The 144,179-nt window shown below is 42.8% G+C and overlaps 3 protein-coding genes, 1 long non-coding RNA gene and 1 pseudogene across 5 annotated transcripts; 1 reads left to right on the top strand and 4 right to left on the bottom strand.

Moving 5' to 3' along the window:
- Nucleotides 1-13,300: 13,300 nt before the first annotated feature.
- On the bottom strand, nucleotides 13,301-16,147 carry ACTA1 (actin alpha 1, skeletal muscle). 2 transcript variants are annotated; one of them, XM_045087090.1, is made up of 7 exons: nucleotides 16,047-16,147; nucleotides 15,066-15,206; nucleotides 14,634-14,958; nucleotides 14,356-14,517; nucleotides 14,070-14,261; nucleotides 13,785-13,966; nucleotides 13,301-13,702 (listed from the first exon to the last, which is right to left on the bottom strand). In XM_045087090.1, exons 2-7 carry the CDS (start codon nucleotides 15,192-15,194, stop codon nucleotides 13,559-13,561), a joined length of 1,134 nt encoding a protein of 377 aa, XP_044943025.1. In that variant the 5' UTR covers nucleotides 15,195-15,206; nucleotides 16,047-16,147; the 3' UTR covers nucleotides 13,301-13,558. The 2 variants fall into 2 exon arrangements, with proteins under 2 accessions (XP_044943025.1, XP_044943024.1); XM_045087089.1 differs by having other exon boundaries at nucleotides 16,029-16,117.
- A 1,143-nt stretch (nucleotides 16,148-17,290) lies between these two features.
- Nucleotides 17,291-22,279, top strand: LOC106004284. Its single transcript, XR_001177251.2, has 3 exons — nucleotides 17,291-17,426; nucleotides 19,518-19,603; nucleotides 22,194-22,279. It is a non-coding gene; the product is annotated as an uncharacterized LOC106004284 (long non-coding RNA).
- On the bottom strand, nucleotides 21,257-78,917 carry NUP133 (nucleoporin 133). Its single transcript, XM_004778378.3, has 26 exons — nucleotides 78,615-78,917; nucleotides 76,345-76,463; nucleotides 73,626-73,729; nucleotides 72,143-72,250; nucleotides 70,474-70,608; nucleotides 69,675-69,845; nucleotides 67,851-68,006; nucleotides 67,476-67,546; nucleotides 61,874-62,021; nucleotides 60,663-60,810; nucleotides 59,402-59,559; nucleotides 58,378-58,469; nucleotides 52,482-52,645; nucleotides 51,291-51,385; nucleotides 43,296-43,520; nucleotides 39,046-39,168; nucleotides 38,379-38,478; nucleotides 37,456-37,707; nucleotides 36,654-36,787; nucleotides 34,722-34,880; nucleotides 33,757-33,892; nucleotides 31,243-31,361; nucleotides 30,183-30,263; nucleotides 29,354-29,418; nucleotides 27,218-27,306; nucleotides 21,257-23,547 (listed from the first exon to the last, which is right to left on the bottom strand). The coding sequence occupies exons 1-26, from the start codon at nucleotides 78,794-78,796 to the stop codon at nucleotides 23,411-23,413; spliced, it is 3,471 nt and encodes a 1,156-aa protein (XP_004778435.1). The 5' UTR covers nucleotides 78,797-78,917; the 3' UTR covers nucleotides 21,257-23,410.
- Nucleotides 46,447-48,649, bottom strand: LOC123393843 (annotated as a pseudogene).
- Nucleotides 78,918-83,848: 4,931 nt separating the features above from the next.
- Nucleotides 83,849-119,766, bottom strand: ABCB10 (ATP binding cassette subfamily B member 10). The gene is made up of 13 exons (XM_045087091.1): nucleotides 118,886-119,766; nucleotides 108,338-108,538; nucleotides 107,271-107,473; nucleotides 102,858-102,992; nucleotides 101,736-101,882; nucleotides 100,682-100,817; nucleotides 96,476-96,571; nucleotides 95,175-95,384; nucleotides 93,229-93,308; nucleotides 90,912-91,092; nucleotides 88,592-88,635; nucleotides 86,185-86,219; nucleotides 83,849-85,722 (listed from the first exon to the last, which is right to left on the bottom strand). Exons 1-13 carry the CDS (start codon nucleotides 119,400-119,402, stop codon nucleotides 85,491-85,493), a joined length of 2,217 nt encoding a protein of 738 aa, XP_044943026.1. The 5' UTR covers nucleotides 119,403-119,766; the 3' UTR covers nucleotides 83,849-85,490.
- Nucleotides 119,767-144,179: the final 24,413 nt, after the last annotated feature.

Raw genomic sequence — 144,179 nt, forward strand, 5'->3', positions numbered from 1 at the left:
CCTTCTCCTGCAGCTTCTCAGGACCCCGCCACCCGTGACCTGCTCCCCGGGTATATTCTAACCAAGGCTCTGAGCGGAGGAGATGCAGTTCCAGGTCCTGCAGAGAATTTTCCATGAGGGCTTCCGAGGACCAGGTGAAAGCAATTGCGTCCACTTCTGAAGAAGATAAAACAGGTTTATCCGAGGCGTGATTATTGCTAATTGAAGAAGATAAAACAGAGGAGTTCCTGGGAGCTGCTAGTTTGTACTGTGACTACTGCTCAGACTTTTGCTCAGGGAGCTGTTAAAATCTATTTTTCTAGTATTTTTAAGCCCAAGCTTCTTGGGCACGGCAGTCGTTTTCTGTTTTTATTTATGTACAAGCCATTCTGTGCAGCTCACTATGCTGAAGAAGCCTGGGAATGAAGTTTGAGACAAAGGTTAATGAAGCTCTTTGTCAAGAGAGAAAGGATGGAAGGAAGGAGTAAAATACGGAAGGAAGGAAGGAAGGAAGGAAGGAAGGAAGGGAGGAAATCAAACCGGAGCTGCACACCAGGCCAGCCTGGGCCGTGAGCCCCTGCAGAGGCAGAGGGTGGCTTCTGTCTCTGGCTGATGGCAGCCAGTGAGAGGGGCTCCTGTCCTCTTCTCCCACAGCATAAAGACACCTGTCACTTCCCGTCCTCTGGCAAAGCTGCTCAGCCTCCCTGCTGCCATCAGCCCTTGTCATATCCTTTGGGGGCTGGGGCCAAAAGCGAACATGGTTGCCTTCCTCCCTCCCGGAGCTCGGCTGCTCAGGGCCCTGGGTGGGGGCCTGGGGGTGCTAGCGCCCTGCCAGGGGGCTCCGCCTCCATCTCCAGGGCAGTGTGGTCCTAATTTCCAAAATTAACTCTGCTGTCTTGACATTAACTGCCCTAGTAAACATGCCCATATGTTACTGGGGAGAAAAGGCCAGGAAGCCTCTATCAACCTACAGCTCAGTTAATTCTGGACTGGTTGGGGAGGCATGGCAGGGGTGGGGGGGTGCGCCCTGGGGCCTGTGGGAGCACAGCAAGAAAAGGCACTGATAATGTACACAAGGCACTTCTTCAGCCCCCTGGGGGAGGCAGGAAGTAGGGGTGGCCTGCTCTCCCAGCCACGCTGGAGGACCCCCAACCCAGCTCAGGTTCAAGGATAATTCCCTCTGCCGGCTGGGTGGCGTCCCACCCTCTACAGCTCCCCCACGGCCGCCCAAGTCCCTGCGACCTAATAATACACACAAATCAGAAGGCAGGCCACAGGCTGTGGCCATGCAAGGAGAGGGAGTGAGCTGACACCTGCCCCAGCCTGTCCCCACTGGCCTCACCCTCCCTCCAGCCACAGAGCTGGAGGCCCCGCCCGGTGTCCAGAAGCGCCCTATACTGAGAAGACAAGAGCCCCGGAGAGGGGGCGGATGGCAGGCATGCGGGGTGAGCAGTCAGTGCGCCAGGCCCGGAAAGCCTGTTCTCTCCCCACACCCTCCCCACTGCTCCAGCTCCCAGAGGACACGGGGCGGCCCCCGCAATGGAAAGTCAGGCGGGCAGAGTGAGCGCAGGCCGCTAGGATGGATGAGTTCCAGACTGGCTTAAGGATGTCGACGGGTTTTGTCCTCCATGCTGACTCTGACTGAAAGGATCCAAAAGAGAGATGCCCTCTTTTATCCATCTTCCCCCAAAAAGGCCCGACAGCTCTGCGTTTCCAGGGCTGCCCTTGACTTCTCCACCATGACCACCACCACGCTCCCCAGGGATTCGGGGAATGGGCAGCAGGAGAGTAACAGGTTAGAGACACAGGCTTCCTGATGCCTGGGACTCCGCGATCAACTTGAAGCCTTGGCTTACTAACCTGCAAAGTGGGAACACTTCTCGCTTTCCTCCTGAACAGGCTGCTCCTTGGCCACAAAAGAAGATGCCCTCTCTGCCGTTCATGAAGGGCAGAGACTCTCACTGAGCCAGCCCTGGTGGAAGAAACTGTGTAGGCTTTGAGGCCACTTTGGGGGCGGGGAGGGGGGGAGGAGTGTCCCAGCCATACCTGTCAGGAAAGGTACAGGTCTTGGAGTGGGGGGGAGGGGTTTGAGCACATGGGAAAGCCAGGCACCAGAGTCAATGTCCGGGAGAATGGGGCCCTCAGCTCCTGCCACAGTGTTCAGATGGGTAGGGGATGGGGAGGGTGGGGCGGGGGAAGACAGCACATGCACCAAGCCTGGCTGGCCCCCTGTGCTTTCCCAGCAGGATCTGGATCCTCTTGTCTCTCCCTCGGGGCCTATGAGAGCCCCTCTTGGCTTTAAAGTTTGAGTTTAAAACTAGGCTTACTAGTGCAAGAGGGGAAAAAAAACCCAGACCACTTGTCAGTGTCCCTCTACTTCCTTCTAGGGTCAGACCAAGTGCATGAAAGAGAGGACAGCTGTCTGAACTAGGGGGCCCCAGAGAGGAGAGTTCTGTGCCAGTGGTTGGGAGCACCTGCTCCTGCAGGCATGGCCCCAGGGCACTCGGAGCTGTGCTGGGGTGAGGGGCTGAGCCTGTCTGATCCCCAGCCTCCATGCACAGGCAGGTCCTGGGGCCTTGAGTCACCAGGATCTTGCCCTGAATGTGAGGATTCTTTCCATGGAGAGACCAGAAACGCTCCTGCCTCTTCTCCATGAGGCCTAGGAGCTGGGATCCTGGGGATACAAGGGCACGCGTGCTTGCTGGCTGTCCACCCTGGCAAAGCATGGCAAGAAGAATGAGTGGCCCAGCTCACCGGGCAAGAGTAAATGCTAAGTCTCCTCTCAGCACCTCGGAAGCACCAGGATTAACATAATCAATATCCCCCTCCCCCATGAGTTGATGCAAACAAGTTAACTTCAGGAGGCAGGGCCCAGGTTGCTCAATGGCTCTCCTCCTGGAGATTATCCAAGTGGAAGATAATCCAGGGAGGCTCAAAGACCCGCAGCAGAGCACCTCTTGCCCTTGACTCCTGCCAGCGAGCCCAGAAAGGCCTGGTGTTCCCATGGCAAATCAAAGAAAAGGCAGCACACATTGTCTAGAAGGCGCTGGGGAGTGGAGCTCTTCTCAGGCCTGGGCCTGCCGGCCTCCCCCTCCGCACAGTGGACAGTGACACTGGGTTCTCCGGTCCCTTTGCGGTCATCCCCCAACTCTGCAAGACTTTCCACAGATGAGGAGATGGAGGTGCAGAGAAACGGAATGATGTGCACAAGGTGACCGGGCTCGTAGAATCGCAGCCCCCATCTGCTGGCCAGCCTCCGTCTCCTGCGTTTGTCCCTGACCGGCTGCTGGTGGCTCCAGCCCGGGGAGGGCGGCCGCCTACCGCTCTCCGTTGAGAAGCTCTATTCGGCCGGCCCCACCATCAAGGGCCTTTGAGCACAGCTTCCCAAGCCCCTCCCGCAGCTGCCGCCACCCCCTGGCACCAAAGCCCAGGCTGCAGTTCGGTGGCCTCCGCTGGATCCCGGGATCGTTAGCAGCGTGGCTGCCTGAGGCCCGGCGCAGCCTCCCCTCCCGGCGCAGCCAGGGCTCCGGCGCCTGCTTATTGAAAAGGCGAAGATCTCCTGGTAAGAGGCAGGGATCGCTTTATAATTCCTACTCAGATGCCCAGCGATCCCTCGGCCTCATCCTCAGCCACCAGATCCCCCTCACCAGCTGCGAGGCTTATTTAACGAGTCAGATATGAGCAGGCTCCGATATAAAAATAGAGGCAGGCGCTGGGAGCTGGCGCGGTGACTCACCGTGTGGCAGGCGGGGGGGGGGGGGGGGGGGGGGGGGGCGGACAGCTGCGGGCCTCCCCCCCACATCCCCTCCCCTCTCCACTTCTCTCCCCTCCCCTGCTCCGCCTCTGCCCCATCCCCTCTCCTCTTTCCCAAGCTTCTTCCTCCCTCTCCTCCTCTTCCCCCTACCCCTGTTCCTACCTTGCTCCTCCCCTCCCCCCTCCCTCTTCCCTTCTCTCCGCCCCTTCCCAGCGCCAGGAGCACAGGTCCTCCGGGGACGTGGATAAAGCAGTGCTATTTGAGGCAGGTTCCCCCAAGGCTCATTTAGTCTTTAAGATTCCCCTGCATTCGTGCTTGAGATAGGAGGAAACGCCAAAATAGCACAAACTCTCATTCTCCTGTGGTCTTCCTGGTCTTCCTGGAACCCTCCAGTTCTGATGCTCCTCCCTGCCAGCTCCAAGATGGGAGCAGACTGACAGGATGCGGAAAGGTAGCCCAGGCCATACCCCATCTTAGAGGCCCAGGCCCCACCCCCATCTCAGGGCCCTGGGCTGCACCCCCATCCTAGAGGCCCAGGCACTCCTGGCTCAGGGCCCAGGACACATCTCTGGCACCAAGTCCGTTCCTCCCTCCCCTCCTGCAGCTCCTTATCCAGGTGCCAGTCTGCCCTGTGTCCCACATCCACCACAGCATGTCCCACTCCCGCCACAGCTCACTAACTCCCCGGTTTCAGCGAGCATCCTAATGTGAATCAGAGGCTGAGTCAGAGGCCCGAGAGCTTTCCTCCTGTGTCTGGTGATGCCAGGTTCGCTCTGTCTCTCTTTCTGTCTAAAATGGTTCAATAGGTTTCCATCACTCTTAGATTAAAGAAAAAATATATCCTCTGCAATGGAGGGTCTGCTCAAGCCTGGTGTGCCTCCTTCTGCATCCCCCTCCCCCTGATACTGTGAGCACCCTGAGGGCTGAGACCCTGAGCCTTTGGCTCACCACCTTACCTCCTGGCACAGGGCTGGGCCCATAGTAAGTGCTCGGTAAATGTATGTTGAATAAATCAGCAAGTTAACTGCTGACGGGTGGGTGTGCAAAAAGCAAGCAACAGGGGAGTCCCAAAGTTCTGGATCCTTTTAGAAAATGAGCAGAAGAACAGTCAGGACCAGAATTTGGAAGTCTTGACTTCTCAGACTTAAAGGACAGCCCCCATGCCTGTGTCCTTGGACAACCAGAAAGCCCGGTGGAGGAAAAGGATACTCCCCTGGCTGTGAACCATGACCCTGTATTCTCCCGTGGCCTGGAACAAATCTGTTTGCCTCACAGCATCCAGATTGCCCTTTGGAAAAAGTACAGCTGCTCAGCACAGGGCCGGGCTGAGGGTGCGGCAAGGAGTCGCCCAGGGGGCAGGGAAGGAAGAGGGAGAGCCCTCGGGGAGAACAGCACCCACCCTGAGCCCGGGCCTGGGTGTGTTTTTCCAGGTGAAGCCCCTTCAGTCTCAGAGGGGCCAAGATCCCGGCTTTCAGGTTCCTGGCACTCGAGCAGGCGGGTTCAGCTTCAGTGTCCCTGGGGGTCAGAGCGCAGGTCCTACCTGGGACCTGACCGCGACCCAGCCCTCCACCAGCCTGCTCCGCTCTGGGCCCTGAAAGTCTGAGACAGGAAGCAGAGGAAAATCCAGGTCCAGAGAACCTGCCAGAGATAGATGTGGAGCACACAAGGCCCCCTTTTAAGCATTAACTGAAGAAGTTCCAGTACAGTCAAGTGATTGTCTAGCTTACCTCTCGGTGCCTGGAGTAGGAGAGATCTTCACAATTCTGTGTAGGGGGTGGATTTTGAGCACTCTGGTTTAGGAAGGGCCAATTGTGACAGGGCTCTGAGGAATTTGCAGGGAAGCTGGGCGTTGGAGACACTCTGCCTTCTCCCAGCTCACCAGCTCGTCCCGCTCCCGAGTCATTCAGAACAGCCTCTCCTTTCTAGCCCATGTGTGACTAAGGCAGAATCATAGCCGGCAGCGGAATGAGGGGCCAACGGCCATGGGCGGCTCTTCCCCCTCGGACTAGATATGGGGCCGGGACCAGAACACAGTCTCTGCCAAGTTCACCCAGGACAGCTCTGGAGCTCAGAGCAGAGAAAAGAAAGGAGCGAGTGGAGCTCCTTTCAGCGGTGCCACCTGGGGATCACACATGACACAGCCGTCCTCGGATTCCCTGCCCGGCCCAAACCAGCTCTTCCCTCTGTCTCAGGAGCTGGCTTGCAACCAGCTCTTCCCTCTGTCTCAGGAGCTGGCTTGCAACCAGCTCTTCCCTCTGTCTCAGGAGCTGGCTTGCGAGAGCATCTGTCCAAACTCATCCTTGCTGCTGAAAATACCATCAGGACTGTTGGACCTCTTCTCTTCTGTTTTTTTTTTCTTTTTTCCCCCCATTTTTCACTTGACTATTTTTGATAGTAACATAATACACATTTCTTGAAGAAAAATAAAGTTGGAACAAATATTGAAGTATTAAAAAGGCAGAAAAAAATTACCTATCAACCCACTTGCAGCAGCTGTTGTGTTGACTTTGACCCAGGCCCTTTGTCTCTTTTGCCCTTCATTTTTTTTTCATGCTTCAGCTGATCCCTGTCGACACATGGCATGTTAGCATTGGACCGCGAGGGCTCAGGGCACCCCGGCCTCCCAGCTGGTACCCTGTCAGCCTGGGGAATATTCCAGACCCAGAGCATTTTTAGACCCAGAGAAAAAACAACAGCTTTAAAATAAGGCAGCAGAATTGGGGGCAAAATTCCTGAAGGCTGCCTATGAGATTTGTGCCGTTTTCCATCGGTGGCCAAAGCCAAGCCTGAAAAGGAAGAGCCGTGGAGTTCCATTTTTAGAGAATATGGCAGGCTAAATTCTCAGAATCAACACTCCTGTTGCAAACAACTTTTTTAAAAATCCAGATAAAGAATTTTAAAAATCTTAGCAGGCACTGAAGAGTTGACAAGATACTAGGAAATTAGGCCAAAATTTGAGGGAAGCCAGAAGTGTGGCAATTCTGGGAGCAGCTCTTGCTCTGAGAGCGTTTGCTTATTTAGCTTACCTGGCACTGGAGATTTAACAGCTTTGTAAAGCTTGGGGCCTTCCTCTGTGAAGCTGAAGGGCTACCCCGCAGGAGACGAGGGAAGGTGTGAACCAGAAGTAAACCCCACCGCACACGGCCTCGCCAGCCTCTGAAAGGTAAGTCGCCTTGACACCGAGCACGTGGTGGCGGTGTTGGCGAGGGGGCAGGTTCCCAAGAAACTGAACACAGCTGAGTCCTCATGTGTATCTGTTGTCCCGGTTTGTATCACCTGGGACCACCAGGCAGTGACTTTTATCATCATTTCAGAAGAGCTGTATCCTAGGAGATCCTTGGCGGAAGCAAATGCAGATCCTTTCTGAAGAGAGGCACTTGTATTCTAGGTTTCCAAGTCTACAAGCATTCTTCAAGGACAGTGAACATGACACCGTCAACAAGGAAACACATGAAACAAGGTGGTATGAATAAGATCCCGAACAACAGGTAACAGAAACAGACTCCAAGACTCCAGTTACTGGGATTATTACATCCATGTTGTTTAACACACACACACACACACACACACACACACACACACCTTTGGATGCAGGGGCATCTAAGCATCTGCCTTTTGCTCAGGTCCTGATCCTGGGATCCTGGGAGCAAGGTCAGGCTCCTTTCTCCTCAGGGAGCCTGCTCTCTCTCTCTCTCTCTACCCCTCCCCACTGCTTGTACTTCATCTCTCTCTCATTCTCTCTTAAATAAATAAAACCTTTTAAAAAAAACCACAATACCTTTGGATGCTTTATTAAGGAAGTAAGAGAAAAGCTAACAAATATCCATTGGAAACAGAAAGTATAAAAACATGATCTTTTTGATTTGGAAAAGAACAAAACAGAATATATAAAAATTTCCGTAAGGGAAAAAAATTAATAACAGAAACTTAAAAGTCCATAAAAGAGCTTAATGATAGATTAAGTAAAAGGAAGAATTAGTAGATTGGATGATCAATTAGAGGAACTACCCACTATGCAATTCAGATAAACCCCCTAAAATGAAAAGTGTTGAAAATTTTTTAGTGTAGAACATATATGATATTCTGGGGCACCTGACTGGTTCAGTCAGTAGAGCATGTGACTCCCTCCCTAAGATTCATTCATTTATTTCAGAGAGAGAGAATGCAAATGCACAGAAGGGACGGGCAGAGAGACTGTCAAGCAGACTCCACACTGAGCATGGAGCCTGACATAGGACTCGATCTCATGACCCTGAGATCTCAATCCTGATATCACAGCCCTGAGGTCACAACCTGAACCAAAATCAAGAGTCAGTCACTTACCCGACTGCACACCAAGGTGACCTAGAATGTGACTCTTGATCTCAGGGTCATGAGTTTGAGCCCTGTGTTGGGCATGGATATTACTTTAAAAAAAAACTCCTGATATTCTATTATGGCTTGCCATTTTTTCTTTTGATTAAAGTTGTACATTGAATGAAACACACAGATCTTAATTGTATGCTCACTGAACTTGATCTGTTTGACACAATTTACATTTATCAAAATATAGAACATTTCCATCACCCCAGAAAGTTCTCAAATCTCTACCCCACTCCCCAGAAACAACCATTGGTCTGGTTTTTTCTATATCACAGACTAGGTTTGCTTGCTCTCTAATATCTGTAAACAGAATATTACATATATAGGCTTCTGTGTAAATTTTTTTCACTCAGCATGTTTTTGAAATACATTCATGTTGTGTGTACCTAAAGTTTTTTCCTTTCTATTGCTGAATAGTAGTCCATTATATGACTACACACAGCTTGTCTGTTTTTCTATGATGAATACCTGAACTGTTTCCAGTTGTTTCTGGTTTTATTTTTCTTTTTTAAGTAAGCTCCATGCCCAGCATGAAGCCCAACATGAGGCTTGAACTCACGACCCTGAAATCAAGACTTGGGCTGAGGGGTATTTGGGTGGCTCAGTGGGTTAAAGCCTCTGCCTTCAGCTCAGGCCATGATGCGAGGGTCCTGGGATTGAGCCCCACATCAGGCTCTCTGCTCTGCGGAGAGCCTGCTTCCTCCTCTCTCTCTGCCTGCCTTTCTGCCTACTTGTGATCTCTGTCTGTCAAAAAAAAAATAAATAAAATCTTAATAAAAAAATGTGTAAAAAAAAAAAAAAGACTTGGGTTGACGTCAAGAGTCAGAGGCCAAACCCACTGAGCCACCCAGCTGTCTCTATTTTTTACTATTATGAATAAAGCTGCTATTAGCATACTTGTACAAGTCCTTTGGTGAATATATGTTTTTAATTGTTGTGGCTAAATTCCTAGCAATAGAATTATATCAGGTATTAGAGCAGGTGTATGTTTAGTTTTATAAGAAACTTCCAAATATTTTCCAAAGAGATGGTACCATTTTGCATTTCCACTCAGAATATGAAAATTCTAGTTTCTTCACACGCTTGTCAACATCTGGGATTGTCAATCTTTTTCATTTTAGCTGTTATAGTAAGTGTATAGTAGCATCTGATTTTTTTTTTTATTTCATCTGCCTCTAACGACTAAAAATATTGAGCACTTTTTTGTGTGCTTACCTTTTCTTAAAATTGTAGTAAAATATACCTAACATAAAATTTGTAATTCTAACCATCTGTTCTGTGGCATTAAGTTCATTCATTTTATCATGCAACTGTCACCACCATTCAGCTCCAGAACTCTGTGCCCATTAAATACTAACTCCTCTCTCTTCCTCCTCCCAGCCTCTGGCAACCAGCCTCTTACTTTCTTCCTCTATGAGCTTGAGTACACTGGGTATATCATGTAGGGAGGAAATTTGGACCCAGACATGGAAAGGGAGAATATGAAGTGAAGACACAGGGAGAAGATGGCCGTCTATAAGTCAAGGAGAGAGGCCTCAAAGCATACCAATCCCACCACCACCTTGATCTTGAACTTGTAGCCCCCAGAACTGTGAAAAAGTTAACTCCTGTTGTTTCAAAGCACCTATTTTGCGGCAATATGTTATAGCAACCACAGGATCCTAGTACAAGTGCCATGAAGAAAATAAGTCAAAATGTGGAAAGATAAGGATCCAAGGGTGTTATGGCTGCCCCTTGGCCCATCATGTAGAGAATCTGCCATTCCCAAGGCCAGCTCTGGTGGCCAGCAGCTCTGCACACTGATGAGGTTTAGGAATCACCAATCATTATCATACAAAGGCAATCCTGATATTACCGACACATGAGTACCACCAAGGTTATCTTAGCACCTTCTGCAATCTGCCTTTTACTCACTCACATATAGCCCTCAGAAACTTCATTATTGGGAAAGCCATTAAGAAACTGATAAGAGGGACAGGGCCAATCAGAGGGCTCGGGGCTCCTACATCCAGAGACAGGTCCTCCAGCTTCCTATGTGACAGGACCACCCTTGTGAAGCCCCCGCATGTTCCTCATTCACATCTGACTAGCTTCCAGCTGCCTTTGCCTTCCTAAACCACCTTTGGAAGTTGCAGCCCTTGGCGGCTTGGGAGCTGGCTCTGGTTGTGGGTGACAAGGAAACAGGTGGCCCAGAGTCCTGTGATGCCTACCCCAAACAGTGCCATCAAGGCCAGATGTTCTCTGCGTCTTTCTGAGAGCTGCAGCTGAGGCATGTATCATCAGCTTATGGTAATTACTCAAAAGAACGATGACATATCAAAGGTGCTGAAATTGATGCCTTCCAAAGGACAGTACAGGGCAGTAAGGAGACAAAAGTGACAGAAATGAGACAAAGAAGAGAAGGAGGCAGCCAGGTAGGTAAGCTGATCACATAAATGCCCACATGGCAGTACTGGTCTGTGGGATGAGCCTATTTCTACCTCCTGTCCTTGCAGCTGAGGTACTACCTGGTAAGAGGTAGTCCCCAACACCAGAGGCAGGGCAGACCTTCTTGAGCACAATGAAGTTTGTGTTTCCCCATGAGAGCCAATATTTGGAACCCATCCAGCCTTGTCAGAAAACAATGGGAGGGAAGCCAGCCTCCCAGTGGCAAGTGGCTGAACAGGCTACAATGCTGTATCCACAGCATCTGATGGTTCATGGTGCAGAGAGGGCCCTGCATCCAGGCGCTCCCATAGGCTTTGCAGTAATCAGAGTCAAGGCTTAAGTGTCCAGTGATATTGGGGATCGTGGCACCAAACTCTTAAGGATGGGACCATATCTCAGCCTTCTCTGTACCTCTTGCACATGGTAGGTGGGCAGCAAAATATTTCATTTATCTTTTGTGGGTTCTACCACATCTGGGGTAATGGGTCAGCTGGGAAGGACCCTGATATTCCATGGTCCAATTCAAACTTCCAGAGGTTTAAATGACAGAGCCTAAGGTGTACTGTGGTCTTGGATCCTTTCCTTTCTGCCACTTAACCTTAAAACTTTTTAATCCTGGCACATTCTCTCTTCTCATGTTCTTGTCTATTCCTTCTTTCTTCAACTGAACACTGGTAATATAGATTTAGTGAAAACAAATTGGTGGCAACTACACAAGCTCTTGTGAGAAGGAAATAAGATCCCTGATAAGTCCCACTGCCAAGTCTAAGGAAACACACCATAAGCAGTGGGTGCGGGAAGTTTTTTGTTGTTTTCAATTCTCTCTGCTCCAAAAACTGATTCTCTGAGATGGCTGTTCAGTTGGGGGAGAAGATGTAACATTATCCACTCCACACAGGGACTTCTTGATTCTTATTACTACAAATACTCTTACATCTATTGGACTCAGTATTTCTCCCTTCACCCACCACAAACAATTTGTATATGCGCTAGATATGCATTTTCAAAAGACTCATTATTTACTACACCACAGCCAACATCCTTCTTCAGGACAAATATAGGAAATGCAATTCACCAAATATCTATCATCGTAACCTAATAGGAAAGCAGGAAAACTAACAGAACACTAATAAAATGTATGATGTGTTGTTGTTTTTAGAGAAGTCTCAGTAAGGAAGATAATTTTCAGACATGGCACATTCCCAGTGAAACCACACAATTAATAATATTTGCACATTTTTTTTTCTGTAGAAGAGCAGTATTAAAGGTAATGCAGCAGGAAAGGCTACTAGATTATATTGAAAATTTCTGCGAGTTCTAAATGACCATGAGTCATGCACTGATTATGATCACAGGAGAAATGGGCCATTATCTCCTTACATACCTTACTGAAACCTTTATTAAGTGATTTTGGGTTTTGGTTAAAAAACGCTTAATATGGCAACTAACTCATGTAACTGACATTTTTCCGGGCTGCTGGCTGCATGAATTATTCAGTCTGTGTGTACATGGGTTTGGTTTGCTCAAATATGCGTATGCATACCTGTCATTATCAGTAAAACCTAGATTCCTCCAAGAGACTAGAACTTAGCTAATTTTTAATGTTTATCCACCCTTCGTGGGGCATACATCATAGACTTGTTTTATTAAAATTTTAAATTCTACTGGATTACTGATTTTTTTGATATCTGGGTTTGGCAGAGTCCTCAAAGTCTTCAGAAACGCAGAGTCTTAGAGTCCTCAAAGACTTCAGAAACGTTTAAGTAGGCCATAAAAGGAGAGAATGAATAAACCTATGGCTATGTGGCTTATAACACTGCATATTGTTAATTCTACTTACAAACTTATCTTCCAAAAAGCTTCATTACCTTCTTTGAGTCAGAATCTACTTTATTTAGGTACCACTATCCTTAGTAACTCCCACTAGAAAACATTAAGCTGGTTTATCAACAAGTAGGTACTGTACTCTCCCAAAGAAATTGCACCCGCATTAGTGTATTTTGTGCCTTTAGAACATGGCCAGTGGCAGGAAGGAGGGGGTTGTGTTCCTCCTCCCTTGTTTACCTCTCTTCTTCCACGGCCAGTCTCAGCTCCACTCCCTGCAGACCCCTCCTTGCTGGGCTGCCCTCGGGGTCCGTGTATGCCCAGTGTGTACTGTCCTTGCTGGACCGCTAGTTCGCCCCCCTTCCTCACCCTCCTCCCACCTCCGGGCGTGGCTCCTCCCCACCCCACCCTGATTTTTATACCACCATCACCTTGGCATGAAGCAAAGGACTCCCCGGTCTGGAAGAGAAGTGACTGTCTTCACTTACAAACGAAAACCGGATCATTAAATGCAGAACACAACCCTTTCAGTTAGGTCTCGAGATTCGGGAGGGGGACGCCAGTTTCCTTTAAGGGAACGCCCAGCGCCGTAGGCGGAGCGGCTCGCGCGCGCCAGCACCGTGGACAGCGCCCGATGCCTGGGGCGGGCCGGAGCCACCCGCCCGCGGCCCATCCAGAGCCGGCTGCTCTGGGCAGCGCCCTGCAGAGGGGGAGGGTCCTCAACACACACCAGGGGGCCAGGTCGGGACTTTAATGGGCCTGCCAGTTTGGAAATTGTCCTGATCCGGGGGGGGGGGGAGACTTAACTAATGTTGTGGCAAGGAGCGCACTCACTAGGAATATTGTGAAAAGTGACACCAGTGACACTTGCGACACGGGAAGATGGGGGGGGCCTCTTTCCCTTCCGCGTCCCCCGCCACTTCTCTCCCATGGCAAATAAACACAACAAAAAGCTTTGCGCAACAGACAGAATGGCTGAGTTTAATGCTTCAAGTTTTCCATTTCCCTCCACAGGGCTTCGTTTTAAAAATAACAAAATGAGGTAAATAAGTTAATGTATGTACACGTTATAAACATTGTGTCGCGTTGCGGCGGCAGCAACTGCAGTTGTTAGAGACGAAGTCGCTGCGCGGTGACTCGAGGTCAGCCACCTGCAACCTGAGCAGATTTGTCGTCCTGAGGAGAATTCGAGCGCTGTTGGCGGAATGGGGTCTAGAAGCATTTGCGGTGGACGATGGAGGGCCCGGCCTCGTCGTACTCCTGCTTGGTGATCCACATCTGCTGGAAGGTGGACAGCGAGGCCAGGATGGAGCCGCCGATCCACACCGAGTACTTGCGCTCAGGCGGGGCGATGATCTGTAAGACAGGGAGCGCGTCAGGGGCTGAACCCCGCAGCCCTGAGCCCACGCGCGGGCAGAGGGCGCGGGCCGCCGCCCACCTTGATCTTCATGGTGCTGGGGGCCAGCGCCGTGATCTCCTTCTGCATGCGGTCAGCGATACCGGGGTACATGGTAGTGCCCCCCGACATGACGTTGTTGGCGTACAGGTCCTTCCTGATGTCAATGTCGCACTTCATTATGCTGTTGTAGGTGGTCTCATGGATGCCTGCCGACTCCATGCCTGGGGGCCGCAGGGAGGAGCGTGAGCCGGCGGGGCGCGACCCGGGGGCGGGGGCGCGGGCGGGGCCCCGGGACTCCCGCGGAGGCCAGCGAGCAGGACTCACCGATGAAGGAGGGCTGGAAGAGCGTCTCCGGGCAGCGGAAGCGCTCGTTCCCGATGGTGATGACCTGCCCGTCGGGCAGCTCATAGCTCTTCTCCAGGGAGGAGGAGGAGGCGGCCGTCGCCATCTCGTTCTCGAAGTCCAGGGCCACGTAGCACAGCTTCTCCTTGATGTCGCGCACGATCTCGCGCTCAGCTGTGGGGGGCAGCGGCAGGAGAGGAGTCCTCAGCGCAGGGCTCCGGGGCCGAGCGCCACCCCGCCCGCCCCAGGTGCCCCGAGCGCCGCGCACCTGTGGTCACGAAGGAGTAGCCACGCTCAGTGAGGATCTTCATCAGGTAGTCAGTGAGGTCGCGACCGGCCAGGTCCAGGCGCATGATGGCGTGCGGCAGGGCGTAGCCCTCATAGATGGGCACGTTGTGGGTGACGCCGTCGCCAGAGTCGAGCACGATGCCTGCGCGGGAGGCAGGGCGGGTACAAGGCGGGCAGTGAGCGCGAGCCCCTCGGCCGGCGCGGGCCGGGCGGGCGGGGGTGGGGGTGGGGGTGGGGGCCGGGGCCGCGCGCACTCACCGGTGGTACGGCCGGACGCGTAGAGGGACAGCACGGCCTGGATGGCCACGTACATGGCGGGCACGTTGAAGGTCTCAAACATTATCTGGGTCATCTTCTCGCGGTTGGCTTTGGGGTTGAGGGGGGCCTCGGTGAGCAGGGTGGGGTGCTCCTCAGGGGCCACGCGGAGCTCGTTGTAGAAGGTGTGGTGCCAGATCTTCTCCATGTCGTCCCAATTGGTGATGATGCCGTGCTCGATGGGGTACTTCAGGGTCAGGATACCTCTCTTGCTCTGAGCCTCGTCGCCCACATAGGAATCTTTCTGACCCATACCCACCATGACGCCCTGCGGAGCGGAGACACCACGCCCACGTTACCGCGGCTCAGAGTGGCACAGGGCCCGGCTCCACGGAGGTCCCCGGCCCGGCTCCCTCCGCCGAGCAGCAGCCTGACCTGGTGGCGAGGGCGGCCCACGATGGAAGGGAACACGGCCCTAGGGGCGTCGTCGCCGGCGAAGCCGGCTTTCACCAGGCCGGAGCCATTGTCGCACACGAGGGCGGTGGTCTCGTCTTCGTCACACATGGTGTCTGGTTTCTGCAAAGGATAGGAAAGCCGGGGAGACACGAGGCGCGTCAGCACAGGAGGCCCAGCTGGCCCGAGAGCCCTCCCTTCCCCGGGACGGACGGGCCTCCCCAGCCAGAACAGCCGGCAACCCGCCGGGGGAGCAGTCGAAGGGACCCATCCTGGGCTTCTCTCCCCAGGCTCAGGGCTGCGATGCGACGGGGAGAGGGGCACAGGGTCGTCGCGCCGAGAATTTCTCCACCCCGGGAACCCAAGCACAGGGTCCCCCGAGACTTCCCTGCCTTCGCTGCAGGCTACCCGCGGCAAGAGCCAGGCGCAGCCTCACCTGGAAGGTTAAGGCTGGGGGTACCTGCTAGCTGGGCAGGTGTGCGGGTGCAAGGACTTGCCTGTAGGAGGGGCTTTGGTGCTCCACCCAAAGGCAGACTGCCCTATTCCGGACCCGTCTGACATTCCGGGCTCTGAACAGAGGCACCTTTTCAAAAGCCTGATGGCCAACCCAGAGAATAGGGGCCCCTCCTGCTCTTTGGCTCAGGCCTTCGTTGGGAGATATTGCCCTTCGGGATGACTAAAGCAAAAGCTTTAATCCACCTGGCACACACTAAATGCCAGGTAGCGGAGCCCAAAGGGGCTAGGGATAAATTTGGAGACATTTCCAAAAACTGAATGCGTTGTGTCTCCTCTGTAAAGACCGTAAAGTAGGCCTTGGGTCTGATCAGATGAGTCGGTTGGGTTCTACCTCGGAGTTCTCCAGGCTCCCCTAAGTGGTGCCCTGTCACCTTGTCCCCCTGTCCTATTGTTCTCCTGTCCCCGTCCCCTCCCCCACTCCCGCCCTACCTGGGCGGGTGGCTACACCTGCTGCTCTCTGGCTCGGGCCCCGGTCGCCACGGGAGGGAAGCGAGGCTTCTCTCGGCGTTGTCCGCTGCGGTGGCCGCTGGTCCTCGCGTTCAGGTTTTATATAGCCCGCGGGCGCACCCCCCCGCGCCGCCCCGCAGGAATGTCGCTCCCCTTCTCGAGCCATATTTGGGTGTTGGGCACTAGAGCCCCCTCCCCCAGCCGGCTCGCGGCCTGGGCCCCCGTCCGGGTCCCCTGCGCTGACCAAAAAAGGAGCGGCCTGGCCCAAGCCCAGGTAACGCGGGCCGGGCCGTATATGGAGCGTCTCCCCGGCCGGTCGGCCACCCCCCCCCCCCGCGACCCGGCCCAGTTGCCCGCCCGAGGGGATGGGGTGGGGCGAGGGTCACCGCACGCGCCAGTGGGTACGTGTGTGCGCCTGCGCTCCCGGAGCTGCACCTGTCCGAAAGGCCTCCCCACCCCGTCCGCTCAGCTCGCACGGGCGCTGCGGAGGGTACCTCCCACATTTCAACCCTTCTTTGGGTTTACTCAGATCTGCAAAACCCCACACGCGGCTAGAAGGAGGAGGGAGCCGTGTCTCAGTGATGCGACAGAGAGGATGGGGGCAGGAGTCACACCCAGTGTCCTAGGTACGGAAGGAAGGAGACCCCCGAGCCCCTCCCCGCCAGTGAACTTTATATTCTCCCCCTCTACCCCTGAGGCCCCAATTCAAGGGCTGACCCAGGTCGGCCCCTGCCCCCACCGCGGAGAGGGCCACCGACAGCGGGAGGGCGAGCAGCTGTCGCGGCCCAAACAACTGGCGGCGGGAGGAGAGGACGGAGAGGCGGGGAAGAGGAGGCGGCGGCACAGGGCTCCCGGGGACAGGCCGGGTCAGCGGCTCTGGCAGGGCCGGGCACAAAGCCAGGGCACCGGGAGCTGTTCTCCTCAGTGACGTGCAGCACACCTGGGGGGTGAAGGAATTGGGGGGGGGGTCCTCTTTCCCCACCTGCCCCAGGTTGGGTGGGCCGAGCTAAGCCCCTAAGTCCCCACCTCCTTGGTGGGGCTAAGAGTGTCCCTGTCCTGGAACTGAAAGGCCAGGGTCACAAGACAGGACCTGGTGGTGGAATGGGTGAAGCGCCCTAAGTGAAACCTTGCTCGACCTCCCTCCCAGTAAGAAGGACAAGGACATTGCACTCTAGGATGGGTAGCGATTTTTCCTTCTGCAAAGGCTGAACAAACTCATCTTTATATTTAGAAGATGATGCCTTGCCAAGGCCCCGCGGCCTCCTGGTCCACCTTGGAGAGTCACCATCTACCAGAGGCCGCTGAAGAGGTTCTATTTATACCACTGATATATGGGGATATGCCTTTCAAATTTTCTAGAAGGATTTGGATCTACTTATGGTAAGGGAGAGTAAGGGTCAGAGGAGGTCATCCAGTTGGTGCCGGTCTCACATTTTCTCTTTTTTTGGTGGGGGGTGGGGTGGAGTGGGGTGGGAACGCAGTCCTAAGCCTGCTGTGAAAGCCACAGGGAGACACAGTTTTTGGTGATGAACTCAGTGATGTGCTTTGAGGGCGTACATCAGTGACATGGGACAAGTTAGAATGGAATGGTTCATTTTTCTGATGTGCTTTAGTGCTCCCGAAATAGTTGCAGTTCACATTTGGTAGTGGAACTCGGCAACTGGGACAGGTGTGGCTTCTCTGGAGGAGGGACAGAAAAGCACATGGAACCCTCCCCTGGAGGGCACATTATGGCAGCTCTTCCTAAAACCGTCAGTCAATTAAACAATAGTTTGGTTAGGACGGGGCTTACGCAGTGGATGCCAAGGGTCAGCTAAAAGCTACTGCGGTTTCCTATTTAGCTTTTTCCATTATCTTAGAGAATGAGTGAGTGACAGAACTACGTGTCATTTTGAAAACCTCAGGTCCCGCTGTCAGTGGGTAGTGAGGACGCTAGAAAAAAATAAACTGGCAAATGCACTATAGGTACAATATAAACGGAAAAGCTTAAATTTTGGCCTGAAATAGGAATATCTAAGAACTTGGTATTTTAAAGGGGAGCGGAGTTGTATTTTCCAAAATTCGTGCTCAGTGCAGTTCTTCTCTCTTCTCTAGCAAGCTTGCTCATCCCAGAGTTCATGAGCTTCAAGCACACAAAGCTACGAAGAAAATGCTCAGGAGGGAAGAGACTGAGTCCAGCAAACCTTTCGGGGGGACGAGGGGGGTGGGGTGCTGCTGCTGGTGGTGCTGGTGCTGAGGACACCTGGCCAGACATTTGCTTTCTGCCCCTGGGGTGGAGCTGTTTAAATAATCTCTGACAGGTCACTGTGGGGCCACCCAGTCCCATTCTGGTCTTGTTGAATTCTCATTGGCCTAGGACTAGACGTCACGGGCGAGTCACAGGAGAGTGGAAAACTGTCTCCATACATGTACACTTTTGGGGAACACACCAGTGCTTCGCTCTCACCCGATATGCGGGTAACCGCCTGCATACCCCTCTGAGAACTAAGTCAAGCTCAGCCATGTAGGGTATGCCTGAGGGAGAGCCTCCTTCTAAGGTCTCAGGTGCAGCCCTGCTCATTGGCACCTGACGGGCTGTGCTGCTACTGAGCTGTGGGTTCACAGCTCCCTTCTCCGCAGCCCTACGCCCCGAGCACCTCACAAATCTGTATGTCCCACTCTCGCTGAGTCTAAGCCTTCTGTCATTTCCTCTTGTTTCAAATATGAATTCGGGGTGCCTGGCTGGCTCCGTCTGTTGACTGTTTGCCCTCAACTCAGGTCACAGTCTGGGGGTCCTGGGATCGAGCCCCGCAACAGGCTTCCTGCTGGGTGGGGAGTCTGCTTCTCCTTCTCCCTCTGCTCCCAGTCCCCCCATTCTCTCTCTCTCTCAAAAAAATCTCAAATATGAATTCATAAAACACTTTATATGCTTTCATATTGTTAAAAGCATATAAGCTTCTAACTATTCGGAGGTAAATAAGATAGGTAATAGTCATTCAGTTTTCAGAATCAGGAAAGTAAGGCTCAATGAGCTAGACCACTCCCAGGTCCCAGAGCCGGGGCTTGGGCGACTCTCACTAGTAGTCAGAGCAGGGCGGAAACAGCTTTCTCTTTCCTTTAATCCTCCCCAGCACTTGGCTTGGTTCTGGAAACATAACAGTTCTTCAAGGGTTCTTTTCCGAGAGGCCAAAGACGTCCTGCAATGAAGTCATGGCTTCTGCCTTGGCCATCTGTACTGACCTAATGATTCCACTGGAGCCCTCAGCTCTGCCCCTCACCCCACCACCTCCTAATATCCAGAATAATCAGTGGGTCAAAAGCTTGCACCAACTCTGCAGTGAAGTATTTCCGGGGGTATCCTCCCCCCCACCCCGACTGTCATATGTCTGCTTCTCCCTTACCCTCTGCTCCCCGCCCCCCATTCTCTCTCTCTCAAAAAAATCTCAAATATGAATTCATAAAACACTTCATATGCTCTCATGTTGTTAAAAGCACAAAGGCTCACTTCAAGAAAGACTCCATATTCTCAACTGATGATACTACGCACTCCTTAACACTGACTTGGAGATTAAAACTAGGTAAGTGCCTCGGGGATAAACACTCAATAGCTCAGTATCTTTCCCGAGTGTTTGAAGGGGGTGAGGGGTAGGTGGTAGACAAGGGGGCAAAGGACATCCGACATTATTAGAACTGTTTGCTAAATGTGTCAACATCATCACCAACTGAGCAGGAAGAGTCATGTAATTTTACAGGAATTTGGGGTGCGCACAGATTTTGGCACAAAGATTTATTCTAGTATTATCTAAAAAGCAAAAGTAAAGTAAAAAAAACCCCAACCCAACCCAAAACCATTAACCCAAGTGTTCAGATGGCTAGAAGGCAGAGAAACGTTAAATAAAGCACGGCACAGCCATGTAGTAAACTGTCCTGCAGTCACTGAGTTGTGTCTCGAAGAATTGTGAAGACATGCATTTTTGAAGAGGGGGGATTCTTTTTTTGTGAGGTGTGAAAAATATCTTAGATATTACAATGATCTGTGGCCTCCAAAGGCACAGCACATAAAACAATAGACAGTATAACTGTAGTATTAAACTTTCCCGGTGCGGGGTATGGGGGGATGGAGTGATTAGGACAAAGCTATCTAAGAAGAGTCCTCAGGAATGACCGTGAGGAAAAGCCTGGGAAACACTGGATTTAGGAGATGGTCACAGTATACACTAAGTTATGGAATACACAGAATGCCCAGTGCCAAACTGTCCAAGATACATTTTACTTTTTAAAAGTTCATTTAAGTAATCTCTACACCCAACGTGGGGCTTGAACTCACGACTCTGAGATCAAGAGTTGCCTGCTCTTTCAACTGAACCAGCCAGTTCAAACTGGTAAGTGAAACTATTTCTGGCTGGTGCGATTCCATATACTTTTTTTTTTTTTTTAATTTTATTCATTTATGTGACAGAGAGATCACAAGTAGGCAGAGAAGCAGGCAGAGAGAGGAGGAAGCAGGGTCCCTGCTGAGCAGAGAGCCCGATGTGGGGCTCGATCCCACGACCCTGAGATGATGACCTGAGCCGAAGGCAGAGGCTTTAACCCACTGAGCCACCAGGTGCCCCCCCGCCGTGTACTTTTTTAAAAAATAGATTTCACATTTTCCTGTTTTGCTTGTTTGTTTTTTAAGAATTAATGAGGGCCCCTGGGTGGCTCAGTTGGTAAAGCATCTGCCTTCAGCTCAGATCATGATTTCAGGGGCCTGGGACTGAGCCTTGGGTGTGTGTCCGGCTCCCTGCTCAGTGGGGAGTCTGCTTGTCCCTCTGCTCTTCCCCCTCCTCACACTCTGTCTCAAATAAAAATCTTTTTAAAAATTGTTAGGATTATACAAAACTATTTTTTAAATTGTATTTTGGTATTTAATGAGGGGATTTTTACATAGAAATACTATTTTCTCTTCAGCCATTCTCCAAATTAAAGGTCCAGGAATACACAGGTGGGACCACGTTAATATTTCTGTAGTTATCAGCCTCAACATGTGCAAGTATGTGGATTACAACAGATTAAGAAGTGAGTCCGATGACATTATGGTGTGGCTTTCCTTCCATTCCTGCTTCTAGAGAAAGCAGTCCGGCCTCAGAGAAATGTGGCCTTGTGTGCCTAGTGGGTGATACACTTCAAGATTCTGATTCAAACCCCAAAGTAAAAGTTTTGAAGTTTTCTTCAAAAATGAAATCCTTACATTGGAGGGTATTAGTAGTCTTTTACTTCACTGGGGTTTCAGCAAGTCTCTTACACGTATCTCCAGTTCTGCCTTCATCCTTGACACATTCATGATTTTTTTTTTTTTAATTCATTTGAGAGAGAGACAGAGCACAGCAGGGGGAGAGGGAGAAGCAGACTCCCCACTGAGCAGAGAGCCCAATGCGGAACTCGATCCCATGACCTGAGATCATGACCTGAGCCAAAGGCAGACACTTAACAGACTAAGCTACCCAGGCACTTCATATTCACAAAATCTTAAAACATACCAGCACACAAAGCTGGCTGCTCACTTTCAAAAACATGTTATCGTTTCATTTAATCAAGGCTGCAAGCTGTGACTTTGAGAAAAGCAAAGACAGAAGTGGAAAAAAAAACTTTCCCAAGTCAGTAGAATTTCTCTTTCCTTAGAAAACATGCTCACTTTTAAAATGTGTCTTTATCCATTACTCAATTTATATAAAAATCAATTCTTTGGGAAAGACTATGTTGTAAAATTTTAATTTAGAAAAATTATTCAAAATCTTAGGCCTTAATTTTACTTACTAATTTTGAAAAATCCAGCCATTTTAGTGCTAGGCTACTGACGACAAGACAGAGCTAGAAGAGCGAGCCTTCCCCTCCCTCGAAATAAGACGACTATGCATTACACCGTGACAGCAGTAATGCAAAATCATACCATCGACGGGGCCAGGGTGACTCTCAGACTGGCCTTCCTGTCACACTAGGAATTATTAGATTTGTGGCAGCACGTTGAAGGGGGCACAATGCTGTGTCCCTATAGCACATTATTACATTCAAGGATCATACAGCTAAGAACTGTTAATGCCAATAGAAAACCAAAGCCTTGTCCTGTAAGAAGAGAATTTTGGCAATTTCTTACCTGCCATCTGACAAGTTCTTCCTAACTTCCCTTAGCACCCTTCAATAGGTTCCTAACTTGGACCCTGATGCTGTCCCCGCACACAAGCTACAAAAAGAAGAAGACAAGGCTGCTAGTGTCTTTCCTCTGTTATTAATGTAATGAGCTCCATTAACCTCTTCTTGACAATGTGTTCAAAGGCTGGAGGTGAAGCTAGAAGGAAGAGGACACAGACAGCTGTACTCCATGAAACCAGGAACTGGCCTCTCTTCACCATATTTAACTTCTGACCTTTTCAGCTGTCGGAGCAAGTTGTTTAGTGAGCATTCAACTGGGCCAGAATCTGAATATGCCAGCACCTCCCTGTCCAATCTCTAGTCTTTATTTAAAGCTGATTAAAAACTGAGTGATGACACTGGTCAGAACAATGAAGCTTTGGGAATCACTACTTTTCAGGAAATCAGATGCCATATTAAGAAAACCTTAATGGCTTCTAGCATAACACATGCTTTACACTCGTTAGACTGTGGTAAAGCTGGAATTCAGTGTAAATCACCTTGAAAATACACAAAGCTAATGGAATCTCCATACTGGAAGACTGTAACCAACACTAATACTATAAACTAATTACATGGTAACTTATAGATGGGCTAGAAAACACTTAAGGGTCTTATTCCTCTCATTAATACTCAATTATTTGTGTAGAAATATTTAATATTTTCCCAATGAACTAATCTGTTCTTAAGCTCACATGACTTACTCCTTGTTTAGTCTTTTAGTCCTACACCAAGTCAGCAAATCTGACATCTACCTTACTACATATTGCCCACTAGCCCCAACCAAAACAGACATCAATACTCCAGATCTCTTCAGTGCAGAGTCACAACCATTTCAGAGACAATCCGTGCACTCTGGTCACGTTCAGAGTTACAGAAATTGAGGCCGAGAAGTGCTTTGTGCATACAAGTAGCCAGAACCAAGTAAGAATTCCAGAACCCCCAACAGATAAGAAGAGAAAGGAAGGGTAGCAAGCACAGAAATAACAAGTGCTACATTTTAGATGGAAAAAGGAGGAGAGAAAATATCTTGTAACAAAAAAACCAAAACTACAGTCAGTCTTACAGCTGTTTTGTAGCAGCTTTCAAATAAAGTATACAAAATTTAGCAATACGTGTTATAAAACTGTACAAATTTTTAGATGTTTAAGGCCTAAGATTTTTATAAGGATATGCTTCCACACATTTTCAGAAACAGTGACCATTTTTAGAAAAAGTTACATTTGCCCCATAACATAATATTCATAGTTTGCTTTCAAAACAAACTCAAAGTAAGGATTAGACTTCAGGCTTCCGAGCTGGTCTGCTTGCAGGAGGTCTCTCACCTCTGGCAGGTACTCACTGAGCTGAATGCCTATAAACACAAACACAGAAAGTCCTTTTTAATTTTCATAAAACTCCCAAATGAATGAAGATGATTAATGATAACACCTGCGCTTCTATTTAAAATATAATGTCACTCCACTATTGGGAAATACTCTGCTCTAAATTCCTTCCACTGTTAAACATGCTTGTAGGTCTATAGCATGACATTCTTACTTTGAAGAGGCTGCTGGAGTATTTTTCCCCCTAGTGGTCAAAACACCAATCTGATCAAAGTTTTTAGTAAGACTTGAAATACTTTCATTTTCTACACAGCTTAAGTCATTTCTTCAATGTGGAAGTTTTTAACTAATAATCACCTGAAAACAAGTATTTCAAACAACTACATATTCCAACTTACATTAATTTCAAACAAATACATAATATCTAATTATATATTCAAGTACTTCAACAATTATATATATTAAATATATACCCAATTACATACAGGGAAATAATTTAGTAGTATAGTATTATGAAAGCTAGCTCCAGTGTCTCAAATATATTATAGTCTGAAATGAGATAGGTGAAGAATTATTTCTTCATTAGACCTCTGTAAAGCTAGAAAGCCAATGAGCACTGATGAAATGGAACTGTTGGAATTAGGATCTGTGTAGTTACAAAAAGGTATATACAATTTTCTCATTTGATAAAGAATATGGGAAAAAATTTTTCAATTAATAATACAATATTTTATAATTTGTCATATTAGCATAAGGTTCTCAAAATCATATACTGAGGCTTTTTTCCCAATACTCTCAAAGTGCCTAGTACTATTTTTTGTACTTAATTATTATTATTATTTTTTAAAGATTTATTTATTTATTTGACAGACAGAAATCACAAGAAATCACAAGAAAATCACAAGGAGGCAGAGAGGCAGGCAGAGAGAGAGAGTAGGAAGTAGGCTCCCCGCTGAGCAGAGAGCCCAATGCAGGGCTCGATCCCAAGACCCTGGGATCATGACCCGAGCCGAAGGCTTTAACAGAGGCTTTAACCCACTGAGCCACCCAGGCACCCCTGTACTTAATTATTATATAATTAAAAATCTGGGTTAATAAATGTTTTGAGGCTAAATTTGAAATATTTATAGATCATTTACTACAATTAAAATACTTTCAATAAGGAGTTTTTATCTGTCAAACAGCATTACACTTCTGAAAATATATTGATTTTAAAAGATCAATTCTCTAAAAAAATTTAACATCTTATTTGGCTTCTATTTTTACCATGCATGCCCTCTGTTTAGAACTAATATTTGATGGATTTCTTTTTCTCACTACCATCAGGCTCTGTCCTCCTTTAAAAACATCCACTATTGTACATAGTAGCTGTATTATTAAAAAGGTTCCAAAAATAAATGTCTTTAACTTCTTGTTATAAGTATATATACCTTTTCCTTGTATACATATGTTCATTTTTCTAATAGTTTCTACTTGTTTTTGTTCTTTGGTCATAATTCAATAATTCTTCCTGTAAAATCACAACTTTCCATTCCTGTTGTTCATCTATGATTTATAATCTAAGAATAATAAAAACAGCAAAGTCACCTCTAAATAGCACTAAACATTAAATAGCCACAATTTAATTCTGTGGCACTTTTATGAGAACAATCTTCAAGAAAAGCACTGGATTTGGGTCCAAATGCTTTCTAATAATCTATTAGGCTCATGGAAAATCTCTCCAGTAGTACAGAGAAATCAACCATACCCAGTTATTTCATTTCCAAATACAGAAAAGAGAAAGTCTTAGAGGGGCATTTTAGCTCTTTCTGAATTTGAGGTATTTCAAATACTTTCAAACAAATCAGGTTCTTCTGTTATACCCCTTCATTATTTCATTTAAAATTTTTAAATTTATTTTGTGACAATGAATAGGCTTAATTAACCTTTGTGTTATTTGCTCATCTTTGAAAAAGAATGCACTATTAAATCGGTCACAAGAGGATGACCAAGTATTACTTTTTCAAAATACAAGTCCAGATCAATTTTGAGCAAGTTCCAAGTAATCTAGTCATGGAATTATATTTTCACTGAATCACTTACAAAAGGAGACTAAAAATCTAAAAAGTAACACTAAGAGACCATCGCAGGGGGCTGGAAAACAAAAGCTTCCGACATGTAAACACTGAGAGTTTGCCTCTGTTTCACCCCAGAATACTGGTCTGTGTGGTTAGTTTCACACTGTTTTTCTAAGCTCTGCCCCCCACATCCCCTGGTTAAGCCAGCAATTTTAAAATAGAAGACTGCAGAATACAACCCATTACAGAGGAGCTGGGGCTATGAATCTGCAAAATACTTGAAGGCATTCAAAGGACAAATGTCTATTGAGTGACTACTATGTACCAGGGACTGGGTTTGTCATATTTGATATAGATTAAATAATGTATCTTACATACATACATATAGAAAACTTTCAAATGTGTGTAAATGTCAGTATGATGGATAAAAGTCCTATTTAGAGGGACTGAATTTACAATAACTTACCACTGTGTATTTTTTCCATTTGGTATAAAACAGAGTACCCTTATATTTGCAAGGACTGATAAATACTAAGTCTATTTTGCACGTTGCTTGAATTTAGTATGAACATTTTGATAGAATTTTCTATTTTCTATAATAAATATGAGCCACACATGTATAAAATGTGTAAAATGCTCATCTCTAGTCTAACACTCTCCATACATTAAGTTCCCAGTAATATGCAAAAAAGTGAAAGTAAATACAAGTTGATCCTTAAACAACCCAGGTTTGGACGGCATGGGTCCACTTACCTGCGAATTTTTTTGATACAGTAGAGTACTGTAAATGTATTTTCTCAATAACAATTTATTTTCTCTAATTTATCTTATTATAAGAATATAGTATATAATACACATGCAAAGTATGTGTAAACCAGAAGTTTATGTTATTGGTAAAGGTTTCTGGTCAACAGCAGGCTAACGGTAGTAAAGTTTTTAGGGAGTCAAAAGATATATGTGGATTTTCAACCGTACTGGGAATCACTGCCTCTCATCCACATTGTTCAAGGATCAACTGAATCCCCTACTTCATATTCTCCCTGAGAACAGCATTTTACCTACAAAAGCTTCTTTACCTAATTTATTGTGTCTCAATCAGCAAATGGAATTTTGCTCAGTATATTAGGTACAAAATATATCCCCTTCTTTTTCTTTTTATTTTGTTTCTAACATGAATTTTAGAGTGTTCATGTCCAAAATGGACGTGTAAAAGCATTTTGTAAATTGTACTTTAGTACGGTCCATTATATAACAAAAAGTTATTTCTCATTTATATATCAAGTTTTCAATCTTCACAAGAGTTAACCAAAAAATTAAAGGAAAATGGTTACTTATATCATACAGAGTTTTGGTGTCATAACATCTGAATCCATTCCTTGTCCATCCTGTATCAGCATGGAGACTTTGCCCACTGGGGTCCACCAGGACCCATGTGGATGGAGATTTCACCTTGACATGTGCTCCCCCAATTGGGAGAGGAAAGAAACATTTTAAACAAATCAACAAATCTCTCTAATTCTGAGTATGATACTATTTAATCTTAAACTGCCCTGTCACTGACACCTTGGAAAATCCCCGTTATTTTCAGATTTCTGAAACTGAGAAGTGATGCTATAATTTCCAATATTAACAAATGACTTACCATCTTTTAAAAGTTTCTGTAAGATTTTCACAAATATACTGTCTTTAGATACTTCAATTGGATCATCCTTACCATCTGAACTGGACCAGCTAGAAAACAAAATTGCAGTAAGAAAAAGAAATCATGGACATATCTGAAATAAATGACTTCTGTTTGCTACTGTAGTTTTATTTTGCTGGTTGTACCAGGGGTGGAGAATCTTGAGTTTTGTAATACTGTTTCAAAGTATTTACATAAGGGAGGTTTGAATGTTGAATATACTTAGAGTCCCAATATCAGATACAAAATGCTACACTCAGATAGCTATTCACACAACACAACCATATGTATTTGATGTTAAAACAAAGTAGCAAGCCATCTCTCCCCCCAAAATTCTACAAATAAATAACAAACCTAGTAAGGACTCCCAAGTACAATCTTCAGACCATAGGTAACAGTTACAATATATTGTAACATACTCTGCTTTTCATAAAAATAAAATGGTAAGGAGGTTCTAGTTTAATGTTTTCTTTATCTAGTTGAGATTACTGCTTACACCCACACATACACACACACACACACAAAATCACTGCTTTGTAGTAATCAATGAATATATTCCACAATACCTTAAAGTTTTTAAAAAAATTTTATTTAAAAGAAAGACAGGAAGCAAGCGTGGCGGGGAGGGGCAGTGGGAGAAGCAGACTCCCCGCCAAGTGGGGAGCCTGACATAAGGACCAAGGACCCAGAAATCATGACATGAGCCAAAGGCAGATGCTTAACTGAATGAGCCACCCAGGTGCCCCAACACCTTGAAGTTTTTTGTTTTTTTTTAAAGATTTTATTTACTTATTTGACAGAGAGAGAGATCACAAGTAGGCAGAGAGTCAAGCAGAGAGAGAAGGGGAAGCAGGCTCCCTGCTGAGCAGAGAGCCCGATGCGGGGCTCGATCCCACGACACTGAGATCAAGACCTGAGCCGAAGGCAGTGGCTTAATCCACTGAGCCACCCAGGCGCCCCAACACCTTAAAGTTTATAAACATGAATCATGACAAGGAATTCCAATCAAATGACAGCATATTTTTTTTAAGATTAGAAAGGAGAACGAAGCGGGCAGATGGAGATGCTTCAGAAAGTGACCTCCAAGACCAAATAGAACAACAATTTTAACTATTTGGGAGTGATCAGAAGAAGAAATGCTTTAGTAAAAATAGTCCTACTGCAATTTCTCAGCACCATATAAAAAGGAAAATTTTAAGTAGGGAAGGGTGTTAGCACTCAAGTCAAGTTCTCTCAAATTCTTTTCCTAGAAACAATTCAATCCCCCAACTGATCATTCTTTCACTGCCACCGCCTTTCTTTGCCACCATGTCCCATGGAAATCTCTCTTCTCAGGAAGGAGATGATCACAAAAAAGAGGTCTCGGTAATTTATAAGAGGGTACTGATACTCTAATATACTTTTTGTTTAAAACAAAATGCAGCTTCTTTGGCAGAACTGGCCCAACTTCTGTGAAAATCAGGAACATATATATTTCTGTGCAAACTGACAGTCTAAATTTTAAAATCAAAAGTAGAGGGGCATTTAGGTGTCTCAGTTAAGTGTTTGACTCAGGTCATGATCTCGGGGTCATGGGACTGAGCTCCACACTGGGTTCTGCACCGGGCATCCAGCCTTCTTAAGATTTTCTTTCTCCCCCTCTCCCTCTGCACCCCACCCCCACTCTCCCACTCAAATAAATAAACTCAAAATAGAGATTTATTATACCAGTGGTCCTAAGTCCTTAAATTCTTCCCTAACTACTGAATGAGAAACTTAGATTACTAATGCACACAATAAAATTTTTATAATTATGTTAGAATGTAATTAGGTCACAAAACCATTTGATACATGATATCATAATCCTCCTCAAGAGTCCTTTTCTAGGGGCGTCTGGGTGGCTCAGTGGGTTAAAGCCTTTGCCTTCAGCTCAGGTCATAATCTCAGGGTTGTGGGATGGAGCCCTGCATCAGGATCCCTGCTCAGGGAGCCTGCTTCCTCCTCTCTCTCTGACTGCTTCTCTGCCTACTTGTGATCTCTGTCTGTCAAGTAAATTAAAAAAAAAAAAAAGAGTCCTTTTCTAAAACCATAGCTTAGATTCATGTTATGAGAACTTACTTATCTCTCTGAAGAGCTTTGCAAAGGATTTCCAGTTTTAGATCATTTATATTTACATCTTCCTCCTTTACGGTAAAACAAACAACAAAAAAATCCTCATTAAGTCCTGATTTAAAAAAAAATACAGGTTTAAATTTGAGTTAATTAATTCTGCATAAACCATTTACTTTAATTCATAGTTTTAAAAAATTTCCTTTAAGACATTAATACTCAGAAAAGTAAGCCAATTAGTAACTGTGTAAGAATTAGTTTCTGATTATTCTGTGATAATCTGATTTTTTTAGGAAGCTTGAAAGGCTAAGATTTGAAACAAGGTAAATAAAAGCCAATATACTACATTTTAAAAATCTACCAAACTACTTTCAATTGCAGGGCCAACTATTTAATCTACAAAATTGTTATTATAAACAATAATTTGTTTATAAATTAACTCTCCCTCAAAGAAACAGCTCCTCTTAGGGAGATTACTATGAAGAATAAATCAATAAAGCAATGTATCAGACTGAGGAACTAATGATGATTTAATAATGAAAAAGAAAAAATGCCTTAGGACTCTGAAAAACTGTGTTTTTATTCATGCACAGAAAAAGACATCTGGGAATGTGTGAGAATTATCAGGAAAGGGAATCTCCTGACAGCTTTTCGAAAGAGCTATACACATTCCAAGAGTTAGGAATAGCTGAACCAGAGAGTCTTTCTAAATTAATACACTGTCATGATTGGCTAAAAGATGTATTTTTTTCTCTTTTTATATGTATTCAGTTCTACAGAAAACCAAATATATAAATTGTGATCCTTGCCTGGGATCATCTCAAGTGATTTTACTTACCTCATCAATATATTCCAGCAGGTCCAAAGCTTTCTTGAAATCATATTCATTAGCTCTTCTGTTTTCTTCACAGATATACAGCTATGGCAAATTCAAATAAGGTTCAGGATTATTTTAAGTAATCATATAACCAAGACTAGAGAAATTTATGGAGAAAAATACATCATTCTGTCTTTCAAGTAAGTCAAAGGTATCTTTATTTTATCATAAAGAAAACTATCATCTTTGGAAATTATACTCCATCTATCCTCATAATAAACTGTCCTTCAAAATGTGCCTATGCTCAACAGTAATTAATTTGCAAATCTTGATATATATACTTCTAAAATATCAGTAAATTTTATTTTTAGGTTCCAGAGAGTATACATATTTCAGTATCCTTTCGAGCATATTCTTTGCAATAAGCTACATAAGGAGAGGCCATTGTGAGCTCAATTATAGGAAATCTATTACTAGTAATGGCTAAAATATGGATGCTTTTGAATTGTCTTCTTTTCAATAAAATTAGAACAAATTCAAAGTGATCTACATTGCTCTTGTATTTGAAACACTTTCTTGAAAGGCAAAGAGAGAAGCAGAGTTAAGGCTACGAGTGTATTTAACAACAAAAGTATCTTACCCAGGCTGCAGCCCACAATCTAGCTATGCCCTTAGGAATGTATTATATTCCAGAGGAAAAGGGTGAGGTCAGTACTTATAGGCTATGAAAATCCAATTCCTTAAACCATTTTTCTTGTGGAAGAACCTGAGCTGTACCTCGTGGTACATATTTGTCCTCTGCTGGAAAAGAAAGTACAAGTACTTTCTTCTGGTCACCTGCATGAGCATCTCTAGGAACAGGTGAAGATCGACAGGGAGGCAGAGGCTAGTCCACTACTTCCTGCTAACGTGCATCCTGATCTCCAGCAGCTTCTAACAACTTATTCTAGAGGAAGGGGAATGTTACCAGAAAAATAGGAAGTGGGAAGATGACTACTCATAGGAACTATACCATCTGACTCTAGAAATAGCGATGTTGTTTTGAGACTAAGGAATGGTGCAAGGATGGAAAAGCACGCACGCTGATGAGCTGAGGGGCAGTCAGCACCGGCATCGCACTGAGACTGAGCTGTTTCTCCGCCAGCAGCTGTTCAGGCAGGGTCTCCTGGTGCAGTAGAAAGCGCTCCTGCTCAGCCATTTCTAGAATTCAGAATGAGAGGCAGGGAGGGCAGTAAACTCTTCTGCTCTATCATAAAACAAAGCTAAATTAAAAAAAAAAAAAAAAAAATGGGAGAAGGGGGTGGGATTATGGACATTGGGGAGGGTATGTGATTTGGTGAGTGCTGTGAAGTGTGTAAACCTGGTGATTCACAGACCTGTACCCCTGGGGATAAAAATATATGTTTATAAAAAATAAAAAAAAAAAAAAATGAAGGAAAAAAAAAAAAAAAAAAAAAAAAAGGCAGAGCATCTCTAAAGGTAATCTCATCACTACTTGGTGACCTTAAAATATTATTAATTCTGCTACCTCTTGATTTCCGATGTTAAAACATATTCATGGCTTGATTCAAATCATAGAAACAATCAGCCACCAGAAACAGGAGGGGAGAGAAGAGCTATGAAAATACATGCTACTGCTTGAAGAAATTATAGAACAGATGGCTATTTCATGAGGCACAAGTCCCTCAAATCGGGGGTCACCCAGTCCCATGTTATTTAGCTCAGAAACTCCCACCAGAGTTTCTAATATATGCTTTCACTAAGGGAAATGATCTATTTAAAAGCTACCACGAGTATATTCCAGGGAAAACAAAACCTGGAAGTTTATGCACCAAACCTAACAAGCAACAGTAACCTTAAGAGGACGAGGTGACCTGGTGAGGCTTACTTGGGATAAACTATCAAGGCTGCAGCCAGCCCAATTGGAGGTTTTGCCCAGGAAAGTGTGCTGGGCTGCAAGGGAAAAGGACTGAGAACTGCCATGCAGTCTCATAAACACAGTGGTCACAGCAAAGTACAGTGACTAAAGCACATATATGCTCATAATGACATCACTCCACATGATGCTAATTTTATAACAATCATACAAATCATTTTTGTGCAATTTCCATACCTAGAAAAACAGACTGGGAGGATACACAAAATAATAACAGTAGTAATCTATGAGGCAATGAGATTATATAGACAATTTATTTTTTTGATGTGTTTTTCCTGGTGATTTACAAATTTCCATAAGGAATTATCATATAACCAGAATTATTTTTTTAAAAATCTACTCCCTATGACCAGATATACTGATGACAGTCTGTAGGTAATTACTGACACTTGAAAATACTCCCACTGTTTTAAGAAAGTGAAAGTTAAGAAGTGATCAAATCAAGACGGTGACCAGAGTTCCAACAATTTCTGGTGCACAGGAGAGCAAAACATAAAACCCTGATTTGATTAACATGGTCTAAGTCTGGTGACCAGGCTAAAATCTGGCTTCCCATGTTAGACTATCAGCCAACCTTACAGACCCAGGGGGAGCAGCAGAGGCAGGCTCTCCACTGAACAGGAAGCCTGACGTGGGGCTCAATCTTAGGACCCTGAGATCGTGACCTGATGGTGAAATAAGGGGCGCCTGGGTGGCTCAGTGGGTTAAAGCCTCTGCCTTCAACTCAGGTCATGATCCCAGGGTCCTGAGATCGAGCCCCGCATCGGGCTCTCTGCTTGTCAGGGAGCCTGCTTCCCCTCCTCTCTCTCTGCCTGCCTCTCTGCCTACTTGTGATCTCTGTCTGTCAAATAAATAAAAATAAAATTAAAAAAAAAAGAGAGAGAAAAAAAAATGGTGAAATAAAACGTTTTACTATCACTCTTTTTGGAGTTCAAATTATCCCCAGACTTGGCCAGTGGAGGCTATTCTGTTGACATCTCTACATTAAACTTGTTTTCTGGCTAAACAAGACTTCCCAAGACCTTTTCTTCAATACTCTCATTTCTTTTTACTAAGAAATAGTAATGAGATGCCGAAGTACCGGGCTAGGTATACTTATGCTCCTGGGGTACAGAAAAACTTTAATTTTGAACAATCCTGATTCCATCTGAATATCTCCAATTCAAACGCAGAATAGGGTTCTTCCTCATCCTCCTTCCAGATTTCATCTCCCTTCCCTTTGGTTCTCAAAAATAACAATATATCAAATCAATTTCTCAACCAACAATATAACAAAATAGTTGTATACAATTATGATGCCAAAAAGTTTTGAATTCTGAAACTAGTAGCTTCAAAATTACAACTATCTATAATAAACCCCACTGAGAAAAGGCCAAGATTTCTTTGCAGCTCTTCTTGTTCTTCGGATACGAGTCACTAAGGGTACCAGAGCACTCTTCAAATCATATAACAACCTTCCTAGGAATTCTTAACTAACATACAAATTTTCTCTAAAAAAAAAAATCCCAAAAAATACATACTTGAGTGTCTAACAACACTGAACAGAAACGACTCTTCATAAAGGAGAGGTAGATTCTGTGTTTAATGAACCCTATTAAATGATAAAGTAATGCACTAAGTTCACTGATAGCATGACTGATGTTCAAATCTTTATTTTACCTTCAATTTTTTCCTGCAGTATATCCTCTGAAAAGTCTGAAGCCAATGCAGCCAATTTACTCAAACCCAGAAGGGTTTTCTTCTTTGCAAAGTATTGAGTTTCCATGTTTGCCAAACCCAGAAGTGTTGCATGAGCCTAGAATAAACAAAAAATGAAAAATGGTAAGATTCTGTGTACTAATTTAAGTTGAAACAAAGGTTAAGTACAACCCAAAACTGTTTTCCCCCGATACGAATGAAAGATCAGATCCAATACCAGCAAACCTAAAACTGATTGGTACTATATACCAGGAGTAACTACTCAATAAAATATTAACCAGCCACACTAATTACTGGGAAAAGAAACAGGTATAAAACATCTGTTCCATAATAACTATATATTCACTTTGTTCTATAATAACTATACATTCACTTGAACAATTTAAGGACAAACTTTAAAATTAATTCTTGTACTATTTTTACTCATAATTTGAACATTTTCATACAAAAAAAGGCAATAGACTGTTCTTTACACATTAATAAAATTTTTGTACTTTACTATAATAGTAATCAAATCACAAAAGATACTTTTTTTTACTGAGACATTAAAAGTAATGGCAACACTACCATAAGTAAAAAAAGAACAGTTTATTCAAATTATGTCAGAGAATAGGAGATACATATTTCGAATAATCTCTAGGGTCACCTGGGTGGCTCAGTCGTTAAAAGTCTGCCTTTCGCTTACGTCATGATTCCAGCGTCCTGGGATCAAGTCCCGCATCAGGCTCCCTGCTCAGTGGGAAGCCTGCTTCCCCCTCTCCCACTCCCCCTGCTTGTGTTACCTCTCTTGTTGGGTCCCTCTCAGTCAAATAAATAAATAAAATCTTAAAAAAAAAAAAATCTCTAAATAGTATTCTAATCACTAAACTACACTAATCAAGTAAAAAACTGCCTAACTCTGCTCAATGTAACTGAATTATTCTTACCTTTTCTAATTCCTGGCTGTTAATTTCATGTAACCAGCTGAGATGTTCATGAGCCTGCAAAAAATTCGCCAACTCTCCATGCTGAGAAATGGGCTGAGATAATAATTTGCCTCGCTTTCCTTTCTCCAGATACCAACGGAAGAGAAAGTCTGAAAAATTCTACAAATAGTAGGGCAAAAAATCCAATAATATTCAGTAATATAATTTTTAAAAGTACATTTCTATATTAAAATATTAATTTTTTTCAAAGGTCTTAGATTGCAGAACAGAAATCTTTAAACACTTAGATTTTCTATGTGGTAAGGTCCTAAAAAAACTTAAGTCACCTCATTTAATAAATGGGGAATTCAGATTCAAAAAGAGGATCTTGCGCAAGATCATGTAAACTTTAGATGTGCATGGTGTGGTATGGTAGCCATTAGCTATATACAGCTGTTTAAACTTAATTAAAATTTTAAAATTCAGGTCCTCAGTCACACTAGCCACATCTCAAGTGCTCAATGGCCCTATGCCCTTAGACTACATGAGTAAGATCTCCAGTGTCAAAGAAAGTTCTATGTGACAGTGCAGATTGAAAGATTCTTCAGGGTTGAATTTTGTGTCAGAAGGCCATGCAGGTTTGCATGATAAACAGGAATCTAGAGGGGCCCTCAATGCCTAGCTGGTTTTTCCCACCAGACATTTGCTGAATGCTGGGTAGTACGGAAGGCTAGGGTGGAAAGGAAGACCAAAATGTCCTACACGGTATGTAAGAGATGTTTCCACTAAAGAGGGGGAACTCTGCAACAAATACACCATTCCCATAAGACTTCAAAACTGGACATAAAATGAATGTAACAAAAACCACAACCAAGCCTTGGCCCACCTCTATTCTCGATGAATCGAGTGACCTGCCTCTCATCCTATCTGCCTCCCCAAGGAAAAACTGCATTCATTTCCATCTTTAAGGTTCTTTTATACACAATATCCAAAATAAAACAAAAAAATTACAAGACATAAAAAGCAGAAAAATATGACTAATAACGAGACAACAGAACAGACCAGAGAATGATCAGATTTTGGAGGTAGCACGAAAGGATTTTTAAATAACTACTAAACATATTAAAGAAAGTAAATTAATGCAAAAATGAATGGAAAATGTCAACACGGGATTAGAGTCCACAAAAAGAAAAAAAATCATGATGGGCGCAAAAGTATTTACTAGGCCCTAGTCAAATACGGTAAGTTATGCCCAGTTTATTATATACCATTAACACCATCAAAAACATGGTTCTGAAACAGTTAATGAAAAGCACAAATATCAATAATGTATTAAGGGAAACAAGCAATTGGCGAAACATGTTTGTCTGCAATATTACAGAGTATGGAGACTAGAACAATACAAACCAAATGTTAAAAAGGGTTCTGTCTGGGTGGTGAAATTGTGAGTGATTTAAAAATTTTCTATTTTATAAACGTTTTCTGAATGTTATACAATGTCACTTTTATAGTAGGAAAAAAATCGGTTTTACATGAATATCAACTGACTGAATAAAGTGGCTTTAAGGAGCAACTAAAATTCACCTAAAGATTGTTATAATGAGAACTTTAAAAAAAATAAGCATTATGTCAATCAAAATAAGCTGAGCTCTCCAAAAGTTGTAGGATCCTGTGCTCCCATGAAATTTTTTCAAAGTTTTAAAACTCTCCCAATATCTGTCTACCCAAGTACTTTTGATTGTAACTAGAAATACCAGAATAGAACTGAGAGTTTTAACACTTTGTTCAAAGGTCAAAGAATCTTTCAGTAATATTTGGAATTGTCTGCCAACTTACAAAGAAACATAATGTACAAATCAGTATCTAAGTTAACAGCATCTTCCTAAAAACGGAACATTTGAAATGGTAAAACCAACTACACGATCTACTGCCTATGTCCTCGGTGTTCATTACCTGATCAGCAAACTGGGTCATGTAGCGCTGGAGTCTGGTCTGGTTGTCGGTCTGCTCACACATCTGTACTAAGATATCAAAGTCACAGTACTTTTCTGCTAATGAAGCAGCCCACGGGTACTGGCCTAGTGTGACTGTAAAAATGAGAACAGATGGAAAAAAAAAATCCTGTTAGTGAAAACTTAATATGTGATGAAAAAAATATTACTTGAAATTTTACCTTTAACTCACACCATACTCTAAAAACAATTAATGGAATAGAAACCTTTCCAGTTTAAGAGAAACCTATTAAAGGAATAGAAACCTTTCCAGGCATTCAGTTTCATAATCCACATAAATTCATTAAAGACACAAATTTAATCCACTGCTTGTTCCTACCTACCTAGGAGGCTATGCCCTTCCTCTGTGTACAAGCCCCTCTTCCTCATCTTAGCTATGGAAAGAACGTGTCCTTTGCTGAACAGCCACACTCTCCTAGCTGCGCCCTTTAACAGCCCTCATCGTGCTCTACTGGGCAGACTAGTTATTTGTGTAAAGGTCTCGGATGACAAGCTTGGAGGACAGTCTCCATTTGTTGCTAATTTACCTTTTCAAATCCTCTTCAGCATGGCACTTGTACCTAGGAAGTTTTGAAAACAAGGCTGAACAAATGAACACAGGAAGATGTACATACATGCAGTAAGTCCTTGGTTATGGCTGGCTGAATGATAGTACACTGAACACGTTGCATTAATGATTTGACTCCTTCATCCGTTCCGCAAATTCGAAGACCCATGGCCCTCGCTAAATACCATGTACTTACGAAGTGGAGATAAGAGATCTGATCTCTTCTGGAGGTACTCCATCTCCAGACTGCTGTATCTTTCTTGATCACCAGATCGGTCCAGAGACTTCAGCTGGGAAACATAGCCATCCAGGAAGCAATCAATCAGTGCCACCAGCTGCTCTGTCAGAATGTTTCGGAGGTTGCTGTCTGCCTGAGGATAAACCACTTTCAGGACAATCCCATGCTGGCGTTCTATTACTGTTCGGATGCCTGAAGGACCACTTGTTGCTGTGAAATCACACAAATTAATACGGTAAGTAAGGGCTCTACACTGGCTGAGAAAGGCCAACTGCCTAAAACCTATCACCTCACTGCTACTGGAAAGAGAAATCAAACAGGGTTTCAGTTGATAGATACCTCTCTGTCCTGCTTAAATCCCATCTTCTCTATGGGAGACTTCCTCAACAAAGCCAGGTAAACATGATCCTTCTTCCTTCTAAACCCCTTTGATGCTGCTCCACATACTTTTTTGTATTAATTCAACAATAAATAGAGTCAACACCTCCATAACCAGGACGTGCTTCTTTGAATAACTATATGCCCTAAAATCTAATAGACATGGGTTGCCCGGCTGCCTCAGTCACTAGAGCATGCGACTGTCGATCCTGGGGTCATACATTCAAGTCCCTCGTTGGGGGTAGTGATTACATAAAAAATAAAATCTAGTGGACACATAGAAAGTACTATGAAATACATCATGGAGAGATCTATAAATTATTCAAGGGAATAAAGCAATTTTCACAAGAACTGCTCATTCTGGAGACAGCACTTATTTGTCATTTCACTTATAAACCTACACTAATGGAGTAATAGAGCTTCCAAAAAGGTCATTAGAAATATATTTTGAATCACTGTTAATAATAAATCAGTGTATTTGGGCTCAGTGCTTGACATCTCACCCGTCCAAGGAACATATTCAGGTTCTTGTTCTGGTGGTTCTTCTCTTCTATATAAGGAGTTTCTATTTTGTCGATAATGACTAGCTGCTTGTAGCATGTCCTGGGGAAAAAAAAAAAAAACGTGTTAGCATATGCAGAGAGTGATGAATCCCAGTATTTTTAAAGGTAGTTTGAAACATCAAAGTCTATTAATACCAAAAAATACTAGCACAGGTCTGCCGAATTACTTTTTGGTTCTTTCTACATTTGAAATTTAACTTCAATTTTGGAAAACTATAGTAACCAAAGTAGGAAAACCATTGCTATAAAGACCATTAGCTAAGACTAAATAGCACATTTTAATCCGTAATATAAACAATAAGGTTTTGAATGATTTATTTAAATAGTTAGTTTAATATTTATACATTTGTAATGATATATCCATCCTTCTCCAAATAAAAGGTTTGTTTTACCAAACACGAACAGGAACATAGAAATTAATACACAAGGCAAACATTCAAAATGTCTGGCTGATTAATAAAATGACTGGTATTTTTCTAAATTTTTGGAATTAAATGCTAAACACTTATAAATTACTGGCAATACAGAGTAGGAATACGGAAGCCGCTTTTTTTTCTATCCACACTCTGATCTTTGATTTGCTGAAATCTTCACAGGAGTTTTATACCTTAAGAATACTGTTCACATTGATGACCACCTCAGCCCATTCAACGGATTCCAATGATGTATCCTTTAAGACCTGCTCCTCATGCTCTAGCAAGCACTCACAGACAGTGTCTACCTGGGACACCTGGGGAAGTACAGAGAAGGCAATACTTAAAACAAAAATTATGGCAATGCGTAGTAATTACAACTACCCAGAATCTACTCAAGGGGCTTTTCTCATCAAGGAATATCCTTAGCTAATTAGCCAGAATAAAACAGCGGATGGTGAAAATAAATTTAAAGAAAGTAGAAAGAGAAAATAATGTTCAAGGGATCATTGAGCAAAAGGTTTGAACTGCATGAGTCCACTTAGAATGGATGTTTTTCAATACAGTACAGTAAATTTCTCCTTTATGATTTTTAAAAACACTTTGTGTGGGGGGTTAGCACCCTTAAGCCTCCACATTGTTCAAGAGTCAAATGTATGTAACTTCTTTTCTAATTTTTTTTGTCATTATTAACACATGAAGATAATGAAGCCAAAATGTTCTTTAGGCACTGAAACACCTGTTTTCCGGTTTTGGCCCACAGTGAAACTCCCTGCATTTATTTTATTTACTTATAAAAGATTTTATTTATTATTTGACAGAGAGATCACAAGTAGGTAGAGAGGCAGGCAGAGAGAGAGGTGGGGAAGCAGCTTCCCTGCTGAGCAGAGAGCCTACTACGGGGCTCAATCCCAGTACCCTAAGATCATGACCTGGGCCGAAGGCAGACACATAACCCACTGAGCCACCCAGGCACCCCAAACTTCCCCCCTTTATTAAGTGAATATTTACTTAATACATTAAGAGTCTGTATAGCATTGAGCACGCACAGAAATAACAAGTGAGGTTTGCTGCCCTTAAGCTTACAAACTAGCTGAGGGAACGAAACATGCAAAATGTGACCCCCCAAAATCATCTTTTAAACCCTGTTCTTCCTTTTCTATTTCAGGTGTTAGTCAAAGGCATCCTAACAGACCCAGCAAGAGACTTTTGGCTCATTAAATTTGTAAGATTAAATGCCAGAAGTTCTTAATACTGTTAATGTGAAAATAGTAAGAAAGCATGTATGACATAAAAAAGCAGAAGATAAAAAAGCAGGGATGCCTGATGGCTCAGCCGGTTAGTGTCTGCCCTTGGCTCAGGTCATGATTCCAAGGTCCTGGGATCAAGCCCCAATTCGGGCTGCTTGCTCAGTGGGAAGTCTGCTTCTCCTTCTGCCTCTGCTGCTCCTCCTGATTGTGCTCTCTCTCTCTGACAAATAAATAAATAAAATCTTTAAAAGTATACATAAAAGCAAATAAAATGTCAAAATACTTGCTAAACACCTTCACCACGAGTGAATACTCAGTGCACACTCAGTGATTTCAAACACTATTCCTACGGGGACCCGACAGGCTGTCCCTTAAGCAATTAACTCTATGGAACCCTAGGATTCAAAACTACACCCCAAAGGAAACAAGACCAGTAAACATCATGAAGAATTAAGATAAATGGTGACATCGGGGTGCCTGGGTGCCTCTGCCTTCGGCTCGGGTCATCCAGAGTCCTGGGATGGAGCCCCGCATTGGGCTCTCTGCTTAGCAGGGAGCCTGCTTATTCCTCTCTCTCTGCCTGCCTCTCTGCCTACTTGTGATCTCTGTCAAATAAATAAATAAAAATCTTTAAATAAAAAAAATTTTTTTTTTTAAATGGTGACACAGAGTCTTAAACATTACCATTTTCCATATGGAGCGTTCTTTTGAAGAACCAATCACATATTCCTAAGGTATTACTCATGAATTATAGATCCAACTGGTAATTTCCAGATTCTTCCTCCCTCCTTCACCCCCGTTAACTGGAAAATGCAGGTATAATGAATTAACTAGTATGCTTTCCACTTGGATCCAAAAACAGAAAATGGAACCAGGCTCTTACTCAATTCCTTCAAAGAATTTGTTAATAACTTCTTAAAAATTTTGCTTTGCCATGTAAAATTATGTATGAACAAAGACCAAAAAAGAACCCGAAAGTTACATCAGTTTGTGAAAGGAATCTATATACCTTAAGGATCCTCCTACCTTCTTCCCTTCAAACCCCAATAGCCTCTCAAACGTGAGGCCTTGAGAGACTTACAACCCCTCGTTTCCAAATACCTTTCCTTAAATATACGAAAACCTACTAACTCTTCTCACAGTGCTCCAGTCCTTCCAGCCAACAGGATAGACGGCTCTTCTAGACTTGTTCAGGGTTTCAGAATGATCAGTGACGCAGTTACCACTATCCGCCCCACTGTCCTCAGTCCATACACCCTCTTCCCCACCATTCCACCCTCCACCATGTACTTCACTGTCTTAGACCCTAGGATGCATTCTTCACTGTTCCCAACTCCCCAGAATCCCAAGACATTTTCACCTTTACCTGGACTGACCCTGACACCTGACACACCCAACAATTAACTTGGACAACGGTCCTCCTGCAGGGTTTTCGGGATAGTCCCCACCTCTTCCAACAGCTCTGACATCAGATAACCTCTTCCTCCCAAATAGTATTCTTATCCAACTTGTAGGTGACCTTCTCTGTAGCCCTTCTTTGCCCACTTCTATTTCTGACACCATCACTCTCCTCCCCTACCTCCACAACAAAGAGTTAGGGCCGAATGCAGACACCTGTAAGTTTAGTCTGTAAGCTTGACTGGGGGTAGGGGAGTGCGGGCTCTGCATACATTCCTTTCAGACTGTTTAGATCATGAAATTTGAGGTGAACTGTTTTTCTTTCACTCAGATTTTGGGGATATTTCCTACATTTGAAAAATAAAAAAATTTAACAAAAAAGTGCTTTGCCTTTTCCTTAGGAAAAAACTAACCCAAATATACAAGAACAAGGCATTCTTAGAACTAAATGCATTTATGGAATCAACAGAAAACCTGAACCTATTTCAGCATCTTAAATTATCTTTAAGTTACAGTACATGAAACATAGCTGAACCTTAAATAAGATTTAAACTGCATAGGTCCACTGATGCACAATTTTTTTTTCCATACCTACAGTATATGAATTCAATACTGTGAATTTATTTTCTCTTCCTTATGTAAATTTTAACATTTCCTTTATTTTAAGAATGAGTATATAATACTGTATATAACATATAAAAAATGTGTGTTAATTTGACTATTGATAAAGCTTCTGGTCAACAGTAAGCTATTAGTAGTTAAGTTTTTGAAGTTACACACAGATTTTCCACTGTGCAAGGGGGTTCGCATATTGTTCAAGGGTCAACTGTATCAAGAAGAAAAAAAGACTTCTGGCATAGCCTGCTAGATTATAGCTAGAATGTAACAGGGAGGAAATAAAAATGAGACTCACCAAATAGAATTTAAATAGAATTAAAGTTCCTCACAGCTAAAAAAAACAATTTCAAATTGCAGAGCTGCGAGAAGAGCTCAAACCATTAGTGTCACCATCTTTATAGGGAGAGCGTAAAGTCTCCCCTGCCCCTTCATGAGGTTGTAAAGTCGCACAAGAATAAAAGCTGTATACTATTATCACAATGGTCAGCGGCACCAGCTGACCAACGTCTTAATCTGTTCTCCCTCAGAAGTTCACAGCAGGGTTTTCTTTTCCTTTGAAAATAAATCTGAGTTTAAAAGCAAGGTAGATAGTAGGATCCAAGGTAGCTGAGCTGAGTTTAGTGAAGGGACAGCTGATGGTGGTGCTAGCAAGGGTCAGAGGATCTAAAGGAAGGTGCTGCGTCCAGGGCTAGCAACAGGCAGCCCCTATTAAGCCCAGGGATGAAGAGGCCCTGGGCGGAAGGAGTTACAGGACACGTGGAGAGCAGCCAGTAAGAAGCCGCAGCCTCTGACAGAAGGCACAGCCAACTGCAGTGGAAGCAGGGAAGGAATGAAGCTGGGGGAATAAAAGAACAAATATTAATAGATAAGCACTCCCAACCTGATGGTGCCTCACTGTTATCAAAGACAACAGGAAGGCACAGAAACCCACTGACAAGTTGCCCTCTGGGGCATCAAGAGTGGATTTGGAGAGGCAAAAGGAAAACATCCAGCAGACAGTAGAAAACAGTCAATTTTGCGAGCTCTAATTTATAGGGAATGTAATAAATAAATATGGAGTCCTATTTAAAATTTCAAAAAGATATTTTTGTCCTCAATCTTCTCCCTTATGTTTGAGGCATGATCAGCGAATGGCAGAGCTCTAAGAAGCCACATTAAAAGCAAAAAACTCCTCTTACTTCTCTAAAAAAGACATCTGCGGGAGTCAGGTTGGATGGGATTTCACAGTCCCTCTTGTTTAAAGCAATCATTATTGCTGTGTTCACCAGATCAGAGAGCCTCGAGTGGTAGTTCTTGAGAACAATGGCGGCTGATAACTTTTCAGCGTGCTCGCAGAGCAATAGTCGAGTTGCCATGGGCATCCCTCTGACTGCAAAAGTATGAAGACGTCCAAATAAGCCAACCTGGTGAAAAACAAACACATGTTCTTAGAAAGCATTTATAGTAACACACAATATAATGCAGGCTTATCTCCACCAGCAGCACAATGGGTACAGAGCCACTGACCTAAGCTGTCCCCAACAAAGTACCTCAGCTATCTTCTCCTTTCCACTGTTTTAAACACACACACACACACACACACACACACTCTCTCTCTCTCTCTCTCTCTCTCTCTTCAGCCAGAGGCATGAGCAACCATAATAAAGTACAGATGTTCCTTTTCTGAGATTAAGGTTATTCCACTACTCTATCTTATTTCTCATTTATTCTGGTTATCAAAAGCATAAAATTGCTCTTTTCTACCTAACTCCTCAAGGTTCTAGATCTCTGTGAACTAGAAACTCAGCAGTCTCCATCTTTAGTGACTAATTTCCATAGAAACTAAAAGCCATGGGAAAGGTGGGGGCATCTCTAATCCTTTGCCCTACTACCTCTGATTGACCTGATGCCCACTTCTGTTGTGTTACTACTAGGTTCTGGGAGTTCTTCTAAGCTTTCTCATCTGATAAAGCATTAACATCCCAACCAGGAAGAAGCCAAGAGACATATCTAAACACTGAATACTCTTCCAAATTTTATTACTGAGTGACTTGATTTTTGTATGCTGAGGTTTATTTTAAATAAAATATAAAAAAAAAAAAAAAATAAACAGTGCTCCAAATCCCCAGAAGTCCTACTTAAATGGGCAAAAAACACAAATGGTTAGAAAACGTTTTCTTTCCCTGAAATTAGATTTCTTTTATTACAACGAGCTCAAAGAAACAATGGGAAATCTACCTTTTGCTAAAAGGGCTAAAAACGGTTTTCTGCAAATCCCCCATGAGGTTAGTGACAGTCCTCTCCCTCTTCTTTTTTTTAAGTATAAAGAGAGCCCTACAGTGTGTAATGGCAAGCCACAGGAGCCACTCTTTCTGTATAAGAGACATCTGAATCCCTGAGGAACATCAGCAGTCAAGACAGAAGGAACAAGTGGTAATTGTAGTGAAAAGGCAAAACAACTTGTGTCTTGGAAGTCTGGTTTACGTATGCATGTCAAGAACAAACACTGCAACATCAGGCAGCTGAACACAAAAGACAAAAGTTGACACTGTAGGTCTTTTTCCTTTTTCTCTGTGCAAAAAAGCTCATTTTTTCTAAATGAGAGAAGACTGTTCTTTCCGAGATTTTATTTATCTGACAGAGTGAGAGAGAGCACAAGCAGGGGAATGCAAGCAGAGGGAGAGGGAGAAGCAGGCTTCCCTGCCGAGCAGAGAACCCAACGTGGGGCTTTATTCCAGGAACCTGGGACCATGACCCGAAAGCAGGGGGACACTTAACCAACTAAGCCACCCTGGCATCCTAAGAAGACTGTTTCTACACTGTGACCTGACATGAAAATGCTGTGTGCCCAGGGTGCCGTGCCCAGCAGCACCTCTCACTGACACTATTGTGAGCAGAGAATCTGGACAGTAAGAGGATGAACATGACCTCTCGGCTGGAAAGCCATTTCTTGTCACTTTGCTGAAGTCACTACTTAAACTGCTCAAAGAAAAGCTGCACCCTGACTTTGGAGCATCTACAGCCATTACAGATAAAGACTATCAACTAAGAGGACAGCACACGTGAGCCCTTCGTTCACGGAATACAACCAAACAGAGAGTGGGTCTGATAAACTGGGGCCAGAATGAAGGATAATACGGTAGGTCAGACCTCAACGCTCTCGGGAACATCCTCTGCCACCCCTAGTGAACAACAAAGCCAGGAAAGAGGCTGTGAAGCTCTGACCCATGAAAGAGAACAGTACAGAACGTTTCACAAAGGCATCTCTTCCCAACACACTCCCTTTGGGGCTCAACCAACAGTGCAGGGCTTGTGAGGCATAATGTGGACACCAGAGCCCTCAGTTGAACTTGGTCTGCCACCTTGGATTCCCCATGGTGCAAAGAGAACTGGAACCCTGTCAGACTCCCGGCACTATTTCACTCACACTGGTCCCTTTAAAGTCTTCTTTCCTCAAGCCAGACCCCTAAAGGACCATGGATGCAGTGAGGGTCTAGACTCATGACCCATAAGTCAATCTGTAGTCAGAGCAGGAGGACTTAAACCTGATGAATTCTACTCTGTAAAACAACAACCATCCGTGAGTTGGGGGTATCAACAAGGTTTCTATGAACGGGAAGACTGAACCAGGATGTGCAAGGCCGGATTTGAACGCCTAGGCCTAGCAGCCAGGAGTGACTCAGGCACTGAGTCCGAGCCTGCCCTGACTAATGCTGGCATAGGGGTGCTGAGGGGGCACCTGCTCAGTGTTCAAACAGAGTCCTCACACAGAGGGGGCTAGACCTCTGTGACACTCCTAAAGCTCAATGTACCTACTACCTTTGCAAAAGACAGGCATGATTCTTGTCTGCACAAGTGCAAGATCTGCTTTCTTAATTCCTTCAATAGTAAAGCAACACCCTAGAAAAGAAGAAACATGGGAAAAACCACATAGCCTTTCCCAGTGCTAGCTGTCTGTGCTGGGGTATGAGTTGCAAACTTTCACAACTCTGAAAGCTACAACACAGGTTACCTAGCTAGGGCAGTCTGCAAAGAGTCATCTTTTTCCCTCATAGAACACAAGAAAAAGGGAGAACTGACCCACGCTGCAGTAGGTCACCATTCTGGAAATCTTTCCACCACACTGTCCATGGCAAAAGCGGAGAGCCAGGCTTGCACATGGTTAGAAAACTTAATAGTATGGAGAGGTAAGAGTCCCCAGCCCATTCCCTACTGGAGTTACAATTAAGTTTCCCTATCTTTATCTGCTTTTGTGGCATTCATATGCTAGGAGGCATTTTTTTTTTTTTATGGTGCCAATTTTAAATACAGTTTTATTTAAGACATTGCATTTTCCACTTAACAATACAGTGCTTATAAAGTGCAATGTTTATTTCCTTTCCCTGTGCACATATTCCATATTCAAGTATCAAGAATGCCCAGTTTTTTTGCTATAGCAGCTCAACATTATAACTGCCATGGAATTTGCTACAAATTTGGGTCCTTTGAATATTGTATGTGGAACAATGCTCAACCTATTTATTCTCAGATTGGTTTAGTCAACCTCTTCAATGGTGGGCCCAGAGGAGGCACCACCAGAGGGAGGAGCTCCACCACCAGGGAAGCCTCCAGGCATTCCTCCTGGCATGCCCCCTGCACTCTGGTATAGCTTGGTGATGATGGGGTTGCAGACTTTCTCCAACTCTTTCTGCTGGTGTTCAAATTCTTCCTTCTCTGCAGTCTGGTTCTTATCAAGCCAGTTATGATTTCATTGCACTTGTCAAGAATCTTCTGTTTGTCTTTATCATTTATCTTGCCCTGAAGTTTTTCATCTTCAACAGTTGCTTTCATGTTGAATGCATAAGACTCCAGTGAATTCTTGGAAGACACCTTGTCCCGCTGTTTCTCATCTTCAGCTTTGTACTTCTCAGCTTCCTGGACCATGCGCTCAATATCTTCCTTGCTCAAGCGGCCCTTATCATTAGTGATAGTAATCTTGTTCTCTTTTCCTGTGCTCTTATCCACGGCAGAGACATTGAGGATACCATTAGCATCAATATCGAAAGTGACCTCAATCTGAGGGACACCACGAGGAGCAGGAGGTATGCCTGTGAGTTCAAACTTTCCAAGTAGATTGTTGTCCTTGGTCATGGCACGCTCACCTTCATACACCTGAATAAGCACACCAGGCTGGTTGTCGGAGTAGGTAGTGAAGGTCTGTGTCTGTTTGGTAGGAATGGTAGTATTACGCTTGATAAGAACAGTCATGACTCCTCCAGCAGTTTCAATACCAAGAGAAAGTGGAGTGACATCCAACAGCAGCAAATCTTGAACATTTTCAGATTTGTTTCCAGAAAGGATGGCTGCACCATAAGCAACAGCTTCATCAGGGTTGATGCTCTTATTCAGTTCTTTTCCATTGAAGAAATCTTGGAGAAGTTTCTGAATCTTGGGGATACGGGTAGAACCACCCACCAGAACAATATCATGGATCTGAGACTTGTCTAACTTGGCATCCCGAAGAGCTTTCTCTACAGGGTCCAGGGTGCCACGGAACAGGTCAGCATTTAATTCTTCAAACCGGGCACGAGTGATAGAGGTATAGAAGTCGATTCCTTCATACAGAGAATCAATCTCAATACTGGTCTGGGTGCTGGAAGAAAGTGTACGCTTAGCACGTTCACAAGCAGTACGGAGACGACGAACTGCCCTCTTGTTTTCACTGATATCTTTCTTATGTTTGCGCTTGAACTCTGCAATAAAATGGTTGACCATTCGGTTGTCAAAGTCTTCTCCACCTAAGTGGGTGTCTCCAGCTGTGGACTTAACCTCAAAGATCCCATCTTTAATAGTAAGGATTGACACATCAAAAGTGCCACCTCCTAAGTCAAAGATCAGCACATTCCTTTCAGCTCCAACTTTTTTGTCTAAGCCATAAGCAATAGCAGCAGCAGTTGGTTCATTGATGATTCTAAGTACATTGAGACCAGCAATAGTTCCAGCATCTTTGGTAGCCTGACGCTGAGAATCATTGAAGTACGCAGGTACTGTGACAACTGCATTGGTAACAGTCTTCCCAAGATAAGCCTCTGCTATTTCCTTCATTTTTGTCAAAACCATAGAAGACACCTCCTCTCGATAAAAGCTTTTTGTCTCTCCCTTGTATTCTACTTGGACCTTGGGCCTGCCAGCATCATTCACCACCATGAAAGGCCAATGCTTCATATCAGACTGGACAACAGCATCATCAAATCTCCGTCCAATCAGGCGTTTGGCATCAAAAACTGTGTTGGTGGGGTTCATCGCAACTTGGTTCTTGGCAGAATCACCGATCAATCGTTTGGTGTCCGTGAAGGCGACATAACTTGGGGTGGTCCGGTTTCCCTGATCATTGGCAATTATTTCCACTTTCCCGTGCTGGAAGACACCCACGCAGGAGTAGGTGGTGCCAAGATCAATGCCAACTGCAGGTCCCTTAGACATGGTTGCTTGCGTGTAGGCCTGGCTCGGGTTGAGAAGAAGACAGCAATCCAAAGATCTGGCCCCGCGTTCAATCCATTTTTTTTTTTTTTAACACAAAGGAGTCACACTATATTGTCTGTACCTTATTTTTTTCCACATTAACTCTTTTTTTTTTTTTTACATTATTTTTAATGACCATGGAATAGGTCACTGAATCAACCTGTCTTAATTTATTCAACCTATTTACCTGGTTATTTTAAAGTAAGAGTTGCATAGTCCAAAAAAAAAAAAAAAAAGAGTTGCATAGTCATTTCAGATTTGAATTATCTTCCTGGTTCCCCCACAAATACTGTAAATGCAGTTTTTACCCGAGGGAATTTTGCCTGCCTCCTTTTACTTACCTCAGCACGTCACGGCAGCACTGCCAGTGAAGTGATGTCTACATATTAGCATCACTCAAGCCACATAACAAACAGGAGCACAGTAACTTCCTGATTCTAAGCTTCTCCAAACTATGTGTGAAGACATAAGCTTCCCTCAGTGCCTGAAAACTGGAGGCAGATGTACTGTCCTGAGGCCTTGATATTAATTCTCATTCTCTTTAGCATGAGATATGGCCTTGTTGGCACAGAGTCTGGCTTGAGGAGGAGAACCTCATATTCAGAAGTATTTCCTCAGGAACACCTGAGTGGCTCAGTCAGTTAAGTGTCTGCCTTCAGCTCAGGTCATGATCCCAAGGTCCTGGGATCGAGTCCCACATCGGGCTCCTTGCTCAGCGAGAAGCCTGCCTCTCCTTTAGCCTGCTGCACCCCCTCCTCATGCTCTTTCTCTCTCCAACAAATAAATAAATAAAATCCTTAAAAAAAAAAAAGTATTTCCTTAGATACAAGTATCTGGTTATACAATTGTTTATGCTAATAATAATTAACAATTCATAATATGCTCTGAAATATTAAAAATAATTCAAACATAAAGGCATAGCCACAATGGGGATTTTGATCCAGCTAGGTATTACCTGGCAGTGGACACGGTTTCCAAGAGCTGAATGACTCCAGCAGGGTTTCTAAAGCCCAGGAAGGCTGTGCCAAGAGATACAGCAACTGCTCCTACCCATGGCTCTCTCCCCCTCTGATAAATTAGTGTCTCCTCGGTGTCCCATAGTAAGGCATGAACTCCTTCCATCCCAGTATATACGACACAACCCTCCTGCCACATGACTTTGGGCCTCCTCCCATCAAGAGGTAGAATCCATTTCCCAATCCTTTTCATCTGGACTGGCCGGTGACTTGCTTTGACCAATGTCACTTTGGTGGAAGTAACATTTTGTGACAAGTAGGGTAAGACCTGAGGAAGACTACAGCTTCTAAGTTCATCCCCATGGAGGGCTGTCCTGAAACCACAGAAAGCCAGTTCAACTAAAGGAGAATTACAGACTAAGTAGGAGAGAAGAACCATGTGGCCCAGCTGACAGACTGACATCCAATGTCAGGCGAGAGATGCTTGGGGACCTTCCAGCTCAGCCCACCCTAAATGCAGTTCAAAGAGTAGTCCAGCTGAAATCCATAGAAAAACTGCCCAGGTACCCGAAAGAATTGTTTTAATCCACATTTTGGGATGGTTTGTTAGGTATTAATAGTTAACTGATATACCTGACTAAATAAACAATTACATCAGAACAAATCTGTCACCTCCCCCCTCTATTAGTCTGTAGTCTATCTAAACGACTTTAAAAAGAAAGGAGAGAGACTTGAATGATTGGAGTGCCCTTGCCAAGACAATAAAAGTAGACAGGAGCCAAACAATACATTACAAACATTCTGGAATCATCTAGAATTGATCTGTTCAATAAGGTGGCCACAATCCACCAAAGTGATGATTTAAATTTAATTAAAATAAATTAAAAACAAATACAGTTCCTCAGTTGTACCACCCACATTTTAAGTGCCCAGCAGCTGCCTGTAACTAGTGGCTACTGAGTAACACAGATATAGAACATTCTCATCACCACAGAAAGTTCTATTAGACAGCATCATAATCTCTTTAACATGAAGGCATTACCAATTTTGGAAAAAATAAGCAAAAGTGGGATTAAATGTGTTCATTTGGTTATATAATATGCTTGGGAGCCACTACTGATCAACAAGGGCTAATTAATCGGCTTCACATAGAACAAGCAGGATTTGTTCCAACAGTCCTTCAGTATCATTTGCTAAGTGATACTGTGTAACAATTCTGTCTAGCTGCAAAAACATATTCTAATTTTAGGCCCAATATAAATGGGGGTACTCCATTAAAAGAAAAACAAACAAACAAACATAAACTTTGATTCCATTAGAATCAAAATTATAACCCAAAAATCAAAATCATCAAAATCATTGTCATTGCCTTACTATTCTTCACGATCTTTTCAATAATACAAAGCAATTCATGAAAACCTAAGTTTACATAAAACCACACAGGTATTATAGAATCTTAAAAGAAAGTTGAAGCATTTCTGTGGAAATACACTGTTTTTCTTCTTTTCAGCCTGTTTTCCATGCAGCCTTTATACTTGAATAGCTCCCCATCCCCCAACATCCCTGGACTTATTTACTTTCAAGACAGCAAAGAAACTGGAAAACACTAGTGCTGTCCAACCCCACAAAACACCTCAGAATAAGAAAGGATCTCCCACTGTCCTGGAGAGAGTGACAAAAGACACAGTAAAGTCGGGTGTCGTGGCCATTCTTGTTCACAGCAAGTAGGATGCTTACTTGGTGAATAAAGTCCATAAGGAAAGAATGGGCCTTCATCTTGTCTTCCAGCTGGTGAAGAATAATCAGTGATGTATTGCTAAACCCAGGTGCTTCTGTTGAAACACAAGAACAAAATTTAAACACATAATGTACTGGCTTTACAATAATTACTGCTATTAAATTAAAAACTTAAAAAATATCTATACACCAAAGGAAACTACCAACCTTTTCATGGAACTATTTGCGACTATTTGTAGTATTACCCAAGATTTTAAAAAATTTAGATGAAAATTTTGGTAGTTTGACACAATTCATACCATATTTATTCAAAACACAAAACCTGTTATTATTAATCATTTATATCATTCTAGGCTTGCCAGCTCAAAATGAAGTCAAAGAAAAAAGGTAAGCACTGATGTTTCCTTCTTAACCCTCTAATGAGGCTTAGCAAACTTGCTAAGTAGCAAATCAGAGGGAGAAATGGACACTGCAGACAGTTTGCTGGTACCTGGGAAAGCTGAGTGCCTATGATGCTGCGGTGGAAGTGTAAGGACAGTCACCCAGGGCAGAAAGGAAAGCACAGAGCAGAGACATGATATGCTCACTTCTATATGCTGAGATTAGCTCATTGCTGCTCATTGGGAAATTTATAAATTTTATTAGGCAAATACAATGATTATGCCAAAATTATCATTTAATTTGGGAGCTAATAAGTAGGTGCCAAATGCTTATCCATGCCACCAATTTCCCTTTAGAAATTAAATGGTAAGAAAGCTAAGTAGGGCTAATTAATCTGCTTCACATATAACAAGCAGGATTTGCTCCAACAGTCCTTCAGTTTTTATCACGTAGATATGTTCTGAGCCTTTTTCAAAATCTACTATAAGGTAAGTTATAACCTTTTAAAAAAAGAAAACTAATAATTGCTTCAAAAACTAAAAAAAAATGCTTCAAGAAATGCTTTAATGGGGCGCCTCTGCCTTCGGCTCAGGTCATGATTCCAGGGTCCTGGGATCGAGCCCTATATCGGGCTCTCTGCTCAGCGGGGAACTTGCTTCCCTTCCTCTCTCTCTGCCTGCCTCTCTACCTACTTGTGATCTGTCAAATAAATAAATAAATAAAATCTTTTAAAAAAAGAAATGCTTTAATAAAGAACCATAATATGCTCAAATCATATAACTGCATAGTATGAAAAGTAGAAGTTCTTACCCTCAGGCACAGACTCCGCCCACCGTGGGTCAGACGCTGGGTAGTCATCCACCAGATCCACACTGATTTGTGTAACAGCTCTGTCTAGTTCACAATCAGAATCCAAATCAGAACGGGAGGAAAAGAGCTCATCAACCATCATTTGAGCATGACCTAGATCTTTTCTGAAATAAAATTAGAAAATAGAAGTATTAAAGGAGGCAAACCATTTTAAAAATTCACCATGAAAGAGTTAACCACGGGGGCATCTGGATGGCTCAGTTAGTGAAGCGTCTGCCTTCAGTTCATGATCTTGGGGTCCTGGGACTGAGCCCCAAGTCCGGCTCTCTGCTTGACGGGTAATCTGCTTCTCTTTTCCCCTCTGCCCCTCCTCCTGCTGGTGTTCACTCACATGTTCTCTCTCACACTCACTCTCCCCCCGCCTCTAACAAAGAAATAAAATCTTTCAAAAAAGAGGAAGGTAATAGTTTTTAGTCCAAAGTTACCTTTTCTAAAAAAGATTTATTTATTTGAGAGAGAGAGAGAAAGAGCATGCCAGGGGAAGGGAAGAGGGAGAGAAGCTCAAGCAGACTCCCCACTGAGCTCAGAGCCCCACACAGAGCTCAATCTCACCACCAGTGAGATCTTGACCTGAGCGAGTCAGGCACTCAACTGACCAAGCCACCCAGGTGCCCCAAAGTTAACTACTTTCAGTAACATTTATTTAAAAGGAGACAATCATTACGCATTTATTAATGCAATAATTATATGTTGAGTATTTACAACATGCTAGGCACTGGAGCCAGAATGACAAGACGTTAAAATACACTCTAAGACTTCACCAAGGACACAGTGAAGTGTCACACAAGAAGCCAGAGAGTTAAATAAGTAGTTACATGTATACTGTGACATGAAAAGAACAGAGCAGTTGCTACAGACCACACAGAAGGGAAACCAAAACCATCCAAGGGGCAGGGAAAACTCCCTGGAAGAAAAGGTGGATAAGCAGAGGCCTACAGCTACAGAAGGGGAGCAGCGAGGCTGAGGGGACTCTGGAGAGGGGTACACGGTGGCAGAAAGAGCACACATCACACCTGTGAGTAAGTACGTCCATATCTTAGCAAAGAATTAAGAGCATAGGGAAAAGGAGGTCACCCAGGGAAGAACCCTTCCAGGGCAAACTCTCAGAAACACCACCAATCAAAAGGCAGAATACATAAAACCTCACACACCATGTCATGGAGTTCTGGCACTAGAAGGCACTTCTTAGGCACTAAGAAGAAAGTGTCACAATCTGTTCTATTTTCCCAAAGGATCATCTTAGGATATGGACAGGGAGCAGAAATACTCAGATAGGAAGTTCCTGTAGGGGTGCCTGGGTGGCTCAGTCATTGGGTATCTGCCTTCAGATCAAGTCATGATCCCAGGGTCCTGGGATCGAGCCCCGCATCCGGTTCCCTGCTCGGTGGGAAGCCTGTTTCTCCCTCTCCCACTCCCTCTGCTTGTGTTCCCTCTCTCGCTGTGTCTCTCTCTGTCAAATAAATAAATAAAATGTGGACAAAAAAAAAAGTTATTGCAGAAACCCAGACAAGAAAGGGGGGTCTCCACTAGCAGTAGCTGCAGAGAAGAATGGAGACAAGTAGTCGGGTTTGAGAAAAAAAGAGATTTGAGGTAAATATTGGCAACTGTTTGGATCTGATATATTTTTGCTCTGAAGCTGAATGTATTATGGTAGGACATTTTTACCAGTGGCAGAAACAGGGGGTAAAAGAGAAAGAATAAGCTTTGGAGAAGACAAGCAAGGCTGTGGGCACGTTGAACTGAGATGCTTGTAGAATAACAGCTACTCTGGAACATTCTTCGTTTGTATATAATGGCCTAGAGTACGGTAAATCTGTGTTTCCTTGGCAAATGAAGTAAGTAGGAAATAAAAAGGGAGTAGAGAGAGAAAAATTATGATAGACAACGGCAAAGGCAGACAACTTTTCAGGTAGTTTAGTTATAAACAGGAACAAACAAAAGGGGTAGTAGATCAGAGGGGGACACAAAGCCAAAGACTGGTCTTTTTCTTTTCTTTTTTTTAAGATTTATTTATTTGAAAGAGAGAGAGAGATTGCAGTGGGGGGGAGGGTCAGAAGGAGAGGGAGAAACCCAAGCAGATTTGGCACAGAACATGGAGCTCAACAGGGGATTCCATATCAGAACCCTGAGGTCATGACCTGACCCAAAACTCAGTCAGATGCTTAACCAAATGTGCCACCCTGGAGCCCAACCTTGGTTTTTTTTAAATGGTATATTAAATATGATTAATGGCTGGTGAGAAGAAGCCAGCACAAGAGAGGTCAAAGATATACAAGAGGAATAACAAAACATAGTCTCAAGAGAAGCAAGAGACTGTGGCATTCAAAACAAGGACAAAGAGGGGTGCCTAGATGTCTCAGTCCATTAAGCACCCACCTTAACTTCTGCTCAGGTCGTGATCTTGGGGTTGTGGGGTTGAGCCCCATGTCAGGCTCTGCACTCAGCGGGGAATCTGTTTGAGATTTTCTCTCTTTCTCCCCTCCCCCGCCCCTCCTTTCTGCTTGCATGTGCACACGCTCTAAATGTATAAATGAAATCTTTAAAACAAACAAACAAAAAAGACAGCGATTCTTTTTAGAAAGAGCAATCCTTTCCACTTTATAGGGAGCGAAAGAGGAAAAGCAGCTGCAGTGCAGTAAGTGTGTAGGTATTAAGTCCAGGGAGCTGCTATCTAATGGCTTCTATTATCTGTGAAGTAGGAGGCTGAGCCCTCTGCTAAGTATGGGAGAAGAGTCAGAGAAATGGAAAAGGCTGAGGAGAGTTAGAAAAGCATTGAAATGGACTCTCGGTAGAACAAGAGATGGGCCTGAATAGAGAAACACAGAAAACCTGCCTAAAAGTGTTTAAGGCCAAGCTGAAGCTGGAAACCTGGTTATGCTACAGGTTATGGGAATACAAAGTTCATTAAGGCAAGATAATCAACAATTAACTATTTTAATTAATAGAGTAAGTTTCTTAAAACTGTCATGAGCAAAAGATATTTATATTGAGTCAAGTGCAAATAAAAATAATGTAAAAATTAATTTCAAAGAAACCATGCCATAGAAACAGCAATATTAACCTCAGCAAAAAACGAAACACAGAACATTTTTGAGTACAATCTACTCATTTCAGCCGCTAGGGAGCATGTGGCAATGTCTGAAGAGAATTGTGGTTGTCATAAGTTGGGGGAGGGTGCTACTGGCACCATGTAGGAAGAGGCCAGCTGTGGCTGCTACACATTCTACAATTCACAGGATAGCTCACAGCAGAACACTGTATGGCTTCCAATGTCAACAGTGATGAGATAGCAAAACCCTGCTTTAAAAGTATGATTCCATTTGTGAAGAATCTAATTCCTTAAGACTATTAATAGGTTCATACCAACCCCAAAATGATTTTGTTAGCCTCACGGGGTAAGTTGAAGGCACAGCTGTGCTAGAGATCCATGACCCTATTCCTAAGGTTACTATACCCTTAGAACTTCAAGTCAGGGGATTCCTTTTCGAGCTTAATAATCTTCCCCTACAGAACATTTAGAAATGACTACATGGGGTTGGATAGCATCTCTCCATATCCTCATTCACCCAGAACCTCAGAATGCGACCATATTTGGAAATAAGGTTTTTGCATATATAATTAGTTAAGTTATGGTGATATACTGAATTGGGGTGGGCTCTAAATCCAGTGACATCCAGCGATTAGGAGGACATGTAAAGGCAGACACGCAGGGAAGAAGGCCATGTGGTAATGGAAACAAATGGAGTGATCCACGTGCAAGCTAAGGAATGCTGATGATTGCCAGCAACCATCAGAAGCTAGGAAAGAGGCAAGCAAAGATTCTTCCCTAGAGCTTTCAGAAGGAGCATGGCCCTGCTGATACCTTGATTTTGGATTTCTGGCCTCCAGAACCACGACAGAATAAATTTTTATGAAATAACCCAGTTTGTAGTGATTTGTTACAGTAGCCCCAAGAAACTAATACAAGGACTATGGTGACTTGTTCCATTATCTTAAATTTTGAGATGCCACAAGTCTGTCAAAATTGTTAAAGGACAAGCTTGTGTAAGACACAATCATAGTATTTTAATCTAAATCCTGGCAGTAAGACTGAACACCATGCAACATAGCAAAATTAAAAGAACACGTTTTAAAAACAGAACCAAAAAACTTGTCTAATGGTGCCCTCTTCTGGATGAGAAACTAAGATCAGTAGATTATTTTGATGGCACAGAATTATGTGTGTTTTTTAAGATTTTATTTATTTGAAAGAGCACACAGCGTGTGTACAAGCAGGGAGAGGAGCAGAGGGAGAGGGAGAAAAAGACTCCCCCCTGAGTAGGGAGCCCAATATGGGGCTTGATTGCAGGACCCTGGGATCATTACCTGAGCCAAAGGCAGACCCTTAACCAACTGAGCCATCCAGTGGCCCCAGTGGCACAGAACTGTAAAACTTTATGTGCTATTCCCCCTGTGGGAGTGAACTCCTATGCATCAAATACCACTACTGGTGAGACCATGGCATCACAAACTGAGAACTGGGGGATACAGAGGTAGTAAACTCTGACTATAACTTCAAAACAAAGACCTGCCAGATAAACTAATGAACCTTCAGACAGCCCAATGGCGACCCCACTCAACACTTTACAGAGAAAGAAACAAAATTCCAGAAATGTTAGCAATCTGTCCAAAGTTTCACGCAGCTATTTAAGGGCAGAACAAAGGCTAGATCTCAATTTTCCTTAGTGTTCATTCAAACGTGAATTTACTATACCTTTTAAGGAAGGTACATGATATGCAAAATATATCTTTAGGACAAACAAATGACTGAATTTGCCTTGAATCTGGAAGTATTAGGTCATCAAGTGTGGCAAACTGAGTATCATTCCCCTCCCATGTGCACACTCCCTATCGGCACCCTCCCATGCAGGGGGAGGGGGGCTCGCCCCTGTAATTTGCTATGGCCAATAGGATACTGGCAAATATGACCCAAGCCAAGATTTGAAAAGCATTTGTACGCTGAGGCTTAATCTCTTGCCACACCTTGCCACACACGAGATATGTAAACAAGGCTAATCTGCTAGATGATTAGAGGGCACAGGATCAGAGAGATGACCAGAGCCCTCGAAATGGGAGCGCCTGGGTGGCTCAGTGGGTTAAGCCTCTGCCTTGGGCTCAGGTCATGATCTCAGAGTCCCGGGATGCAGCCCCGCCTCAGGCTCTCTGCTTCCCCCTCTCTCTGCCTGCCTCTCTGCCTCCTTGTGACCTCTCTCTCTGTGTCAAATAAATAAATAAATAAAAATATTTTTTAAAAATGTGAACAAGTCTAACCAGGCTGGCACTGATCATGGACAGTGAATTCAGATGGGAACCATAAAATGGCCACCTATGCCCAACCCCAAATGGCCAGATTGCAGAATCATGAGCTGTATTAAAAAAACAACTATGTTCTCTGGTGATTTTATATGCAACAAAACCCAATGAATAGGCGAAATCTAATTTCTCTATAACATCTAAACCACTATATGCAACTTATTTGCCTTCATAGTATACATAAAACACGCTTGCTAAATGTCTTTCATGACCACCATTTTTAATAGCACACTGTTATCCATTAAGTGGAGAGAATATGTTACACCATGCTTTTTCCTACACTAATTGGAAGCCTCTTATGCCTATCAAGTTCAAAGTAAGTTTTTAACAAAGCTTTAATAGCACTGAAGCTCAGAAAAATCTTCTCCGTGGTGGCATCTCTCCTCCACCTTACTCCCACCAGTCAACAAATAAGTAGCATATATTAGTCAAATGTGTCCCTAGGCTTAAATTAAACAGGCCTAATTTAAAAAACTTTTCATACCGGCAATATTGCAGAAAAGCAGCTTTTAACAGTTTGGTTTTATCCTCCTGGGCTATGGTTTCATTCTTTGTAGAAGGCTCAAAAACCATACTCTGTCAAATAAAAACACTCTAATTTAGAGGTGAAGGTATCAAAATATTCTGAATTCTTGGACAAAAAAAACCAGACAGCAACAACACAGACACACAGCTGTTTACCATGTTCTTTATACCAGCAGTTTACTTAAGACATTTACTAAAACAAGATAAAATGGACTAAATGATTGACTAAAGTCTTATCAAAAAGGCATATATATAACCAAAGAAATCCTGAAAAATAAAAAACTGTAGGAGGTATAAAGTTATACCACAAAGGTATCCCAGGTACCAAGTTACACCACAAAGCTGTAGTAATCCAAACAGTACAGTACTGGCATGAAAACACACAGATCAGCATAACAGATTAGCGAGCCCAGAAATCAATGCACAATTATATGATCAACTAATCTTTAACAAAGGAGGCAAGAATATGCAGTGGAAAAGAGACCATTTCTTTAACAGTGTTGGGAAAACTGGACGGCTACATGCAAAATGCATCTGGACCATTTCTTACACTACCATTTCTTACCTTTCTTACACTACACACACAAAAAAAACCTCAAAATGTGATTAAGGACCTAAATGTGAGACCTGAAGAGAGCAAAGGCAGTAGTTTCTCTGACATTGGCTGCAGCAACATTTTTCTAGATAGGTCTCCTAAAGCCAAGGAAACCAAAGTAAGTTATCCTAAATCCTTATCTTCTATAATAGGAAATCAACAGATGTCTAATATTGGTGAACTAAGAGATGGCAACATATGGTATTACTTAGAAATATGGAGAAAATACCAGCAGAAACAGGTAAAAAGGCTGCTTCTGGAAAGGACAGAGGAGATGAAGGAGGTAAAAGAATTATGTTTTCATCACAACTCTTTTAAAACTGTTATTCTAAAATATTTGTGGGAAATACCCTGACAAAAATCTTAAAATCTTATGGAACCACATTACCTCATTGCTGGGTCCAGCAACTGAAGATGCTAGGGAATCTTCAAGGTCTTCTGCTAATATAGACACACCTTCCCTTGAAGTAATAGACACCAGCCCACTGTTTCTAGAAAAAAGGATAGGAAAACCACCGCAGGAACCAGCTCCTAAAATACTATCTCCTAAAAGAAAGAAAAATACACAGACATACGTAACAAAAAAATGCTTTCTAAAATCTACCTCCCTAAGCAGAAAATCATCTTGATACACCAAGAAATTTTTTTTTCCTTTACAATAATCCTCCTACTTTGAACTCAGCTTTTTAAATCCAGATCAAATGTCAGGAACCTGTTGTTATTTGAAATACAGGCTCTGTGTCATTCGGTTTGGGGACAACAAAAACAAACCTTGCAAGATAGCAGTGGGTATGATAAGCCAAAAAAGAAAATTATTCATTCTACAAAACTCAGAATGAGTTTTATTGAGTAGGTCAATGGAGATGGGGAAAAAGTCTGTTTGCTCAATTCCTTATTAACATTCTCCCTACCCAAAGTCAAGGCTCTTGTGTTAAAACTAAAAAATCTAGGTTCCAATTTGTTGCCTCACTTGGATTATGCCCTCTGCTCAGTCTCTTTATCCTGACTAGACTGCTTGCTTTGCTTTTATTCACTCCTGGCTGGCTCCCCCATCCTCGGCCGCCATTCCAGCCCCCCTGTGTGAGTCCAGTACCCAGGATTCTTCTTAGCCAGGAGTCTGGACAAGCTTACTTAAAGAACATCAACTCAGGGGACTCCTGAGTGGCTCAGTTGGTTAAGTGGCTGCCTTCAGCTCAGGTCATGATCCCAGCGTCCTAGGATCGAGTCCCACATCAGGCTCCTTGCTCGGCAGGGAGCCTGCTTCTCCCTCTACCTCTGTCTGCCTGTTCTCGCTCTGTCTCTCTCTGACAAATAAATAAAATATTTAAAAAAAAAAAAAAAGAACATCAACTCAGGATAAATTAGTCTGTCTAGGAATAAGCAGTTACTTCTCTTAGTGTCAATTCTTGGTTTCCTGGCCTCTTATAGGGGAAAACATTACTATCTTTTGCCCAAAAATATAACAGTTTGGGAATTTTACTACCCTTTTGGTTTTTCAGTAGGGTTGTGACGTCAGCTACTACTGCTGTGGTAGTGAATGTCTCAGTAACACCTGGGGGTAGCATACTTAACACTTATGGAAAGAGAATGAAAACTGCTAAGAACGACTAACAAGTCATTAATCACCTTTTCTAAAACTGATACTGTACCTTGTGTATTAAAGACAATTTTCTCCCTAGGAAGAGAAAACTTCCCAGTTCCTGTGGCACACACGTAGACAGCACTTTCAGTATACAGATAGGCAGTCTGATTTGAAAAGTTTGGGACCATCAACCGACACATAATCAAGTCTTCAGACTGAAAATTAAATGTCAGATTATGTTTAATGATAATTAAAACAAAAATACTTGCCTGCATAATTTTGTAACTTGTATTTTTATACACTATCTCATAAAAGTGATACAATAATTCAGACTGTCCTTGTCAAAACCTAAATACTACTCTTGGGATGATTTACAAAATATGATAAAAGTTTATAAACATCAATTAGAGAGAAATCATTTGTTGAGTTGTAAATAATCAGCAAATTTTGAAAATTACATGATGGTAAGATTCTAACTAAAAGCCTATAACAAACATGAGAAAAGAAATAAGACTGATTTATTTTATTACTAATTTAAAATTGGCAAATACTTTGTAAGTGATCCCTGGTGAACATTTTGGTTCTTACTTCACTGTGAAGATATCAAGCACATGAAAATTGAATTAATTTGTTATATAACATATAAAATCAGAAGCAGAAACATGAATATGACCTAATTAAATGAAATCAGCAAATGTTAAATATACTGTTTATTATTAAAGAAGTAATTTTATAAACAAAACATTAAAAAGTGGTATTCCATAATGTTTGTACTCTGAAACTGTTTTCTTTATGCCTCTTTTCCATTGCCTGAAAAATCTTATCACTGAGCATGTTTTTCTTGCATAATCAGAACTGTAGGTTTGTATGAAATAAAAGGACAAATTAAATGACTTCCTTACAGTATTTAGTTACACTCATATTAAGAATAAGGATTTAACAAAATTAGATACTATACAGTATAAGGCTAAATGAAATGAATTTACATTTAAGGCTTTGTCTTTGTCTTATGAACATCACCATTATTCAACAATACTTACAACATTAAACAACTGCATGCCATCAGCTGCTTCCACTCTCATTTCTCTTTAGCTAAGGTTGTCCAAAGTAATGAGTCTAAGATGGCAAACAAAATGCAATGCCTAAAAACTGGCTATTTAAAAGTATCTCAACCCTTCCAAGTAAATCTCTCAAAAGAATCTGAGCCTACAACAGTTAGGACAAACAACTCAGTACGTTCTTGTCATCTGTAATTCACTTTATAGATAGAACCCTTACCTGAAAAGGTGGATTACACTGAGTGACCTCCACAGTTACTGCGTCAGACATTTGGTGGCCATTATCTTCTACTGTTATCAGAGAGTAATAGATGAGGCACGGATTGTCTGCTGGGTGCCATGCGGCTGCCAAAATCAGGAGCCCATCACTAGTCAGTGAAAAAGAAAGATCTACAGCCTCTTGGAAGTCAGTCTGTCAGTTTCTTATATAGTTAAACACATACTAACCATATGCCCTAGCGATCCCACTCCTGGATATTTACCCAAGAAAAACAAAAACTTATGTTCACATAAAAACCTGTGTGCAAATAGTTATAGTGGCTTTATTCACAATTACCTAAAACTGGAAGCCCAATATCCTTCAACTGCTGAATAGATAAATCCCGGTAAATTTTTTTTTTTTTTTTTTAAGATTTTACTTGTTTATTTGGCAGAGGAAGAGAGAGAGAGAACACAAGCAGCGGGAGCAGCAGAGGGAGAGGGAGAATCCGGCTCTGCACTGAGCAGGGAGCCTGATGGAGGACCCTGGGATTATGACCTGAGGTGAAGGTAGATGCTTAACCAACTGAACCACCCAGGCGCCCCAGGTAGTTTTTTTTTTCAAGACTTTGAGAGAAGAGAGTGCAAGTGGGGAGAGGGGCAGAGGAGGAGAGAGAATCCCAAACAGACTCTGAGCTGAGCATGAAGCCCAAAGCAGGGCTCAGTGCCATGACCCTGAGTTCATGACCTGAGCTGAAATGAAAAGTTGGGACATTTAACCAACTGAACCACCCAGGCACCTCAAGCCCTGGTAATTCTACACAGTGTGCCAGTACTCAGTAAAAAGGAAGAAACTGCTGAATGAACATCAAATGCATTGTGCTAAGTGAAAGAAGGCAGTCTCAACAGGCTTTATATTATATGATCCCATTTACAGGGCATTCAGAAAAAGGCAAAACAACAGGGACTGAAAATACATCAATAGTTGCCAGGGTTGAGACTGAAGGAGGCTTTGATTACAAAGGGATGCAAGGAAGTTTGGGGGGTGATGGAACTATTTCATATCACGATGGTGTCTCACGGTCAAATGAGTCTGCATCTGTCAACTCATTATACACTAAAACAGGTGAGTTTTACTGTATATAAATATAGCTCAATAAATGACTTTTAAAAAAATCAACAAATCATCAAATGCAGGACCGACAAAGCATAGCCCTCAGGCCAAACTGTGCCCCAGCGAGTTTTTATAAATGAAGCTTTACTGGAATGCCGCCCTGACCACTCATTTCTGTACTGTCTGTTGATGCTTTCATGCTATCACTGACAGAGTAGAGGAGCTGCAGTGGAGACCACATTGTGGGCCCTTCAAAGAAAGGCTGCCAAACCCTGACCTAATTTGTTCTTTAAAGCTTACTTTGGTCCAGAGGAACATTTTGTTTTTAACAATCAGTTACAGAAATTTCAATGTGAAAACAAACCTTTTTCTATCTTAAAGCTTATGTTTCTCGTAAGTCTATCAAAATTGTTGCCCTCAACAAAGAATTACATGGTCTCTAATCTCAAGCCCTCCAAAATATTCAGTAGTATTTATTAGCAACTTTCATTCAAGTCTCAGAAATATTAATGGGGGGTTGGGGGGGGCAGGGAGCAAGCGCCCCCTACTGACAACTAAAAACAAGAAACCAGAAAAAAAATGAAACCCAGCGTCTGACTAAATGACATCACTTCAAATGGAGAAACCGAACATGGCTCTCGTTTTTTTCACTGTGATCTTCACCAGCTCCTCAACCCTTATCACTCCTACTCAGACTCCTGAAAGAAATCCAACAATACTAGCCCAAACTTATAATATACTGGCAGTGACCTAAAGAGCTAATACAGGATATAAAAGAATGTTATGCATAAAAATAACTAATGGACTAAAGACCTAAATGTGAGATCTGAAACCATCAAACTCCTAAAAGAAAACAGGCAGTGATCTCTAGGACATCAGCCTTAACAACATATTTATGGATATATCTCCTCAGGCAAGAGAAACCAAAGCAAAATCAAACTCCTGGGGTTACACCAAAATAAAAAGCTTTTGCACAGCAAAGGAAATGATCAACAAAACAAAAAGGCAACCTAACGAATGGAATTTCAAAAATGACGTATCTGATAAGCGGTTAATATCTAAAATAACATGAAGAACTTACACAACACCACCACCACCCCCAAATAACCCAATTTAAAAATGGGCAGAGGCCCTAAATAGATGTTTTTCTAAAGAAGACATACAGGTGGCTAGGAGACACATGAAAAGATGCTCAACATCAGTAGTCATCAGGGAAATGCACAAAATCACAATGAAATATCACATCACACCTATCAGAATGGCTAAAATAAAAAGGACAAGAATTAACAAATGCTAGTGAGGATGTAGAGGAAAAAGGACCCCTCACATTCTGTTGGTGGGAATGCAAACTGGTGAAGCCACTATGGAAAACAGTATGGAGGTTTCTCGAAAAATTAAAAATTGAAATACTGTATGATCCAATAATTCCTCTAACTGGGTATTTATCCAAAGAAAACAAAAACACTAATTTGAAAATATATATGTACCCCTATGTTTGCTGCAGCATTATTTATAACAGCTGAGACATGTAAGCAACCCGAGCACTCATCAACAAATGAATGGATAAAGACATGGTGTGTGTGTGCGCACACACACACACACACACACACACAGGAATACTACTCAGTGAAAAAGAATTAAGATCTTGCCATCTGTGACAAAATGGATGGAACTAGAGTATTATGCTAAATGAAGTAAGTCAGACACAAAAAGACAAATACCATATGACATCCATTATACGTGGAATCTTAAAAACAAAACAATCAGAAAAACAAAAGAAGACTCCTTAGTTGCCAGAAGGGAGATGGCTGAGGGGATGGGCAAAATGAAGTGGATTAACAGGTATAAACTTCCAGTTATAAAATAAACAGGTCACAGAGATGAAAAGTACAGCCAAAAAAAGAAACCAACTGAGGTCCCAGAGAATGTGGTCTTGAATGTACCAAGGAGGGAGGCAGAGTTGGTCATACCTATGACAAGGCTTCATATTGAAGTTACTCTGGAGACTGTACACTGGGTGATAAGGGGCTCCACCATTCATGGAGACAGTCTAACAGAACTTCTTAGAGTAGTGCTAGAACAGTTTTAGTTGACATCTATATAAAAACATCTTCACATTTGAAAAAAACATGAAGTAGTTTTAGGTAGCAGAGATGATAGGTAGATACTCTAAATTTTGAAAACCAATAAAAACTTAACAATAAATTTTTTATTTATTGTTAAAAATTTTTTAAAAAACAGGGTGCCTGGGTGGCTCGGCTGGATAGGCCACTGCCTTCAGCTCAGGTCATGATCCCGGAGTCCCTGAATCAAGTTCCACATCGGGCTCCCAGCTCCATAGGGAGTCTGATTCTCCCTCTGACCTTCTGCCCTCTCATGCTCTCCCTCACTCTCTCTCAAATAAATAAATAAAATCTTTAAAAAAAAAATTTAAAAACAAAAAATTTATTGTTAAAATTTTACATAAGTATATGCAAAACAATACACTTAAGACTTAAAAAATCCAATTTCACATCTAAAATGAGGCTCTCTGAGCTCGGTGTAATAATCTAGTAAAAGAACTTACAAGCCTGTTCCATGAAAATATATGCCTAGGTTACAAACCTGGCCAACACAAGCAAAAGATCAAAGCACATCAGTGAGCATCACTGATGCTCAGTGATGCGGACAGTATTCTTAAATAGACGGACGGTATTCTTAAATAAAAGAATGTATGCAGATACAGACACCGTATGATCACTAGACGGTCCAGAAGGAGAAAAAGAGCGGTGTCTTAAAAGTCCCACAAGCACCTTGCTTGCATGACAACAATGAAGGAGACAAGCCCGGGCTCTGACCCTGTCCAGAAACTCTTTTTTATTTTATTTATTTTTTTTAAAGATTTGATTTGTTTGTTTGACAGACAGAGATCACAAATAGGCAGAGAGGCAGGCAGCGAGGAGGAAGCAGGCCTCCAGCTGAGCAGAGAGGACCTGGGATCATGACCTGAGCCGAAGGCAGAGGCTTTAACCCACTGAGCCACTCAGGCGCCCCCCAGTCCAGAAATTCTTAAGCCATGTTTCTCTTCTGTTTTCAGTCTACATCTCTGTTCTGAAAACTATGTGGAAAAAATGTCTGCATCGTATGACCACATGGGCTGTGTCTCAGCAGCAGTAATTTTTTTTTTTTTTAAGATTTTATTTATTTGACAGAGACAGTGGGAGAGGGAATAAAAGCAGGAGGAGTGGGAAAGGGAGAAGCAGGCTTCCCACAGAGCAGGGAGCCTGATGCGGGACTCGATCCTACTACTACGACCCTGGAATCATGACCTGAGACAAAGGCAGATGTTTAACGACTGAGCCACCCAGGTGCACCCTAGCAGTAGTCCTAAATTCCTGAAAGTCTGGTAAAGATATATGAAAACACATAAACTATATTTAATTAAACCACTTGTGGAAATTAAACACGTGCTATTTCTACCTCTTTGATAGTTTATGTAAGGTTTTCAGAAACTATAAAGAAGGATCTTAGTGACATTCTCAAGAGCCTAAGAAAAATTATACAGTAGAACTGCAATATCCTTCCAAAAAAGCAAGTAGAATTTGTTCTACTAAATAAATTACTCTAGGGGTGCCTGGGTGGCTCAGTGGGTTAAAGCATCTGCCTTCGGCTCAGGTCATGATCTCAGGGTGCTGGGATTGAGCCCCACATCAGGCTCTCTGCTCAGCAGGGTGCCTGCTCTTTCCCCCACCCCCCGCCACCTCTCTGCCTAACTTGTGATCTCTCTCTCTCTGTCAAATAAATATCTTTAAAAAATAAATAAATAAATAAATAAATAACTCTAAAACACATAAAAATTGCTCTTAACTTCTGGTATGTTTTGTTTTGAAGAATTACAAGTCATATATAACATGGAAGCCATGTTATAAATGGTTTTTAAGTTCCACATAACCTTTGGTATTAAAATTAAATAACACAGGATAACTAACCTAGGATTTATCAGACTAACCTAAGATCTTAAGTGCCACTTAGAACACCATCTCTAAGAGGAAATTCACTGTGAATTTAAACCCCGAGTGAGCTCTCACTTGTACTGCCAAGACAAAACCTCACCCCACTCTCCCTTCTTCAGTATCACCACAAACATAAGCTTACTAAAGCAAAAGGGCTGCAGAAGAATGGCTGCTATCGCCACTGAGAAGAGAAGGATGACAGCAGGGGGGACCTGCAGCAGCAGCAGGGAGGGCATCTCTTAGTGTGAAGAGAATCTCCAGCCATAAGAGCAGGAAAGATGAGTCTCGAACTAGGGTAGACAACTAACATAAGAATATGCAGGTGAGGACTGAGAACTGCCTATATTTCTCAAATCAACCGGCATCTCTAGAAAAGGACACAAAGCCTTTCAATAAGGTATGAAAGTATGATGTGAACAGAATTAGAAGAACAGACAGCAAGACTGATCATCATTTTACAATAAACATTAGTTTCCCAAATAGCTACCTGTATTCTTGAGGACAAGCTAATTGCTTACCAGTTTTGCTTCAAATCCAAATACCGAATGTTGACCCCTTCTTTAATAGCTTCATAGTTACTTTCAGATCCCTATATGAAAACACCAATAACATAAACTCCATGAGCATAAGGATCATTGCTTTTCACCTTTGTATTCCCAGCACCTACTAAACAGTTCAAAGTTGCTGAATAAATAATATATGCATTTTTAAAGCTACTAAGTAAATCAGTGAACTCCAGTATTTCTAAGGCTTGAACTCCCTACTTCTGCTTATCTGATGACTAAAAGCTACACTGCATTGAAATGTGTTCTAATAAATAAAATAATTAAAGAAACTAGCATTCTCATCTAATCAAAATGTGAATTACAAAGATGAATATTATTTTTCCTTACCCAAATAGCATCAGTAATGTTTTCCTTCAGGACTCTATTTAGATCCCAACTAAGTGCTTGTTTTTCTGAAGAATCATCCAATTCCCATTTACTGATGTTCGAACTTGTCAGGCTATAAAAGCTTGCTCTCTCTCTATCCCAAAGTACACTTGAAAGCTGTATGGAGAGGAGAGAAGAAAAAAGTTACATGTACAGATTTTTAAGTTCTAATGTAAAGGAACTACTTTTCTGAAATTCAAATTTATATGTTTTATAAGTATTCCATTAGTAATCCTGGCGGAATTCTTTATTTAGTATTCCAGAAAGGAGTGATCCTAATATGAACCTTGAAAGCAAGGTAAGATTTCTAGAAATATAAAAGCAGACAGCCCACAAAGAGTACAGTTGTGGGAAAGTTATGAGGCCTTCCAGAGAACAAGTAGTCCTGTTACACTGGAATCTAGACTATAGCTAGAAAAGGAGGAAAAATAATGCTCAAATGAAAAATTAGGGACACACAGCAGAGTCCTGAATGTGAATTTGTAAACCTAGTAAACAAGGTATTATCAATGGCTTTTGAACTCAAGAGGTGGGTTGTAGGAAAAGGAATGTGGCAAGTTATATGCAGATAGATTATTCTGCCCTTTCAAGTATATATTGGTTATGAAGTACAGTTATGTTTTTAGTTGGGCGCACGATTGTTTTGAATTAAAGCCCTGATTTTCTCCATTTCTCCTAGCACCATGATTCTGGCCACTAATGGGTTAGAGAGCCAACAGAGAGTAAACTGAACTGCCATCCAGGGCTTAGGGGAAATTCACCTAGAGTGCAGATTAGGGCATAACAATGGAAGCAAAAGGTAGGGATGAAAATGAGACATGTTAGAAGTCAAATCTATAGTATCTGTTAAGTACAGAATCTGCTATAGAAGGGAGGCGTGCATACACATACCCACAAACACACACACACTGGAGAGTTCATACACAGGTCACTGAAAACAGTGACAGGGTCATGAACAGAAATTAACAGGCCAAAAGAGAAACGAGTTTTATATACACTTTTGGTGTAGACAATGTGAGGGAAGAGGGAATATGAGCGATTTGTTTTCAGGCATATTAGGTTTTAGGTCTTTAGACCATCAAGAAAGCAGATGATGAGAGCAACCTGTAGTTAGAAGGAAACAGTACAGTGAGAAGAAAATGTGCTTTCAATTCAAAGAGGCCTGGGTACATATCTGCCACAGAGCAGTTGTGCAACGTCAGGCAGTTTACATAAATGTCACTGAGGCTGTTTGCTCATCTGCAAACTGGGGAGAAAGCGCTCTACGTTACAGGTTATCACAGTTATTGCTCAAAATAACAAATACAGAGCCTCCAGCAGAGAGGAGACGCTCCAGGTTTGCTGCCATCTGCCTCCCTTCACTATGCTAGAGCCTGAGGCAGAAGCCCGGCCCAAAGATCCAGATTCAAGTCATCCACACAAACAGCTGGAGTCATGGGAGTCGAGAACACTTTTGGTTAAGTCAAAAAGCAAAACTGGTCCTTAAACACAATTTTATATAATAGTTTTTATATTTTTATATATAATTTTATATAACAATTTTATATAACAGTTTTAATCCAAAGAATGTACATGTAAGAGAATCTGTATGATTTAAGAATATTAAAGTTACAGGGTTTGTGAGAGTTCATATCACAATAAAAATGCTTCACTGAAAAAATCAAAGGTTTTACTTCCTATACACTAGTATTTATACAGAAATAATACCAACTTCATAGGAAACCTCCAACTTACTGATTTCACGAAGAAACAAGCTTGTAAAACAAAATCATTTTATCAACTTACGATGAGATCACTACTGGGAGATAAAATTCCCAAAAGAGAAGAAACCTTCCGACCAATTCCTGAAAGCATCCCTTGTCCTTGAGGCAGAATGTGTTGATGAATCTTTCCTAAACTATCAGGTATCAGCCGAACCAGCTGGCTTCCCGATGAGGACAAAATAAAACTTCCTCCCTATGAACAAATATTGTGAAATTAGTTACGATCTATAAGTAAGACAAAGAGCATTAACATAAAATGCTTTGATATAGAAACAAGTCATCTATCATCTGTACCTTAAAACAAATCTAAAAGAATTTTTTAAAAAAGTACCATTTTACTAAAATGATTTACTTACAAATAATATAACATGTTACTAATATATGATACTATTAATTTTACATAAATTTCAGGGTTATTTTAATTGGGTGTTTCCTTAATTCTGATTTTTAAAATACAGGTTCACCACACTACAGGTTCAACAAATCAAGTATCACATTTTATTCTTTGGTAAACTTGCAGAGCGAACATTATAATGCAAGTCATTCTTCCTAATGTCTACGGGTTTCTAAGTCACCTTCAGGAAATACTTCTGAAAGAAATGAATACTATGGGCTATGATCCAATACTGGTATTTCAGAGTACTAGGAAAAAGGCTTTCTTTTGTCCAACCGCTCAACTTCTAGACCCGTACATTCTTCTCTTGCCTCTTTCTGATCCCTCTGGCTGTATGGTCTATCCAAAACAACTTTTACTCATTCACATCTCACTCCAAGGCAAATCACAGCTTTCCAATAAATATGAAAGAAAATCCATCATATACCTGCACCGCTGTTAGGAAACTATAAGTCTTATCGCCTCCCAAATCTACAAAGGTCTCCATGTAGGTATCTTCACCAGCAAGGCTTGGCCAGTAGCGGACGGATCCTTCTCTGGTGGCAACCATGACAGCAATAGCCTTCAAACAAGATCATAACACTCGGCAATTACAGTAAAAAAGTGTGTCTGGTGTGTCTAGTGACACTGATAAAAAGAAACTAAGGCAATTTATTATTTGATTTATAGAAATTAGGGGGGACATAACCCTTCCTGTTTATATTTTAAACATCATCAGACTATAAAATTTACTTTCTTTTCCTTTTTGTGCAATTCTAGTAATTTTAACACCTGTATAGACCTAGGTAACTACTACCAATATAGGGACACAGTACAGTTCCATAAACATCCCAAACTCCCTCGTGCTATCACTTTATAATCATACCTTGTCCCCATCTTAACCCTGGCAACCAGCTTCCATCATTATAGTTTCATCTTTCTGAGAATGCTAAGTAAATGAAATCATACAGAATGTAACCTTTAAGCACTGGCTTATCTCATTTCAGCATGTCTCTGATCTGGGTTGTTGCTGTATGAAGAATTCATTCCTTTTTACTGTTGCATAGTAGTCCATTCTATGGATGAAACCCATTTGTTTATTCATTCACTTGTTAAAAGGACATTTGAGTTGTTTCCACCTTTGGCTATCACAAATAAAGCTGTCACGACAATCATACACTATTTTATGTGGTAACTTTTGTTAAGTTTTAATTTCTATGAGGTAAATAGCTAGGAATGGAATTGCTAGGAAAGTAAAAATCAAGTAGCTGTGCCATTTTGCATTCTCCTCAGGAATGTGTGAGTTCCAGTTGCTCCACAACCTTGCCGGCACTTGGCAGGGTCAGTATTTTGTATTTTGGCTATTTTAATCGGTGTACTGTGATAGCTCACTGTCGTTTCAGTATGCATTTCCCTAATGGCCAATGATGTGAACACCTCTGACACTCTTATATCTTCTTTGGTAAAGTATCTGTTCAAATCTTCTGCTCTGTTTTGAAATTGGGTTGCTTTCTTATTAAGCTTTGAGGGTTCATTTTACATTCTAGATACAAGTTCTTTCTTGGATATAGAACTTAGGGACATTCTCTCCCAGTCTGTAGCTTGTCTCTTTTCTGGTCACTGGCTTTGACAGAACCAAGTTTTTAATTTTGATGAAGTCCAATTTACCTATTTTTTACTTTTGTGAATCACGCTTTTAGTGATTTCCAAGAACTCTTTGTCTAATCCCAGGTCATGATGATTTTCTCCTGCTTTCTTCCAAAATTTACAGTTTTATGTTTTAGATCTAAATCTATGATCCCTTTTGAGTTAATCTTTGTATAAGATAGGAAGTTTAGGGGAAAGCCTTTTTTTTTTTTCCATAAGGATGATCAATGGTCTCAATACCATTTACTGAAAAGACTATCCTTACTCCATTGAACTGCTGTTGCAGCTGTCACAGATCAAAGGGCCACCTCTGTATCTGCATTCTCTATGTGTCTATCTGCCAATACTAGTGTCTTGACTCCTGTGGCTTTACGGTTATGTGTCTGAATCAGGTTGGATGATTCCTCTAATACTAGAACTCCCTTATTTTAAAAAAAATCTATATTTCAATAAGCACTTAAGTCACCTACCTGAGTAGAATGTGCTTCACCTGCAGTATCAGGATAAGAGAGAGCCACCAAGTCTGCACTCCAAGGGAAGTCACTAGGCGGCAGCTGAAGTTCTTTGCAAACAGATAACTAAAGAAGAAACCCAAACCAAAAATCTTTCACATCAAATCCAAGTTTTTTGAATGCGCACCTGACTTCACTATTTTCTTTCCCTGCATATTTCATATTCTCATCATTGCTGGAAATACCATTCTACAAATATTCTTTTTTCTCTTATCTTTTTCATTAGGGTTTCATCAGGGCTTTCAGTAATTTCAAAACAAAGTATCTTAAGAGATACAGAATCAGGAAAACTTAAGAGGTAGACCAGACCCTGAATATTAACAAGCCCACTATCTTTCCGGACTAAAAAGATGTGTACTGGTTAAGAAATATATGTATGGAATTTTCCCAGGCTAGTCTTGATTTGTTTATTTGACATCTAAAATCTTCATGACCACAGGATAATTATACCAAGCTGTCCAGAAAATACTTCCTGGCCTATGCCAGGTATCAGGCTCCTTCTGCTAACTCATCAGGGCCCCCAGGATGTCTCCTTCACCTATGCTCTCAACTACAAATTCTATTTTCAGGGCAGCACCAGTATGGAGACCACAGATGTTAAGAGTTTAGGTAAGCACAAGTCCCCAGTTCCAACAGAACAATGGCCCAGTAACAACAGTACCCAGTGACTGGTGTAAAATAGGATGCCTGATCTGGAACACAAAAGAAAATAAGTTGCTGAGGATAAGTTCTTAGAAACACAAATGATAGTCCTATGTGACCCAGAAATCACGACTTGAGCCAAAATCAAGAGTTAGCTGCTTAACTGACTAAGTCACACAGCCACCCCACAGTTTTCCCTATTAAGCATCATTTGGTAGATTTAATGAAACAGAGTTCTATCTTAGAAATAAATAAACTCAGTTCATTAGGTTAGGTGGACAGCATTTAGTCTTAAACTTCATTAGGCAGACTGAAATGACATTTATAATGTTAATTAAAAATTATAAAGTCTAGGGCACCTGGGTGGCTCAGTGGGTTAAGCCGCTGCCTTCAGCTCAGGTCATAATCTCAGGGTCCTGGGATCGAGTCCCACATCAGGCTCTGTGTTCAGCAGGGGGCCTGCTTCCCTCTCTCTCTCTCTCTGCCTGCCTCTCCGTCTACTTGTGATCTCTCTCTGTCAAATAAATAAATAAAAATCTTAAAAAAAAAATTATAAAGTCTAATGTTATTAAATGTAAATAACATGGATCTAGTTTAAAATTATTAAATGGGAGAAACTTTCCCAACATGAAAATGTATTTGCATACTCAGTACTCCATATCATAACAAAAATGCAGAACCAGGTCTGAGTAGATTGAGATTACTGTACTTTAACAACTCTAAAGCTTTAGGGTAAAAATTAAGAGCCAATTGGTAATCCTCTCCACTACCTCCTTTTAGCTCCCTAAACAGCAATTACCTTAGTAATAGGTGACAGAGCAATCTTCCAAATAATGAGTTTCTCTTTGCAGACCAGACAAGCCCATCCTCCTTCATCTATGTGAACAGTCAAGTGATCATCAACTAAAAAAAAAAGAAAAAAAAAGTACGTAATTAAACTTAAAGCATGAATAAGAAAAACTGTTTAAAAAAAAAAAAAAAGAAGGAGCGCTTGGGTGGACTCAGTGGGTTAAGCCTCTGCCTTCGGTTCGTGTCATGATCTCAGGGTCCTGGGATCGAGTCCCACATTAGGCTCTGTGCTCAGTGGGGAGCCTGCTTTCCCCCCTCTCTCTCTGCCTGCCTCTCTGCCTACTTGTGATCTCTGTCAAATAAATAAATAAAATCTTTAAAAAAAAACAAAAAGAAGAAAAAACTCTTAAAATTCCTTATACCAAGATCTTCTTTATGGTTACATTCTTTACATACATACATATGTGTGTGTGTGTGTGTGTGTGTAAAAAGTGATCGCCACATAAAAAAATTCATTCACACCAAAAAGTGCTCTTGAGTAATTCAAGAGTTATTAATACCCAAAATAAGAAATCCATTTAACTTTTATAATCACTTTCAGAAATGTATCTGAAGGCAAAAAGTGTATTTTGGACTTAGGTTTAATACCTTTTAATACTGGTTAGAAACCAACATCTTACTTTCTATATTTAGTAACATTTGTAATTTTACTTTGATATGGCAACACAAATAATAATCTTTCCCATTAAATATATTAAAAAATTTCAAGGAAAAATTGTTCCTTCAAAAGAATGTGATTTTCAAATACTTTCCTTAAAGTATGATAAGTACTTTTCAAATACTTTCTTTAAAAGTATGATAAAGCACTTCATTATATGCAGACATCAAGGGTTACATTCCATATTTTCTTAAAAGTTATTTATTTTAGAAAGAGAGAGTGCATGCACAAGGGGGGGGAGAGGGAGGAGAGGAAGAGAACCTCAAGTAGACTCCTCACTAAGTGCAGAGCATGACACAGGGCCTGAGCCCATGACCTGAGCTAAAACCAGGAGTCAGCCGCTTAACCAACTGAGCCAGTCACCCAGACACCCGATGGGTTACATTCCACATTAAATAACAAGACTGAATTATTATATTGCTGTCATAAGCACTGGTGGTAAACCTCAGTAAGTGTGTTAACCCTAGAAATTTAATTAATTTGAGCTTTGCTCTTTGCCTGAAGCCGGGTAGAGGGGAGAGATAAAAGGCATCAATAACGTACAAGCTAAAATACTAACTCACGCAGGCTAAGTGTGGTTTCTGCTGAATCAGCATACCAGCTTAATATTTTCTTTTCCTGAAAGCAATAAAGCAGGTCCACATACTCTACTGGTAAGTCCTTGAGGTCTCTGACTTCACACACAGCCCTGGGTAGGTTTCCATACAGGGAAAAGTTCTTCCGGTTTACACACCCCTCAGTTTCAACATCCTAATTTCTAGGGACTCCCTCCTCTGAGGCTGAGAATTATTTGTTACTAAAAGTCTGGTGGCATGAACCTGGAATATGTTAAAAGGTTTAAATATAATTTAAGCTCAAATTTTTAAGAGTAAAGAAAAATGGAATGTATATTATATATATTTAAAACAAAAATAGTGCAGGACACCTGGGCGGCTCAGTCACCTTCAGCATCTGTCTTCAGCTCAGATGATGATCCCAGGGTCCTACCCTGCTCAGCAGAAAAGTACCCCTGCCACTCCCCCTGCTCATGTGTGTGCTCTCTCTGGTGCATGCTCACTCTCTCACAAAAATAAATTTAAAAACTTTAAAAAAATAAAAACAGTGCATGACAGAGGTTAGTAGAAGTTTAGTTGTCTGAAACTCACTATACCTGAGTTCTCAAGGACTCACAGGCAAGATATGCAAGTTCAGGTTGATGAGAAATATTCCTTGATAGAACAGAGTACACTTTAACCTTTTTTGATTGTCATTCACAGTATGAAATACATTTTATATCATGATGCATTCACATACAATTTAAATAAAACAAACAAGCATCTAACATTATTATATGAAAGGCACTCTGATATTCTGCATTCTATTTTTTTTAAATGTTGGCCATGAGCCACTAAACTGATTTCAGTTACTACCTGCAGTCTGAAAAACACTGTTGCAGAAAATCACAAAAATCTAGAATTGAATCACAAATAAAGACAACTTGGGAACATCCATGAGGATGCTCTGAACTTTGCTCTCCCAGTCACCCAATCCTTCATGCTTACTGTTGCCTTTCTGACCCTTCTGTGACTAGTTCTTCCAAATCGCCACTCTGATTCTCTGCCAAGAGAATATTCTAAAGGTACACCACACTGATAACACAAACGTGTACATATAACCTCTAGGATACTAACCTCAAGGATCCAGAAATAGAGGTAGTAAGCCTTGACCTTACTGCATTATCACACCCAATAATGTGAGGCAGTGTTTTGAGTTTTTTTAAGCTAAACTTCATACACATGATCAACTTTTGAAATGAGACTGAGTTTTGCATATGCAGTGAAATGTGTGCTAAAATTAAACTCACTCTGCTTTTCAAATTTATTACATTTCTCAATTACAGTGAAAACCAAATGTTACCTGTTTCTACCCCATTTAAGTGAAGGGATATCAGACAAAGCACAAATACCAATCTGAGCCAGAGCTGGGCTGCATTTTGAACTGCTAAGAGAGGCAAATGGAAAATGACACCTACCTTCAGCCAATGTCAAGGCTTCCATTACTTTAACAGGAAGAGAAGATCCAAAGGTTTTTACATCATAGTTCATAGACTCGGTTACACAGTGGTGTGGCAATATTCGTGTAGGTGTTCCTCTAAAGAAAAAAGACAGCATTCCTTGAACCGTTTCTTAAAATTTTCTGTTGTCCTGGGGCATCGGGGTGGCTCAGTCAGTTAAGTGTCTGCCTTGGGCTCAGGTCATGATCCCAGGGTCTCAGGATCTAACCCAAATTGGGTTCTCCGCTCAGTGGGGAGCCTGCTTCTCCCTCTCCCTCTGCCTGTTACTCCCCCTGCTCTCTGTCAAATAAACAAAATCCTTGAAAAACTTTTTTTCCACTACCCTAATTTTTAGGTACATATTTTCACATAAAGAGAAGATCTTTGATAAACAAGAAGAAAGATGAGGTGTAACAGTAAAACAAAACAAAACAAAACAAAAAAACCAAACCAAAACAAAACAAAAAACAAAACCACACACACAACTCTGGCTCATATGTACTGCATAATACATTTTTTGTTTAAAAAAAAAAAAAAAGACTGACAGGATCTAGAAAACGGCTTCTGACTCATGCTCTAGTAATCAGATGTATGCTCTATTCACTTAAACTCCTTATAACTGCTTCCTTAGCTGTGATATACGAAGGTTGGACTACATCAGTGTTTTCCAAATTGTGGATCATTTTGAGGGTCTCAATCAACATTTTTGAAAAACAGAATATAATCTAGAATTTATTCTACACTGTGGTCAAATAAGCTTTACAAACATTGAATTAGATTATCTTTAAGCTCACATCAGCCTTGGAACTTTTTTAAATTGAAGTATAGTTCACACACAATGTTATATTAGTTTCAAGTGTACTAAACCGTGATTAGAAACTCTTGTGCTATGCTCACAAGTATAGCTACTCTGTCACCATGCAACCCTATTTTAACACCACTGATTATATTCCCTATGCTGTGCTTTTCATCCCATGATTTACACATTCTGTAACTGAAAGTCTGTACCTCCCACTCCCTTTCACCCATTTTCCTCTCATCAGCTACAGAATTTTATGAAATCTACCAGATTTTTTAAAAAGGATTTTATTTATTTATTCATGAGAGAGGATGGGGAGGGAGGCAGAGGAAGAAGCAGGCTTCTTGTGCGGGATTCCGTCCCAGGACCCCTAGATCATGACCTGAGCCAAAGGCAGACGTTTAACGGACTCAGCCACACAGGTGACCCCAGATTTGTACAAGAAGTTAGAATCCTGAGTATCTGCTGTTACCTGTTCTTCAACAGATAGAGCAGTTGAAATCTTATCTCCTCACCCTGTTAACATTCAAAAAATAATGTAGTTACCAGTATAAAACGTATTCCCTCTCTTATCATGAGGATTAAGTGAGCTTTGTTTCTTGACAAACCATTATAACCAAGATTTTTCTTTAAATAAACACTAGGAAGTAAGTAAATGTTTTAAAAACACATTAAGTAAAGTACAGCTTTAATTCCCTGACTTTTCTCGAAAGGAGTAGAAAACACTGACAAGATCACCACTCTGAAGAGCGCTTTCAAAATGTTAAGTTTCTTTGCAAAACAAAGTTCTTTTAGGGTAGGCAAAGTCGGAAGAAACTACTCAGAAACAAGTTACCGCCTAAAGTTCTAGATTAATCATGAAAGGGTGGGTGCGGAGCATGACTGAACAGGCGATGTGCACTGATTTGCCACGTTTCCCATATGTTTACAAAATTACGATTCTTAACTCACTGCTGTGGAGAGACTTTCGCCTATTAATCTCGCTACAAAGTTGACGTGTACGGCCGAAACCTCCTCAGTTACCAACCAGAAGATATGAACCACAATAGCTCTACGAGGCATTTTCCGGGGTTGGAGCTGCTCTTTCCCACCACCATCGGCGATTTCACATGGGTTCTTTGGCCATAAGTGAAGCAGGCTACGGCCTTGACACAAAAAAAAGACCCATGACTGATGACGCCGCAACACCGGGGTAGTAAGGAGGCGGCTAACCACCGACTGAATGCGAATTTGTCCACCTCTGCACAGAGCTCATTCCAGGAAAGGTGCAACGTGAATGCCTGATAAATTAAAACGAGGCTGAAGCAACTACCCGCAAAGATGGCGAAGATCTATCTCCCCAAAACTCTGGCATTCCTCCCCGCCGCCCCCGGTTCCGGAGGCTTCTGGAGACACCAGCCCCTCAGGCCCGCCGATCGGTCAAGACACCGAAGCGGGAACAGTCACTTACCGCGAGCTCAGCGAGCTACGCCGGCCTACCGGCGAAAAGAGCACCGGGGAGCTGACGGCCGACCCTAGTGGCAGACCTTTTCGGCTAGTCGCCCGGGGCGTGGAGCCGGGTCCAACTCCGCCCAGCGGGCCCCTTCGGGTCCCGGGCCCAGGTGTCCGCGGAGAGGAGACGCCCGGGAACATGACGGAACGGAGAGGCGACACGGAGCGCGCAGGTTCCTTCAGTGGGGCTGTAGCTCTGCCCGCGCGCCAGGGATCTTGAACGCCCAGAAGCGGGAGGGCGCGCGGTGATGACGCAAAAGCACAGCGCCGAGCCGCGGGCTTTGTCTGGGAGGCGGGGCAGGCCGGGGTGGGAGTGCGGTGAGACGTAACAGCGCGGCGCCGAGCCGCGGGGTGTGGTCGGAGCATTGTAGGAAGCGGGCCGGGGAGGGCGCGTGGTAATGACGTCAGAGGCTGCCTGGAGCCGTGGGACTTGGTCCTGTAGGTGACCAGTGGAGGGTTTAGGGGGTTGGCGGGTGTCCGGAGTGTCAGGGAAGTGAAACTGCAGAGCCAGGTGCCCTTCTCGACTGTCTGGCCCTTTAGCAGCCTGAGCGCAAAGCCTCTCTGCGCTCTGGTCTTTCCTGCGCCTCGGGAACTGGAAAGGGTCGGTTCACTGGTCCACGCTGAGGAGGGGAAATCGGGAAAGTTGCCGCGGTTTCACACTGTTATATTTGTTCCTCTCTACGTGTGTCACTCTCCGCTCCCTGCTATCTCATCCACGCTCGTGACGCAACACGTCCTCATCTTTGAGATCTTGCTCAAAACCTGCAGGCTCCGGACAGCTCCCCAATGGACATTCTGACCTGCGTGTCCTGCAGGACTCCTGGCAGCCACCTGTTAAAAGCCGAATTCTTGTTTTCCTTTAGGGCCCCTGTCCTAACAGCTCTGCCCCCCTTGGTAAAACTGGCCGGTTACCCGAGTCAAACAGAAGAGCTCTGTGCAGGAGTCGTTCTTCGCCCTTCCCCGCCACGGCGACTTCTGGTACTGTAGCCCCTGAACGCGGTCCGTGCGCGTCAGCCTCCTGCACTGGACCGTGGTGACCGCGGCGAGTGGCACAGTATCCGGACTGTGCCTTGGGGGCAGAACAAGTCCTTCTTGATCACTACCCAGGGTTCTGCCCTTTCCTAGTGGCTGCCATTTGCTTAAAAAACAAACAAACAATAAATCGTTTCCTTGTTTATACTTCCACCTCTTTTTGAATAGGATAGTCCCTTAGGAAATCTAGAATTCTCACACTCAAGCGGTATCATCACCAGGAAGGCTTGTAAACCGCATTGCTGCCCAATCACAGTGTCTTTGCATCTGTAACGAGTTTCTAGGTGTCGGGTGAGGCGGCCATCCGGGGACCGGAGATAACCACTGCCGTAGTAACTGAGTGTGTAGACTCTGGAATTAAATGGGGACTCGCTGCAGATCTCCGTTCTGCTATTTACTGTCTCCGTTTTAAGCCTCTATTAAATTACTAATAGTACTCACTTGTGAGAATTAGATAATACAGATGTGACTGTATTTGTGGATGTCAAAAAACAATAACATAGAATGAAGGCAAACAAGCGAAGAGAAACAGTATTTTCAATAAAATCGTACTCTTTAAAGAAAATCAGTTAGAGAAAGCAAGCTACCCCAATAGAAAAAATGGAAATGTATGAAGGGCATGAACTAGCTAGCATTAAGTCAAAGACTAGAAACGACCAAAAAACATGAAAAGTTCTTCAACATGACTAATAATTAAAGAAATGCAAATGAAACTACCAAACAGTATTGTTTGCCTGTTCAATTAGCCGGAAGGCTTTATGAAATGAAAATCATTCATGCTGAAAGGTTGTGGGGCAATAGGCACTGATGTATACACTTTTGATGTATTTTTTGGTGAGATTTTTATAAATTAGTATGGTCTTTTAAGAGAATAATCTATCAAAAAGCCTTATAGCTTGTATATGCTATCTTTTTTTAAAATTTTTTTTATTTATGTATTTAACAGAGAGACAGCGAGAGAGGAAAAACAAGCAGGGGGAGTGGAAGAGGAAGAAGCAGACTTCCCACCAAGCAGGGATCCCAATTCAGGGCTGGATCCCAGGACCCTGAGATCATGACCTGAGCCAATAGCAGTCATTTATTGACTGAGCCACCCAGGCGCCCCTTGTATATGCTCTTTAAACCTAGCAATTCACTTTTAGAATTTAGCTGAAAAAAACATAATAAATATGTTTATAATAGCAAAGAATATAGAAAGGTGTCCAATGATAGATTTATAGTATATTCACATTATAAAGTTCTATATGGTTAAAAAGAATACATGTAGATGTGTGTAATGAATACTTAAGGATGTAGGAAAATAATACTCTGTTGTAAAATTTTTAAAAGCAAGTTGGTCAAAAAACAGTATGTCCACTATGAGCCCATTTTTTATTGCAAAAAAAAAAATGCCTCATAGACACATGTACACGAATGAGAAGCTCAACTTGAACACGTGCTTCCTTTTTATACACCCTTCCTAAAGACTGCCCTTCCAAACTTTGATTTCTGTGGCACTAATCACTGCAATCAACAATGGGATAGTAGCCAGAATTGTTTTCTGCAGCTGTAGTATAATTGTTAGAATTCCACTATCACCAACACAGTAATGGTGATATTATTAAAATGGAAAAGCAGGGAAACAATGAAGAACTCATCATGGAAATTATCCATGCCTAATCATTTTCAAGGCATTCATTTAATTGCCATCTAATGGCAATGGAACTTTTTGAGACTCTAAATTTGAGACTCTAAATTGAGACTCTAAACTCTAAATTTCACTGTAGTTTAGAAGTCCTCCAAGCAGGGAAGAATGCATATTGTTTTCACTAGTTCTGCAGTAGGCAAACTGTCAAGGGTCAGAAAGTATCTCCAGTTTTCAGGTCATACAATCTGTTGCAACTGCTCACCAATGAGTGTGAACTGTGTTCCAATAAAACTCTATTTATGGACACTGGAATTTGAATTTCATATAACTTTGATATGTTATGAAACATTTTTCTTTTGGTTTTTAAAAATCATTTAAAACTGTAAAAACTAGGGCACCTGGGTGGCTCAGTCAGTTAGGCATTCGACTCTTGGTTTTGGCTCTGGTCAGGATCTCAAGGTCGTGGGATCAAACCCAAAGTCAGGCTTCACGCTCTGTGCAGTCTGCTTGGGATTCTCTCTCTCCCTCTCCCTCTGCCCTTCCCCCAGCTTGCACACTCTCCTTCTCACTAAATGAATAAAAAATCTTTAAAAACAAACAAAACTGTGAAAACCATCCTTAGCTTGCAGGCCATACAAATCAGGCAGCTGGTTAGTTTGCAGATCCACCGGGCAGTTTATTGAGGGAGGCACAGGTCCTTTGTTGGTAGATGACCTAACAAAATAGATGTTTTTTTGAATGAATAGAAATCACCATGATGCCTCAGATGTAAAAATCATGTAGAACACCCCCAAAGGAACATTTACAATGTAGTTCTCACATACTCCTTTCATAAATATACTTAATGTTTTGTAACGTTTATATTTTCATTTATTTTCTAACAGCTTTGGCATTTTTATGAAACAAAATGAATTTCCCAAAATAGAGCTTTAATTTATAAAAATGTACTGACAAGGGTTTAGCCTATAACAGTTTATTTAGCTTATGATTATTTCCTGAGAACCAGTCAAGTCCAGGGTCAGAGAAGGCCTTGCACATGGGGTGACCCTGAGAGGGTGGACAAAAACCCCTAAGCTCATTAACATGAAATTTTATCCTCACAGGTAGAGTTTCTGGTGATTAAAGTACTTTTGGCTTATTTTCTAAATTGCTTATATGAACATACATATCCCTCAATGGCTCTCCATGCATGTAGGATGAAAGCTAAGATTTTCAGCATGATATTAAAGGTTCCCCATGATCTGGCTCCAGCTTCTCAAGTACCTCCTATATAGCATCAGTGCTGAACTGACTTACATCTCTCCTATTCGTGTTTTGTCTTCCAGGAAAAAGGGATGATAGGTTTTTATGTTAATTATAGCATTATCTGGGGCACCTCAGGTCATGACCCCAGGGTTCTGGGATTGAGCTCCCTGCTCAGCAGAGAGCCTGCCTCTCCCTCTGCCTGCTACTTCCTGTTTATGCATGCCTCCTCTGTACTACTTAGCTATTTTCTTGTAATTAATTTTTTTTTAAGATTTTATTTATTTATTTGACACAGACAGAGATCACAAGTAGGCAGAGAGGCAGGCAGAGAGAGGGGGGAAGCAGGCTCCCTGCTGAGCAGAGAGCACAATGTGGGGCTCTATCCCAGGACCTGAGATCATGACCTGAGCCGAAGGCAGAGGCTTAACCCACTCCTGGCGCCCCTTGTAATTAATTTTATCTGCCTTATTTCTCCTTCTAAATAGACTAGAAGCTCCTAGAGGGCAGATAATCATTCTGCCATCAACTCCACAGCACAACTCCTTGTCCAAGGTGGGGGCAGGGGGTGCTTGGTTGCTGCACTGAAGCAACTAAACAGAGTGTTTATGTAGGAGTATTGACAATACTGACTCCATCTTTAGCCCTCCATCTTGTTCATGTTTGCTCTATGACCTCTCTCTGTTCCAGGCCCCTTGAAGATTAATATACATACCTTAGAAATGTCCACCAAGGCTAGGATGTGTGGAGGCTTGCTTTGGCCTCCCATGCATCTGTTAGAGGTAAGAGTCTTAACCCTTCCCGATGCATGGATGGTGCCACAATTATCTAATTAAAAGTTCGCTGTCAGTTAGGTGCATGCAAACCCTTTGATCTCACTATAGTGTCCTCCTACCCATGCATCTCCTTGCTCCATAAAATCTGTAGACCAAGGTCTGGACTTTATGGAGAGTAGCTGTGCAGGTGCCTGGCCGTCGTCCACCCGATCCCCCATCAGCAAGTTACCCTGAATAAAACTCTGTGTAAATTGGATGGAGTCACCTGCTTTGTTCTCCAGTCTCTAAGTACCTTCTCGGTTTGGGGGTTAATTTACTGTCCCTCCCCCACCTTCTAACAGTTGGTAAATAGCAAAAAACCTAAAAAAATAAAAGTAAATATGAGGACATTAACAATCAGGTAGGGAGGAAATGAAAGAACTTGTAGTTACTACTTACTTTTCTTTACCATGTTTTAGAAGAAATGACAGACACAGGTAAGTTCACTATAGTGTTAGAAGAAGTGACAGACACAGATGAAGTTCACTATAAATTTTAATCCAGGATAAAAAATGTTCCCTAAAGACACAATTGAACATCTTGTATTATAAAATAAAATATAATGATCAAATTCAATTTTGTAAATACTTCTATGGCACAAAGAGATTTCCCTCAGATCCAGCCTTGTAATTGTTTTGTCTGCTTTCTGAAAACCACACCATATTAGCAAATTGTATAAAGAATACAAGTAAAGCTTGTTAAAATGATTGTCACAGATGTATTGTTTCCTAATACAAAGAACATGGAGTTCATTTACTCACTGAGTTCATTTTATTCAATAGTAAATTCCCTTATGTAGAATGAATTATAATATGACACGCTTGTCATGAAATAATCAGTGAACTCATCAATACTTAGGACATGGACAAACTTCTATTTTAATTACATCAACATAGTTATTTCTTAAGTTCTGGCATTATCAATGTAAGAAAAAAGCACTTTTTCTTGAGGCAGAGCAAATTAACAGCACTGATTTGAAGTATGGCAAATCTAATAGTTATCAGCATTGCTTTCAGAATTCTGAGGCATTTGAGTGAAACAACTATAGCCATAAATAAAAAGGGTTATTGTCCTTTTTTCAGAAGAGTACAAGTTCTGAGAGTTTCTTGATATTACAGAGAATAGGAAGAACTAAACTTTCTTCAAATGTTTTAAGGTTGAAATTACAGTTATTTATGTTTTTTGCCTCATTGAATGAAATTTCAAAAGTATTTAACTGACAAAACCTAAAATTTGGCTAGAAATTATGAATTTTTAAAAGATAATCTTCAAAATACAGGCCTTCACATAAAAGGCAAGAAAAAGGCATCAAAAAATTCATTTTTACCTCTTGTTAATACCTAGCAGTTCATGCCTGGCTTTCCAAAGTAACAAATGTGTGAATAATTAAAATAGAAGTTTCTATATTCAAAGGATGAGCCTCTTCCCTTTTTAAAACTGATCAGGCTTTCATGTGCTAAAAATACTGAAAACCACACACATCCAAACACAGTCTCCTTCCAGAGGAACACACATTTCTAAGGTCTCATACCCCTGAAGATACAGGAGATGGGGAATATAGATGTTCCTTTCTCTCCATGTGACACTAACTATTCCTGTATGTCTGTATTTCAGGTTCCCTTCAAGAGATTATCAGAATTTTAAAAAGGGAAGATTTCATCTTATAGTAAAATCAGACACAATGCAGGTAAATACTACCAAGAGAATTACAGACTGATTGGCAAATCACCTAAAACAATGTAGGCTTTTTACTTACAACCCCCTTTTAAAAGCTGTCATTTGACAATAACTTCAATCTGTAAGAGCCGGTAAAAAAAAATAAAATGAGGTGCCATGTTATATTAATTAAGGTATTCCAGGATAAAAGAAAGTAAAAAACCTGAAGATAATTTCAGTGCTATAGACATTTAGAAAGTCACAATTATTAAAACTCTGAATAAAAAGGTATTGAGAACAGGTACATCTCAAAACAATATTTTCCCCACCTTGGAAAAAATAGGCATATTTTAAATAACCTGAAGTATGATTTACAGATCAGATACCATCCCTAAGTTTTTTTTTCCTGCAACGATGTTTTGCTCTAAAGTCTCTCATGTTCACGTTATCGATCATTGCTCCTTTATGCTGGAACAAGCCTCTGTTTGTTCATTAATTTTCGGTATATCCCATCTGGTTTTGCAAGCAGTTCCTCATGCTTCCCGCATTCTGTAATCTTTCCTTGGTCGAGAACAGCCACCGTGTTGGCATTCTTAATGGTGGACAGACGGTGGGCAATGATTAACACTGTTCTTCCCGCCATGAGCCGGTCGAGAGCTTCTTGCACTAGGTGCTCATTTTCAGCATCCAGGGCACTTCCAACCGGAAACGGTGTGAGAAAGCAAAGACGTCAGTCCAAGCACACTACGCGCTCACGAGCCCCAGACATTTTCACTGTGATCAGAATTACAATGGCTCCTGTCCATACACGTCTACGATCTATTTTTTATATTCCAAAACTACTACGGCAAGGAAACCTGGGACCCTTGATTTCCACTGACCTGCTGTCACAGAAGTAGAAAGCGCTGGGTATGGCTGCTGCTGAGCATGATGGGGGCTCATCACAAACATGACTGAACTGAAACTAGAACCTTCCACCCTGACTGGGCCTGTCCACTGCCTCCCAGCTGTCACTGTGCAGCCAGACCTGGTCACTTTCACATGGAAGGGGGGAAAATAGCATTTTCAGCTGTATCACTTAGAAGCACAGAATAGTAAGTTTTTGGTATGGGAAGAATTGGACTGTACGATCACACATAGTACTAAGATATGCTCACCTGGTTGCTTCATCGAGGAGAAGAATTTTGGGATTCTGAAAAAAGAAAAGCATTATTTTTAATTGTTAATATGTTTTTCATGTTGTTTTCTTCTGAAAGGGAACACAATTACATTATAAAAACACACATTCTCGGGGCACCTGGGTGGCTCAGGTCATGATCCCAGGGTCCTGGGATCGAGCCCAGCATGGGTCGGGGTGGGGGTGGGGGACTCTCTGCTCAACAGGGATCCTGCTTCCGCCTCACTCTCTCTGCCTGCCTCTCTGCCTACTTGTGATCTCTGTCTGTCAAATCAATAAAATCTTTAAAAACACACACACACACACACACTCTCTCTCTCTCTCTCTCCTCAAGGTGCTTGGGTGGCTGAGTGGGTTAAGCCTCTGCCTTCGGCTTAGGTCATGATCTCAGGGTCCTGGGATCGAGCCCCGCATCAGGCTCTCTGCTCAGTGGGAAGCCTGCTTCCCCCTCTCTCTCTGCCTGCTGCTCTGCCTCCTTGTGATCTCTCTCTCTTTCTGTCAAATAGATAAATAAATAATAAAATCTTTAAAGAAATACACATATACACTCTCAGTAATAAAAAGAAATGAATTACTCATACACAATACAGCATAGATGAACCTTGAAAACATTCTGCAAGAGAAAGAAGCCAGGCACAAAGGGCCCCACAGTACAGGACTCCATCTGCAGGAAATGTCCAGAACAGGCACGTTACAGAGACAGAGTAGCGAAGTGTTCACCTGGGGCTGAGGTCAACAGAGAAATAAGAGGAGGCCAGGTGTGACTGGCGAAGAATCGAGTGTCTCTTGTTAGATGTTCTCCACATTAGATGTTCTAACATCAATCAGGGTGACAGATGCACAACTCGGAACACACTGAAACCCACTGAACCTGCTTTAAATGGGAGCACTGTACAGGATGTAAGTTACATCACAATAAAGCTGCTCTGGGAAAGGAAAGCATAGACTCCTAGGTGTGTGAAATAAGCCCACGCATGGAAGAGTTAGAGGGGATGCTGAGCTGCCGTCGTGGGCGTCCCTGGGCTGGACGTTGTTTACAGTGCCATTTTACCCCACTGGCCAGTCACCCAGCAGTGTGAGGTGGGATCTAAAGGAGTGAGACAGAGTCTAGACATTCAAGGTCCTGCTTGTAGTTTAGTTAGGAGCATCACATAAGACTGAGAAGACGTAAGAGTCAGGTGATGTCTCGAACACATTAAATTCTAGCTGTGCCTACGCAAGAAATGAAAACAGACGTCCCCACAGACACCTGTCACTACTTACTCACAGAAGCACTGTTCACAACAGTCCCAGCCTGGAAATTTTCACCCATCCAAGTGCTCACCACTGGTGAATGGATAATCGAGTCGTGCTTTGCCCCCACAACGGGAGACATAGGACAGACATGAACAGACCTCAAACACATGATACTCATGGAGCGGTTAAGCCTCCAGCTCTTGATTTCAGCTCAGGTCATGATCTCAAGGTCGTGAGATTGTGCCCTGCAGCAGGCTCCACACTGGGAGTGAAGCCTACTTAAGATTCTCTCTCTCCCACTCCCTCTGCCCCTCCCCCTTGAAAAAACAAACAAACATTATACTAGTAAAATAGGCAAGATGCAAAGGCCACTTCTTGTCAGACTGCATTTATCTGAGATGTCCAGAAAGGCAAATCAGGACAGAGGGAAAGTACATTGGCAGCAGCCTGGGACTAGAGGTGGGAGGGGGAAGGACTGCAGGTGGGTACCAGGGATCTATCTGGGGTGACAGAAATGTTCCAAAACTGGACTCTGTGACAGTTGAGCAACTGTACACTAACTAAAAATCACTGAAGGGTACACTTAAAACTGGTGAATTTTATGGTATGCTTCAGTAACAGTTTCTTTCTTTCTTTTTTTTTTTTAACATCACCTATAAATCTGAGGAGGGTAGTTATGTAACAAAGCAGAAGGCTATCATGTCCTTAAAAACCACAATGGCTGGGGTCTTCAACTAAAATGGCCTTCCTCTCCTCTTGGGAGTCTTGTGGAAGTATTTCCAGTCTATACTAAGTCTAGCAATTGACTATAGATTATACATGAATCATACTTGTATTGTTTTAATATTTCTATAGAATCACTGCTTTGCTTGTTAGACCACATACTTCTTCACAGAGGTCCATGTGTTAAACTTCTCTCCCTCCAACAACCCTACCACAGTACTGGGCCCCTAACACCCAAGAAATATTTGTTAAATTTGAACAACATATACTGAGTGGAACTCCCAACTCATCTTTCACGGGAACTACCAACCGTATACCTACCCTCCCCCTCCAAAACAAAAGGAAGAAGCATAGTAAATTACAAATTATAAGGTCCCTAATTAAAAATGATAATAAAAAAAATTCTGGCCAAGTGGCTTCAAGCTTACCTTAAGCAGAGCACGGGCAATCGCAATTCGTTGTTTCTGCCCACCTGACAATGACAATATATATATTTTTTAAACTTGAAAGACTTAACAAAAAATTCCTGGTGATAGGTTTTTCTGATAAGCTAAGGGCGATTTGAAGGCAGCGTCTTCCGGTTAGTCACAGCTGAGATGGACAGTATTATAAAAGCCTATTTTTAAAAATTTATTATCTCCTCATCAACCTCAAAAGTAATAACAACAATTATCACATTTATTGAGGAATTCCTATGTACCAGGCTGAAAGCACTACAATGTTATCTCACTCAACCATAAAAAAGAGTCCTATGAAGTACATTCCCTTTTCACAGATGAAGAACCAAGGGCACAAAATAACCCGTCCTGGGTGTCACAGTTGGTAAGTGGCAGAGTCAAAGTCTGCGTAAGCCACTCTGATCCACCCTCTTAGAATTCAAATTCTACTAAAAACAAGGGAAGAAACTGGGGGGGGGGCAGGAGTGGGTAAATGCAGATGGGACAGAGGCAGGCAGAACATCTCTGAGAATTCCTTTCCTCATCTTCGCCTCACACCACCCTCTCTCCTTTCCTCCAGGGAACGGGACCCTCAAGTTACAACTATAACTTACAAATAGTACTCGGGACTCCTCCCGACTTACTTCATTTTAGAAAACTCACTACATTTTTGGTGATGGAAACAGTCCTTTCTGGTTGATTTTATTGGATGAAATACTTATTAATAGTAACTGCTGGACATTACATGACTTCATCTAAAAGAAGCTCATAAATGATGAACCGAGATCCAATTACATCTGAAATGTGTGGTGCGCCTAAAAGCTGTCCTCAAATAGGCAGCCCCGTGCTCACAAGGGAACCAGGGAAATCCCTTTATTTTTGTGAACCTCTGAAGTTGGCGAGGGTGTCGGAGTGCTGTGAGGTGGGCTGACTGAGCAGTCAGCGGAGGGTTTGGGGTCAGCTCTGAGAAATCCTCAGTGCCAACTGGTGCACTGGGCATCTGTCACTAGTTGTCCTTTCTTCCACCCAGAAAGTGACTAACCAAAGGTTGAAACCTTTGGTTATTTCACTCTGAAATGGGAGTTTGAGAGTCCTGGTAGAGGGAAGACCATGCGGAACCTGTTCCAAGGGAGGAGGTGACATGCTTGTTGGACAAAGTGAGGTAGCTCTCGGCCCGACCCCCTGAGACTCAATAATGTCACCACAAGCAGCTGAAACTGGTTTTCTACCCAAGGACGTGTTTGAGAGATGCCAGAGCAGTGCATTTGTACAAAGCAGTGTGTGATTCTACTGCTGCAATCTTGCAAATCTATCCAAAACATTTCTTCATCCACTGCCTATTGTTTAAAAAAATCATACACAATAAAAACATGCCTGTATTAAATTTTCTGTGGTCTAACGTGAAACAAAAAGTTTTGTCCAACCTGGCAACCTTCATTCTGACACAGAGGCATCTGTCCTCTGCTCAGACACTCCAGTGACAGAGAGCTCATCGCATGGAAGGGAGCACATGGCAATAATTGTAAGGAAGAAATTATCTGGGCTTACCCCCAGATTTCTTTCCCTTTAAGTCTACTCATTGGTCTTACTTCTGTATTCTAAAGCAAACAGAATACAAGTTTTTTCTTTCCTTCCTAAAAATACGGTACCCAGAATGCACTGCGCTGCGATGTGTTCTAAGGTCCCAGGGAAGAGAGACTGAGCCTTGGCCATGAGTCCTGCCCGCTGTGCCAAGGGCCAGGTCCCGACCACTACCTATTTGTATGTAAACCTAAGAGTGGTTTCCACATTCTTAAAGGGTTGTTTAAAAAAAATCAACAAAGGACATGTAACAGAAACCACCTCATAATATCTCAAATATTTACTCTCTGGCCCTTTACAGGAGAGTCTGGGGACCCCTGGTTTAACATGTAAAGCACAGCATGGGGAACAGAGAGCTCTTTTGTTTCAGTTCTGCTCCGGCTCACAGCCCCTGCCCCCCTGAACACATCAGCCTGCCACCTGTACCTCTCTTAATTTTGGCCATTTTCAAGGATCTCAAGTTGAAAGGACCTTTTTTTCCTCAGATGAGAGAAAATCTCATCTTATACTCAGTGGGACACTCCGTGGGAACTTGGGAACACCTTTGAGGTAGAAAGTGAAGGAAACTGGGGAGCTGTCAGCATATAAAAGAGATTTTTAGAAAGTAGAAAAGCTAATCTCTTAAACTCTGAGGACAAAAGCCTAATTAGAAATTAATAGTGCTGTATGAAATACGGCAGAGTTCGCTGGAGCAGAGAGTTTTGGGGGCCAAACAGTAACAAAAGGGTACCTGAAAGGAGAACACCCTTTTCTCCGACCACAGTGTTGAATCCCTGGGGGAAGTCTCGGATGAAAGCACCTGCGTTAGCTACATCAGCCACTCTCTCTATCTGCTCGGCCGTCACTGAGGAGGGGTCGTCTGCACCGTAAGCAATGTTCTCAGCAATAGAGCAAGAAAACAAAATTGGTTCCTGTAAATTGGAAACAAAGCATATTTGCTGCAAATTTCAAAACAGACTTCAAACATATCTAGGAAATGCAGTGAAGCTTAATGTAGTCCTTACCTTGAAAAACTATTAAATTGCTCTCAAGGAATACACAGCCAGCTGCTGAATAACACAAATGTTAGGGGTGCTGACCCCCATGCTGTCGAAAATCTGAGTATAATTTTGAACTCCCCCAAAACTTAACCACTAATAGCCTACTGTTGACTGGAAGCCTTACTGATAACATAAACAGTGGATTAACACATATCTTGTGTGTTACACACACATTCTATATGGTATTCCTGCAATAAAGTAAGCTAGAGAAAAGAAGACATTATTAAGAAATCCTAAGGAAGGGCGCCTGGGTGGCTCAGTGGGTCAAAGCCTCTGCCTTCGGCTTAGGTCATGATCCCAGGGTCCTGGGATCGAGCCCCCCCCTCTCTCTCTGCCTGCCTCTCTGCCTACTTGTGATCTCTGTCTGTCAAATAAATAAATAAAATCTTCAAAAAAAAAATCCTAAGGAAGAGAAAATACATTCATAGTACTGTACTATAAAAAAAAACATGCATAAGGGGTCCCATGTAGTTCAAATCCATGTTGTTGAAGTGTCAACTTTACACTCTTTGTTTAAAGATTTTTTATTTATTTATTTGAGACAGATAGAGCAAGAGAGTGTGCACATGCACACAAGCGCAGGAGTGGGGCAGGGAGCAAGGAGCAGAGGGACAAGGAGAGGGATAAGCAGACTCCACACTGAGCCCGGAGCCTGACAGGCTCAATCCCAATACTGGAGCTGGAACCAAGAGTCAGACGCCAACCAACGGGGCCAGCCAGGAGTCCAGCTGCATACTATTTTGATTCTACTTCCTCATTCTCCATAAATCCACCCAGCTGACTTCTAAAAAATTCATGTTCTTCCATGAACAGGATTGATTTCATCGAGATACTGCAGGAAATGAGATCCCATGGCAGGTGCCTGGCGGCCAGCAGATACTTCATAAATGTAAGCTCCTGCCCTTGGGAATTGTGAGGTACGGAAGATGCCGGCTCCATCTGTATTTTCCAGCTGCGGGCTTCCCACTAAGGATCGAGGGGGGAATCCCCATCTCTATTCGTTACTTTTTGAAATATACACAAACCAGGTGGGAACAGGACATTTTAACAGAACCCTGTGGAATGGTCCTAAAACAGCAAATAAGCCTCCAGCTTCTTTTCTCCATCCCTAAACAATACACCCTGCTGCTATCCTTATACTGCCGAGCCACCCCATCACTGCCCGTCCTGCTCCGTAGCCGGTGGAGTGGGGTGAGGGGAAGTTCATTAGAGGGAGAGGCTCAGAAATGAGGGAAGCCTCAGGTCTGCCTGTGGTGCACATAGCCTGATAATAAAGTATCAGCAGCGGTGTCAGAACTTCCCTGCACCAAATGGTCTCATGAAAACAGCCTCATTAAAGTGACCATATCACAGACATTCTGCCTTGAAACCAGCAACCTCTCTGCAAGGAGACCCTGGCTCTCGCCATCATCTTTGCTTGCTTATCGCTGAAACCCATCATGTAAAACAGCAGACACTGCCAGTGACGAGAATAGGGATTATGGAAGAGTCCGTAAAAGCTAGAAAGTTCTAGGGACGCCTGGGTGGCTCAGTTCGTTGAGCGGCTGCCTTCGGCTCAGGTCATGATCCTAGCATCCTGGGATCGAGTCCCACATTGGGCTCCTTGTTCTGTAGGGAGCCTGCTTCTCCCTCTGCCACTCTGTCTGCCTGTGCGCTCTCTCTCTCTCTCTCTGACAAAAAAAATAAATAAATAAAATCTTTAAAAAAAAAAAGCAAGCTAGAAAGTTCTATCACTTCCACCCATCCTCTCTGAACCACCTGCATTACAAGGCTATACTAGTCCCCGGCTTTGGATAAAAAGTCGGTTTCAACTGGTTCAAGTCTTTAAGGTGGTCAAGATAAAGCACTATTTACAAACCTAAAAAACATGCCAGGGCAGATTAGTTTAGCATATCTGGAGAAAATCGATTCCTCCTTCTCTTTTGAGAGGTTGAAGTCTAAAGAAAACATAAATAATAAAAGCAAACTTAAAAGACAGTGTAACAAAAATGGAACCTCTCTTCTTACCTGACTCACTGTCCCAATCTTGGATCTCAGCCAGACTGGATTTAGCTGACGGATATCATGGCCATCGAGACTGATAGTTCCTTGGAGAGAGGAGAGGAAAGTCATGGAGTGTCACGGGGCCAACGACTAATGTAAACACTGAAAGGATCTGGTGGAAAAATTCCACATTCAGTTCTTTTAAAGATGAAAAGTATGTTCAAAATCTCCAAACAGAATCTAAAATCAACATATTTCATGGAATTTCCCTGTCTACTGTCTCCCTGCAGTGGTTAGCTGACTAGGCCATTGCTAGTTCATCCATCCAACTCGCCTCACAGCAGTGACTAACTTCCTCTGGACTGATTCAGGGCTCCCCCAGAAGATTCTAACTCTGGAGCTTCCTGACCACGTCGGTATCAGCAACCACTTTGAAGGTCTGGTTCTGTGGTGACATTTTGAAGAGGTGTCCTGGAAACTCAACCCTGGCAGTGATTTTTTTTTTTTTTTAGCTCTTTTATTACTCCTTAAAATAGTCCTTCCTACACAAATATGGTCAGAGGAGAATCATCCATAACCACAAATCTGATATCAGAGCAGAGCTTTTCAATAATCAGATGTGACTCTGTGACCCTAGCTAACAGAATTAATTCTACACCACAGAAGGAACTCAATAATGTTTGGGGACGGCAATGATGGTGACTAAAACACACTCTTTGTCTGTGGTGTGGAATTACACCAGCCAGCTGTAAACTTTCATAAACTAGCAAAAACCTGAGGTCTTCGACTTAAATAGTACAAGTATTCTATAGACTATGCAAGGCTGGAATTTACATGTCGTTTCTCTTCTCCTTGACCTGTTCACCATGATAAAGAAACTAGGGGCTTCATATTTCTGACTTGTTTGCATTCACCTGACTAGGGTTTTTCTAAATTCAGAATTTTATAGCAAGGAGAGTGAATCAAAACAGGGATTCCAGAGGCAACAGTACAGTTAACACCTATTTTAACACAGATGGTGATTCCGTGGGTCGCGATCTGCAAGTCGAATACTTATCTGGCACATGACCATGGTCTTAACCAAATGGCACAGATACAAAGATCATAAGACAGATTAATTTTAAACGAGTGATATAATTTTTACTAAGAGCTGTATTCTTGCTGAGAAACATCACTGTTTTCTCAGTTCCAAATCAAACCCACTAATACGGACTATCTACTCCAGGCTCAGCTACGAAGAAGGATACAAACTTTATGTGCAGTGAGGGATGTTGGACATTTCACAATATACACTCACTGAATCATGCTGCATACCTGGAACTAATAACGTTATACACCAATTATGTTGTAATTAACAAAGGATATAAAGAAATAAAAGAACATGTTCTCTGCTCTAAAGATGATATAATCCAGTTAAAAATAAAAACCAGAATAAGAAAAATCCATTATGAAAATCCGTACTACCTCAAAATAGTTTCCATAATGCAGTCACACAGAAGGGACCCCCGGGTGCCAAGTCACCTGTCAGCACGCTAGCCACAGGGCAGTTTGCGGGTAGATGCAGCCTGAAGGCTTCCAGAGAAGCTCTACAAGCTGAACGGCCAGCACAGAGTGGTACTTAATCCTCGGTGCTGCTCAGCCCCATGGGGGGTACCTTATTGGAGCTGTGGAGCAGCCTTGCCCATCCTCTCCCAGGAGGGAATACCAGCATGGGAGACGAGGAGGTAGAATTCAGGAAGTCACTCAGGACTTGAGGAGGTCAGACACGAACCATACACACTGCCTGCCAGGCCTTTTGCGACTTCTTAAAAGGGACACTTTATGTAAGGGACTTCTTTCCTGGGAACCAGTCCTCTGGGATTTCACAACTCTCGCACTACAGGTCTTTGCACAATTTCGTCCTCCCCCAGAACACGGGAGTACAAGGGCTCTGGAGGATCCTGCCACCTAGCATAGGATGAAGCACTCACCAGAAACGGGGTCATACAACCTCAGCAGAAGGGACACCACTGTTGATTTGCCAGAACCACTTGGGCCAACCAGCGCCGTGACCGATGCTGATGGGATGGAGAGGCTGAAATCCTGGAATATGGGCACCTCCGGGCGAGCTGGATAGCTGAAGTGCACATTCCTAAACTCCAAAGTGCCCTGGAAGCTCTCCTGGTTTAAAACGACCCCTTCTGCAATGGGATGGAATGAGAGTCACTTCACAGGAAGATCAGACCACAGCAGATCTCCGTCCTCCCACTGGTCAGACCACACACAGATGGCGCCAGCGGCAGTAGGAGGCCTTGAGCCTGCTCTGCACCCACTCCGTACAAGGCACGATGTGCATGCGCTCGTCTGATTCTCACAGCCTTGAGCGGCACAGATGACAGGACACTGCCTCTCCGAGACAAGCACCTGCCCAAGCTGACTGGTGGTGGAGCGAGCTTTCACCTGGGGTGCAGTCTGGTTTCAAAGCCCATTGCCTTTCCTCTGTGCCACTGCCTCTGGTGCTCCCCAGGTCCAGAGTTCATCTTATCTACTCTAAATATTCAAGACAAGGATGGTAAATGGGTAGGCCTTGCACAAGAGCTGCAGAGCCTGGTACCACCTTGCTAATGACTTGGGAAAAGCTGTTCAGCCCCTTTCAGCTGCATTTATTTCCTCCAGCCCGTCACACTGGAGAATACCGGGATTTCAACTCATGATCTGGGGCTAAGCAACAATGTCCTGGAAGTCCGTGATGAGGAACAGTTATGGCTCCGGGCCACACAGCCCTCCCAGAATGAGCTTCCAAGAAAGCAGCTGATATAGGAGATTGCTCTAGTCAATTAACACCAGCATCTCCTAGCCCACTACCCAAAGCCAAGAAATTCAGAGGCTTTTATATGTGTGGTCTGTCTTCCTTTCCCCCCATCCTCCCCACTGCCCAAACATCAGAATCACTACAGAAGAACAATCTGTTGGACTGGCCAGGGCCTTTCCTATTTGCAACCCTGGGTGGCACTCGCTTCCTTCCTGCTGTTGGTGGTAATGAATCACCTGCAGGGACGGCACACCACGTGGTCAGCCCCCATGCTTCTAGGGCCATCCTCTGCCCAGCTGCAGTGCCCACCACCTTCCTTCCTCTCTCACTGCCTGCCCCTCTGATCACCCTTCTCTGCTGTGTGGCAGGGATGATATCCTTCCCATGCTTATCCTCTGCAGGCAGAGCACGGCGGTGTTATAACTGTCCAAAGCCACATTCATTTAATCCCAACAAAGAACAAACTGATGAGAGACCCACCATTAAAAGGCAACTCAGGCTCTCTCTCAAGAAGCTCCCAGAGGCGTCCCCCAGCACCCAGCCCTTTCATCAGCTCCGAGTAGAAAGAGCTCAGACCTGAGGACAAGAAGCAAACATATCTATCACCAATGCCAGGAAATGACCATCTGCTACCCCCAGCCCTTTGCAAATAGTAATAATATGTTGCTTTTAATATAAAATCTGTAAGCTTTCAAAAAAGGATTTGAGGCAACTACCATATTCAAATTCCCTGTGTCATACCCTTGTTTGCCCTCAGCTTCTCTAATTTCACATAAAGACTAAATGTTGAATTGGGAATTTACAAATGCAGATAGCCATAGTAATCAACCACTGAATTAAAATCACAATATCACAGAGAAAATCTACCTCATCAAAAAACATACAATGTAAATAAAATATAACACTTACTTAAAAGGAATATAAAACATCTAAATATTCATTTTAAATTCCTATCCACAAAATCAAATCCCCCCTTTCAGTCACTCAACAAATAGAAATTTTACTAGGCTAAAAACTGAAAATTTGGAAATGTTAAATATTCCAACGATCTCTTTAAGGTCACCTTTGAACTATGAATTAATTAATACTTAAAGCAAACAAACTCCAAGTACACTAAGCCATGTAAACTGCAAGAATGTACATTTGTAACACTTTTCCTCAATAAGGATGCTGCAAAAATGGTATTCGAATATTCTTACTAAGGTACTTTTGTGCATATACTTGTGGAAACTTGTGCAAAATACAGTGGATTAAATTCTTCAGGTTAAATTAAAAATGCACTGGGCATAAACAAAACCAAATAAACAGAGTCAACTAATCTTTGACAAGTGAGCAAAGGTAGTTCAATAAAGAAAGGACAATCTTTAACAAATGGTGCTGGAACTACTGGACATTCACATGCAAAAAAAAAAGAATCTAGACACAGACCTCACACCCTTCACAAAAATTACTCAAAGTGGACCATAGACTTAAATGTAAAAAACAAAAACAAACTATAAAACTCTTAGAAGATAAGATAGGAGAAATCCTGAATGACTGTGGATTTGGTGATGACTTTGTAGATACCACACCAACACATGATCAATGAAAGAAAAACTGATAAATTAGACTTCATGAAAAGCAAAACCTTGAGCTCTCCAACAAAAATGAGAAGACAAGCCACAGAGTGGGAGAAATATTTGTCTAAAACGTACCTGCTAAAGGATGGATATCCACAATATAAGAACTCTTAAAACTCAACAATAAAAAAACCACCCAGTTAAAAAATGGGCAGAAGATCTGAACCCAAAGACCTCACTAAAGAAGAAATACAGATAATAAAAAAGCGTATGTAAACATAAAGATGCTCAACATCATATGTCATCAAGGAAATGCAAATAAAACAACAGGGAGATACTCCGCACACCTAATAGCATGATGAAAACCCAAGCTGCCGACGTGGTGAGGACGTGGAGGGAGCATCAGGAACCCTCACTCAGGGTTGGCGGGAACACATCACAGGACAGCCACTCTGGAAGGCGGTTTGGCAGTTTCTTACACTAGACATACTCTTGCCGTATGATCCAGCAACCTCACTCCTCTGTGTTTATCCAGAGAAGGTGAAAACTTATGTCCACATGAAAATCTGCCCATCGATATTTAAAGCATCTGTACTTACAATTGCCAAAACTTGGACGTAACCAAGATGCCCTTCAATATGTGGATGGACAGATATACTGTGGTCCATGTGACAATGAAATATTAGTCAGTGCTAAAAAGAAATGAGCTTTTGAGCCCTGAAATTGGCACGGAGGAACACTCGGTGCGCTGTACTAATGAAAGATGCCAATCTGAGCTATGTGACATTCTGGAAAAGGCAAAACTATGGAGACAGTAAAAAGATCCGTTGTGAAGGGTCAGGGGATGGGAGGAAGAGGCAGAGCACAGAGGATTTTTAGGACAGTGGAAGTATTCTGTGCAAAAAAGAAGGGAAGGAAGGAGTTGAAGGTAGTTCAACACAGTAGAGTTTAGACTCTGGAAACTAAAAACAACAAAACAAAATGGCCCTGGATAAACAGTTTGTGGTCTCTCCACACAATGGAGTGTTAGGGTCATGGAAATTAATGAAGCACCAAGCCATGCTACAATGAGGGTGAACTCTGAAAACATTCTGCTCTGTGACAGGAGCCAAACGTACAAGGCCACATAGTATGGGATTCCATTTGTACGAACTCAAGCAAACACATGAAGACCCAAAGCAAACTGTGGTTGCTAGAGTTTGAGGGAGGGAGAGATGAGGAAACAGGCTGCTTAAGGAATGCGGGGTTTTCTTTTGAGATGACAAATATTTTTGGGAGCTAAGGTGAGGTGGGAGTTGCACAGTGCTGTGAATGTACAAAATACCATGGACCCGTAACTTTAAAATGTGTTGTTAAAATGAGTCAGAAACAAGGTATCAGGGTTCGGTAAGAAGATGTATGAGCATTCGCTGGTGCAAAACAAGCCCGCTTTTCAAACAGCACTTCTAACCCTCTATCGGCAAAGAATGCAATAAGAATTTTCATTTTTCAGTATGTGGTTCTAAGCAGAAAACAACATCTAAAAATTCTTATTTATTTAATAAATAAAATTTAATTTCTTGTTTGCAGATTCATTATGCAATTATTCTGAACAGTGAGTGTCACCAAAACATTTAAAATCAAACTCAACTTCTTGAATGAGGTTCCTGTAGCCTTCCGTACCTGTCTGGGCTGTAACCGCGGGGAGACCTTGAGCTAAGAGACCCCGCCACATCTACCTGTACCTCTTCTCCCCGCTTCACCCCCACATGGCAGGTGTCATGCAAGATGGTGACCAGAGATGTGGGACAGCCTGCGGCTCCAAAAGCAAGTCACCCCTAAACCTCGAGCACAAAGCCTCAGCAGCAGCTTCTACTACAGGGGAGGTAACTGACTCCTGGCAGACGGGAACCATGTGTCCAACCTACTTCTGTGCAAGACACAGCTGTGAACTTGTCAGGACAAAAAGTAAGGCAGTGAACACACCAAAACAGACGCGGTTTCTATCAGGCCACGTAGTTTGGAGAAAAGAGGGTGGGAGGAGCAGAGGGACTGAGAAAGATCAAGTCAGCTCGTGGCAGAAAACACGAAGACGAGAGGAGGCCAGGGGGGAAGCAGACTGTGGTCAGAAAGGCCACAGGGAGGGGATGTGGTGGTGGATCGATCCACTCCGAGGCAGACCAGACCTGAAAGAACATGCCCGCCCAGGTGTGAGACCCTCCAGCCCAGCAGGCTCAACCCAGGGGTAGAGAGAAGGGCAACACCACATCACCAGGTCCTCCTGAGCTGACCCTCTCACCACCCCAAGCCACTCAGCACCCTGAACGGTCCTAATCAGGTTTTTCTTCAAGAGCAGCCAGCAGAACTGAAATGCTGTTCTCCGGGATCTCCGAAAATCTCGGTCCAGAAAACATCGTCACTTGCCAGCAGACAATAAAAGTCTCAGGTTGAGGTGACACTGTGGGATACCAGACTTCCGATGACCAGACCTCGAGCTATTTATCTAACCTTTCCATCTCAGCCTTCAAAGACAGGAAACAAAGAGCAGGAAATCACTTGGCCCTTGTTGGCTGGGCCTGTCAGAGAAGTACAGAAAAGAAAACCTCGCAGACTTCACACAGATTTGCCTCTGTGGACCTTGCTTCCCTTGAGGTGGGAATGGACAACAAAAGCTGAACTCAGAAATTCCTGACAAAAGCAAGCAACTCTGTTTCATGCACTTTCTAATTTACACTTTTTGACTGTTCAGCAATTTTGAACGGGGTGAACTTCATACCAAACTACCACTTCCACAGGACTGCGGGTTTGTGGACACACCTGCTCAGCACTGTCCTTTCTCTCCCCACCTTCTAGGGCCAAAGCAAACATACAGTCTTAATACTCGAGTTGGAATACACGGCTCCAGTGTGACCCTGAGCTCGGTACACTGTAAGAGGCCTCAGTTTCCCTGCCAAGGAACTGCCCACCTACATGGAATCACAGTGATCTTTCTTCTTTCAAAGTCAAGTTGGACTAATGTTCTAGGAAATGTTTTTTCAGTTGGAACTTAACTGATGAGAGGTGATGTAATGGTAAAGTTAAATTTTTATTTCAGAAACAATAACCTGACTTTTAATCTGTAATTCCCAAACCTATTTAGATTATATACCTCCAATGCTCACTCCAACCCAGAAAGCATACAGTAGGAAGGATGAGAGTTCACCCACGGTCATCTGGGCACTTCCCATCAGCAGCCCTCCTTTGTAGAGGACAGAAAGCACGATCAGGTTCCCGGAGAGCCCTGTCTGTCAAATGAAGAAAACAGAGACGTCAAGTGGGAACCAGAGACCTAAATTCCACAAGGATTAAAACGGCCTATAATTTCCTTTTTGCATTTAACTATTGCAACAAGATTTTTCCAAAGAGTAAGTCTTAATCTGAATTTCTGAAATATTGCAGTGTTGAAGGAAACAATCTCATCAACATGAAAACCTAGAACCTAGGACACCGATCTGATTCCTGTTTTACTCACTCTATTCAGTTTGCAAAGGAAAAAACACCATGAAGAACTCCCTCCATAAGGAGGAGACAAGTACACAGCTAATATGTGTGTTTACCTATTCTAATGTGACACCCCAAGCAAAGCTGGATAACAGACAGAGTCCCATCTGTCTTATCTGCCTTGAATGTTGTCAGGTGTGTGGTCTCTGGTCAATGCCGCCTTATCTGGGCCTCTCCTTCCTCCGTGTCCCTAAATCGTGACCATTACTGAATCACCTGAAGTTCTTCCCAATTTGAACACGCTATGGATTTCCCCTCATGGTGACTCTGGTTATTCCGCAGTGGGTCTCAAACTGCCTGCATCAGAAGGACCCAGAGGCCTGTCTCAAGCAGACTGCCGGCCCCCAACCCAGAGCCTCTGGTTCCTAGGTCTGGAGAGAAGCTAAGAATCTGCATGTCCAGTCAGTTCCCAGGTGAAGCAGATGCAGGAGGCCTGGACCACACTGGGAAGCCTGATCCCACACTGTCTGGGCCTCGTCATTCACTGCCTTTTGTTCCATGTAGCGGTTTTCCTCTTCTTCCACAGAAATAGTTTATGAAGGCTCACACCTAGTTTTGAAGTGGAAGAGAATGATTTTCTACCCATGACGAAGTCACAGAATAAAACCGTCTTTCAGTCATAATGTCCACCCTTTGCACTCTTTTCAAAATGATCTACTTACTGCTCCAAAGAAGAAAGCCCGAGCAAATGCTTCTTTCCTTGCTAACTGCATCACGTGGTCCATTTTGCCAGCATATTTCTCTATTTCAGTCATTTCTTTCCCAAAAGCTCGAACAGTTCTTATATTTCCAATACGTTCCTCAGCTAGCTGGGAGAATAATAAACACATTTCAAGGAGAAGAAAGTCACATTTCAAGATTTCTACAGGCAAGTTAAAGTAGGACCCTCATTTTTAAGACACTATCAGTAGAAAGCTGTTTAGGATAAATGACTAAGTCAAAAACAGGTTACAAAGCAGAGTATATGAGCAACCCCATTTTTGCAAACAAATATTTATCTCTACATACCAATACCGTATATATGTAAACAGACAAACAGGAGGACTAACAGACACTGTAATATATTTTTATGCTGAGAAAAAAGATAAAAAGGATAGATTCTAAAATGTTAATAACATTCATTCTGAGAGATAGGGTTGTATGTGTTCTTTTCCCTCTTTATATTTTCAGGTTTTCAGTTACAAGCACACACAGTGTTTGTAACATGAAAATGTAAATTATTTTTAATTTTTAAAAAATACAATATTGGGGGCACCTGGGTGGCTCGGTGGGTTAAGGCCTTTGCCTTCGGCTCGGGTCGTGATCTCAGGGTTCTGGGATCGAACCCCGCATCAGGCTCTCTGTTGGGTAGGGAGCCTGCTTCCCTCTCTCTCTCTCTCTGCCTGCCTCTCTGCCCACTTGTGATCTTTGTCTGTCAAATAAATAAAATCTTTAAAAAAAAATACAATATTGGATACCATTGCAAGGCTTCACTTGTTAATTAGAAGGACAGAGTGTCATGCAGAAACTATTTTCAAAATATAATTAGCTTTTCCATCCTACAAAAACTGGTAAATGGTAAAGACCTAAGGAGCTCACACAGTGTTCAGTCACATGGGATCCACTCCAAAGTATGGGTGGTACTAGAGTTTAGAAGGCAGAGTATTTGACGTTTCTAGGATCTTGAGGGCTAACTGAAGAAAAGTAAGTAGGTTTTTGAAAATCCTAAGTACATCTCCGAGGGCGTGCCCCCTAGTACCCCGCCAGTTCTTCTGGCGGAGATCACACAGGGGAGCAGCCTTTACCTGAGTGGCTTGTGCCAGGGAATCCTGCGTAAGTTTGGTTAGTTTCCGTAGATAACGTCCGTAAATCACAGCAAGGATGGATACTGGAGGCCCCACACTCAAAACAAAAGTGGCCAGACTAGGTGAGACAAAAAACTGTCAAAAACAAAAGCCAAAGTTGTTTATTACACAGAGTAGCAAGACATTCTCATTACCTACATAAGAGAGAGAGAGAGAGAGAGAGTGTGTGTTTAAATTAATAGGCAGGTTTGAAGGCTGAAGGTGCTGTCTCAAAATTGTACATCCTGTTTGGGTGGAACTTTTCGGACATTTTCAATCTTCACAAAACTCCATGAAAATGCAGAATGCCACACAGGGGTAAGAAGGCAAAGCTGCTGAAGAAAGGACGGAAATATGTGACCCCCCAGTGCTGTACCATGGCCAATACGATGCTGTTGCACAGTAGACCACGCTGTTCAACCACAGAGGAGGGGCAGGCAGGCCAGGAGTCAAGGAAGGAGGCCCACACTGCTGGTGCTGACCAGGCCCCACCAGGAATTCTGTATTTGAGCTTGGATCCCCTTGAAGGCACTGAACGACCGAGTGACATGCCTCGCTGAAATGACCAAGACGGCCAAGACACACAAAAACCCACATGGAATGAGAGACGGAAGAGGACTCCCCACAGGGATTACAGCTAACAAGTGCAAGGAGAGCTGGAGCTGTTTCCACGGCTCAGAGGAACAACGTCTCAGCAGGGTGGATGTGGACTCGACAGAAGGAGTTTCTAACAGTTGGAGCTGCTCAGGGAGGAAGTAATCAACTTCCATAGAAGTAACACAGTGGATCCTATCAACCCTGCAATTCGGTGACTAGATTTTAAATGGCACTAGCATCTTTTCAACAAGTTGTTAAAATCTGCCAAATCTCATTTGCATGGAAAATAGAATAATCAGCATAAGTCTTTGTTAAAAAGCTGAGGAAAGGGGATGCCTGGGTAGCTCAGTCTTTAGCCGTCTGCCTTCGGCTCAGGTTATGATCCCAGGGTCCTGGGATGGATCCCTGCATCGGGCTCCCTGCTCAGTGAGGAGCCTACTTCTCTCTCTCCCATTCCCCCTACTTGTGTTCCCTCTCTCACTATGTCTCTGTCAAATTAATAAATAAATTTAAAAATCTTAAAAAAAAAAAGCTGAGGAAAAGTTGCACACTGAAATGCACAGTAACAGATGGACCAACCGATCATTCATTCATTTACTCGTTTGACAGCTCATTAACCCAATGCCTACATGTAGCACACGCCATTCTAGGCACCTGTTAGATAACTGACCCATGCAGAGTTTTGTCCAAGGGGAGAGCCAGAGAGCTAATGGGTAAAAGAGGGACAGAGAGGACTATTTCAGGTGTAATAGGGTCTTGGACAAGCAAGTGCACGAAGGCCCTGAAGCAGGAATTAGCTTGGGACCTTCAGTTTGTGGAATGACCACCCACCCCGGCCCCGAGCAAGCAAGTCATACAGTCCAGCAGGGCCCCAGGATAATGGCTGCCAGCAGGACACATGCAGGGGGAGTGACGTGATCATGGCAGGCCTAATGGTTCTGGGGCCTGACAAGGCAGCTCAAAAAAACCATCCACATGGGGTGTCCTCTGTGGTGGGGCAGGAACTACACAAGAACCCCTGGGGGGACTGTCTCAGAAGCACCCCCCTCTCTGTGCTCTGGTTCCATGCTTGGTAGGAACTTTCTGAAGGTGCCCTGTCACTAAAAAGGGGGTGTTGGAATAGCAGGAACACACATATTAATGCAGGAAGGAAGATCCCATAATGAAAACTATTCAACCTACAGTATGGTATAGACACTATTAGGTTCTTGTGAGCAGGCAGATCCTAAGTCATCTCCAGGGAGCTTGTGAGAAATGAAGAATCCCTTTGTTCTGCCAGGGCTACAGACCAGGTTCCAGGTGACGCCACCTCATGAGGCCCTGTATAGGCTGAATGTCTGTGTCCCCCCAAAATTCATATGTGGAAGCCTTGATCCCAGTGTGGCTGTATTTGGAGATGGTACGCCTAAGAAGGTAATTAAGGTGAAATGAGGTCAAGCGTGGGGCCTTTTCAGGATCAGTGTCCTTAAAAGAAGAGATGCCAAAGAAGCTACCCTTTCCACCCAAACACCAAGGAAAGGCCATGTGAGCACATGTCAAGGTGGCAGCCACCTAACAGGCCAAGAGAAGAGGCCTCACAATGAACCAGCCTTGCCAGTACCTTGACCTTGGACTCCAGCCTCTAGAACTGTAAGAAATAAATCTGTCAGGGGACGCCTGGGTGGCTCACTTTGTTAAGCAGCTGCTTTCGGCTCAGGTCGCGACCCCAGTATCCTGGGATCGAGTCCCACGTCTGGCTCCTGACTCAGCGGAGAGCCTGCTTCTCCCTCCCACTCTGCCTGCTGCTCTCCCTGCTTGTACTCTCCCTCTCTGTTAAATGAATAAATAAAACCTTAAAAAAAAAAAAGAAAGAAAGAAGAAATAAATCTGTCAGTTAAGCCCCAGCTCTGTGGTACTTTGTTAGGGCAGCCTGAGCAGACTAAGGCCGCTTCTGATTAGCCATGAGACTTACACTGAACTGTCTGAAACGGTTACAGAGGTTCCCCACTCTTCCCGAGCCCCAGAATTTTCAATATTTAGGAATGCTGCTTTCTTGCGGGACAGGTCCTCTTCCAGAGCTTGGCTTCTCTCTTGGCTGGGAAAACACAGGATTTCAAAGCAGCTTTCCATTCCATAATCTGACCTTACCCAAAGCTCAGCCTGCAACACTTCCTTCTGGTCTAGATTGATCGCTACGTGGAAGCAAAGAGGACATAAGTCCATGCTATTCCACTTGGGAGATGGGGTGAATTAGTCCTCGTTCTTAGGCTCTGGGACTGCACTGCTTAAAATGACAGCATCACAGGGCTACTGAGCACTTCTGATGGAGCTAGTGTGACTGAGAAACTGAATTCTTAAGTTTGTTTAGTTCTTTTGTTTTTTGTTTTTTTAAATTTGACAGACAGATCACAAGTAGGCAGAGAGGCAGGCAGAGAGAGAGGAGGAGGAGGCAGGCTCCCTGCTGAGCAGAGAGCCCAATGTGGGGCTTGATCCCAGGACCCTGAGATCATGACCTGAGCCGAAGGCAGAGGCTTTAACCACTGAGGCACCCAGGTGCCCCATTAAGTTTGTTTAGTTTTAATTAAAGTTTAAATTTAAGGGGCACCTGGGTGGCTCAGTGGGTTAAAGCCTCTGCCTTCAGCTCAGATTATGATCCCAGAGTCCTGGGATCAAGCTCCACATTGGGCTCTCTGCTCAGCATGGAGCCTGCTTCCTCCTCTCTCTCTGTCTGCCTCTCTGCCTAGTTGTGATCTCGGTCAAATAAATAAATAAAAATCTTTTTAAAATAAATAAATAAATAAAAATTTTTAAAAAGGAATATTCTATTTCTGTTCAATTACTGGTAAAGTTTTACGTACATCTGGAAAACCTGGTACATCAATCTGCTTTTTCAATGGCAAATTCTATAAATCTAAATGCAGATGTAGTATCTCCAATGCAAATTTGGTATCTGGCTTGAGATGCTCCATAAGTATAAGAGACACATTGAATATTCAAATCTTAACATGAAAAAAATAATACTAAATATCAGATTAATAATTTTTATAGAAATTACATGTTGAACTGATACTTTGTTTATGTTGGGTTAAGTAAAATATATTATTGAAGTTTATCTCACCTCATCTTTCTTTTTGCTTTTTAAAATGCGGCTATTAGAAAATTTACAATTACCTGTGTAGCTTGCATGACATTTCTACTGGCCAGCAGCACAGGTCTGAAGAGAAACATTGTTTTCAAGGGAGGCAAACAGACAGGACAGTGCTCAAGCCACCCAGTTAAGGCAGGAAAGAGGTTGTGGGGTAGAGAGAGCTCACCTCAGGGCCATACAGATCTACTTCTGTGCACAGAAGGATGGAATTCACCCTCCTCCTTACATGAAGAAGAGAGGAAATGATCCCTTGGTCTTGTCAAGATAACACTGTCTTTTCTGGGGGCAGGGAGAGAATGTCCCTCACAATCTTCCCTCTAACCCACTGCCTGGCACCCAAAGGATTCCTTCCACCTGTTGCTTTTCTCTGCAACATTCTTTCACACATTTTTAGAAAACCCAGGCAATCATGTAATCTCTTCTAAAGGTAACGGTCCACTCCCAGATCAGGGCAGGCCTGGAGAAACGAAGGCTGCAGGAGGCCACACAGGAAGGCCACCTCCACATCCCTGATGCCCTGTGCCAGCCCTCTTGGCTAAGTGGCTCACAGGGTGATGAGAAGAGCTCAATTTGAGCTCCCCTCATGACTGAGAGGCCTGGCACAGGCCAAAGCCCTGACTGGAAGGTACCACACGGGCCGGCCAACATACCATCATGCCAATGCCAACAGAAGCCTGGGCCCCCGCCCTGAGCCCATCTGAGAGGTTTTCGGTCACCGAACGCCCGAGGAGCGCGGTGTCTGAGGAAAGGCGGTTAATCAATTCTCCAGTGCGAGTCTTGTCAAAGAAAGCAACCTCTTGCCGCAGAACAGAGGAGAATAAGGAGGTTCTCAACCTATTCACAATGCGCTGACCTGCAAAAGCAAACAGGAAGGGCATCAGCTGGGGTGCAGCCCCCTCACAGGCAGCAGCCTGGCCCTGAGGCCCTCTTCTGGGCACCGCAGTCTCTGAGGCATGTCTGGGGCCCTGCATCCCCCCAGTGGGAAGGGACTCACCAGAGCCCTGGCATCCAGGCAGGTGTGCACTGGTCACAAGCACTGATTTCTCTCTTAGTAACCCCACACAGACTGTGGATGTGGAGGATAAAATACGGTATCTCCGAGAGATGTTTAAAAAGAGTGTTCACCAATAAGCTGCAGCACATTAACTTCGCCCACACTAATTTTGCTCCTTGTTGGCAATCCTTTCCTCTACTGAACTTTCAAAGAGTGAGCATGGGTTAATTATTTGCAGAGTATTTTATTAGCTAGATGATGAGAAGCAACTTAGAGTCGGGCATCCCGGGCTTTATGATTATGATGGCTGTCGCCCACCTGTTAGCAGCCAACCTCGTCATGGAAGTGCTGTAAAAACTCATCGCCCCCATGCCTGCTGAAGGGCAGCACAAACACGGAGCAGATGAGGTTTGTACAGGCCCCTGAAGGAGGTGCAGAACCCCAGCCTCCTGACCAGGGGCCCACGTTTGCAAACCTCCCAGAACACAGGCTACCTCCCTTATTTTGCTTCATGCACATGGAGAGTCAAGAAGAGAGTGTGTGACCTAAAACAATTCGTAGCTCCAACTGGCTGCACACCGGGCTCCGTCCCCACTGAACGCGCTGGGAGGGAGAGAGGACCACATGGCTCAGGGCCCAGGAAGCTCGAGCCCTGGTAACCCCACGTGACCACACTAGAGTCCTCTGGAAGGCCTCACTCGTGCAGGATGAGGGCTGTTTTACCTGAAGTCTGCATGAGGTAGACACGAACAGCATTGGCAGCAGCACCACACAGGAACACGCCGCTGAGCACCAGGCAGAGGTGGGTCAGGCTATGGCTGGAGTCCACAGTGGGGTCTGTGTAAATGACATCGATGATCTTCCCCAGGAAGAAGGGAGCGGACATGGTGATGACACTGGACACAGCCAGAAACCCAACTGCAGCTGGAAAAACACAAGCAGCTCTCAGGTCCGTGGGCGCTTCAGCAAGGAGCAGGGGGCCGACCTCACTATGCTTCTCTCCCAGAGCCGCTGTTCAGAGCACGTGCTACTCTTGGGAGCTGGGAGTTTCCTTCCCTTTGTTCCTGGACCCTTGACTAAAGGCAAGAATCCAGCAGGTTCTAGGGACGGGACGAGCAGGGCAACTGTAGGGAGGGATGGATCATACCCAGGTTCCCAGACTAAATGACTTTTGCTTTACGCAGGTCTGTCTGATCGTGTCTTCCTTGCCAGGAATAACCAAGAACTAACTATGAAAATCTGAAGATCCGTTCTGACCTCCCTCCCAGCCTCTTGATCTGGGTGTTCAGCTTAGGTGACATTTTTCCTGCATTCCTGCTATACTTTGTCATTCTCTGGCATCTAACTGTGTCTTTGCTTGAAGATCAAACAATGCTGGCAAAGCTCTTGATTACATATACTATTTCTGAAGGCTATACAAAGTTTTGAAATAGTACACTGTAACTGGCATCCATGACACACATGATATGATCCTTAATCTTATTGCTTTGGAGAGTAAACTCCAGAATACCAGCATGATATGAAAACAGATAATAACACAATTGTTCACACATATAAAAAACAGGGAAATAGAGTCTTAACAGAAAGGAAAATATTAAGAAACCCAACCAGGAACAACACATACCCCAGGCAAGTAAGTGCATTCATGACAAGAGGAATGCAAATTTATCCTACAAAGATATACCAGTTTTCATCTATCAGATGGCAAGGATGCGTTGGTGAAGCTGTGGTTGAAGCATTTACACTGTTAGTGGTTGTGCGAAGTGGTCCAACTGCCACGGAGAATGATGATGTCATTCTGGTTAAAATGTGAATGTACACTCCCTTTGACCCAGCAATCCCACCCTTAAGACTGTAACGTATACACATACTCCCATATGTGTGTGCAAAACACGTACATTCGAGGATGTTCATTACAGCATTACTTATACCAGCAAAAGACTCAAAGTACACGAACAACTGCCAGTGGGGAACAAGTTAATTAAGGAGCATTGATTTTAAGCATATTACACGGTCATTCAGAAGAATGAGACAACTCTCCGGGTATCGACATCACCAAGATATACCTGTTAGGGAAAACAGCCTAAAACACAAATGTTAACATTTGCTCACTGGCTCTTAAGTTCATATACACACAGCACATCTCTGAGAGAGTAGTAAGAAACAGGTAACAGTAGTTCCTTCTTAAGACTGGGGTTGGGGCAGGCGCCTGGGTGGCTCAGTCATTAAGCCTCTGGCTTCGGCTAGGGTCATGATCCCAGGGTCCTGGGATCAAGCCCTGCATTGGGCTCCCTGCTCGGCCGGAAGCCTGCTTCTCCCTCTCCCGCTCCCCCTGCTTGTGCTCCCTCTGTGTGTGTGTCTCTCTCTCTGTAAAATAAATAAATAAATCTTTTTTCCCCTAAAGATTTAATTTATTTATTTGATAGAGAGAGAGAGATCACAAGTAGGCAGAGAGGCAGGCGGGTGGCGAGGGCGGGGGCAGGAAGCAGGCTCCCCGCTGAGCAGAGAGCCGGATGCGGGGCTTGATACCAGGACATTGAGATCATGACCTGAGCGGAAGGCAGTGGCTTAACCCACTGAGCCACCCAGGTGCCCCTAAATAAATAAATCTTTTTTAAAAAGATAAAGACTGGGCTTGGGGGCACCTGGGTGGCTCAGTCAGTTAAGCATCTGACTCTCAGGTCACAACCGCAGGTTGGTGAGATCGAGCTCCACATCAGGATTGGCACTCAGAGAGGAGTCTACTTTGTCCTTCTCTCCCTCTGCTTCTCTCCTGCTCCTTAAAATAAATAAATAAAATATTAAAAAAAGAAAAAGATTGGGGTGTTTGGGGCAGGGTACATGCCACTGCATCCCTTTTGAGTTTGGTCCTACCAGGAACTCAGCTAGTGCCACCACCACCAGATTCAATGGTGAGGCTCCTAGATGAATACGACGTGGACTGAGCCCTGGGAGATGGGAGCGCTCACACCCTGCAAACAGCAGTTGCTTCTCTTTGTGTTTTGCCTAATGCTAACACTGAAGTTAAAGATACTGCTTTTATGTGACCTTAATAAAAAAGAGTGTAGACTGTATTATTTACAATACTAAGATATGGAAGCAATACAAGTGTCCACCCACAGATGACTGGATGATCTGGTATACACACACACACACACACACACACACACACTGGACTATTAGCTATAAGAAAGAAGGCAAGCTTGCCATTTGCTCTAAGATAGATGGACCTCTAGAGGGTATTTTGCTAAATGAGATAAGTCAAAGAAAGACAAATACCATGTGATTTCACTTATATGTAGAATATAAAAAACAAAACAAATGAATAAACAAAACATTTTAGACTCTTAAATACAAGAACTGAGAGTTGCCAGAAGGAAAGTGGGAGGGAGAAATTGAGAAAGTGAGAAATTGAGAAAGGATTAAGACGTCAGATCTTCTAAGTCACAGAGACCAAAGTTCAGCACAGGGAGCATAGCGAATACTACATTACTAATGTTGTTTGGTGACAGATGGTGACTACCCTTATCACGGCGAGCACGGAGTAACAGAATTAGTCAGTCAATATATTATACACCTGAAATTAATATAACATTGTACACCAACTATACTTCAAGTAAAAAATAGTTTTTATACTTAAAAAGAGTACAGAGCAAACTCAGTGTCAACAGTTTTAATTGGCAGAGCTCTAGGAGAAAACAAGTCTTTTAAGTAAGGAACATTTCACACAATCACTCTCTTCCTTCCTCGAGGCCTTCTGACATCTTCTAGAGAAGACCTACTCTGACAACCTTATTTAAAATAAAGTTACCCAGGGTGCCTGGGTGGCTTAGTCGTTAAGTGGCTGCCTTCCGCTCAGGTCATGATCCCAGGATCCTGGGATCAAGCCCTGCAGGGGGCATCGGGGAACCTGCTTCTCCCTCTCCCTCTGCTGCTCCCCCTGCTTGTGTTCTCTCACCCTCTCTGTCAAATAAATAAATAAAATCTTTAAAAATAAAATAAAATACAGATACCCAAAACTGGCTGTCCCCACTCCCTCTTCATTTTTCTCCTAGGCCACCCCCCACCACAACTCTGGCATTCTAAATGTTTCACGTATTTATTATCTATCTGTCCATTTGGACATAAACAATTTTTAAGAATTTACTTTTAAGTAAACTCTACACCCATTGCAGGGCTGAAACTCACAATCCCAAGATCAAGAGTCACACGTTCTTCTGACTGAGCCAGCCAGGTGCCCCAGGACATAAAAGATTTTTGTCTGCTTTGTTCACTGCTATATCCCCACCCGACATAGAGCAGAAGTTCAATAAATATTAAATGAATGAATGAACAAATAAATTGAACTTTGGCAAAGAAGGCACAAAAGTGTATCAGACCAAAGTTCCTCAGTTGCCTAAATAGAAACATTAAGATCTGGTGCCTCAGAAAAACCGGATGAAAATGACTCTGCAGAGAGCCAGAAAGTCCCTGTGCCTGTCTTAAAATTCCATAACCACAATTTAACTTAATAATATGAACCTGGCCGGGGGCCATTTCACTTTGCTTTAAGACCTGGGGTCTTGTTTCAAAATGCCATGCTCCTAAGGACAGAGCCCAGAGGGACTGAAAGCCACAGGTACGCACAACGTCTAACCTGGGATTTTGCTTGACACAACTGTGGTGAACAGGCAGGCTCCAGGAGGAGGTGTCCTGGGGAATAAGGGATCGAGCTGAGAAGGCTTTCTGCTTCATCTTTCATCAGTCGCTACTCTGTCCAGTCTGTTCTTCCACTCTGGCAAATGCTTCCAAGAGTATAATGTATGTGAAGTCCACTTCTCCCTCCCTCCCCCAGGGCTCTAATTCAGGCTTTGATTCCAAATCAGAATCTGTAGCCTGTAAATGAAATGCCCTATGATTTTGATTCTGAACACTAATTCTTACACAGTAATAATAATGATTACAGAGGAAGGAATTTAGTTGAATCCAAACTCATTCCAGGATATCCCCTTTTGCCTTTTAATTTTTAAAAAATTATCCATTTATTTTATTGCCATATGTGTCCTTTTCCTACACACTGAATGTAGACAAAAGTAAAAGACTTTTCTCAGCTTTTGTTTAGATGGATTCTTGTTAATGGAGGTTTTACTACATACCACTGTCTTAGACTTTAATGAATGTCTAACTATCAATTCAGATCCCTCCCTAAACTGGACATACTGACTATACTACAACCCTTCTGAAATCCCTCTCCAACTTTTCTCTGTGGTTAAGCCTCTTCCTTGTTCCTACCCTTGTCTGATGGGACCCCAGCAACTGTCATGTACCTCTTGACAGATCTCTTCAGGTATCTTTCTGCTATCCTCATTTTCCTGAACCATGGCCTTCAAAAAGTAAAAGGAAAAACTCTTCAAAAGAAGGGGGAAAGAAACCTTAAAATGCAGAGTTAGCTCATGAAAAAACAGAGGCCTGGGATGCGTGGAAAAAGCTGTACAGCATGGCCAGCTCCTGCAAGACATGGTACCCATCTTTTAACGAGTCATCTGACCACTAGGCAGGGTCCAGGACTGTAGATGAAACACAGAAATGAGTCCCTGCCACTGTCTGAAGCATGTGGTAGGCAATATCTCCTTGAATCCTCCCCAAACCCCTTTTATCCACAGTATTTCAAAGGAAACTCAAGCACAGAGAGGTAAGGGAGCTTTCCCAAGGTCACCCAGTTCATGTAATGCAGAACCACACACTGAGATAAAGCCTTCAACTCACCACATTCGAAGCAGAGAAAGGGGAACAAGCATGGGGGTTGGGGCAGGCCAGGAAGCAGAATGGCTATGGGACAGAGTTGGGACAGGGACCTCATAGTACAAAGGAAGAAATACTGAGAAATGAAGTGGAAAGGTAGTGGGTTCTAAATCACAGCATGGAATAGGTAATTTGCAGAATGGCAGGCTAAGAGGGCACTACACTGGGTAGTGCTACAGTCAGCTCTGCATTTCATTCATTTATTTACTTAAAGATTTTATTTGTCAGAGAAAGAGCGCACAAGCAGGGGGAGCAGCAGGCGGAAGGGGAAGCAGACTTGCTGCTGAACAAGGAGCGTGGGACAGGACTCAATCCCAGGACTCCTGGATCACGACCTGAGCTGAAGGCAGACACAACCGGCTGAGCCATCTAGGTGACCCCAGCTTTGCGTCTTAAATGATCCACTCTGGCTGTAGGCTGGAGGCCAGCTTGGCTGCCTGACAGAGAATCCTCAGAACCTACTATTCCACTGCCCCAAGCAAGAGGGACTGGTGGGAACTGGGATAGGGGTCGAGAGGACAGGGAGGGTGACAAGGACTAGAGATATTTTTAAGAACTAGGTGCTACAGGACCTGGGGATTGCCTTGATTTGGGGAGCATGATAGGAGAACAGGTTCTAAATTGGACCTCGCTCTGCCATCTAGCTGTTTGAACTCCAGTGAGTCATTTAACCTCTCTGTGCCTCAGTTCCTTCATCTATAAAATGGCAATAAAGTTATACCTCCTTCACAGAAACATTACGAGGAATAAATTAGCACATATATTTGAGGCATCTGATACAGAGCCCAACATCTAGCAAACAATAATTAGCTACTATCTTCATTACTGTTAGCTTCCCAAGGCACCAAGAATGTCTCCAGCTTTGGCAAAGGGGTTCACACAGCAGCCCACTCTCGGGGAGAAGTGACAGAGCAGAAAAGGCAGCTTTGGGGAGAAAGGCAACTTTGGTTTTTGGACATGTTGAGTGCTCAAGCATCTATGACACTCTCCGTGGATGCAAGGTGGGTATTATGGGGCACAAAGGAGGAGAGGATATTGCAGGTTAGAGGGTGAAGGGAAGAAACCTGGCATGTCAGCTGGATGGGAAAGGAAGTGAAGGCGTCAGGAGCCGGCAGGCTAGCAGGAAACAGAGTTTAGGAAACTGCTCAGGCTCATGGAGCAATCTGCAGAACAAAGATCTTCCAGACGGCCAGCATGTGTAAAGACTGAGCATCTGGGCCGTATCTGCAACTGTGGGAGGAATGCCTTGGACTCCAACACTCGGTGTTCGGTGGACAGAAGACAGTGGTCACCTACGTACTTTCAAATCTGCTGCCACATTAAAAGAGTAAGAGTGGGTAAGATTAATTTCAACAGTGTATTGGATCCAATATACCCAAAATATCGATCAACCTGTAATCAACATAAAAATAATGAACCCTACTTCTCTTTATACCGAGTTCTTTTAAAATATGATAGGCATGGATCTGCTTCAATCAGTTCTAACACATTTTATAGCACAGTAACAGAATGTTCACGTTTTCTCTGAAATGTGGTATTTCCAGGGCAAACAAACGTCCTCAGCTTTCTAGAGCAGTCTGTTTTGGAGGCTCGGCCCCCTGTGCTGGCAGCACAGTCCTTGGTACAGCGTCTGTCCTGACTTGAGCCTGAGGAAATAGCCACTCTAAGCACTGCTCACCCTCTCTTTGCTTTCTGCATTCAGTGGTTTCGTCACTCTGTTCTTTCTGGTCCCTTCATAAAAGAAATACAACAAAAAAATTCAGCAAAATCCTGGTGGCCATCGGGTTCTAAGAACAGTCCTAATCTCAAACCACACAAGCCCTTATCAGTATTTTAAATGAGAGGCACCCTCCCCCGTTCTCCACAGAGGCTCAACTGAACAGCGCGGGTGGAGGGGTGGAGGTGTACCTTGTTTGCACCGTGTAACCGGGAATCTGCCTGGGAAGTGTAGGGAATGCAATCTGCCTCTATGTACCTGCAGGTTGGCATTGTCATTATAACCTCACAGTACTCCAACGACCCACAGCTCACTCCTGGTATCAATTTATGCAGTGTTCCCTGCCCCTAATTCAGTGGGATGGCTCAAGCCCTCCACAGCCTCCCTCTATCTGCCAGATGCAGTAAGGGGCTCAGACAAATTACTTCTTATCCCAGCAGTCCACCCACAGGGGCTCCCCTGTGAGCTCCTGTATCTTTTAAGACTCCTCTGGCCACGGTGATAAGAGACAAGGGAGAGCAACTATGTGGGCAGCTATACGAAGAGGCTGCGAATTCCTATACCAAGTGAGCCTTGGGGAAAGGGAGCACGGGGCCGGTGAGAGGACTGCAGTGCCTTTGGGAGGAGGGTGGGAATAATGCTAAAACTCTTCTCCACACACATCTGGAAACATTTCAAATGGTAGACCCTGATTTTAAAATTTCTGATATAAATTACTTCAGATCAAAGTTTTCTGGTCCCGGACTTCAGGCAGCATACTCAGCAAATTGCTAAAGACAGATGAAAATACTGTTTATCAAATGTATAGCTGAATCGTTGAGAAAGGATTTTTTCATTTGTTTTCCTAAAAATTGGCAAATTAACACTTGAATTGCTTGACTTCAGCTCGGCTTTTTTTGGTTTCTTGGCGCGCACGCACGCGCACACACACACGCAGCTCTTTATCCAAATTTCAAAGAGATGTGCCAACATCTGATGCTGCTCTTAATGATGGTAAGTTACAAATTAAAGATGGCGCCCCACTTCCTTTTAACCCCACAAACACCAACACCCAGATTGGCTTCAATATATCACATATAATGGCTTTTAAGGACTTCATACGTCCTAGTAAGGGTTTTTCATCAGATTTCCAGGTAAGATACAGTATGTATGTATTATCTGTTTAAAAAAATTAGTGTATCAACCTCGGCCTTTCTCAAATGACATGTTCACAATTACTTAATGAGGCAGGATCAAAATCGCTCTTCTCAAAATAAAAGGAGGTACAACACTTGCTTTATTTAAAACTGTCTTCTCAACATACTAGCATGGTAGGACATGTTGGAATGGAAAGAAGGTACAGGGATGATGGTTACGAGAGAGGTAGGGCTGGGCTACCCATAGTGCTGAGCACGTGTGGGCAGCAGCAAAGCCTGATACCTAAAATACCTTCTCAGCACCTGATAGCTCAGGAATAAAACAAAAATGGCTTTCCTGGGGGCGCCAGGGTGGCTCAGTGGCTTAAGTGCCTACCTCCAGCTCAGGTCACGATCTCAGGGTCCTGGGATCAAGCCCTGCTTCGCTTTGAGGTCTCTGCTCAGCAGGGAACCTGCTTCCTCCCCCCCTCACCCCCCCCCCCCCCCCTCCCCCCCCCCCCCCCCCCCCCCCCCCCCCCCCCCCCCCCGCCCGTCTGCCTCTCTGCCTACATGTGATCGCTCTCTCAAATAAATAAAATCTTTAAAAACAAAACAAAACTGGCTTTCCTTGCGCTCACTTTGAGTTGCATATAGGAATGGCAGACATACTCTGTAGCACTCAGGGTCTCCAAATTTCGGCCTCAATCTGGGCCTGGTGGGACCATTATTTACTCCCTCAACTCAGGTACTCTGAGCCCCTGCTCTGTGCTGCACACATGCTAAGAACTAGACAGAATTAGACACAGCGCCTGTCTTAAGCAGCTCACAGTCCAGTGAGATCACCTAGTCTCAAAATTTTCTTTTAATAAAGTAAAAGATCTTTATTTCCATCAAAATCTACATATGGCCAACCGAGCAATGAAATAAATTCTCTTTAGACCTCTGTGATACCAAGAATCACCCTAAGCTTCAAAGGTCAGTCAGAGGTAAAAGATTCCTACTCTATCTACCCTACAACACAAATGACTCTAGTGAACTCTTTCAAAAGCAATGGATTTGCAGCAAAGCATGTGGGATTCTCACCTGTTTCAAGGACTGCATCTGACAACCTCATAGGCCCTCTTCCCAAGCCCTCATCATGGTTGCACTTTTATCTCTAGTCATAGGATTATTTCACTTATGTTTCTTCCCCCACTAAGCTGGAAGCCCTAATGGGAACAGGAACCATGTTTCTTTCTGCTTGCCATGTAATCCCATGGCCTACCATACATTGAGTGCGCTCAATAAATATTAATTAAAGAAATGAAGATTTAGGGGACTCTCAAAAACTTTTAGATCTTAAAAGGCCCTTACATGTAAACATTTCCCCTATTATGGTTAAATGAGGAACTACTGAAACCCGTTCTAAAAACATTTGTTTTGATTTCTTAAGATTTTGTTTTATTTATTTATTTATTTATTTATTTGACAGAGAGAGAGAGAATGAGATCCCAAGTAGGCAGAGGGGCCCTCAGAGAGAGGGCGGGGAGCAGGCTCCCTGCTGAGCAGACAGCAGGATGCAGGCTGGATCCCAGGACCCTGAGATCATGACCTGAGCCAAAGGCAGCAGCTTAACCCTCTGAGCCACCCAGGCGCCCCTCATTTTGATTTCTTTTAAAAATTACTCAATTATGATTTAGTTGGGTTATGATCTACAGTTTCTCATATTTTCTGGAGTACACAGACTGCTCATCATGCCAGTGTTTGGTTTTCTTTGAAGAGGTAGTAACTTCCTGCTTACCACTCAGGGAGGCAAAAAGCACTTGAAACAAATTGAAAAGTTTCCATTGTTTCACTTCACATAGCAAAAAATTTTTGACTGTTTAACAAACTTGTCTAAAGCAAATAATGTTATTTATTTTTAAATTCAATTTAGTTAACATACAGTGTATTATGAGCTTCAGCGGTAGAATAAAGTGATTCATCAGTTGCACACAGTTCCCAGGGCTCATTACATCCAGTGCCCTCCTCCCTAATGCCCATCACACAGTTGCCCAATCCCCCGTCCACCTCCTCTCCCACAACCTGTTTGTTCCCTGTAGTTAAGAGTCTCTAACAGTTTGCCTCCCTTTCTCTTTTTCTTATTTTGTTTTCCTTCCCTTCCCCTACGTTCATTTGTTCTGTTCCTTAAAATCCACATGAGTGAAATCATACGGTATTTGTCTTTAGCTCATTTCGCTTAGCCTAATACATACTGTTTATAAGAAGTGGTGTAACTGCATAATACAAAACAGGTATATTTTTGGCTAGAATAAATTTTCAAATGTAAGGGGGGGGGGCAGCTCACTCTGAGAACTCTGGCAATGCCCAAGCAGACCGGCCCCCAAGACTCCAGTAATGAGATCCTGTTGCCTTTCTGTGTGTGTCAAGCCAAGAAAACAAACATAAAGGACAACTGAGAACAGATTCTCAGCCAACCTGAAAGGTTCGACAACGCTACCGAGAGGTGAGCGCTCCGTCCAGCACTTCTTGGTAAAGATCCCCACAGAAGGGCCAGCCCGTCCCTCCCCACTGTGTCGCAAGGGGCCCGGGGTCTCCCTGCCGCCCCCACTGTGTCCCGGGACACGCGCTCTGTAAGGTGCGCGGACGGCCGAGGGGAGCGGACGGAGAAAGCCCTACCTGCCAGCCTGCCGCGCTCCGAATACGCCAGCCCCAAGAGCTTCTGGGCCTCCGAGCGCCTGGCCGCGGCCGGGCGCAGCCGCGAGTCGTCTCCGGGAGGCGCCGCGGCCGCAGGCAACGCCGACCCGGGCTGCCGGGCCTCGCCCCCGCCCCGGGCTGCGACTGCCGGTCCGCCCCGGAGCCCCGCGCGCCGGAGCCGGGGAGCGTCGGGCCCCGCAAGGGCCCCGCACCTGCTGACGCCGGGGGGCCGCGCCCACTGCCCCAGGAGCCGCGCAAGGCCTGCTCCACCGCCGGGGCCGCGGGGACCCCCGCCCGGGCAGCCGCTAGTCCAGCGACGCGGGCCTCGCGCGGCGCCGGCATCCCGGAGGAGCCCCGGCCCCGCGCCCCAAGGCCGCGCCGGCCACAGGCCCGTCAGCGGAGGTCGGGGCCCCGGGCCGCCGGCGCCCAGCGTCCACGTGTGGGCGGCCGGGCTTCGCCACCTGAGCAGCCGCAGCGGCCAAGCGAGTGGGCCCTGCATGGCCGCGTCCGAGCCGCGCGCCTCAGCCCGCCCGGCCCGGCGCGTCCCGAGTCCGAGGGCCCTCCCGGCCCGGCCGAGCGGAGGGCGTGAACGCGGCGCCGCCCGCCGACCCGCCCGCTGTCACCCGCCGTCACCCGTCTCATCCGGCCCGCGGCCGCCGTGCATGCCCGGGGACGCGTCCGCCCCAGACCCATCCCCTCCGCCGCCCTCCGCCCGCACAGGTCCCCGCCCCCTCAGGCCGGCGACGCGGGCCCGGCACCACCCCCTCCAAGGAGCCCCCGCCCGCCTCGGACGCTTTCTCCTCAGCGCCCCCACCGGACTGGTGAGCGCCGGGCGCGCAGCCGGTTCCACCAAGGCCCGGGCTGAAGAAAGCCCCGGGGGCCGATGCGCCTGCGCACTATCGCGCGGGGAGCTTTTTCGCGCTTTTCAGCGGCCTCCTGTAAAAACCGGGAAGCGCGCGAGCCGTTTCTTACGCCGGAGCCCTCGGGGGAGCGCACAGACGAGATCACACGATGACCGGCAAAAGGATGGGGCTGCCGGGCCGCTGGCCGGCCGGCTTGGGGCGGGTCCGCGGTCTCGGCGACCCAGACGACGGCTGGTCTTGTCACCCTGTGTCCCACTCCAGAGCACCGGACTGAGACGCGGAACACTGAGAGGACATCGCTGCGGGTCGGCGCGGTTGCGGGAGGCGTTTGGGGGACGCCGTAGGCGAGCAGTGACCCGGCTAACTTTGAGCGGAGGAAGAGGTCATTGCCTAACGCGAGTCGAAGTGCAAAAGCAGACGCAGTCGAGGCACTCTGCTGTTCAGAGCAAGACCGATCCAAACGCCTTGTAGCCTTTCAGTACACGTGCAAGGAAAGCCAGAGGAGAGGATCCTAGCCCACGGGACGCGGGGAGGCTCCATGCTGCGGCCTCCCCACGCTGAGGACCGGGAGGGGAGCAGCCCGGTTCTCTCACGTGGAAGAGTCGTGGTTGAACAAGGTGGATAGGTTTTTGTTGACTCGTCATTTTACAGGGCCGATACTAGGGTAAGGCTAGTGAGGGACACTTGGCTCAATTGCAAAATTTGTGGATTGGTGGGGGGGGGGATCACATTTCAATAGTCAAATATTTTAATGCAATATTTTTAGTCAAAATTAATTTTTTAAAAAATCAAAATTAATGCAAAAAAAATCCATGATAAGCAATACATCAAAGCTTCAAATTTATCAAAACTTCACATTTCAAATGCATTTGTGCACTTGCACCATTCAGCCTCTCTCTTCCCTTCTTAATCCCACCCCTGAAAGCCTTATTTACAGAAATAGGCGGTTAGCAGCTGGCCTACTTTACCATTTTTTAAAAATTTTGCGTTAAAACGTTATATAACTTGGTTACTGAGACTTCTTGGTCTTCTATTAAGCTTCACTCCCAGGAGAGTGACTCACTCACTTCACCCTACTTGGGGCTGTGTAGGCAAGGAGTGTAGGACTTTTGACGCGAAGTACTGATAGTAGTGTCGAATTAAATAACTTGTGCTTCAAATGCGCTGATGAGCAGGAAGTAAGCAGGAAGCATGCCATCCTCTAAACTCCACCTCTTAGACCAAGGGGAGCATGGAGGTGTTGCCCCCACCACCACCAATCCAAGTTAACCACGACTTAGGTTAGCCTCTCATTGGTGTCTAAATTGTAGAATGCAGGGTATAGATTGAAATTGACTCCACTGATTTATGACTGGGCATGTTCCTTCTTGGAAAGATTTTATTAGGCGACTTCTAAAAAGGGAGGAGATAGTGCTTCATACCCACTTAAGCCCCAGCTGAAGCAATGTCAAAAAATGACATTCTCTCAGTTGGAAGGTGACAATTCTTTTTTTAATTTGACAGAGAGATCACAAGTAGGCAGAGAGGCAGGCAGAATCAGGCTCCCTGCTGAACAGAGAGCCCAACATGGGGCTTGATCCTAGGACCCTGAAAATATGACCTGAGCTGAAGGCAGAGGCTTAACCCACTGAGCCACCCAGACAGATCAGAAAGTGACAATTTTAAGTCAAATCTAACCTTCCTCCTACTTTATTTTTCCCATTTCCCAGAACACAGTTGCTGCTCCAAAGGGCTGGGAAAGGCAGGACCATTGTTTGCTTTCTGCCTCCCCCAGAGTGATGTCCACTAGACTTATTCGGCAAGCACTCTCTGGGGCCTGGAGTCTACAGAAAAATAACTCCAAGTGTAGTTGATTAAAAAAACAAAACAATTATTGGTCTTTTGCTTTTCTAAAGATCAGGCAGGTAATAGGAAATCAATCAACCTTGACAAAATGTCATGCTAAAAATAAAAATCCTTCCCAGCCATTATATCATATACAAGGCAAGAATTATTTCTGTAGACTCTAAAGAAAAGGTCAATGGCTCCTAAATATATATATATAACGGGAGAATGGAGTAGGGAATCAATATTGGCAGAATAATCACTAGGGCGATTTACATAGTTACCACACCAAAAAGAAAGCTATTCTAAATATATGTGCGTGCGTATGTATAAATTCAATATACATTCATATGAGAAGGTTGTCGTAATGCAAAGCAATAAGCATCTATGTTTTGCACATGTATATGTGTTAAATACATGTTATCACTTTGTATTACTATGACCTATTCCCATTTAAAAATAAAAATAACTTCTCTTTGCCTTTTTAGAAGTTCTTTGGCCACTGAAAAAGGGAAGAAATACTCTGATAAAAACACTTAGATAAGTGATAAAAACACTTAGATGCAAATGGATTAATAATATGAAATACTACAGAAAAGCAAGAAAAGGGGGTGTATGAATTCTGAGACAACAAACAGAAGTCCGTATCCTGCCCACTGACAGCCAGAAAGGGCTCTCGGTGGAGGTGTGATTGAACCAAGCAGTCAAATCTGGCCTTTAGTGAACAGACTCTTAACAGGCTTAGTGGTCAACAGGTGTTGAATTCAAAAAGGATGTCTTTGAACAGAAACTTGAGAGCAGTTGGGATTACTCCAAGAACATTTCCATCTGTGGGCTCTTGTATGTCTCAGAGTGTGCTTCCTGGTGTGAAGCCTGTGATCTGATGAGGGTGGGGGGTGAGGGTGGGGTTGTCATTTGACTGTTCTTAGTACATTCCCTTTTTCTCGGTAACTCAGGGGTAGCAGGGCAACGGCTGAAAGTACAGCATGCGGATCAGTAAAGCAGGAACCAGGAAGGCGGCGGGGTGGGGGGGGGGGCTCTACATGGGGCCAAATTTGTAAATTCCTCTGGAGCCCAGATTGAAGTTTTTGCTAACTCATCTTCACTGTGCTCTTAGGGTGAAGGCTGAGGCTATAACTTAATCTCACCAATAGGACCCAGGCAGGCCCAATGCAGTGTTTGTAGGTTCCCGCATCTTTGGCTTTTACATTCTCTCTCACCTTCTCCCCAAAGGTGGTTATGGGTTGAATTGTGTCCCTCCAAAAAAGATAATGTTGAAATCCTAACCCCTAGTATCTCAGATTGGGACCTTACTTGGAAACAGAGTGGTCGCAGTTATGGTTAATTAAGGTAAGAGGAAGCTCTATGGTGGTAGGAGTATGGTATCTTGATGAGAAGGTGGCCATATGAAGACAGGCACAAAGGGAAAAGTGCCATATGATGACCAAGGCAAAATTGGGAGTTATACAGCTGCAAGCCAAGGAATGTCAAAGATTGCCTGCTAATCCCCAGAAGCTGCCAAGAGGAAGATTTCCCTATGGGTTTCAGAGGGAGTCTGGCTCTGCCAACACCCTGATTTCAGCCTCCAGAACCATGAGACAAACAATTTCTGCTCTTCTAAGCCACACAGTTTGTGGTATTTTACTAAGGCAGCTCGAGGAAAGTACTACAAAAGCCTAACATTAGTGTCTTAAATCGTACTACCATAGATGCCCGGTATTTGCCCATTTAATTCATGTTTAGTCAAGTAAGCAACTGAGTTATTCAAGCTACTCTAAGCAGTCAGTTTGCAGGTCTTATCTCCTACAACGCCTAACTTTGTTTTACCAGGATTATGTTTCACAGCTGTCCAGATTTCAGGCTACAGAGAAGCTTGCATGTTCTCATGAAATGTAGCTCGGGACTATTACACAAAGGTAACATACATGAAACCAGACAGTGAGCCTGATTCTATGATTTTTATAATATTTAGGTACAATGTTTTCTCTCATGTTAACCATCTGAGGTTGGACCCAGACAGAGAGAAACATTTTAGCATATTTTGAGTAGGAGGTGAAAGACCCAGAAGTTAGGAGAGGACACAGATACCAATACCCTAGTCATTCACTTCTGTCTAGAGAAAACTACTGCTCCTTGTGTATCCTCTAAAGATATTCTGGTAATAGAGGGGTGTATGTGTGTGTGAGTATATGTATCTATATTTTTATTTTTAAATATTTTATTTATTTATTTGACAGAGATCACAAGTAGGCAGAGAGGCAGGCAGAGAGAGAGAGAGAGAGGAAGGGAAGCAGGCTCCCCGCTGAGCAGAGAGCCAGATGCGGGGGTCGATCCCAGGACCTTGGGATCATGACCTGAGCCAAAGGCAGAGGCTTTAACCCACTGAGCCACCCAGGCGCCCCTATATTTTTATTTTTTACACAAATATAGCATACTAGACATGCAGCCCTGAACCTTGCTTTTTTCATTGTACATTTTAAGATTTGGTTCCCAACTGGCACATCATCCTTTCTAAAGGCCGAATGGCCTTCCATTGCCTGGATATACCCCAATTTATTTAACTAATGTCCTAATAGTAGGCTTTTGCTATTATAAACAATACTGCAGTGAATATCTTTGTAAGCATTTAGCATTCCACACATGTAAGAGTTTGTCTGTAGTTTAAATTCCCAGAAGTGACACACCTAGTAGAATAACTAAAATTATTGACTAAAAATTAAGAAAACAATAAAAGCCTCCTTTTAAAGGAGGCTTTTATTCTTTCCTCCCTTTAAAAAGGGAGGAAAATTTTAAAATTTTTCAAAAAAATTTTTTATTTGTAATTTTTTCCTAATTTTTACAAACCCTTGTGTTGACAGCCTCTTTCAAGAAAAAAAATTTTTTTTTTGAGAGAGAGAAAGTGAGAAACAGATCACGAGTAGAGGGGGAGGAGCAAAGGAAGAGGGAAATGCAGACTCCCTGCTCAGCAGGGAGCCCGATGCAGGGCTGGATCCCAGGACCCCAGGATTGTGACCTGAGCTGAAGGTAGATGCTCAACCCATTGAGCCACGCAGGCGCCCCTCTCTTTCTAATGTTTAAAGAACAAATAATTCCCGTGGAAAATAAACTACCCCAAAGCATAAATAAAGATAGATTTCTTCATCTATTTTGTGAAATTCATGAGCCCTAATATTTAAACCTAACAAAGATAGCCACTAAAAGCAAAACACAAAAGAAATCAGTATACAAGTCCTTAATAAGACAACAGCAAAGCATATCCAACAGAACACATTATCACTAAACTAACATGATAAGAACAGAACTGTCACATTACACAATTAGTGCCCTAAGAAAGAGCATCCAGATCAAGCCATCAGCCAATGTCATACTCATTATTGAACCACTAGAAAAATAAGACAAAGACGCCAGTCATCACTGCCACTGTTAAACATGGTGCCGGAGGTACTAGCTGATGGAAGAGATAAAAATGAATGAGGTATAGTTATCAACAGGAGAAAGATAAATTTGCATGCAAATTACATTCTTATTTACCTAAAAAGCAGAGTTCAGTGAAAAAATAATGAAGCAATAAGAATTCTATGAGTTTGTTGAATCCAAAATTGACAAAAATAAGTTTTCTTATGAATGAAGGTAGAGAATACACTGCCCCAAAATGGCATTAATAATTATAATAAAAATGTAAAACACCTAGGGGTGCCTGGGTGGCTCAGTTGGTTAAGCAGCTGATTCTTAATCTCAGCCCAGGTTGTGATTTCAGGGTCATGAGTTCAAGCCCTGTGTTCACCTGCACCCTGGGTGTGGAGCCAATTTAAAAAAAAAAAAAGTAAACACCTAGTAATCAACTTGAAAGGAATGTACAAGACAAATGTGAAGAAGATAATAATAAAGCTGTACTGAGGTAGAAATAAGAAGACTCAAATAAAAAGAAGAGATATTTTCCTGGATGTGTAGACCAACTAAAAATACATGATATGTGCTAGGTCCTGTGTTAAGCAACTTATACACATAATCATACAATATTCTGAGGGGTTTTTCTCTTTTCTTTTCTTTTTTTTTTTTAAAGATTTTATTTATTTTATTTGACAGAGATCACAAGTAGGCAGAGAGGCAGGCAGAGAGAGAGAGAGAGGAGGAAGCAGGCTCCCCGCTGAGCAGAGAGCCCAATGTGGGACTTGATCCCAGGACCCTGAGATCATGACCTGAGCTGAAGGCAGCGGCTTAACCCACTGAGCCACCCAGGCGCCCCTTTTCTCTTTTCTTTTTAAACAACTGAAAAAGGGATACCTGGGTGGCTCAGTTGATTAAGCCACTGCCTTCAACTCAGGTAATGATCCCAGGGTCCTGGGATCGAGTCCTGTACCAGGCTCCTTGGTCAGTGGGGAGCCAGCTTCTCTCTCGCCTCTGCCTGCCTCTCTGCCTACTTGTGCTCACTCTCTCTCTCTCTCTCTGACAAATAAATAAAATCTTTAAATTATAATTATTAAAAAAAAAAACAACTGAAGAAGTTGTGTCCCACAGAGGTGAAGCAATTTGCCCCAAGCCACACAAATAGTAGATGGCAGAGCGGGATTTGATTCTGGAAGTTTCCAAAGCAGATGCCTAATGGCCAAGTCGGTTTTCCCACATTAATTTATAGATTCAAAATAATTCCACTTAAGCCCTTGAAAAAATAATTTTAAACTGCTGAAATGAATCTAGGATATAAAAAAATAAAGAAACCAAGGAAAACTGTTGTTGATCATAGCCAACTAAATATGGAGACTCTCATACCTGTGCCCCAAAACTATATGGACTAACAACAACAACAACAACAACAACAAAAACAAATAAAGCCACACAAACCTCATACCTATAATGTAGTTACAAAGCTCATATTGCCAGTGCATAGAAAAATAAACACCAATCTTTACCAGAGTTCTCTGTCCGGCTCTGTCACCAGGCTTTGAACAGAACTGGGACAGGAAGACTTCAGAAAACCTGTGAAAACAGAAGAGGGGAGCAAGGGGGTCTAAAATTGACCTAAAATCATGAGAGGGAAGGAAAACTTAAAGATGAAAATATGGGAGAGAGGGGAAGGGTTCTAGTGGATCAAAACACTCCACAAGGAAAGAACTTTAAAATGAGCAGGACTTAAGGTAACTGTCTCAAAAAAGGAAAAGGGAAAGTGGGAAGATATTTTCAAAAGAAGGAAGGGGGATGCCGCCTGGGTGGTTCAGTTGGTTAGGTATCTGCCTTGGGCTCAGGTCATGATCTCGGGTCCTAGGATCAAACCTGACATGGGGTTCTCTACTCAGTGGGGAGCCTGCTTCTCTCTCCTCCTCACTCTCTCCTGTGCTCACTCTCACTCACTCTCTCTCTCTCTCAAATAAGTAAATAAATAAAAATATTAATAAAAAATAAAGGAAGGAAGGGGTCCTCTTTGGAGACTTGGTGGTACAGAGAAGAAGAAAGAGGGGGAAATTTAGAGTCTGAAAATTGGAAGTAAGAACCCAAATCAGTGATCACAATCCCATCCTCCTCCCTTCACAGAGACAGCCATTAGATAGATTGCCTTTTACTGCCCTGACAAAGGAGAGCATCCTCAAATTAGCCATTTTGTGAAATACCCTCAACTGCCAACTGTGCTGATAGATTGCATAGAATTCATCAACACAAAACTATAGGAAACAGAAAAGGAAGATAAAAGCATTTCAGGTGATAAAAATTCTTCCCCCCAAGTAACAGAAACCAGAAGAAAATTGTGATACCATACACAGAATTAAACTAAATATTTTCAGTCAAGCATTTGGGATATGAAAAGCACATTGAATCAGAATGAATTAGGCAAGATTGAAATAGGCAAAGGATGCCCCAAATTGCCAAGAATGAAATAGGCAAAATAAGGAAGAGAAGAAATGAGTTGATTGAATTCAAGAAAGAAATGGACAAAAATAAAAAATCATCTCCAAATTGAAGACTACATGGCTAAGTGCCCAAGGGAAAATAGTCTCAAATAAAAAATTAAATAAGCAGCATTGAAAAGAGGCAGGAAAACAATAAAAAAAAGGAGAATAAATGGCTAAAATGGAAGTGGGTAAAGAAGTTTCAAAATTCTTATAAAGAAGAAGCAAGTCAAAACAATAGACCAGAACTAATAAATCCATAAACTGGGGCACCTGGTAGCTTAGTCAGTTAAGTGTCTGACTCTTCATATCAGCTCAGGTCTTCATCTCATGGTCATGAGTTCAAGCCTCATATTGGGCTCCACACTGGGATTGGATTCTACTTAAAAAAAAAAAAAAAAGTAACAACCTATAATCTAAGAAAACATCTCCAAAAAAGAAACAATCTGGGGGCACCTGGGTGGCTCAGTGAGTTAAAGCCTCTGCCTTCGGCTCAGGTCATGATCTCAGGGTCCTGGGATCGAGCCCCACATCGGGCTTTCTGCTCAGCAGGGAGCCTGCTTCCTCCTCTCTCTGTGCCTGCCTCTCTGACTACTTGTGATCTCTCTGTCTCTGTCAAGTAAATAAATACAAATCTTTAAAAAAAAAAAAAAAAAGCGGTCTGGTCAGACACTTGTCTGGTGCTTTGTTAAAAAAAAAAAAAAAGAAGAAAAGAAACAATCTGAATCTGCTATTTAAAGAGCCCACACCTGCTTGAGAAAATTGACACACAAAGATGGATTCTGAGACATATGATAGAGAAATGGTTAAACTTTAAAGATAAATTCTCCAAGACTCCAAGTAAAAGGACCAACTGTCTGCAAGGCCTAGAGAATTAGATAGCTTCCAAACTTCAGACTTTTCAAAGTTCACATGCAAAGTGGGGCAACTATGGAGCAGCCCCTTTTTTAAAATTTGTTTTATTTTTTTATTAACATATAATGTATTATTAGCCCCAGGGGTGCAAGTCTGTGAATCGCCAGGTTTACACACTTCACAGCACTCACCATAGTACCTATCCTCCCCAATGCCCATAACCCAACCACCCTCTCCCTATCCCCCTCCAGCCCCCGGCAACCCTCCATTTATTTTATGAGAATAAGAGTCTCTTATGGTTTGTCTCCCTCCCAATCCCACCTTGTTTCATTTATTCCTTTCCTACCCCCAACCCCCCCACATTGCCTCTCAATTTCCTCGTATCAGGGAGATCATATGATAATTGTCTTTCTCTTGACTGACTTATTTTGCTCAGCATAATACCCTCAAGTTCCACCCACGTCATCGCAAATGGCAAGATTTCATTTCTTCTGATGGCTCGGAGCAGTCCTTTTTGAAAAGAAAAGTAGCTTTAGGAAAGAAAGCATGAACGAAAGATTTTATAAGTAGCTAAGCTGTCTGTGTTGGCTTCCTAGGGTTATCATAATGAATTACCAGAAACTTGGTGGCTTAAAACAAATGGACATTTATTCGTTCAGCGTTCTGGAGGCTAGAAATCTAAAATTGAGGTGTTGGCAGCATTGGTTTCTTCTGGTGGCTCTGAGGGATCATCTGTTCTATGCCTGTCTCTTAGCTGCTGGTGGCTGCTAGCAATTCTGGCATTCCTTGCCTAGAGGCTGTGTAACTCCGATCTTTATCTTTTTCTTCATAAGGCATTCCCTTATGTGCCTCTGTATTTGAAATTTCACCTTCTTTCCTCCATAATGGCACCAGTCATTGAATTTATGGCCTATCCGAAATCCAGAATAGTATCATCCCAAGCTCTTTAATTATAACTGCAAAGACTCCCTTTACAACTAAATTGATATTCACAGGTCCCTGAGGTTAGGACTTGAGCATCTCTTTTTGTGGAACACTATTCAACTCACTACGTTGTCCTTTAGGTATTACAAATATAGAAAAAAATTTTTGAACTTGGAAGAGCTTGGGAAATATGGAACTTATGAGCCTCTCTTGAAGAGTCTATGAGAGGATAACCTTCAACTAAAAGATGATTGTGAAATCTTTAGCTAAAGGGCTGATGGTGAGCATGTAATATAATTAATTTAAATCTAAGATCAAGTGGGTGTCTGGCTGGCTCAGCCTCTTGATCTTTGGGTTGTGAGTTCAAGCCCCATGTTGGGCATGGAGCCTACCTTAAAAATAAATGAATAAATAAATAAATAAATCTAAGATAAAAACAAAGTTGGGAAAAAGGATAAAATAGTAATATATATATGTATATATATGATATATTCTAAGTAAAAATTTAAGCAACTAAAATAGAAGAAGGAAAGGAGAAAGCAAAAGCAAAACGAACTCACTGTCTAGACAACAGATGGGAATCAGCAGATATGAATACAAATGGACAAATCAGGAAAGTGAAAGGCAGCTACCATTAGAAAACAGAGAATTCCAAAAGGAAGCTCTAGAATAATAATACAAGGTTTCCTAAATATCAAGAGAATATTTAAAAATAATAGAGCAAAGTAAACACATCATGTAGAGAAGCATATCAACTAATTATACACAAAACAATTTTTTTTAAGATTTTTTTTTTAAATCTATTTGACAGAGATCACAAGTAGGCAGAGAGGCAAGCGGGGGATGGGTGGGAGAGGGGGAAACAGGCTCCCCGCTGAGCAGGGATCCCGATGTGGGGCTCGATCCCAGGACTGTGAGATCATGACCTGAGCCGAAGGAAGAGGCTTAACCCACTGAGCCACCCAGGCGCCCCTAAACAAAGCAATCTTAATGCAAAAGGAATAAGTAACTGTGAATGGATTTAGTTAATCTGTGAAATAGAAAGTTTTCCAATCTGTCTAATAAAACAAGATCAACTGTATTCTGTATATAAAAGAATGTCAGAAAGCAAACAGATGGAAAGATAGAAAGAAAAGCAAGGGGCGCCTGGGTGGCTCAGTGGGTTAAGCCTCTGCCTTCGGCCCAGGTCATGATCTCAGGGTCCTGGGATCGAGCCCCACATCGGGCTCTCTCCTTGGCGGGGAGCCTGCTTCTCCCTCTCTCTCTCTCTCTCTGCCTGCCTCTCTGCCTACTTGTGACCTCTCTGTCTCTCTCTGTCAAATAAACAAATAAAATCTTAAAAAAAAAAAAAAAAAAAAGAAAGAAAAGCAAGTTCTGTGATCTTGAGAGCAGAGAAAGTAGAATGCAAGTCAAAAAAAGCACTATATGAAGAAGCATATATATATGTTTATTTGCATTCATATTATATATATATGTATTTTTATATACATATATAATTTTTTTAGAGTAAGGAGAGAGGAGGCTGAGGGAGAGGGAAAGAGAGAGTCTGAAGCAGGCTCCATGTCCAACAGGGAGCCCAATGTAGGGCTTGATCTCACAACCCTGAGACCATGACCTGAGCTGAAATCAAGAGTCAGACTCAACTGAATGAGCCACCTAGGCGCCCCAGGAAGCACATATTTACTTTTTAAGATTTTATTTATTTATTTGGGAGACAGAGAGAGAGAAAGCAGGGGAGAGTGTGAGAGAATCTGAAGCTGACTCCATGCAGAGCACAGAGCCCAATGCAGGGTTCAGTCCCATGATCATGAGGTCATGACCTGAGCTGAAACCAGGAGTTGGATGCCTAATTGACTGACCCACCCTGGTGCCCCAAGATGCACATATTTTAAATATTTTATTTAAATGAAGATTTATTTATTTATTTATGTGACAGAGAGAGACATGGCAAGAGAGGGAACACAAGCAGGGTGAGTGGGAGAGGGAGAAGCAGGCTTCCCACAGAGCAGGGAGCCCGACGTGGTATCAGGACCTGAACTGAAGGCAGATGCTTAATAACTGAGCCACCCAGGCACCCCAAGAAGCACATATTTTAAAATAAAAGTCAGAGTTAGCAATGATGTTATATCAATAGCCACTCTTAGAAGGCAAAATGAACTGGAAATGCAAGAGAAAAAAAAATACTAACAATAGCACACTTGCATATACCAATATTAGTAGAAGAAAGGTCAAGATGGACAAAAATTAAATAAGGATATGGAAAATCTAACCAACAGAATCAATGAGGTAGATGGTATTGATATATATTGAACTTCACATCCTAACAGCAGTCTTTCTCAAGTACCTGTGCAGTAATCACGAAATATGATTGCATATGATGTCACAAAAAAGCACAAGTTCCATAAAACAGAATCATTACAAACCATACTCTATGATTATCATGTGATAAAATTCAGAATTAATAAAATCAGATGATAAAAGGAAGCTTTCATCAGTAATTTTTTAAAAAGCTCTTTTCATTAAAAAACAGGGAAATTATAAAGAAAAATTACAGAGTCTAATTAATTAACTAATTAAACACTAATTAATTAATTAAACACTGTGTATCTGGGGTGCCTGGGTGGCTCAGTTGATTAAGCATCTGCCTTTGGCTCAGGTCATGATCTCAGGGTCCTGGGCTGGAGCCCCGCATCGGGCTCCCTGCTGAGCTTCTCCCTCTCCCTCTGCTGCTGCCCTTGCTAGTACTCTCTCATGTGCTTTCTCTCTGTCAAATAAATAAGTAAATCTTAAAACAATAAAAAGAAAAAACACTCCATATCGGAATCTATAGAACTTATTTTAAAGCAGCTATCAGAAGAAAATCAATGGCCTTAAACCTGTATTAATATAAGTAAAACAATAAAAAGTAGTGAATAAAATATTCAACTCAGAAGCTAGGAAAAGAATCAAAAGACAAACAAACAAACAAAAAACCCCCCAAACAAAAAAACAACACACACACACACACACACACAAAAGGAAATAGTAAAAAATAAAAGCAGGTATCAATGAGATGGAGGATAGATAAATAAGTAGATATAATTAACTTAAAATACTGTTTTTTTAAAAGCAATAAAGTATTCAAACAACTAATCTAATTGAGAAAAAAAGAAGAAAGCCACCAAATATACAATATAAGAAATGACAAAGGGGAAATAACTATTGAGAAAAATATTTGTAAAATTATGGGACTATTTTGTGGACCACTATGCACATACATTTTTTTATGCACATAAATTTGAAAACACTGATGAAATTGATAATTTTATAGGAAACTGCACTTCACTAGAATTTTCTGGAGATAGACAAACAGTACAATTCCATGGAAGAAATAGGGAAAATTATCAAGGAAATTGTCCACAAAAAAAGCAGCAGGTTTGGACACCTAGGTGGCTCAGTCTGTTAAGTGTCTGACTTTGGTTGAGGTCATGACCCCAGGGTCCTAGGATTGAGTCCTGCATCAGGCTCCCTGCTTAGTGGAGAGTCTGCTTCTCCATCTCTCGGGGTCCCTCCCCAACTCATGCTCTCTCTCTCTCTCTTTAAAAATAAATAAATAAAATCTTTAAAAAAAAAAAAAAAGGCAGAAGGTTCATATGGTTCCACAGAGAAATTCTGCCAAAACTTTAAAGACCAAGTAGTCACAATTTCTCAAATTTTTTCATAGCATAGAAAATGGAGAAAAACTTTTAAGTTTTTTTTTGTAACACCAGTATAAGGTTGATACTTAATGCTGTTACAAATAATACAAAAACAACTACTGGCCAAAGCAATTCAGGATTATCAAGGCTAAGATATTATATTAGTTTGCTAGGACTGCCAAAAGAAATACCACAGAAGGGACGCCTGGGTGGCTCAGTTGGTTAAGCAGCTGCCTTCGGCTCAGGTCATGATCCCGGCGTCCTGGGATCGAGTCCCACATCAGGCTCCTTCCTCAGCAGGGAGCCTCTGCCTGCCATTCTGTCTGCCTGTGCTTGCTCTCTCCCTCTCTCTCTCTGATAAATAAATAAAATCTTAAAAAAAAAAAAAAAGAAATACCACAGACAATGGGGTTTAAACACCAGAAATTGATTTTCTCACAGTTCTGGAGGTTAGACATCCAAGATTAATGTGTTGGCCACTCCCCCTGCTTGTGCACTTTCTCTCTCTGACAAACAAATAAAATCTTTAAAAAGAAAGAAAAAAAGAAAGCTGTATTTTGTAAAATGCTTTTCCTGTGTCTATTTAGAGTATCATATGGTTCTTGTTCTTTTATTAATGTGGTGTATCACATTGATTGATTCACTGATGTTGAACCACACTTGCAACCCAGGAATAAATCCCACTTGGTTATGGTGAATAATTCTTTTAATGTACTGTTGGATCCTATGAGCTAGTGTCTTGGTGAGAATTTTTGCATCCATGTTCATCAGGGATATTAGTCTGTAATTCTTTTTGGTGGGGTCTTTGGTTTTGGGATCAAGGTGATGCTGGCCTCATAGAATGAGTTTGGAAGTTTTCTTCCATTTCTACTTTTGAGAACAGTTACAGAAGAATAGTTATTGATTCTTCTTTAAATGTTTGGTAGAACATTTAAGGTAGAACTTTAAGGTAGGACTTTCCCCTGGGAAGCCATCTGGCCTGGACTCTTGTTCATTGGGAGACTATTTATTTATTTGAGAGAGAGACAGAGCGAGCACAAATGGGGGGAGAAGCAGAGGAAGGGAGAGAAGCAGACATCCTGCTTAGCAGGGAGCTTGACATGGAGCTCAATCCCAGGACCCTGAGATATGATATGAGCTGAAGTCAGAGACCCAGGCACCCCTCATTGGGAGATTTTTGATTACTATTTCAATTTCTTTGCTGGTTATGGGTCTGTTCAGGTTTTCTATTTCTTCCTATATCAGTTTGGTAGTTTATATGTTTCTAGGAATGCATCCATTTCTTCCAGATTGCCTAATTTGTTGGCATATAATTGCTCATAATATTCTCTTATGATTGTATTTCTTCAGTATTAGTTGTGATCTCTCCTCTTTCATTCATGACTTTATTCATTTGGGTCCTTCCTGTTTTCTTTTTGATAAGTCTGGCTAGGGGTTTATTAATCTTATTAATGCTTTCAAAGAAAGAGCTCCTAGTTTCATTGATGTATTCTACTGTTGTTGTTTTTTTTTTTAATTTCTATATCATTGATTTCTTCCCTAATCTTTATTCTTTCTTCTCCTGCCAGATTAGGCTTTATTTGTTGTTCTTTTTCCAGATCCTTTAGGTAGAAGCTTAGGTTGTGTATTTCAGACTTTTCTTGTTTGTAGTATAAGGCCTATATCGCTATGTACTTCCCACTTGGGACTGCCTTTGCTGCAACCCAAAGGTTTTGAACTGTTGTGTTCTCATTTTCACTTGCTACCATGTATTTTAGAGAATTCTTTAATTTCCTGGTTGAACCATCCATTCTTCAGTAGGATTTTTTTAACCTCCATGTATTTGAGGTCCTTCCAAATTTTTTCTTGTGATTGACTTCAAGTTTTATAGTGTTGTAGTCTGAAAATATGCATGGTATGATCTTAGTCTTTTTGTACCAGTTGAGACCTGATTTGAAACCCAGTATATAATCTATCCTGGAGAATGTTACGTGCACATTAAGGAAGAATGTATATTCTGTTGCTTTAGGATGAAATGCTTTGAATATATCTGTTAAGTCCATTTGGCCCAGTGTGCCATTCAAAGTCTTGTTTCCTTATTGTTCTTCTGCTTAGATGATCTATCCATTGCAGTGAGTGGGGTGTTAAAGTCCCTCACTATTATTGTATTATTATCAATGAGTTTTTAAAATTCTGTCATTAATTGGTTTATATATTCAGCTGTTCCCAACCTAGGGGAATAAATACAATTGTTAGGTCTTCTTGTTGGGCAGACATTTTTATTATGATATAGTGTCCCTCTTCATCTCTTCTTACAGTCTTCGGTTTAAAATCTAGTTTGTCTGATAAAAGATAACTACACAAGCTTTCTTTTGAAGTCCATTAGCGTGCTAAATGGTTCTTCACCCCACTGTCAATCTGGAAGTGTCTTTGGATCTAAAATGAGTCTCCTGTGAGCAGCATATCGATATGTCTTGTTGTTTTAAGATTTTATTTATTTACTTGAAAGAGAGAGCAAGTGAGAAATAGAGCATGAGCTGGGAAGAAGGACAGAGGGATGGGGAGAAGCAGATTCCCTGCTGAGCAGGGAGCCCAACTTGGCTCAATCCCAGGATCCTGGGACCATGATCAGATCTGAAGGCAGCTGCTTAACCAACTGAGCCACCCAGGCGTCCCTTTTTTTTTTAATCCACTCTGATACCCTATGTCTTTTGACTGAAGCATCTATCTAGTCCATTTACATTCAGAGTAATTATTAAAAGATATAAATGTAGTGCCATTTTATTACTTGTAAAATCTCTGTTCCTGTATATTGTCTCTGTCCCTTTCTGGTCTTTGTTACATTTGTTACAAAGAGAGTTTGCTCAAAGGATTCCCTTTAATATTTCTTGCAGGCCTGGTTTAGTGTTCACAAATTCCTTTAGCTTTTGTTTGTTCTGGAAACTTTTATCTCGTCTTCTATTCTGAATGACAGCCTTACTAGATAAAGTATTCTTGGCTGCACATTTTTCTTATTTAGCACCTTGAATATATCATGCCAGTCCTCTCCAGCCTGCCAGGTCTCTGTGGACAGGTCTGCTGCCAGCCTTATGCTTCTACCCTTGTAAGTTAATGACCTCTTGTCCTAAGCTGCTGTCAAGATTTTCTCTTTATCTTGGAAATTTACAAGTTTCACTATTATATGTCAAGATGTTGACCTGTTTTTATTGATTTTGAGGGGGGTTATCTGTGGCTCCTGGACTTGAATGCCCATTTCCTTCCCTAGATTAGGGAAGTTTTCAGCATAATTTGTTTAAACAAACTGTCTTCCCCTTTCTCCCGTCCCTCATCTTCTGGGACCCCTATTATATGGATATTATTTTGCTTATGGAATTGATGAGTCTCCCTTTCTCTCTTCTTTTCATTTTCCTTGTTTTCCATCATTTTATGTTCTATATCACTGAATATCTCTTCTGCTTCACTCATCCTCATTTTTATGGCCTCTACTCAGGTCTGCATCTTGGTAACAGCATTTTCAATTTCGGCTTGACTAAATTTCAGTTCTTTTCTTTCTACAATATGGGATTCTCTAGTGTCTTCTATTCTTCTTTTCAAGCACAGCTAGTATCTTTACAATCATTGTTTTAAACACTAGTTCAGACATCTTACTTATATCCATATTGATTAAATCCCTGGCAGTGAGTACTACCCTCCTGTTCTTTTGTCCAGAAAAGAAAGGAAGAAAGAAAGATGAAAAACAATAATAACAACAATGACAACAGGAAAAAATAAAACAAACAAACAAAAAACAACAAAAAACTGGATCCTGGGTGTGTTTTTGTCTGGTTGTTAAACGAAACTCCCGAAAAGTGGTCAGTTTTCTACTTGTAGAATTGAAGCATTTCTTTTCTCAGATCTCTGATTGATTTCTCAGGTGTTCAGGATGATTTGATAAATATCTAGCTGACTTCAAGGGACCAGAAAAACATAGGGTTCCTCTACTTCTCCACCATCTTAACTCCTCCCCTGTATCCTAGCTCTAAAGTAACATTTTACTTAAAGAGGAAGTGTTAGCTGCGTTTCTGTTAGGATCGGGAACCAGTAAGGATGCCCGGTACCTATGCTACTATTTCACATAGTACTGGAGGTTTTAGCCAATACAAACAATAAAAGGAAATCAACCAGAAACAGGAGAATTGGTAAAAGAAGTAAAAAGGTCTGATTGCAGATGACATGTTAGAATTCCTAGAAAGCTCAGAGACTCAACCATAAAGCTGACTGAAGCAACATAGTTCTATTATGGCAGCAAAATATAATATCGACATATAAAACTTAAATGTCTTCAGATACAGTATAATTATATAACAGAAATATGTTTAGGAATAAACATAAAATATATGTTCAAAGTTTATAAAAGGATACTTTAAAACATGTCTGAAAGGTACAAAAATGGATTTTAGACAAGTGAAAATATATCCAGTGTTCTTGGATAGAATAGCTCAGTATCATAAACACACTGAATCTCTGTAGGTTAATTTCTAAATTTAATGGAATCTCAGTAAAAACACCAAAAATCTTTTCTAGAGAGTGAAACTAAAGTTCATATGGAAAAATAAACTCACAGTAGAAAATTAAGGCAACAAATATGAAAAAATATTGACCTTACTAGTAATTAAGTGCAAATTAAAACCATGAGATCTCAATCTCTCTATTAAATTAACTAACCATGTTAACCAATATATTAAATGAACTGATATATTTAAAAATAGCAATAAGAAACTACAATAGAAACACAAAAGAAATTATTGTGGAGAATGTAAGGAATAGCACATTCATATACCTGTTAGTGGTGTTTTTAATTGTACACACTTTGGAGGACTATCTGGCAACATGTTAAAAAAAAAAATACACTTCTTCTTAATGTTTCACTTCTAGGAACCTATCCTAAAGAAAATATTGGGAATAGGCAGCAAACTAAATGGCCCATGGTAAGACTCATAAAATGAATTATGGCACCCCCCACAATAAGGCCATGAAAAATCATGCAGAAGAATATTTAATGACAAAAGAAAATATTCATGACATATTGTTAAGTGAAAAAAAGAAAATGACATTAGTAAGATGGTCAGTACGATTCCAATTTTGCAATTGAGAAGAATTGTATGATTCTCTCTGAGTGGTGTGGCTGCCTGTAATTCTAGTATTTATCTTTGTGATTATTGGTTTTTTCCTAGAAGACTTTAATAAAAACTCTCTTTTGGGGGCGCCTGGGTGGCTCAGTGAGTTAAAGCCTCTGCCTTTGGCTCAGGTCATCATCTCAGGGTCATGGGATCGAACCCCGCATTAAGCTGTTAGGCAACAGACTCTTGATTTTGAATGCGGTCATGATCTCAGCGTCATGAGATCAAGTCCTACCTTGGACTACCTGCTCTGCATGGAGTCTGTTGGAGATTCTCTCCCTCTCCCTCTGCACTTACTCTCTCTGTCTCAAATTAATAAATAAATTTTTAAAAAAGAGACCCTCATATACCCACATGTATCCATCTGTGTATCTATATCAAAGTTCAAATACTGAATTAAATATTTGAAGTCAGGATGTGTATATCTGTTTCATTTTCCTAAACAGCAGTAGTTCATTTCAATGTCAGGGATGATGAGGGGATGGGAGGAGTATGTGAATTGATGAGCTGTCTTACTGTTTAGACTTTTTAGGGGCTGCTTGAAACTTTCCTTTGGCTTAATTAGTAAGGCTCATCTTGCCTATTTACACACCATGCCCTCCTTATTTCTCCTGTCTAAAAGACTGCTTTGGCAGCAGGTTTCCCAAGCAGTCACCTTATTATATAGTTCTAAGGAATACCCATGGATTTAAATGAGATTAGAAAAAAAGACAATGGTGTTTCTGCAGCTAAGTAAGTTTGAAAATAGTTTTTAAAGTGTAATTTTCAATAAGTTACAAAGCATGACTACCTCTTACGAGTATAAAATCAAAATGTGTCAAAGGTCTATTAACTATATCATTAATGAGGGAATGGCAGGATGGTAAAACTAGCTCAAGAAGTGTTTGAAGAACAAGAGTCCATATGTTAATCAGGACTAGAATTTTTTTTTGAAAATGTAGAATAAGATTACTGTGTTAAATACAAAAGTGGTTAATTTCCCACCGGGCAAAATGATACTTTGGGGGGTTATCTTTACTCTGACAAGACAAATATCATTTGTTGTACTATCAGCTGTGTTCAGGTTAAACTCCTTTAGAATTGCAAAATATCTTAATCAGTAGTAAGTAGGAAGTCAAACAAAGGTTTTCCTAGCAAGCTTGCTAGAAACTTTGACGTGGACATTGAAACAATCCCCAGGAATCCCTTTTGCCTGTTTCCAAATTTGGGTCATTTTTCTTTTCTTTTAAAGAGTTTATTTATTTATAAATAAACCTGATTCACGGCTCAATCCCAGGACCCTGGATCATGACCTGAGCCAAAGGCAGATGCTTAACGACTCAGTCACCCAGGCACCCCAGTGGATCATTTTTCTTAATAAGCAGGTTAAACCAAAGCTAAACAGGTTTCTTTCCTACTGGTTGTCTTCTATGAATATGTTAATGTGCACATAATGGTATTTCAAACAAGCAGAGTTCGTAACATGATGAAAATTCAATTTTATTTATTTATGTATTTACTTACGTATTTATTTTCCTATGTATTTATTTAATTGACACAGGTCACGTTATTTTTGGTGTAGAGCGTAGTGATTCGAGGAGTCTCTGTGTTATGCTGTGCTCACCACAGGTATAAGTAACATCTGTCACGATAAAATACTGGTATGGTACAATGGACTATATTCTCTATGTTCTAGCTCTTATCCCCATGACCTACATATTTCATAACTAGAAACTTGTATCTCCTACTCCCCTTTATTCATTTTTTCCCATTTCATCCCCTCTGGCAACCATCAGTTTGTTCTCTGTGTTTACCGGTCTGTTTCAATTTTACTTTAGTCTCCCACAACACTTATAAAGTTTATTGAACAGACGTAATCTTCCCTTGCTCCTGGAAGAAAAGTAGGGTGGGTGCAAAGATTTTCTACTTTACCTAGGTAATAGTTCTAATCTGGTACCAAATCTTCCTTGTCACCCCTGGGGTTATCTTTTCTATCTGACAGAAATCTATGTGGTAAAGTGCTTCACAGATTCTGGGCTTTATAACACTTTTTTTTTTCTTTTTCTTGAAAAGGGAGAAAGAGTGCATGAGCAGGAGGGACAGGGGGAGAGAGAGAATCCTAAGCAGGGCGCACACCCAGCACAGAGCCTGGCACCAGGCTTAATCTCATGACCCTGAGATCATGACCTGAGCCCCAAACAAGAGTCGGAGGTTTAACTGACTGAGCCACCCAGGTACCCCCCCCCAGATTCTGGGCTTTAATGAATAATAAACAACAAAGTCAGACACAATGCATTTCTCTAGATGACTAAATAATCTTCTGTGTAAACTGAATTGACATGCCTCCCCACCTTTTTGGGAGGGGCTCTGGAAAGCAGATGCTGAGTCCAAGTGCGTTACTGGGGTGTGTGGGTTGAATTGCGTCCCTCGCCCCCAAAGAACACAGAGGAGGGATGGGAAGCTCAAAGTCCCCCAGTGTGTCAAGGAGATGATGATAAGCAGCCCACACTCACCCCTGACCTTTGGTTCTTGGACCCTTGTATTCTATTGGAGAAGACTGTGGCTACAATGTAGCTGCCATTTTTGGCTTGAACTTACTCCCTGAGGCATCCATCATAAATCAAGTTTGGGTATTTTCTTCTGCCTCACCCACCCCTGGCTATTCATGTAAGTTGAGGAAGGGTTCCTGGTGCAACCATGGTGAGTGGTCAGGGCTGTGGATACTCTAGCTTGTGGTTTACTGATACCCTCTTGTCCTGCTTGGGCTTGATTAGGATGCGCCATTTCCCTCTTATGATGGGTTGTCTCTGGGCTGACCTGATCCTATGAGCTGAAGAGTTTGACAGAACCCAGGTCTTGATAAGCAGATCTACATGCATGACCACTTAGTGTCCACGGGAAAGCATTTATCTCTTCCAGAGCCTGGAAGCACATCAGGAGCTATTTTTTTTTAAAGATTTTATTTATTTATTTATTTATTTATTTATTTATTTATTTATTTGACAGACAGAGATCACAGGCAGGCAGCAAGCAGGCAGAGAGAAAGGAAGGAAAGCAGGCCCCCCGCTGAGCATAGAGCCTGATGCAGGGTCTGATCCCAAGACCCTGGGATCATGACTTGAGCTGAAGGCAGTGGCTTTAACCCACCGAGCCAGCCAGGTGCCCCTGGGTGCTATTTTCAAAGTAACAGGATAGCCTTGTTCGAGACCCTGAGCCTGCATTGCTGACTCACCCTCTCGAGCCTGCCGTCAGCACCTCCCTGCATCTTCTCCACTATTGATCCCTCTGCCAGGTTCAGGCCTATTGGGCCATATGCCTAGAGTGGGGCTGCTTTGCCTACAGCCTGGGTCTGTTGAAGATCTCCTTCCTGCTCTAGGTCCCATTCAAAGGGGGAAGCCTTTTGTGTCACATGGAATAGGGGCTGGAGCTCAGCATCTTTGTATGGTTTATCTCTTGACCTCTGATCTTATTTATTTATTTATGAGAGAGAAAGTGAGAGAGAGAGAGAGAGGGAGCATGAGCAGAGGGGAGGGGCAGAGGGAGAAGCAGAGAGCTCCACAGGTGACCTGATTCCAAGACCGTGGGATCATGACCTGAACTGAAGGCAGACACTTACCTGACTGAGCCATCCAGGTGCCCCTGACGCACTGTATTTTATCAAGCCTCCAGCGTGCCAGCCATTTCTTGCTTACCCAGTGGATCAGCATGACGTCAACATTGTATATTGCATATATTTAGAAAGGTCGACCACCCTCCCTGGTGCTGGGTCAGGAACACCAAGTGGTAGAAAAACATGACACGTATCTCCAACATAAATATATGTGGTCTTAAAGGTAAAAGAATGATTAAGGAAGATATGTTGCCATGCCAATTTTCTGGCTTTGTTTGATCAAATCATCAGATCAGATAATGGGTACAACACGACCGAAATAGAGTTAAGTTCTAGATGAAGTGTTGACATTTGCCACAAAACTGGATTTTGAGCATTGTTTTAAATAAACTGAACTTGAAAGAGAAAGAATTTGTTTTTCCTTAATAGGCGAGATCTAAGGCATTAATGCTCATGGGAATTTCCTGAATAATTGGGCACATTTACCAAGCACAAAACAGAACAAAATGACTTACCAGGAGGGCTTAGTGCACATTGTTAGTATTCAACTTATGGGGCAAACATTTCCTATGTCCGAGAACCTACTACTAACAAGGCTGGCCTCTCTGTTACCTGAAAAATGGAGGTACCAGTTGAACAAATCTGGAAGTGTGAAAATTCACCCTACATCCAACAGCACTGACAACTTCTAGAAGTTTGGGTCTTACCTACACAGAGTCTGAGGGCATCACTGAAGTAGTGCTAAGTGTCAGGAAATAGTTCACATGATCTTAACGTTCTTGGGCCGCACTTGACAGTATTCTCTTGGAATTTGCAGAGTAGCTCATCAATGGATAGGACGTCACCCCGGCTGACCTGGTTGGAGTACTTTAGGCCTTGTTTTTTGCTAATGGGCTAGATCTATGGCATTCCTGTTCATGGAACTTCCTGAATGGCTGCGCATGCTGACAAGAAGCAGGCAGATCTAAAGCAGCAAAGCTGGTATTCAACCTACAAGCAAACATCTCAAATTAGAGCATTTTTCAGGTAACAGAGCACCCACTGTGAACAAGGCCTCCCGAGTCACTGGAAAACGGAAGTAGTAGTGAACACCGTTTCTGCGTGATTTCTCACGGAATCTTGCATGTAGGACGATATCCGGTACACAGCATGTATTCTGTAAGTGATAGCTTTTATTATTATCCTTTATAATGATCCTAGCCTTCTGTCTACACTCCCCTTCCTCTCCCCATCTCCAAACGTCCCAGAGACCAAAAAAAGAACATCTCCCAGAGGAGTCTCTTAATATTTTATCAGAGCTTTGATTTGGCTTAGTGCTGATGCTCACCTAAGTGCTAATTCCATCCGGTCACTGGCTCCCTTCATCATTCCCAAAGAAGGTAAGAGGATGGGGAGGAGGGGGAGATCTGTGGGACCTTCAAAAGGAACGTGTGAACCACTGGCTAGAAGAACAATGTCACGGGAACATAAAGCCTTGAGAGAAACATCTAAAAATAGAGAAAAGGAACAGAGAAATTAACTTCTGGCCTGCCCCCAATTCGTGTAACTAGTGCTCAGAGCTCAGCAGAGAGAGAGGAGAGATGTGGGCAGGAAGCTAGGCTGTAGCTGATGGGAGACTCAGGTGTCCTTATCCTGATGCGCATTTTTTTTTTTTTAAAGATATTACTTACTTATTTGGCAGAGAGAGACACAGTGAGAGAGGGATCGCAAGCAGGGGAAGTGGGAGCAGGAGAATCAGGCTTCCCGTGCAGCAGAGAGCCTGTGCAGGGCTCGATTCCACGACCCCCGGGATCACGACCTGAGCTGAAGACAGATGCTTAACAACGGAGCCACCCGGGCGCCCCCCTGGTGGGACTTTTTGGACCGCAGTGTGGATGGGCACAACACACAAACAGAAAGCCATTTCAGGACTCCCCAGCTGCAGTCAGCAGGCCCTCTGTGTGCTCTGACTGCTGCTGGAAGGAAGCCCAAGCAGCTCTGTTCTCACTGTCCAGGACTTACAGATCATTGTGCTGAGAACAGTCTTCAGAGCCCAGGCTAGGAGCCACATGCTGGAGCCGGGCCCTGCGCCATGCTCAGGTGGCAGGATCCGACCCGTCACACAGTCTAAAGTCGGATTCGGAGTGATGGTCGTATTTTAGGAACTCTTAGCAAGTTGAGAAAAGGTGTGAGGCTTGAAAACGACATGGGAACTGGATAAGAGAGAGGAAGACAAGACAGGAAGGGACTCTCCAAAGACTGCAAAACTTTGGGGATCAGATTCTCAGTAGCATTGGAACTAGGGATCTTATTCTTTAGAGGGATTAAAAGTTTATAATAAAAGAGGAATGTTTCTAGTTATGGGTACATTAGTTTTTTGTCTTTTAAGGAAGTGGGTTTGTTGACTTCTCTGTTTTATATACCTAGCCCTTAACAAAGATGATGATTAAGAGGTAGATTAAGCACTGAATTACATAGCTTGATAGCACTGCAAATCACTTCATTTTATTTTTCTGAGCTCAAGTAATAATTGCAGTACCTTTTC

The sequence above is a fragment of the Mustela putorius genome, unplaced genomic scaffold (genome assembly GCF_011764305.1).
Source record: "Mustela putorius furo isolate JIRA1106 unplaced genomic scaffold, ASM1176430v1.1 tig00001033_pilon_pilon_pilon, whole genome shotgun sequence".
Lineage (NCBI taxonomy): Eukaryota > Metazoa > Chordata > Mammalia > Carnivora > Mustelidae > Mustela > Mustela putorius.

What these genes read in the sequence shown, in the direction of transcription:
- ABCB10 (XM_045087091.1), bottom strand. Translation starts at nt 119,402, where the DNA reads ATGCAGGGCCCACTCGCTTGGCCGCTGCGGCTGCTCAGGTGGCGAAGC. An exon ending in CCCTGGCACAAGCCACTCAG is followed by an intron (nt 101,883 to 102,857) that starts GTAAAGGCTGCT and finishes TTATTCTCCCAG; the next exon opens with CTAGCTGAGGAACGTATTGG. An exon ending in CTCCTCGATGAAGCAACCAG is followed by an intron (nt 85,723 to 86,184) that starts GTGAGCATATCT and finishes TCCGGTTGGAAG; the next exon opens with TGCCCTGGATGCTGAAAATG.
- ACTA1 (XM_045087090.1), bottom strand. Translation starts at nt 15,194, where the DNA reads ATGTGTGACGAAGACGAGACCACCGCCCTCGTGTGCGACAATGGCTCC. An exon ending in TGGGCCGCCCTCGCCACCAG is followed by an intron (nt 14,959 to 15,065) that starts GTCAGGCTGCTG and finishes TCCGCTCCGCAG; the next exon opens with GGCGTCATGGTGGGTATGGG. An exon ending in CCAGCACCATGAAGATCAAG is followed by an intron (nt 13,703 to 13,784) that starts GTGGGCGGCGGC and finishes CCTGTCTTACAG; the next exon opens with ATCATCGCCCCGCCTGAGCG.
- NUP133 (XM_004778378.3), bottom strand. Translation starts at nt 78,796, where the DNA reads ATGTTCCCGGGCGTCTCCTCTCCGCGGACACCTGGGCCCGGGACCCGA. An exon ending in TTGGATTTGAAGCAAAACTG is followed by an intron (nt 62,022 to 67,475) that starts GTAAGCAATTAG and finishes TTCACTGACTAG; the next exon opens with TGATGGGCTCCTGATTTTGG. An exon ending in AGATCTCTTATCTCCACTTC is followed by an intron (nt 36,788 to 37,455) that starts GTAAGTACATGG and finishes TCATTTTTACAG; the next exon opens with TCACACTAGGCCAGTACCCG.